This window comes from Sinohyriopsis cumingii, chromosome 4 (genome assembly GCF_028554795.1).
Source record: "Sinohyriopsis cumingii isolate HCF-2022 chromosome 4, ASM2855479v2, whole genome shotgun sequence".
In the NCBI taxonomy this organism is placed as follows: Eukaryota; Metazoa; Mollusca; class Bivalvia; order Unionida; family Unionidae; genus Sinohyriopsis; species Sinohyriopsis cumingii.
Window position 1 is genome coordinate 133860584 of NC_142964.1, and position 144179 is coordinate 134004762.

The 144179-nt window shown below is 34.8% G+C and overlaps 3 protein-coding genes across 3 annotated transcripts; 2 read left to right on the forward strand and 1 right to left on the reverse strand.

Moving 5' to 3' along the window:
* Nucleotides 1–36343: 36343 nt before the first annotated feature.
* On the reverse strand, nt 36344–54800 carry LOC149802120 (anaphase-promoting complex subunit 11). Its single transcript, XM_089956508.1, has 3 exons — nt 54755–54800; nt 48673–48791; nt 36344–37211 (listed from the first exon to the last, which is right to left on the reverse strand). Exons 1-3 carry the CDS (start codon nt 54772–54774, stop codon nt 37090–37092), a joined length of 261 nt encoding a protein of 86 aa, XP_089812634.1. The 5' UTR covers nt 54775–54800; the 3' UTR covers nt 36344–37089.
* Nucleotides 54801–55003: 203 nt separating this feature from the next.
* LOC149802121 (uncharacterized) lies at nt 55004–115287 on the forward strand. The gene is made up of 16 exons (XM_089956510.1): nt 55004–55101; nt 68535–68758; nt 71980–72083; nt 73532–73648; nt 73932–74043; nt 76130–76243; nt 78894–79026; nt 84194–84265; nt 85145–85280; nt 87166–87327; nt 93652–93842; nt 95771–95894; nt 101571–101793; nt 103265–103419; nt 108728–108880; nt 109765–115287. The coding sequence occupies exons 2-16, from the start codon at nt 68539–68541 to the stop codon at nt 110575–110577; spliced, it is 2829 nt and encodes a 942-aa protein (XP_089812636.1). The 5' UTR covers nt 55004–55101; nt 68535–68538; the 3' UTR covers nt 110578–115287.
* A 15149-nt stretch (nt 115288–130436) lies between these two features.
* On the forward strand, nt 130437–138613 carry LOC149802122 (ileal sodium/bile acid cotransporter-like). The gene is made up of 4 exons (XM_089954392.1): nt 130437–130500; nt 131076–131518; nt 132476–132680; nt 138044–138613. The coding sequence occupies exons 2-4, from the start codon at nt 131112–131114 to the stop codon at nt 138512–138514; spliced, it is 1083 nt and encodes a 360-aa protein (XP_089810518.1). The 5' UTR covers nt 130437–130500; nt 131076–131111; the 3' UTR covers nt 138515–138613.
* Nucleotides 138614–144179: the final 5566 nt, after the last annotated feature.

Consider the following 144179-nt stretch of genomic DNA (forward strand, 5'->3'; position numbering starts at 1 on the left):
CGCTTAGAGCTTCTAAAGATTAGGCGCTATATAAAGTCCTCATTATTATTGTTATTATTATTATTATTATTATTATTATTATTATTATTATTATTATTCGCATTTGGAGCAAAACAAATGCATGTTTAAATCGGTCATAACAGGGACCATTTTCAAATGAATTAAGTTTACAGTATATATTTTAGTTTTCTTGCAAATTGATATCCAGAAATATTCACGCTGTGGTAAAGGATATAACATTTCACTTCTCTCTATTTCATTTTATCCTTTGAATTATACAATCTATTTCTTAATTTGCCATGAGTATTTCCTGGTATACTTTTGCTACGCATCTTTCATTTGGTCTCAGTCTCACAATCATGCGCAAAATAAAGTTGGTGTTTTTTGTTTTGTTTGTTTGGGGTGGGGGTGGAGGTTGTTGTTTTTTTTTTTTTTATACTGTATCAGTACCAGCCCCTAGACCATATGCCGTTGGTCCAGATTACATGCGTGTATTAAAAATATGGTACAACCGCAAAACATAACAGTTCTAGGATTAACACACTAATTATCTCACTTTAAAAAAATTGCGAGATAAAAATTATGTAAGATATTAATATTGTTATTGATTCTCTGGATCAAGTTATAAAACTTCATGTGATTTGCATTACAATGAAAGTATGAAGTTACAAAGACCTTTCTCAAATTATCAGACATGGGACATTTGACAGCAATGTGAAACTCGTCTTCTTTATCTGCTCACAAAGGGCACAATCTTTCAACATAGAGAATATTTTTTTTATACCTACCTGTGTTGGCCACTATGGGAAAGCTTCCATATCTAAACGTACATGACAGTCTAACATTGTCCGAGGAGTTCAAATAGTCTATTTAGGATTGACAACTCAGATCGTTTCTTATCTTATAAAATCGTAATCTATCAATTTAATTAAATCTCCATTTAGTTATTGATGACAAATATCTTTAGAGCGTTGTTTAAATATAACGAAAAGAGTTTCTCGTCTCCCACGCTTTGATTAACCCAAACTTCTCCCATTCCGTATGAAAACAGTAGATTCTTGACTTTATCTACCCAGCAGCCACAGTGTTCGCCCCAAGCCAATTTTAGGTTATAGCTTTGTTCTGGAAGTCTCGCATCAGGCATCTTTAATAGTTGAAACCAGTACTTAAGAATTCTTATATATTTTACTTCTTGCATTGGAATTCTACCCAAGTTATTTATTATCCTATACAGATTATAGATATAAGCGTTTGGTGTGTGTTTTGTAATACCAAGAATAAATCTGCATCATGATGCACGTAAACGTTCAATATCAACTGCTTTGCAGAAACCACAGACTTCCGACCCATAATTCAAAATTGGTGCTATTTTTGTATCAAGTATTTGGAATAGAGTTTTTGTAGATAGCTTACCAAACCGATTATGGTTAGTGTTCAAAAAAGAAAATACACAGCCAAGATACCTATAATAGGATATCTTCCCTATCATGAAATCACCAAAATATCATCTTTCATATCTTCTCAAAAATCCTCTTTCTCGAAAGATTACAATTTTCTTCTAGTTTTATCTTAATTTCCAGATGATGCAGTAATTTTGTGATTTATTTAGAATTCTTTGAAGTTGAAAAGCAGTTTTGGCGAATGCAACTATGTCATCTGCGTACAAAAGTGCAAATAAATTGGCAAATTTTAGTTTTACACCATTATTCTGGTCAGAAATATGTTTCATTAATTCGTTACGGACTAAAGAAAATAGACTTTGTGAAAAAACACAACCTTGCCTTACTCAAGCGGGGCAGTTAAATATGTACGCAAGCCATTTGGCGTTTTCACACAAGCTTTGACATTTGTATATATAGCTTTTAGTATCGTAAGCATGTTACTACTAATATCTTCATTTACTAATTTATGATGAAACAAGTTCCTGTCATGACGGTGAAATGCTTCTTCATAATCAACGTCTAAAACCAGCTTGCTCATCACTCAAAATATCATTTTCTTTGATCCAATTATCTATTTTCTCATTTGAAATGGAGGTAAATATTTTTCCGATGACTGGTAAAATGCTAATCCTGAACAGCCTTGGACCAGCACTTTGGGAAATATCCAAGATAACATAATTTATTGAACAATGATACTACGATAGGTACAGTAATATTTCCAGTTGCTTTAAAACAATCACTCCAAAAGTCAGTAATTTGACCTGATTTTCCCGAATTTAAACGTTTTATACCATGTTGTACTTCTGATTCAGTTATTTTATCGTCCATATTTGATTTTCATGGCGAATATTAAATGTTTAGTTTAATCTGAACTTTTGGTCCATTTCATATTGTATATTACATAGCTCAGAAAAGTACTGGTACCATCCGGTGATGTTAATTATTCCACGGGTGGTGCTTGGACATTTTAAAACATCCAGAAGCGTTCGAGTCTTTATCCGAATATCCTTTTCAAGACTTGCCGTTTCCTTTTCTCTGTATAAGTTGCGTTTGTGCCTTGTTGTGTGTTTGTACATATTTCTGTAGTGTTTATATAAAGCCAAGTTATCTTCCATATTATTATTTCTGAAGTTCCTAAGTGCATCAAGTAGGCGATATTCTTGTGCTTTACAGTCTGCATCATACCACGTTTGTTTCTTGGCAGAAAAATCGATCATGTCTTTTACTGACATCATTTTGATCCACTTTCATTGTCGTTGTTGATTCATAGATGCTCTCCATGAACGATTTAAGAGCAGAATCGAGTTGATTTTGTTCTTTCGATGTAAGTATAGTAATGGAGTAATGGGTTTATATATATATATATATATATATATATATATATATATATATATATATATATATATATATATATATATATATATATATATATATATATATATATATATATATATATATATATATATATATATTCATTCCATATATCCCTCACTCTTGGAATAATACTTTCATTATTATCATTTGTGATGATGATGGGGTCTGCTAGATCCAAGTGAAATATTATTGGTTGATGAATAGATTCAATTATGTTACCAATCCTAAAGGTACTTATACCTGCAAATAATGATTGATCGAAGAGTAAGTAGCACATGGATGTGGCAGAGATATATTGTATACATGTAAATTTTCCAATACCTTTATCATCTCCACATCGACCAATCCTCATTACAGATAGCTGAAAAAAACTTCCGTAAATTCTCGCCATAGTGATTTAAGTCCTTTCTGTCTTTATTTGCTCTTCCCTCCCAAATATATATCCTCGACATAATCAATATTCTTTCCAGTGAACTTGTTACTATCATGTATAATAAAATCAGTCTGTTGATGTATGTGCGTTGAAATCCCCACCGAAAATAAATGGGTGATTTCGATACATAACTCGATATTGTCACTATTCATTTTCTATGATGGTTAACAAGTCTCCTTCTGCATGTATTGGCATGTGTTCAAATGATGTCTATACTACACCAAAAATTAAGCTACCCTGTACAATTTGTATACATGGAGAAAATTTCAACCAAACAATGTTTTTTGATTAACTCTCAAGTTGGTTGATATTGAAGTTGTCTTATATGTTCTTTTACGTATACAGCAATGCCACTAGAATAACGTTTTGCATGCAGTAAGATCTTTATCTCCGACACTTATGTATCACGTGCAACTACTTATGTCGATTTTATCATGGGCCCAAGTCTCGACGGCAACAAGTAAATCAAAATCAAGAATAAAATTATTCAAATCACTTCAATCCAAATTATACATTTTACAGGAGAGTTTTCTTGTTAAACATGAAATATCCCAGATACAAAACTTAATTTCACCAAAGGTCTGCACATTATGTATCACATGTTTAAAACGTCCTCTGCCAGACCCCTATCTATCATTTACACTTACTATATCATGCAGTATATCATTAAACACATATGCAGTTCTATTTATAACCATTTTGTCATATTTAAAGAAGGCTGCTTTACCAACCCTGAGTGCTTGGATGAAGAAAGGATGAAGAAGATGTTCGTGCCCGACATAGTCTTTCTGGGAAGTCTTCACATACTCGGATACGTGGCTGAGTTACTTCTGAAACATTTTGATATTAATTGTTAATTCCTGTTACTCCTCCTTCTCTTTCTCTCTTGACCACTCCGGTAGCGTAGTGGGTAGGGCATCCGCATCGGATGCGGGAGGTCGTGGGTTCGAACCCCGGCTGAGTCATACCAAAGACATTAAAAAATGGTACTAAAAGCTGCCTCGCTAGGCAAATCTCTCTCTCTCTCTCTCTCTCTCTCTCTCTCTCTCTCTCTTCCACCTGTGCGTTGCTTCGGGCTGCCTTGCTAATTTCTCTGTACTTATTTTTTTTAAACAACAAACTATTTCATTATGTTTGAAGCAAGAAAACGTAACAATTTTTATTTTCCGACTCCGTTTCGAATGTAACCGGTGCACTCATCCGATTTCAATGTTATACTCACTGATGTCCAATGTTTGTTTTATACATTTCTGATCGTTTTTTCCGTGTCGTTACACTTTTCACTCTTGATTTCCAGAATACCGTAGAAGATTAAGTTGTCCATGCATGACTGTGCTTCTCGATTCTCAAGTTTCTTTTCGTTATCCAGCAGTTTTACTTGTAGACTTAGTATGATTTAGTGAGGTCATTCACTTTTTCTTGTAAGTTGTCATTGTGAGCTTTAAATTCTTCATCAGAGTTTTTAGTTGTTCAATTTTTATGTTTGAAGCGATCCAATTTATCGATCAGGCGGCAGACGTCAGCACGTATATCACTCGTGATCTGTAGAAACCCTACACAATCTGATGTTTCGGACTTTTTGAACTGAATGCCGAGCCTGGTTCCTCTTGCTATGAAAATTATGACTGGGTAAAATGCAGGGATGTTGCTCTCGCTGAATGAATAGGCATTGCTACCGATTGAGTTATGTCACTGATACGCCTTGTTTGGTCCCGACTGAGCCATGCGTTCATATCAAAAACATTTCTAGTCTGTATTTCCAAATCTCTGTGTATCGCTGACAGATTCTCTATGACTGGATTTCAGAAGTGCAGTATTTTTCGGTGGTCACCCCTGTCTGCCCATCCCAGGGCCTGGATTAGATTATATTCCTTGAATGACCAGCGAAACAAAAAGCAAGAGATAGCTACATATTACCTATCCTAAGAGATCACAGATCGTGTCTTCTCTGGCTGTCAATAGCAGGCTATTGTCACCCTCCAAAGTACTGTGTCGACTCTCATGCTTAATTTACGGTCCACACAGTACTAATGAATGAACTGGCGTGACCTATGTACATACACACTTTCAAAGTGTCTTACAAGGTTAAAACAAACCTTACAAAACTCAAAATGTAAGCATTTAAGGAAATTCATGATAAACATACGATTGTAAGCGTACCTGCAAGTTGTCAAACTGTTCACATTCCAATAGAAAGAGAACTTGTCAAAAATTTAGCCATCGAGGGATCAGTGTGCAAACTCACAGCACACATACCGGAAGTCAATCAATCAATCAATCAATCAATCAATCAATCAATAATAATAATAATAATAATAATAATAATAATAATAATAATAATAATGTGGACTTAGTATAGCACCTAATCCTTAGAAGCTATAAGCTCTTTACAATATTAGATAATATATATATATATATAACGACAAGATTACAAAAACGAACAACATGAAAGTACAAATCAAAAACATGCTGACGATACATTATTAAGTTTGTCCTTCCGGTCGAAATAGGTGAGTTTTAAGAGCACTCTTGAATGAGATGACAGTCTCCGTATGTCTAAGATATATGAGCAATTCGTTTCACGTATTTAGGTACTGGTACTAGAAAGAACGTTGTCAGTATGACTTTGTCTTAACGATGGGAACAATTAGGTGCGAGTGTCGGAAGAGGCGTGTTTTTAGATAGGGTGTATAAATGGGTGAGGTCAGATAGTTATATTTGACTGGAGCCAGTCAACAAAATCTAGCATAGTGAACAGACTTGTGTTGATTCTATATCGAATGGGTAACCAGTGAAGGTTACAGAGCACGGCAGATGTGTGCTTGTGAGCTTAGTTCTTCGTAGTCTAAAGATGACCCGGGCCGTGTTTTTAATTTTTGACGTTTCTGTAGTAGATACTGAGACGAACCAGAAAGACGCGAATTAAAGCAGGTCATTCTAGAGAGTGCTAAGGAACACAAAAGTGTGTTAGTGGTATCAACCGAAAGAAAACTGCGAATGAAGCTCATGCATGTCAGCTCCAGATATGCAGCTTTGCTTATGTTCATTACATGTTGGTGCAATGAGAGCGTACTGTCGAAAGTGACACTATGTTTCGTATAGACTGTGTAAATTTAATGTTTTCAGTTTTATCATCATTTATCCGCAGTTTGTTAAATGTCATCCATGACTTCATATCGGAAATACATCTCTATACCCCTTGGATGATAGCTTTAATATCAGCTGGGCAGCTGGACTTGTGTTTTTGAGTGTCATCAGCGTACAATTGGTGAGACACCGGATGTCGATTTGCTACACTTTAGAGCGGTTGACTGTTTTGAATAAACAGAATGGGGCCGAGAACAAAGCCTTGTTGAACACCAAAACACCAACTGCACTGGAATGTTTTCCATTTACGGCCACAATTTGTGTCCTGTTTACTATATTAGGACATGAACCATAGTAAGGCTGTATCGTGAGTAGCAAATCGCCTCGATGAAATATGTATTGTGTCAAATGCCGCAGACAAGTCAACAAGGGTGATGACCGTAATCTTTTCACTATCTAAAGCAAGGAGAATGTTATTTATTATTCTCAGAAGGGCTGTCTCAGTACTTTGGCGAGGGCGATATGCAGACTGCACATTGCTAAAAGACTATTTGAATTAAGATGAAATACAACTTGGGATAGAACAACTGTTTTAAAGATTTTTTTAAATAATGAGAGGTTAGAAACAGGTCGGTAGTTCTTTAAATCGTTCGTTTCAGTGTCAGTACCTTCAACAGAGGATTAACAATGGCAGATTTAAAAAAATGAAGGGAATTCCTCGGATGAGAGAGAAGTCGTAGTGACATCGGTTAGTGAAGGCAATATTGAATCCAAGCAGTAAAGTAGCAGTGATGTCGGAATCGGATCGAATTCACGTGAGTAAAGGGCGCTCTTCGTTACAATTGTGTGTACCAAATCCATAGAGACAGGTTCAAATGCTGTTTAAAGGTTGCCGTGTATATTCTGTATCACAACTGTATCGTGACGATCAGTCAATTGAAATTGTGTTGTCAAGCTTATATCTAATAGATTGAACATTGTCAGGGAAGAAATTTGCAAATTGGTTCGGAAGGTTGACCGGAGAGAAGTTGGAAGTGGTGTACATTTATTCCTTGACATTAGCTTGTTTGTAATATAGATGAACCCATTGCAGCTGGAACTGTCAGTGATTTTAGTGCTGTATGATGCTGATTTTGCTGCATGAACCATGTATTAACATTCTTCATAGCAGCTTCATATATCTGCTTATGAATAGTGGGGCTGGTGGAACGTCAGATCCCCTCTGCCTTAAGGCGTTCTCTTTTAGCAGTTCCATTGTGAGTGAGATTTGGACCAGTTCAAACAGCGTGTTTTCGAAATTAAAAGTTGTAATGTAGTTAAGACAGTGAATTATGTAGTTCTTTGCGATGACAGCAATTCCACCTCCGCAGGAATGGCATGGGAATGACTTGATCTAGTAACTAGAGGGAGTTAGATCCACATACTCTGACTCTTGTCTGACCTTTTAGCCACGTTTCTGTTAGGAAAAAAAACGTTGATCTCCTGACCTTTGATAAAGTTAACTATTTATGTGCGCCTTTCTGGTGGTCCTACTGACTGGACGTTGAATAATGCAAAGTTGAAGCTTTACTAGGAATTTGAATTAAGTTTTCCAAATTACACCACGTTATTTCAAAAAGCCATAGGCACCCAACCGTCAAAATTAAAAAGTTCCAACCAAGTTGTTTCAAAAAGTCATAGGCAATCCAGCCATCAATATTAAAAAGAACGTTAGGCCATCAACACTCAAAAATAGAAAAATAACAACAAATACTAGGTCATCAACTTTAAAAATAATTATTAGAAAAAAACAATTAAATAAATAACAAAAAACACTAAACCCACAAACCTCAAAATTTAGGAAACAACAAACAAAAGGAAGATTCCCAACCGACATGTATTCCCCACGAAAACCACAATTTGCTATTATCCAAGTTCTTTTGCTGTAAATAGAAGCCCTCCCAGGTAAACTAAAGACGGTGTGCCGGGGGCACACCAGATGACACTACATCTGCCTGTTATTTCAAACCTGATGAATCCAGTAATTTCGAACGCAAGCCTTGCATTATTAGGTTTTGACATCATTATAACCTCATGTAAGTAGGCTTTTCAGTCAGAATGATAACAGTTCTGGTCAGCACAATTAAATATAATTAGCCTCCCCGAGCCCCGAAAAATAGAAAAAAAGGCAATAGTAACAAGAAAATAAAAAGAGGGGAATATGTGAAGTCTCGATGCTAGGGTTATCGTCACACAAAGTTACACGCACATAGGTGCATAAGGTAATGATTTGCAATTGCGTAGCTGTACCGTATATATCTTAATTCTTTGTATGAACTTTAAAGTTGTTGCTTTAAGTACTGAGTAGTTATATTCTAATAATGTGTGACATAATTCTGTAATTGATAGATTTAGTCACTATTTTCAGTCTGTAGATCAGCTGCAGATTTGGTAGATTAATTGTGCAATTAATATTTTAATTGGTAGCTTTCAGTCAACGCGCCGTTAGGAATAATTAATTAAGATACAACAGCCAAGCATGCAAATTATTCCTCAGCCTACAGCGTCTCGCCTCACCTGACCTTGAGTGTGCATACAGTCAGTCGCCTGTTTATAAAGCCATGAATGATATGTATATAATGTTTAGTCTTTTTAATATTGAATGTATGGTGTTATTATTAATAGTATAAAAACGACCTTGATACCAACGTAGTTACCGCAAATGAGTCTGCAGCAAAATAAAGATAATGTTACTATTTCATACTCATGTGTATGTGAAATAGAGGACATACGTGCGTTGGCTGGTAACATGGGGCATGTTATTTAAATGTGGAACTGAAATATTAAATTACGCTAATGTATGGTGATAAATCCGAAGTCTAACTGGTGACCTGAAAGTAGCAATGGTCATTTCAGACACAAAGTTGCCGTCGGCACGTGGTTCTGGAACCGTCGCAAACATAAATTGTTTTCTAATATTTGCACATACATGCTAACCTCGGGGGTCTGTTGCAGGTTTGTCACCAAATGCGTGCCAAGGATACAAGTAGAAATTGATTAAAATTATAAGCCATTAAATATTTCGGCGCATCATAATACCAAAATGACAAAGCTTGACCACCTTCCCGAGATTACAGCTTAACGTTTCTCCTACGATCTCAAACGGAGGTTATCGTCAAGTGCTTTGATAAATCAATCGATGCGACATTCAGGCCAGTTTGACTTGAGAAAGAAAGCAACCGGACCCAGTGCAGGAGGGCGGTCAGTATATTATCATCAAGGATTGACAGGCAACAGTGATCAGATACAAAAATTAAAAATAAAGGTCAAAGACTAATGTAAGAAGACCATAAAATATTCCATAAACAATCATAAATGCATAACATTATTCAGAAATGCTTAACAATAATTATTTTAAATTAAATGTCACTAAATACGGCAATTATAACATATATAAACAATCAACATTATTTAAAACATCTATACAATGATCCTGAAAGTAGAGTTCGTTTCACAAATATCAATGAATTGTTCGGAGAAATTAGAAAGGACGAAATTGAAAATAGAGAATAGAATAGCGAAAGGAATGCATTATTCTGAACTAAAAGAATGATTAAGTGATATGCATACACATTACACAAGCAAGCTGGAAAGAGTTTCCCTACACATTGCACAAGCAAACTAGAAAGAGTTTCCCTACACATTGCACAAGCAAGCTAGAAAGAGTTTCCCTACAGATTTAAACAAGCAAGCAAGGAAGAAATTCCCTAGAACATTACACAAGCAAGCTAGAAAGAGATCCCCTAGACATTACGCAAGCAAGCTAGAAAGAGTTTCCCTACACATTGCACAAGCAAGCTAGAAAGAGTTTCCCTACAGATTTACACAAGCAAGCAAGGAAGAAATTCACTAGAACATTACACAAGCAAGCTAGAAAGAGATCCCCTAGACGTTACGCAAACAAGCTAGAAAGAATTTTCCTACACATTACACAAGCTAGAAACAGACCCCTTAGGCATTACGCAAGCAAGCTAGAAAGAGATTCCCAAGGCATTACACAAGCAAGCTAGAAAGATTCCCTATATAAAGGTTTATGTTAGTTACGTACATAATCAGTTCTAGGAAGATATCGTTGATATGCAATTGCATCAAACATATAACAAATCATACATATACATGCAGATAGTGATAGATGTGTCCCAAAATTCGCCTGATACAGGAAAGTGAAACTATGAAAGGAAGACGACATAAATGATGCATTGAAAGAAATCTTTAAAGAACAACAATAAAATACGATGGAGTTCGCTCACGGACAGAATTTTAAGAATCTCCTAGACAAAGAAAACATTGAATACATTTCCACTTACTCAGAAAAACAGTGTATACTGCAGAAAGTTTTAATCGACTGAAAATAAAACCAGAACAAGGATAGACATATTACATATTTGTAATGATGAATATGATAATTAATATCGTTTTGATGAATATAATAATTAATATCGTATTGATGGATACAATAGTTAATATCGTATTGATGGATATAAAAATTAATATTGTATTGATGGATATAATAATTAATATTGTATTAATGGATATAATAGTTAATATCGTATTGATGGATATGATAATTAATATTGTATTGATGGATATGATAAGTAATATCGTAATGATGGATATAATAATTAATATCGTATTGATGGATATAATAATTAATATCGTATTGATGGATATAAAAATTAATATTGTATTGATGGATATAATAATTAATATTGTATTAATGGATAGAATAGTTAATATCGTATTGATGGATATAATAATTAATATTGTATTGATGGATATGATAAGTAATATCGTAATGGTGGATATAATAATTAATATCGTATTGATGGATATAATAATTAATATCGTATTGATGGATATAAAAATTAATATTGTATTGATGGATATAATAATTAATATTGTATTAATGGATATAATAGTTAATATCGTATTGATGGATATAATAATTAATATCGTACTGATGGATACAATAATTAACATCGTATTCATGGATATAATGATTAACATCGTATTGATGGATACAATAATTAATATCGTATTGATGGATATAATAATCAATATCGTATTGATGGATACAATAATTAATATCGTAATGATAATTAAAATAATTAACATCGTATTTATGGATATAATAATTAATATTGTATTGATGGATACAATAATTAATATCTTATTGATGGATATAATAATTAATATCGTATTGATGGAAACAAGAATTAATATCGTAATGATGAATATAATAATTAGTATCGTATTGATGGATATAATAATTAATATCGTATTGGAGGATATAATAATTAATATCGTATTGATGGATACAATAATTAATATCTTATTGATGGATATAATAATTAATATCGTATTGATGGATACAATAATTAATATCTTATTGATGGATGTAATAATTAATATCGTATTGATGGAAACAATAATTAATATCTTATTGATGGATATAATAATTAATATCGTATTGATGGATATGATAATTAATATTGTATTGATGGATATGATAAGTAATATCGTAATGATGGATATAATAATTAATATCGTATTGATGGATACAATAATTAATATCTTATTGATGGATATAATAATTAATATCGTATTGATGGATACAATAATTAATATCTTATTGATGGATATAATAATTAATATCGTATTGATGGATATAATAATTAATGTCGTATTGATGGATATAATAATTAATACCGTATTGATGGATACAAGAATTAATATCGTAATGATGATTATAATAATTAATATCGTATTGATGGATATAATAATTAATATCGTATTGATGGATACAATAATTAATATCGTAATGAAGATTATAATAATTAATATCGCATTGATGGATACAATAATTAATATCGTATTGATGGATATAATAATTAATATCGTATTGATGCATATAATAATTAATATCGTAATGATGATTATAATAATTAATATCGTAATGATGATTATAATAATTAATATCGTATTGATGATTATAATAATTAATATCGTATTGATGGATACAATAATTAATATCGTAATGATGATTATAATAATTAATATCGTATTGATGGATATAATAATTAATATCGTATTGATGGATACAGTAGTTAATATCGTATTGATGGATATAATAATTAATATCGTACTGATGGATACAATAATTAATATCGTATTGATGGATATAATAATTAATATCGTATTGATGGATACAATAATTTATATCGTATTGATGGATACAATAATTAATATCGTATTGATGGATATAATAATTAATATCACAGATCGATATGTATTTTATAGGTTAATACCAGTGACCCTAAAAAAAAGATATAAAATATGGATTAACTGATTTATTTATCTAGCAACTGACTCCAATTGAGTGTCTAAATAAAAAGGTGAGATATTTAGCTATCAAATTGTGAATCCGTTTTTTTCCCATAGGTTATTTTCATTGAAGAGATTTTCTTTCTTTTCAATCCGACGTATGAATTTCGGAGACCCTATGGTATAAAAATCGGAAGCCTTAACAAAGAGAAAATGTTGACGAAATTGTCTATGACCAGTTATCTCTAAGATCAAGAGCAAGGCTTGTTCGTGGCTGTGAAAACTGAAAACTTTAAAAAAAATTGAATGATAGTAAATATGCGGTAGTACAAATGATAATGTTGAATCATAAATTATTATATAACTACCGTAATTTGTTTTAATCTGATTGTAGGTTCAACCATTCTGAAATAGTATTGTTGGAATCCTATATACAAAATGTATATTATATAAATGGTGTGGCATTTTATATTGATGTCTAGCACTAGGGCATCATGCCACAGACACGTAGCATGATGTCCCACCTAGTCACATTATCCTGACACCAGGCCGACCATTCCTAACACTAGCCTCTTAATGCTGAGTGCCAAGCCAGGCAGCTGTTAGTACCATTTTTGTAAGTCTTTGGTATGACTTGGCCGAGGATCGAACCCACGACCTCCCGCATTAGAGAAAATTTACTATTAGGTGAAAAATTAAAGTAACTATTAATAGATAAAGGTGTACCTTTCGCTACTATCTTTGCAAATATTGGTATCTTAGCAGCTAGTTTTAATCAAATCAGAGCAAATTTTGCACAAAAGTTGAAAAGGATGATAAATAGATGGCAACGAAGGCAGATGTATTTCTTTTTGCATAAAAATATGCAGAGCAGTTGGAAACATAGAAACTGTTTGATAACGTTGATTGCTCCAGGTCCATCAAAACGATAGACGTAATAAAAAAAAGAATGTTTGTGTTTTTTGTTCCATGAGCTATATCATTTTGATCGTGAGGTACATGCATTATTGTTATGTGTGCTTGATTTTAGGCACTGTCGTTGTTTCTGTAGGTCTTGTTTGTCCCTTGGAACGTACACCCTCGTTCTTGTGATTGTAAATGCTCTGTTTGTGATTGAAGATTCTGATTACAAGACTTGGACTCTTCTTGTCCTCATACTAACATTTTCTTGCCTTTGTTATTATAGCCTAATATGCCACCCATCATCATTACAATATCATTGGGTAATAAGAAATATATACCATCACCAACAGTTGCATAATTTACGCTATCTTTGGAAATATGTTGTTCTTGCAATCTTATTGTAATGCTTTCATCAGAGTCATGTCTTTGTTCACATAAAGTAATTGTTGAACAAGTTTTTGAGGGTGTCTAAAGCAATAGAAACGAACAGTGTAACAGCACATAACATATTTTAACTAAGTAACAGAAACAAGCGAAACCAACAAAGTAAGTAAACTTGAACATCTAATTTATTTCTTTAGAATACAAAAAGAAAATGCAAAAAGAACTACGGTATTGTGAATTGAATCCCAAACAGTCCTAACAATTCTTTTACAAGTCCTAATGAATGAAGTTCAATTGAATTTCAGTGGTGTTCCAAATAAGTTCCGATATTGAATGTGCTGATGTGCCTGTGGTCTCAAATGTGCAAATTTGCCAAATACCTGGAGTACGGAGATGTGTTAAGTCTTTTTATGTATGACAATAATATAATCCAAAATGTTCTTGCCTGAATTCACTATTATCCCAAATAAATATTTCTGTACAAGAATATTAGTGAGCACTTTGTAATTTCAGTGAATAATAATTTTGAATAAATGAAAAACTGAAAACAACAATATGACTGATTATGTTTCCGATGTTAGGGCAAGAATATGTAATATTCGGTAAACAAGACTGTATACACCTCTAACTGACAGAGGTCACAGTTGTATACACCTCTAACTGACAGAGGTCACAATTGTATACACCTCTAACTGACAGAGGTTACAATTACCATTTCCTGAAAATATTCAGTCACATAACCGACATTTCCATTCTAGAAGTTTCTAAGGTCAGAAGCAAGACTATTTACTATTAATAATGATCTGAATATTTAATCCAAAATCACAGAGAAAATTGTAGCTATGTATTCTGTTGCTTACACAATAAATGTTATTGGTCAGGTACAACTTGAACTTGATTTTGGACAAGGTCAAATACATAATACAGATATACATAAGATACAGTCATTAATAAAAGCCAAGATATACATAACATATAGTCATTAAGAAAAGCATACTTTTGCACATATCAAGTACCATCAATAGCTGTTAAACCCGATTCGATTTACTGATAGATTTGCATAAATCTAAATATACAAACCCTAGTTAAGGCACATCCCTTATTTAGTTCCTAACATATATCCCCTATAAAACAGCAATCTTAAATCTACATACAACATACATCATGTGTAAATAATGCTCAGAAAATTTTGAAAAAGGGTGCAATTAACAAATACGCATGAAATATATTACTAAGTAAGGCTGCATCTCCAAAGGTTAAATGTCCGATAAATTTTGATGACTCTCCGCATATCTTTCACAAATGTCAAAAAGTAAGAATATATATATATATATATATATATATATATATATATATATATATATATATATATATATATATATATATATATATATATATATATATATATATATATATATATATATATATATTTGTGTGTGTGTGTTTGTGGGTGGGTGGGTGGGTGTACCATAACGAAACATTTACAATGTCTGCTCATCAATTTATAATGATATAAATGGCTTTTGTACTTTAAAGAATGATGACAATAAATTGTGTCCATTGTGTGATATAAAAATAGCAATATGTTTACTTACATTGCAGATCAGGTGAAAAATGAACTAGTGCAAGTAAATGACACTGAGAACTGAACTTCATATTCCAGTGACACTAGATATATGTAAGTTCATCATTACAAGGACACATGGTCTAAGTTCATTGTTACGTTCTTCTTTATAAGGACATGGTATGCGTTGATTGTTACAAAGACGCAGTGTATACGTTCGTCGTTATAAGGACACATGGTATACGTTTACAGGGAGGAATCAATGTTTTCTCGGTTTCTCTATTCCTTTAAGACAAATTTTCCCTGTATAAAATTCGCTTTTCATTATCTGGGTATGTCTACGAAATTTCAAAACACCAGACCATGCTCTTTAATTATTTTTCCTGCAGACCAACAACACATTTGAAACTGGTACTTTTCTGAGGCTTACCTCGATGTATAGAGCAAAACACGCAATCTGTGCTCAGGCTAAATGTCCATCTTCATTCACAAATAGCTTTGATTATAATTCATCATTTTTTTTTCTTCTGCATATCACCTTCTTATATCGATTAATCAGCAGCTCTAGTACTGGTATTTTTACCAGCTTTTGGAATTTATCCCAAAAACACGACCCATGTATACTGTCCATCAGAGGTTAAAGGTCATAGTGGTCAGTACCTTCCAAATAAGTAATTTCCTAACTAAACTCTAATTAAACACTGCCTAATATGTAAAATAATAAAATGCATATTTCTGGAGTTTTAGACTATATATATATTGATCCCTTTCTCTTGTTATATAAATATTGTAGAAAAACGGTTTTTCATCTTGCAAACACACACACACACACACAGAGTGGGAAGGAGCATTGCTCCCCCCACATCAAAAGATTGAGCCGTGGTAAAAGAAAGATGTCAAGGTGATAATGTTTTGGTTCATAGTTACATTAATTGCATGATTTACTGTTGGCGAAAATTTTCCTATAGCGAAATATTGCAAGCGAGAAGTGAATGCGCAAACGATAGTGAAAATTATTAATCTCGGAGGATATGTAGCATAGTGGTGAATCTTTCCCTGCCAGTCTTACTCCCTCAGTCACGTCAAAATGATTGGAGCGGATGTTGTCTTGAGACGTGGCTCACGCCTGGACTGGATTATATGGAATTTTGCATCCAAGCATGGATTTCTTTATGAATATCCTATCATGTCTCTTTGTTAACGGAAAAGACAAGCCCAAATTCCATTACTGGCGGTGACTGGACACATTAACGCCATGGTAAGCTTAAACAAAAGTACTTGACCAGAATAATAAGTTAGGGAAGCCACTGCTTCAGTACAAATTTTATCTTATTTGTAGAGAAGGCAGCACGAACATTGAGTGTTTGTGTTTCTTTTATATCTATTGTTAACGTAACTTTATCAATTTGAGCCATATCGATACGGCGTCTTCAGTGTGGAAGTGATGTATAGCACTTGGGCATCATACCGCAAACATCATGCCCCACCCAGCCACACTATACTGACACCAGACCAACCATTCACAACACTAACATTTTAATGCTAGTAATATTTTTTATAAGTCTTTGGCATGACACGGCCAGGGTTCGAACCCGCGACCTCTCGTATCCGAGCGGATGCTTTAATCACTTAGGCCACCAGAGCAGTAAGCATGAGCATGGAAACCTTTGGGTATAATTGTAGAATCAAGATTTTTCCAAATAACGTGTATATATATGTGTGTGTGTGTGTGTGTGTGTATATATATATATATATATATATATATATATATATATATATATATATATATATATATATATATATATATATATATATATATATATATATATATATATATATATGTGTGTGTGTGTGTGTATATATATATGTATATGTGTATGTGTGTATGTGTGTTTGTGTTATTAAAGCGGCATTCATCAGTTATTATGTACTTTTGACAGAGTGACGTATGTAAAGTGAAGTTGTTTGCATTTGAAACGTGCAGAATGGAGAGAATGTTGACATACCTCTATGCTACTTTGATGCAGTGTGGCTGACATTTCTTTGGATATTGTATTTATGGAAATTGTACATGATCTAAGCACACTGCTAACTAAAATGATTGCTCCCTTATGCTAAAAAAAGCCTGAATTAGTTTAAAGTACACTATCTTTAGTACCTAACAAAATAGGGATATTTAATTTTGTCCAGCTAGACAATACCAGCAGTTTTTGAAAGGTTCACATCTTGAGTAAGGCCAGGCTTTAATCTCTATAACCCATATTATACCCTTCAATCATACACCAAAACAAAGGGTATTAAAGGCTCTTTGAACAATACCTAAGCTATGCAATGTCTTTTTTAAATAGCCAATATAACCAGTGAGGAAACCCGGGGAAATTCTTTTCTTTAAAACTCTAACCCTATGCCAAATACGAAACTGTAGAGCGCCACCTAATGAGATTCTTGTTTACCGCGGTACTTTTTACCGGTGGTACGTACCTCTACTTTTTCATTTTTTTGTTGACTTTTTTATTGGCATTAAAAGCATGTTTTCATTTTTCAGAACAAAATAATTACCAAAATTATCAGTTTTCTATTTTATAAACTAGATTTATTTGTCACAAACAAATTTAAAATATTACAAGTATAGTTATACTGATTAAATGCCATGTTTAGCACCTGTCGCATATATCAACATGGCGGTCGATTCTGACATAGCGAAAAATATTTGGGCGCAATCCAACTTTTGAAGGAAAAAAAAAATCATACTGAAAGATGACAAAATTTAATTTACTTTAGAGTATGGTCATGTTTTAAATACGTATTTTACTTTTAAGACCAGAAGTCATCCTGAGATTTACACGAGTACAGCTGTTTTCTGATTGAATTTAACGTAATTTTTCTTACCCACAAATAAATATCTGTCCCGTGTGTCATCCCACTCAAAGTTTCCCTGCCTATTATGTCATTAGGGCAGCAAATAAATTGATGCTTCATTGTCAATACTTCCTATTTTGATAAACAAGCTCTCGATTTGTTAGCACATTGACGTTTACATGGTGTTAGCTACAGTGTAAAGTTAGTCATCCAGTATTAATTACATACATTTGGTAGATAACAACGTATATAGCAGTTAAAATACAACAAAAAATTCATGAGAAATATTTGGTTCTAATAGTATGGATGGCGTGTAGATTAGAGCATGATATTGTTGCAGCTGATTAGAGCATGATATTGGTGGCGTGTAAATAAGAGCATGATATTGGTGGCGTGTAAATTAGAGCATGATATTGGTGGCGTGTAAATTAGAGCATGATATTGTTGCAGCTATTTGAGAGCCGGATGTTTACAAACAATAATTCTCCCTAACACGACTTTGCAACTCTTATCTCATATGCTGCTAAAAGAAAAATTAGCGGACTGTGAATTTCAAAGGTCATGTGAAATTTTCTTGGTGTTTATCAGATCTCCACGCATAATTGTGGAGATCTGATTTTAACCAGCTTGAACCGTCTCTATCCCTTACATTTTACTCGTGCCGTATGTTGGTCACAAGTCATATAACCTCCAAATGTGCATGCATACTTGCGTGGAATTGAGGAAATTTCAACTTGTACAAAAAAAAGATCAGTTCGACAATATTTATACCACTCTAGCAATATTTGATTGAGAGAATATGTCTACGCATTATATAACTGTACATAAAGTAGGACAGTGTGACCTTTTTCCTACGTTATGTTTAATCATGAAAGTGTTCCTACACACCTGCATAAGGGACAACGTCGCTGTCCCATGAATATTACATTGCATGCTACTGGTGGTTCAATTCCCTTAACAAAAAAGAAAACTTCATACTTCATTTGCCACTCGAGTGTTTTGGATAATGCATTTAAAGGTTTCAAATCTGTCTTCAACATCGTGGAGCGAGGACATGGCATGCAGGACACATACAATTAAGCCTAAACAAATGAAAGCCGAGATTAGGGTAGATTTTTATGGGACGAAATGGAGCTCAAGGAGCCGTCCAACAATGATCTGGAAAATTCCCTTGACGTATCCTTCTTCAGCTTCACTGCAACACTATTAATAATGTAGCCGTCTTCAAACATTAGATGGCGAGGAATGTGTGTGTGTGTGTGTGTGTGTGTGTGTGTGTGTGTGTGTGTGAGAGAGAGAGAGAGAGAGAGAGAGAGAGGGTGGTGGTGGTGGTTGATTTTTAACGTAGCTTTCAGTCATATCGCTACGATGTCTGCAGTTTGGCAGCTTATAGTGATGTCCAGCACTGTGGCATCATGCCGCAGACATGTAGCATCATGTCCCACCGGTAACATTATCCTGACACCGGACCCATCGGTCCTAGCACTAAGATCTTAATGCTGAGCACCAAGCGACGCAGCTGCAAGTGCCATTTTTATGTCTTTGTATGACTCGGTCAGGTTCGAACCCACAACCTTCACACCCCCATACTCTTAGCTCTTAGCTACTTTATAACGAGGGGTTTGCATTGGAAAAAAGGAAGTTATGTCGCTAAAACGTGATTGATAATTATCAACCATGTTTCTACTCTCTCCTTTGAACAAATTTCCGTTACTTGATTTATTATAACTTTAGCCTGGAAAATAAATAGAAACTATAAAATGTGAAATTTGCGAAAGAGAAATTTGGTGGGCGTTTGTTTAAAGCTACATGATACGTGGCAAACAGTATGTTTGGCAGAGGAAGAACAGAGAAGAACCACCAACCAACTGGCAAGGTTTCTCACATATCTACGTTGACCGAGTCTAGACTCGAACCCAGTAAAAGAGAGAAGAAAATATGAGATTGAAAATTTTTGGAACAAAATACAAGGATGTCAACATTGCGCATGCAGCCGTCATCGAAATTTGTTGGCGTATTATTACATGTAGAAAACGGTTGGGGATGGCAGGTTTACATATATGGTAAGACGTTACAAAGTACACTGGCTGATAAATATTGCAACCAAAAAGTACACCAAAGATATGTGGAAGAAAGTTCTGAAAACAAAGAAACTGAGAAACATAAAAAGAAATATACGAAATCGAGAGATGATAAAATTAGAGAGAAATTACGATAAAATATTAAATGAGGAGAATAAGCAAGAGAGTCGATGTGATACAGCTTATCATATAGTTCATGTGTCAACTAAAAAGACAGGCTTGAGATATATAAAAAAAACTAACAAGCTGTGTATATTATCTTTCTTCTGCTCTTTCGTTCACTGTGGCATACATGAAAATGGATCAATATGTTCTACATTAAAAATCATTATTTTACATTTTTGTCGCCAAATATTTTTATAGCCACACTAAAAGATTTTACAGTGATTACTCTTATTAGACAGCACTGAGTAGTCTGAAATTCGGCCACACAACTCATTTGGGTAGTAGAGATGGAAACAGCAGGATGCGGAATATCGTAATGGCATTTAGCAGATCAATGTGTACCTGACTTAGCTAATAGTGCACAGGTTTTTGGCATTTAGCATATCCAAGTGTAAAAAAGGAACACATGTTTTGGCATTTAGCATTTCCCAGTGTATCAGGGTTTTGGCATTTAGTATATCCAAGTGTAAAATAAGTATACGGGTTTTGGCATTTAGCATATCCAAGTGTACCAGACTTAGTAAAATAAGCACATAGGTTTTTAGAATTTAGCATATCCAAGTGTAAAATAAGTACACAGGTTTTGGCATTTAGTATATCCAAGTGTAAAATAAGTACACATGTTTTGGTATTTAGCATATCCAAGTGTAAAATAAGTACACATGTTTTGGCATTTAGTATATCCAAGTGTAAAATAAGTACACATGTTTTGGCATTTAGTATATCCAAGTGTAAAATAAGTACACATGTTTTGGCATTTAGCATATCCAAGTGTAAAATAAGTATACGGGTTTTGGCATTTAGCATATCCAAGTGTACCAGACTTAGTAAAATAAGCACATAGGTTTTTAGAATTTAGCATATCCAAGTGTAAAATAAGTACACATGTTTTGGTATTTAGCATATCCAAGTGTAAAATAAGTACACATGTTTTGGCATTTAGTATATCCAAGTGTAAAATAAGTACACATGTTTTGGCATTTAGTATATCCAAGTGTAAAATAAGTACACATGTTTTGGCATTTAGCATATCCAAGTGTAAAATAAGTATACGGGTTTTGGCATTTAGCATATCTAAGTGTAAAATAAGTACACAGGTGTTTGGCATTTAGTATATCCAAGTGTAAAATAAGTACACATGTTTTGGCATTTAGTATATCCAAGTGTAAAATAAGTACACATGTTTTGGCATTTAGTATATCCAAGTGTAAAATAAGTATACATGTTTTGGCATTTAGTATATCCAAGTGTAAAATAAGTACACAGGTGTTTGGCATTTAGTATATCCAAGTGTAAAATAAGTACACAGGTTTTGGCATTTAGTATATCCAAGTGTAAAATAAGTACACAGGTGTTTGGCATTTAGCATATCCAAGTGTAAAATAAGTACACAGGTTTTGGCATTTAGTATATCCAAGTGTAAAATAAGTACACAGGTGTTTGGCATTTAGCATATCCAAGTGTAAAATAAGTACACAGGTGTTTGGCATTTAGCATATCCAAGTGTAAAATAAGTACACAGGTGTTTGGCATTTAGCATATCCAAGTGTAAAATAAGTACACATGTTTTGGCATTTAGCATATCCAAGTGTAAAATAAGTACACAGGTGTTTGGCATTTAGTATATCCAAGTGTAAAATAAGTACACAGGTGTTAGGCATTTAGTATATCCAAGTGTAAAATAAGTACACAGGTTCTGGCATTTAGTATATCCAAGTGTAAAATAAGTACACAGGTGTTTGGCATTTAGCATATCCAAGTGTAAAATAAGTACACAGGTGTTTGGCATTTAGCATATCCAAGTGTAAAATAAGTACACAGGTGTTTGGCATTTAGCATATCCAAGTGTAAAATAAGTACACATGTTTTGGCATTTAGTATATCCAAGTGTAAAATAAGTACACAGGTGTTTGGCATTTAGCATATCCAAGTGTAAAATAAGTACACATGTTTTGGCATTTAGTATATCCAAGTGTAAAATAAGTACACAGGTGTTTGGCATTTAGCATATCCAAGTGTAAAATAAGTACACATGTTTTGGCATTTAGTATATCCAAGTGTAAAATAAGTACACAGGTGTTTGGCATTTAGCATATCCAAGTGTAAAATAAGTACACAGGTGTTTGGCATTTAGCATATCCAAGTGTAAAATAAGTACACAGGTGTTTGGCATTTAGCATATCCAAGTGTAAAATAAGTACACAGGCGTTTGGCATTTAGTATATCCAAGTGTAAAATAAGTACACAGGTGTTTGGCATTTAGTATATCCACGTGTAAAATAAGTACACGGGTGTTTGGCATTTAGCATATCCAAGTGTACCTGCTTTTCGCGTTTCCTTTCAGATACAAATATTATGGTCATAATGTGCAATAAAAATTGCCTAATGAAAGAACATTTGCATCGAATAGTAAAAACAACAAAGATCTAAAACAACTTAATATAATATGTAATAACTTTAAGACGGGATGACAGAGGATATATATACTGGTTAAAAAAGATACGTAATATATTACGACAAAACTTGTTTTATTAACGACTGAATCACTTATCAGAGACACGAAACTGGGAGTAAAACAATGAAAGGAGGTACTGGGGAATTTAAAAAGAGAATGTCAGATGATTTTTACAGCCAGACGATCAGTGTCGATAAGTAAATACCTTTTGATGGGTCATTAAGAGTCTGACAAAGGCATGAATAGCAAGATGAAATCGAAGTCTTTAGTAATTAGTATTTTAGGTGTTACAAAGATCAACTATTACACAGTTCGTTTTCACGTTTTCAAGGGAACAAGGCGATGACTTCGATGAAAACATTGTGATCTAATTCCAGCAATATATTTCAGATTCAGAAGTTAGACTTGACAATGTTATTGTTAAGGATGGGATTGTTATAAACCTAGGGTATGGGAAATTTATATTCATACCGCCATTTATAGCTTTGTTCGATTTTAGTGACTCTTTCTTGCTTATGGGAGTTGGTTTTGGTAGGATATTTCTCAACCCGAGTATTTAGTCAATTTCTAGATCCTGCATCATACTGTACACTGATTACGAGTATTCTAGATCCTACATCATACTGTACACTGATCACGAGACTTTATGACAGCATGGATTAGTTCCCTAATTTCTTCACATAGAGAATTCTCTGGCTATCTTCGGTTATATGTGGCTAGTAACTTGAGATAGGAAAAATTCGTATTGGTTATCTGGGTCGTGTTTTGTATTGCATGGCGTGAAATACTACTATTAATAGTAGTACATCATTGTTGTCAAGTAATATGGTAATGAGATTGATTAGCGGACCGCACCTGTGGCCTAACTGATTAGAGCGTCCGCCTCGGATGCGAGAGATCGCGAGTTCGAACCTCAGCCGAATCATATAAAAGACTTATAAAATGGTTCTAACCACTGCCTAGCTTGGAGCTTGGTATTAAGAACTCATTGTTGGAACTGGTCAGACTGGTGTCAGGATGATGTGACAGGGTGGGACATCATGCAACATAACATGTCTGTCTTAGTGCTAAACATCGCTATAAACTGCCACACTAACGACATCGAAGCCATGTGACTAACATTTTTAAAGCTGACTGAAAAATTCAGAACACACACACACACACACACACACGGATCGATTAGGATTGATGGCTACAGCAAAAATCGAAAAAGGCATATGGTATATTTAAATAATGACTAAACAATGCTTAAATAGCCGAATGGTAAAGACTGCAAATAACAAAACAACTAATATCAGAACAAGCAAAATGACACGACAGCCAAGAAAGAAAGAACCTGCAAATATATGTTCAAATACCAGGTTCTTAACTGCCAATGATGCTAGGCAATCATGCCATTGTCGTTTTCGACAGCTGGAACAAATAACAATATTTTTCATGTCTTGTTTCACTTTGTCCACGAATGCAACTCTGCTGTTTTTCTCATCACTAGAATCTCCACAACTGGCACCTGTTTCTCCTTCAAATTCTACAAACATTATAACAGACTTTCTCTTGACGGAGTAACAGCTGATATAGCCATACCTTTAGTTGCCATAATCTTAAGATTGTCACAACTTTCTCACTGAACATTCCGTTCATCATCTCAACTAATGGTAACGTTTTTAAAAAAAATATTTGAAACTAATACATTTCAATGCCGTCTTTAAAGTTACGGTCTAGATTTGTTGATTGTGAAGCTACGTGTTGTCTTTCGCTTGCAATACTCACAATATTTCTTTTCCTTCGATTATTTTGGTTTCAATTATTTTCCTGATATGTTTCTAAATGTCCTAATATAAAACATGGGCCTGAATCTGACTGTAATTTATCTCATGATAAAATTCAAACAAGTAGCCTGGTTGAAAAATGATAGTATATTGAGTTTGGTACAACGCAGAAAAGTCAATGATGGCTTGATGGATAGAAAAATATCTCAGAAGTAAAACAAGCCATATAGTATGGTAGTGTGCCTTTAAAGACGGAAGCAGCACAAGGAAATCGAAGGTCATGGGTGGAGCGAAGTATTTGGAAGTTCCGTACCTTCTCTCTTATATATTATGATAGAGAGGGTCCTATGTCAGAACGGGTCATCGGGGGTAATCTAAGACATTTTTGTCACTCTGTGTGATTTTTTTTCCCCTTAGATGATTGTTTTTTTTTTCTTAACATCAAGCTCGCGTCGAGCACCTGTGTTGTGTTGTGGGTGATATCTGGGTTACAACTGTTCAGAAATGTTTGCTGGATCTCTGACTGAATAGTTATTGTCACATTAAAGTTTGTGGCTGAGGTGGTAGCCAGGACAATGCTGATGGTGTCTGCATCCTTAACACATTAACCCCTGGAGGGTTTTTGTCATTTTCGCCTGAAAATCGAGTAGGAAACACATTTTGAAAGCTATTTCTAAATAGATCCGAAAACACCAAATCACAGGTGATTTTTCAATAACATACTGCCTAGTTGTGTTAGAAAAGTCGTTTTTCATTGGCTATTTAGCTCGCGCATGAGCAGAAGGGTAAAAGTTGGAGGGTTTTTTTTATAAAAAATTTGTTGCTAAACGGAACCATTTATTTTTGTATTGAGACCACTCTTTATTCAAAATGCCCATCTTATCCTACTTTTTGCATAGGTTAATCTAACTGTTTGCAGTTCATACTGGTTTGCCTTAGATATGAGACCAAAAAGTCTAAAATCCGGACACAAAATCGGATTCCGACCACGGGCAGATTTCGGGTAGAAAAAAGTCGGGTCCAAAAAATGAGTTTTTTTTTTTAAAATCTGTATTTTGTAGTGCAACTATATATTCCAGGTTATTTGTTATCATTGTAGAGCTATGTCTGTCTATCTTTCTATAATACCACCCACTTTAGTGTATCTTGCATGACCATGACGCTACAGAGCTCGGCAGTAGGCTACTACCTCCAGTCACGTTAACTCGTCGCTAGGGGTTAATGTGTTAAGTGTATGTTTCTTGGCTCTCTCATTTTTCCTAAGTTAAATGCTTGCCCTTCTCATTTGCCTAGGTTAGTTGTTTAGCTGTCTCATTTGCTAAGGTTAATTGCTTGACCTCCTATTTGTCAAGGTTAATTGTTTGTCCATCTCATTTGCCTAAGGGGAGGGGGCCGAGTGGCCGAGTGGTCTAAAGCGCTCTCCGTTACGGATCACTGCCATCGCACCTCTGTCTGCGTGGGTTCGAGTCTCGGATTCAGCCAATGTGGGTATGTGAGAAAGCTCGCCAGAAGCTTCTCGTGGGTCGGTGGTTCTTTACGGGGGTTTTCCCGGGTTCTTCCTCCACCATTAATACTGGCCGCCATGTATAGCCTATCGTGTGCTGATAAACCCTACAACAACAACATTTGCCTAAGATAACTGCTTGGTTGTCTCATTTACCAATGTTAAATGCTAAGCTCTCTCATCTGCCTAGGTTAACTGCTTGGCTCTCTCATTTGCCAAGATTAATTGCTTGGTTCTTTCATTTGCCTAGGTTGATTGCTTGACTCTCTTACTTGCCTAGGTTAATTGCATAACTCTCTCATTTTCCTAGGTTAATTACGTGGTCATCTCATTTACTAAAGTTAATTGCTTGGATCTCTCATATGATAAAGTTAATTGCTTAGCTTTCTCATAGGTTAATTACTAGACTGGCTCTCATTTGCCTGGAATAACTGCTTGGCCATCTCATTTGCTAAGGTAATTGCTGGGCCCTTTCATTTGCCTAGATTAATTGCTTTGCTCTCTCTCATTTGCCAATGTTAATTGCTTGGCTCTCTCATCTTCCTAGGTTAATTGCTTGGCTCTATCATTTACCAGAGTTAATTGCTTGGCTCTCTCATTGCCATGTTTAATTGTCTGGCTGTGCCTGTTGCTATTATGGTTGTAATGACACTCCATAAAGGTTATAAAGGAGGGATGATTCTCACATTCCTTGTCAGCATTGATAGATTTTCCACGCGGGATGCCATAATAGAAATTGCTATTTCATAAATGACCATTTTTGAACTCGGCGACTATTCTGACCTGCTGCGAGCACTTTGTACACAAAGGAGCAAACATTCCCGATTTCCATCATCACGTGAGCATTCTTTTGCAATGAACAATATAAACAGGAATTGCAACCTATTTGGATATTAAACTGAACAGCGACTGATGTTAGATGTCCATCAAACTGGTCATTTGTTGCCTATTGACCAATGTACAGATCATGCAGTCAAATTTTGAGACAAAATGGGTGCTCTTATAATTGTTATTTTTTTTTATAAAAAAAAGAACAAACCATCCTATTATTTACTATTCAGCTGTAGATAGTGCCAATACCTTAGCCATCCCAACCTCTTTTCTTTGAAAGCTATAATGTACATACATCATTTAAAATTTATACTGAATTTTATCTGTGAGGGAATTTTTATACTTGGTTTGCTGTTTGAAAGTTCTGATCAACTGTACTTAATGGAGGTGAGAAAAGTGTCACTCACACTGATGAGAAGACAAAATGTCTACAGTATTTGTGATGCCTCTCATAACAATGTTCCAATCAGGCACCAAGTGGAAGCAGTAACTGATGATTGATAGCATTTGGCACCAATGCCTCTATTAAAGGGGTGACCACCCTTGTCTTACTTCTTTTTCAAAGAGGAAACATTTTAAAACATGGTAATTGTCGCGTTTGCTCAACACCAGTTAGTAAGTCATGTATAAACAAAGGTATTATTATAAGCCATGGTTTGATGTCTGAACATAGCTGCAGGCTAGAGCTAATCTCTTATGCAAGGTTACCATGACCAGAGAGAAGATCCAGCATCTTGAATCGGCACAGGTGGTATATCGAGAGGCTTCCCACTTATGAGTTATAGCTTTGTCCAAAGATCAGAGGAAACCATGAGGAATGGGGCATGTTCTAAATCTGGCCCATACGTGGACAGTCAGCCAGATGGACATTATCCGCTAAGTTTGGATTAAAACGTTATCCAATTGGAATTGGAATTGATAACAATTTCAATCTGAATTATAACTTCAAACTAGCAAGTCTCGCCTAGGAAGATTGCTGTGCAATATAGGATACTCCAAGACAGCCACTCATAATTTGGCAGTAAAACTTAGGAGATTCTAAGGAAAGACAAAGCTTCGTAAAAGTCAGCAAGGTATTTGCTTGATTTTTGCAGAATATTACAGCATTGTAATTGTAATTATGTTTAGTGTGTATACTTAATTACTAGAATCATTTAGTATGTAGAATTACCTTTGTATTGTTTAATTTACATGCGTATTTGAGAAATGAGTTTGAGGATAATGTAGAGAATTATGTAGATATTAGCTTGTGATCAGAATTAATTTGTCATTCACTAATAGGTTACTTTGTAGTAAACTAGTGCACTTATTCATGTGATATGTTAGAATTTACACATGCTTTAAATGTGAATTTAGAAAAAGGTTGAAGTGTGTAAGATTAGTTAATACGGATGCATGGATATTTGAATATTTGTGTACTTTGTACGAGTTGTAATGTAAAGAAATGCGTCTGATTGCTGTGATATTGTTTAGTATAACACTGGTCAACAGTGAAATCATTACTGACTTGAAAAGGCCCTAATCTGTAGTATTTTGGTGTGCCGAACACGAATATAACCGTGAAAAATTTGTATTGGCTCTCGTTTTGAAGATATTCATATACCTCATTTTCTATGTTTCACTGTGTAAATTTCTCCAGTAGGACTGCAGCAACATCCGGAATAATGATGTAACATTGCATAATACCATCATGCTCACATCATCCACAGTTGATTGCATCATTTTCTGATGCAATGCAATACTAATGCCATGCGGCTGCTGAAGTAAGTTGACGTCAGCAGTGTACTATACATGTGTAGGCCTATTATACTAATGCCAGGCGGCTGCTGAAGCTGACGTAAGCAGTGTACTATATAAAGCCCAATCAGATAGGTTCAGCATTTAAAATATTTTAGACGTTGTGCGAGACAGTTCAAGCTACTGTTACATAAAACTTATTATTTTATCCATTTACGTACAATAAAGAACAGTAATGCCTCGAAAGTGTGTTAATACCGCGGACAATTTTTGCTATATTTGTGGGGAAGTGACATTTGCCAACCAGAAGAAAAGTATCAATTCTCAAGTGAAGAAGGCATATCATCTTTACTTCGGATGCAAGGTTGGTGACCAAGACAAGCCTTGGGCTCCGCATATATGCTGTGCTACATGTACAACACAGCTTTCACAGTGGTTGAATTGCAAAAGGTCATCAATGCCGTTTGCAGTCCCAATGGTGTGGAGAGAGCCAAGCAACCACCTAAATGACTGTTACTTCTGCTTGGTTCCTCCTCTTTCCGGCGGAATAACGAAGCGAAAGAAGTCGAGAATAGTCTACCCAAACATTCCGTCTGCATTGAGACCAGTTCCACATGGTGAGGGACTTCCTATTCCAGAACCTCCAGCAGAATATTCTCTTGATTCATCTGACGAAGACAAAGGTGAGTCGACCTGTTCTTCTCCTGGTCCATCAGCATGCAGTGATCCAGATTTTCACTGTGGTGCATCATCAACCCCACACAGAATAACATAGGAAGAACTAAATGACCTGATTCGTGATTTGGACTTATCAAAGAACAAGGCAGAATTGCTAGGATCAAGACTCCAACAATGGAATCTTCTAGAAGAAGATGTCACAATTACTGCATATCGAAAGCGCCACCAGCAATTGGAGCCTTTCTTCAGAAAGGAAAGTAATCTGATATTCTGTTCCGATATTGAGGGCCTCATGAATGCTTTAAAAATCACTCATGACCCACAAGAATGGAGACTATTTGTGGACTCTTCGAAACTGAGTCTCAAGGCTGTGCTTTTGCACAATGGAAACATTCTTCCATCTATTCCAGTAGCGTATGCTGTCCACATGAAAGAGACATACGATAACTTAAGGCAGCTACTGAATTCCATTGAGTATAACAAGTACAGCTGGCACCTCTGTGGTGATTTGAAGGTAGTTGCCCTTTTAATGGGACTGCAGCAAGGATATACAAAATACATGTGTTTCTTATGCGAGTGGGATAGCCGAGCAAGGGAAATGCACTACATGAGGAAGGAATGGACTCACAGGCAGAATGTAGCCATTGGAGAGAAGAATATCCAACACCCAGCTCTGGTTGAGGCTCAGAAAATCTTGCTACCACCCCTTCACATCAAACTAGGTTTGATGAAGAACTTCGTGAAAGCCATTGACCAGACTTTGCCAGCATTCCGATACCTGCATGAAAAATTGCCTCGACTCAGCGAAGCAAAGATTAAAGAGGGAGTTTTTGTGGGTCCTCAGATTCGAGAGCTTTTCAAAGATGACCGGTTCAACAACTTGCTGGAAGGTGACGCGAAACAAGCATGGAATGCTTTTCGCCTAGTTTCTACAAACTTCCTCGGAAATGTTAGGGCAGAAAACTATAAGGAACTAGTAGAAGACATGTTGATGAAGTATAAGAAACTTGGCTGCAATATGTCTCTAAAGATTCACTTCCTTCATTCCCATTTGGATTTCTTTCCTAGCAACTGTGGTATTGTTAGTGATGAACACGGCGAACGTTTTCATCAAGATATCGCAACAATGGAACAAAGATACCAGGGAAAATGGTCCACTACAATGCTGGCTGACTACTGCTGGACACTCCTCAGAGATGCTCCCGAACAGCTGTACAAGAGACAGGCGAAGAAATCTAAGATGTAGTCAATGACTTGATTTTTTATAGGTAGGCTATTACAGTTGACCTTTTACTATTGGAATGCATTTTGTTATGTAAACATTAATTTCTTGCAGATTACAAAAAAACTAGAGCCAATTTTGCAATTTGACTGTCATATTCATGTTCGGCACATAAAAATTGATAAGAATTGACTAATTTTATTTCAGTAACATGACTTTTGTAAAAATTTGTTGTCCAGTGTAATTGGATTTGGAATATATACGGATGTGACGCAATTTATTGATGTATGTGAGAGGTAATTGATACTGTGCTTTTATTACGTATGAGTATTTCGATGTGGATGAATGCATGAATGAAGAAATGCAATAGCTGTTATCTGATGATAGGCTGGGTGTAGTGTGAGATGAGAGGGCTAAGGAAAATATTGTACCATCCTTGTGTTTTCACAGGAAGCTTTCTGGGGGACAGAACTTCCGGTTCAGTTAAGTCCCGAGTCTCTAAGAGGAGGACGGAAGTAAGACTAAAAGGGCAGTCAGAGTCGACAAGTCTAGTCGGAAGAGAGTCGAAGAGGAGGAGGAGAAAAAGGAGTCAAGCAGGAGAAAGTGGAGAAGGAGGAGTATAGAGAAGTCGAGGAGGAGAAGAGATTTGGAGAAAGTTGGGAGGAAGAGAAGGATTTGAAAGAATAGGAGAGAAGAATACACAGATGAGTGGAATACAAGGACAGGTGGAAAGCTATCTCACCCACCTGATCAAATGATGCAATAGGCTATTACAGGGTTGAGCAGAAGAAGAGTACTTGGGCAATTTTAATCATTTGATTATTGAATTGTCATTAAATTGTTATACATGTACGTTAAATTTCACTTTTTTTGTATACACCATCATTTTACCATTGGCATTTCTGACTGGGGGCTCGGAGCTATATATCTATCTTTCAGTAATTTAACTTCCAACCAAAATCAAGCCTGGGTGGGACTTCTACAAAAAATTAAAATATTGGAAGCCTCCCACCCCACACCTACCACAGTGACAGCATAACAACCCATCACGCCACAGTAATATTATAAACACACCTGTCTCAATTATCTGACTAACACAGGGTCATGCAACAAGGTCACTTGGCCTCATGGATACTGAGTGAACTGAGTGATATTTATAATAACCTTACTTGATTTGGACTTGAAAGACACAGGTTCATAGCATAAGCCAACTTGACCCTATGATCTGATGAACACGGGGGACATACAATAATCTCACTTGATCCTATGACCTAATGGCCATAGTGCCATAAAACCAGCCAATTTTGCCTTGAACTAAACGTTTAAGGAAAATCATAGAAAAATGGAAACTTCTTGTTTCTTAAGCAGCAATATTGCCTTCATTATGGCTCTACCTATTTGTCCATGACCTCTGACCTTTTGCTTTCTGAACAATATGATTCATTCATATGTACTTCCCAAGAATTAAACTAACTTTGAAGAATTCTTTTTGAAGTTTTCAACAATTTACCTCTGGCCTTAGACTTGCATTCTTTAAGGATTTTCAGCTTGAGCAAGCTTTTTAATGAAGATTAGATAAGGTCACATAAAAAATCTAAATTGATCTTGACATCGTGACCTTTAACTCCTAAGAGATTTTTCATACCTCCTATGAAAATTCATCCAAAGAATCAGGAAATAAATAGCTGCAAACAAAATACCAAACCTGACTGACTCAAGGACTCTGTGACAAAGTTGTTCTAAGTTTCATGACATTCCTTGCTAGCTAAAAATAAACTGATAACAATCAGAAACAGGTGATACAGCTACTTTTTAAACTTTAGCAATTTCAAATGGTGTAGGAAATTTCATCCTGTTACCTTACTTTTAGAATTTATGATCTGTCAACAAACTGGATTTACAATGTACCCTTGTGAAAATTCTGATGACAATCTATCCAAGGAATTGGATTTGAAAGAAACAAAAGAAAAGAAAGTAGACCCCAGCAAAAACACAACTTAAACTGATCATCCATGAAGTGAACTTTCTTGCAATATCTGATTACAATTTATTGATGTAATTTGAAAATATATCAGATGCATGAACTTAACACATTGATATCCCTCACCTTTATACAATTGTCACTTTTGACCTTCAACTATACCTTTTTTGGCCTTTGAACCCAAGGGTGCAATAGTGGGCATAGTCTGACAATGATCCATGAATGTAAACAGAACATATTTTTCTTAAAAGATCATTAACAATTGAAGCAAGCTGTTTGGCTGGCTACATTAAAAGGACATTAACAGGTGAAGTCAGTTGTTTGGTGTCCATTGGAAAAAGACCAATGTTTTGATATTATAACATACTTGGCAAGAACCACACTCTAGTAAGGTTACTATGGCTGGTAGTTAGAAACTACAAAGGAGTGGTCATCATTTCAGTTTAGGATTCTTAATTTTTAGAATTTAGTTTAAAATTGATTTTTGAAGGTTATGCCATAGAAAACTCTGGGTGACTTTAGAATCAGAAAGATGGCTTTGTGAAGGAGGACATGTCCTATTTGTTCAGCCCATGCTCATAGCACTGCTGTAAGACAAATGACCTTGACCTGAGGGTCAAAAGGTCGAGCCAGTATGTCATATAAATTTTCTATGAGCATGGCTTCAACCCCAAGGTCTAAAAGGCAAGCAAGCATGTACATTTCAGCTTCATACTAGCTTATCCCAATTTTAAACAAAATTCACAAAGGGGTTTAGGAAATATAAGCAAATTAAACAAACCTTTAAGCAAAACCTTGACACAAATTTTATATGTACCCAAAATAATAATAATAATAATAATAATAATAATCATGCATTATTCATAGAGGGTTACTCATTAGTCAAGGACCATTCTCCCCTGAGGCCCTCTTAAGGAGAGTATAACAATGTGCATTATATGAAAGATAGCAATAATTACTATTTTAACATATTTAGTATTAAAATACAAAATTCCATTATATATTAGAAACACATACATGTGCATGATATCTCTTCTTAAATACTCTAATATTTTCAGCAGAATTTACATGTAGTGGAAGCTTGTTCCACAGAACTGTACCAGAGCATTGGAAGCTCTTTTTAAATTGCTCTGTTCTTGGTTTTGATTCTAGGTTTCCATGTGATATTGATCTCAACTGGCATTGAGTTGAAAAAGCCCTGGACAAGTCCTGAAGACACTCTGGTGGAGTTCCATATAGACATTCATATACAAGAACTACCTTGTGAAAATCTCTCGTTTCATATATTGTGAACCATTTGAGTTTGTAAACAGTGCTTTTGAGGGATGATCAATAGATGCATCTAAAATTATGCCTGTTTCTGAAGTTTATAAATCCTATCAAGCAGAGATTTTGCAGTTTCCCCATACATTTGAACAATAATCCATTGTCCGAAGAATAAATTACTTGTAGTGTAGATTGCATAGGTAAATATTTCTTGATTCCGCTGAGTTGGGCAATTCTGGATAACAGTGTTATACGAAGCTTATCAGTATGGTCATCCCATAATAAATTACTATCTACAGACACACCTACAAGCTTTTCATGTTTGACATTTTCTAACTGATGATTATTTATTGCAAGAGATAGTTCTGGGTTCCCTAATTTGTGTAGCTTTTGTGATGTCCCCAAGTCATACATTTTGTTTTACCTTCATTAATTACCATCCTATTTTATTGTGCCCAGTTTAGGACTCTAATAAGGTCTGAATTTAATCTCATTTGGATAACTTCAGTATCAGAACTAGATGTATACAAGGTTGCATTATCTGCAAACAAATCTGTATTTGTGGATTGATTATTTAATAGTAGATCATTGATATAGATAAGAAAGAAGAGAGGGCCCAAAACTGAGCCTTGAGGGACCCCTGAATGAATTGTGTGAATTTGAGAGCTAATAGTGCCAATGCTTACTTGTTGAGACTGTTGGTTTAGGTATGATCTAAACCAGTTAAAAGAAGGATTGTCAAACCTGTAACAGTTCAACTTTTACAGCAGAATTTCATGATCAATAAGATCAAAGGCTTTCTTGAAGTCAAGGAAAACAATCCCAGTCATATGTCCATTATCCATTTCCTTCAGCCAAAGATCAATTAATTTGTTAAGTTCTGTTTGGCACGAGTGGTACTTTCTAAATCCTGATTGAGCTTTATGAAATAGAGAGTATGTTTCAAAAAATGTATAGACCTGAATGGCTACATGCTTTTCAAATAATTTTGACAATACAGGTAGAATTGATATTGGTCTGTAATTCCCTGGATCCTCATTTTCTCCTTTCCTAAAGATAGGTATAACCTTTGCACATTTCAATGTTTCTGGAAATTTACCATTCATTATACTTAAGTTTATGATATGCGTTAATGACTTTGTTATTAGCATATCAAAAACATCAGCTTCACTAACATTAGCTATTGAAAAATAATTCTCAGGAATTTTAGCTCTTATAAATGATAGAAGAGCATCAAGTTCAATTGGGATGTTAGTCTGGTTCTGAATACTGTTACAGGAGATGCTTGTGAAGAAATTGTTGAACATTTCCACAGTGTCTTGTACAGATGTTGCTATATCATCATTTTGCTTAAGTCTAGGTGTAAAACAACTGTTTTTGGGTGGGTTCAGCTCTTTTAGATGCTTCCACAATGACCTGGTACTCTTAATTTCATCAACAGCCTGTTTATAGTAGTTCTCTTTTGCCTTATTTATCAGATGCTTAGATTTATTCCTCCACTTTCTATAGCTTTTCATTTCTTTTTTCTTGTGGAAATTATCTCTTAGGTGCCTAGCCTCATTGATTTCAGTGCTAATCCACTCGAGACTGATTTACATACATACAAAAAGACATTGATATATTAGACACTTGAAGAGCCTCAGAGGGAGAAGTAACATGAACAGTATCACATAGTTGTTTACATGTTAACAAGCTGCACTTTGTACACAAATCAGATATTGCCTGAAACCTGTTTACAGAATTATAATTATTACATTGAAAAGTATTCGCATACTCTATTGCATTTTGTTTCTGGATATGTGTTGCAAAGACCTGTACAACACTGCCTTTTACCTACTGGTATGTGCACAACTTTTGTATATGTCCTAGTTCATACAAACATGGCAATGAATCTGTTTTCCATGCAGACACCGCTGGATCTCAAGGTCAAAGGTGTGAGCACACTCATCACAGAATTAATTGTCCTATCATAAGGATTCATGTTGTATGATTAGAATCTATCAAGGTGTTTAGGAAATACCTGGGATAAAAAACTTTAACCAAACATTCATAAATTGTTGACAAAAAAGTCACTGATATATCCATATTGCTTCCCACTTACATGGATTTGACAATAAAAAGTAAATACTGAGAAATTATAAGACTATTTTCCCTATTAATATTATCTAATATATCGATATAAAAATTTCTACAACCACTCGATGATCTACAGATGTTAAATGCTAATTTTAAAAATGAACTCCAATTTTAAAATACAATTTTATTTCCTTTTCTCATAATACACATCTCAAATAGGAGGTAGCTGTACTTCAATACAGTTCCTTTTATTAATCTATTTTAAGCAGGAATATTCATGCTCTCCATTCCTTATAATACCCTAACACTGTAATATTCTTCTTTAACAGAATAGTCAACATTGATATTTATGGCGTTCATGGTCAGAATGCTTAGTAACAAAATATTCAACATAGATATTTACGGTGTTCATGGTCAGAATGCTTAGTAACAGAATAGTCAACATAGATATTTATGGTGTTCATGGTCAGAATGCTTAGTAACAAAATATTCAACATAGATATTTATGGTGTCCATTGTCAGAATGCTTAGTAACAGAATAGTCAACATAGATATTTATGGCGTTCATGGTCAGAATGCTTAGTAACAAAATATTCAACATAGATATTTACGGTGTTCATGGTCAGAATGCTTAGTAACAAAATATTCAACATAGATATTTATGGTGTTCATGGTCAGAATGCTTAGTAACAAAATATTCAACATAGATATTTATGGTGTCCATGGTCAGAATGCTTAGTAACAGAATAGTCAACATTGATTTGTATGGTGTCCATGGTTAGAATGCTTAGTAACAGAATAGTCAACACTGATGTTTATGGTGTTCATGGTCAGAATGCTTAGTAACAGAATATTCAACATATATGTTTATGGTGTCCGTGGTCAGAATGCTGTTTTCTTTCACTAAATTTCTTGCTATTCTCCTTCCTTGAACTTCCAATCCTGTCGACACATAGGACACAATTGGTGGACTTGCTGAGAATTAAGCCATTTCACAATGCAGTGGATGTGGAAACAGTGGCTGCACTCTCCCCACACTAATAATAATAATAATAATAATAATAATATTAATACTTTTTGAGAGGGTACAAATCAATTAGCTACTTATTAGCAAATCTCCCAAGAGGCCATAAGGTGCATGCAAAATGATATACATGCGTAAAGTAAACAAAGAATGTACCATCTGTACTTGCTTATAAGTCTAATCCAACTGCAAACTGCATTGACCCAGATCTGCCATCATATAATGTGCCAGCAGATCTGGGATTTTGTGTTCTATTAGGAGTAATCAGTAGAACAAACAACAAAGACCCTGATCTGCAGGCACATTATGCAACAGCAGATCTGGGTCTGTGCAGTTTGTTAGGAGTAATCATTAGAACAAACAACACAGACCCTGATCTGCTGGCACATGATGCGATAGCAGCTTACACTATATATTATTTGCTGTTGGACCAGACATTAATTTTATGTGACCACTATTTGATAAAGTGCTACTGGTTTGCACCTATTGGGTTCTTTCACAAGAGATAAAATTCCATACAGGAAAATGTCGTTTTCTTAATAAGTTCTAACAAAAAAGCAATTTAATTAGTAAATTAATTGACATGAGTGGTTTCACTGAAAGCATGCTTGATGTTTGATAAATGATGCAGGAGATTATCTGTTTGTAAAAAATACTTTTTTATTAATGTTTCTCAATAAAGTTGGAATTGGTGGTTAAAACTCAAATGGGTCTGTACATTTTTTGAGGATTGTACTTATTAATATGAAGTTATCAGTTGTTTATCTTAAAAATAATAATATAACTAACTCAGTGCTATGCTTGTTAATCAATATATTACTTGTCTACTGTATTAATCCTTGGATTCGGCCAATGCTAGTATGTGAGAAAGCTTGCCAGTAGCTTCTCGAGGGTCAGTGGTTCTTTCTGGGGTTTTGCTGGGTTCTTCCTCCAACTTTAATACTGGCCGCCATGTATAGCCTATCGTGTGCTGAAAAATGATGTTAAACCCTACAACAACAACTGTATTAATCCCCCAATTTAATTAATTATATTTAATAACAAGAATTCCTCAAAAGGACTGACACTCTGCAGCCAAAAAAATTTCCATCAATCTATGATAAGCCTGTTTTTTTGTTTTAACAGCTGAATAGTGAAATGATCTGATATTTTGTATCAATAAAGATTTTTAAGATGCCAATACTGATAAAGAATAAGCATCAATTTCATTAATGAGCAACTAGACATCATAAGAAGTCTTTTGGTGAAAATCCAATCTTAATATATCCATCCATTCCGGAGTAATGATAACATTTTGAAGATCACCTTTGTAAAGACATAATGGATCTAATATCAGTACCATTTTCATTTAGGACCGACTAGACATCATAAGTAGCATTTTGGTGAAATGAGCATATCAAAATGACCATTGTTACAACTGTATGGTCTTAAACTAAGTAACAGAAAAGAACAAAAATAAACAAGTTTAGTAAAATTCAAGAAATAATTTATTTCCCTACAACACAAAGTGAACATTTAAAATGAACTTTCATTATTGTGAAATATATCCCAAATAGTCCTAAAGTTGTATTATAAATATTATAAGTCCAGAAGTATAGAGTATTAATTCTAGTGGTGTTCCAAATGAATTCCAATCATGAATGTGCTGATGAACCACTAGCCTGGAAGTGTTGATGTCCTAATAGTTTTGATGCATCACAGTGATATAATCCAAAATGTCTCTAATTGACTTCACAATAATTCCAAAATAGTGATTCAGTTTGAAGGTATTACTGAACACTTTGTAATTCCAGTGAATAACATAAATAAATATATCCTCTCAAATTAAAACTGAATACAAGTAAAAGACTGATTCCATTAGTCAGATGTTGAGTAATTCTAATATAAACAACCAAAATATAAAAACCTAAAACACAATTAGAAGACCACGATGATGGTCATCTTAAGAGAAATTGCATTCTGTAAACAAAATTTGTTTCTGAATCTTCTAGGGTCAGAATGAATGATGTATCTAGAACTCAAAACCCTGATGACTATATTGGATGTCATATTTCCATCCTCTTCATTTAGGGCCAACTAGACAATACATGAAGTCTTTCGATGAAAATCCCATGCTGATATGACCATCCATCCAGCATGCATGATGATTTTGGAAGTTTGATTGGCTCCATTTTTATTTAGGACCAACTAGACATTAAAAAGTCTTCTGGTGAAAATGCCACGTTGATATCACTTTTTCATTCATGAGCTGTAAAGATTACAAGATGGGTGCTGTGGCAGACATGATGGACAAATAGAAGTCTTTCTTAGTGAGAACCACATGCTGATATGACCATCCATTCAGGGTCGATGCAATAGTGGTAACACCATTTTCAAGATATTCACCTCAATGGCCTTACTGGTTGACCAAAGACAATGATAATGATTTATATGTTTACCAGAAATTTACACTTATACTTAGAAATTATTTGTATTGTACCTGCAACAACATAAAAAACAACAGTAATAATTTCTACATTACACACAATTTTTAAATGTTAATCAAATGACTGGCATGCTAAATGCCTTCTAAATATGAATTAAACATATTTCTATGGTGAATACACTTCTGTTCATACTGCATTATTGTGGAATGTTTATTATATAATAAAAATGATTTAAATCTAAAATCTAATCATGAGATATTTATGATTTATAATATGATTTTGAGAATTTTGTTACTGTTGTTTTTTTAATTCCTTTATTATAGTCAGTTATTAAAGTTGTAGGCATCTTACATGGTGCATAATGTACAGGTCCACATCATAATCATGCATGGTGTATAATGCACAGGTCCACATCATAATCATGCATGGTGCATAATGTACAGGTCCACATCATAACCATGCATGGTGTATAATGTACAGGCCCACATCATAACCATGCATGGTGTATAATGTATAGGCCCACATCATAATCATGCATGGTGTATAATGTACAGGTCCACATCATAACCATGCATGGTGTATAATGTACAGGTCCACATCATAACCATGCATGGTGTATAATGTACAGGTCCACATCATAACCATGCAGGGTGTATAATGCACAGGTCCACATCATAACCATGCATGGTGTATAATGTACAGGTCCACATCATAACCATGCATGGTGCATAATGTATAGGTCCACATCATAACCATGCATGGTGTATAATGTACAGGTCCACATCATAACCATGCATGGTGCATAATGCACAGGTCCACATCATAACCATGCATGGTGTATAATGTACAGGTCCACATCATAACCATGCATGGTGTATAATGTATAGGTCCACATCATAACTATGCATGGTGTATAATGTATAGGTCCACATCATAACCATGCATGGTGTATAATGCACAGGTCCACATCATAACCATGCAAGGTGTATAATAAATAGGTCCACATCATAACCATGCAAGGTGTATAATGTATAGGTCCACATCATAACCATGCATGGTGTATAATGTACAGGTCCACATCATAACCATGCATGGTGTATAATGTACAGGTCCACATCATAACCATGCATGGTGTATGATGTATAGGTCCACATCATAACCATGCATGGTGTATAATGTACAGGTCCACATCATAACCATGCATGGTGTATAATGTACAGGTCCACATCATAACCATGCATGGTGTATAATGTACAGGTCCACATCATAACCATGCAGGGTCTATAATGCACAGGTCCACATCATAACCATGCAGGGTGTATAATGCACAGGTCCACATCATAACCATGCAGGGTGTATAATGCACAGGTCCACATCATAACCATGCAGGGTGTATAATGCACAGGTCCACATCATAACCATGCAGGGTGTATAATGCACAGGTCCACATCATAACCATGCATGGTGTATAATGTAAAGGTCCACATCATAACCATGCATGGTGTATAATGCACAGGTCCACATCATAACCATGCATGGTGCATAATGTACAGGTCCACATCATAACCATGCATGGTGTATAATGCACAGGTCCACATCATAACCATGCATAGTGTATAATGTACAGGTCCACATCATAACCATGCATGGTGTATAATGTATAGGTCCACATCATAGCCATGCATGGTGTATAATGTACAGGTCCACATCATAACCATGCATGGTGTATAATGTATAGGTCCACATCATAACCATGCATGGTGTATAATGTACAGGTCCACATCATAACCATGCATGGTGTATAATGCACAGGTCCACATCATAACCATGCATGGTGCATAATGTACAGGTCCACATCATAACCATGCATGGTGTATAATGTATAGGTCCACATTATAACCATGCATGGTGTATAATGCACAGGTCCACATCATAACCATGCATGGTGTATAACCAATAGTATGTCTATTTCATTTGTATTCATCACTGATTTGGTAAAGAACAGTTTAAAAATATTGACAATGAATATTGTACTGTAATTATTAATGTTGTTAAATATTGTACTGTAATTATTAATTTTGTTAAATATTGTACTATAATTATTAATGTTGTTAAATATTGTACTGTGATTATTAATGTTGTTAAATATTGTACTGTAATTATTAATGTTGTTAAATATTGTACTGTAATTATCAATGTTGTTAAGTATTGTACTGTATTTATTAATATTGTTAAATACTGTACTGTAATTATTAATGTTGTTAAATATCATTCTGTAATTATTAATATTGTTAAATATTGTACTGTAATTATTAATATTGTTAAATATTGTACTGTAATTATTAATGTTGTTAAATATTGTACTGTAATTATTAATGTTGTTAAATATCGTACTGTAATTATTAATGTTGTTAAATATTGTACTGTGATTATTAATGTTGTTAAATATTGTACTGTAATTATTAATGTTGTTAAATATTGTACTGTAATTATCAATGTTGTTAAGTATTGTACTGTATTTATTAATATTGTTAAATACTGTACTGTAATTATTAATGTTGTTAAATATTGAACTGTAATTATTAATGTTGTTAAATGCTGTACTGTAATTATTAATGTTGTTAAATATTGTACTGTAATTATTAATGTTGTTAAATATCGTACTGTAATTATTAATATTGTTAAATATTGTACTGTAATTATTAATATTGTTAAATATTGTACTGTAATTATTAATGTTGTTAAATATTGTACTGTAATTATTAATGTTGTTAAATATCGTACTGTAATTATTAATGTTGTTAAATATCGTACTGTAATTATTAATGTTGTTAAATATCGTTCTGTAATTATTAATATTGTTAAATATTGTACTGTAATTATTAATATTGTTAAATATTGTACTGTAATTATTAATGTTGTTAAATATTGTACTGTAATTATTAATGTTGTTAAATATCGTACTGTAATTATTAATGTTGTTAAATATTGTACTGTAATTATTAATATTGTTAAAGCAGTAACATTTTAAATGCTACTTAATTATGAATTTTACAAAAATAGTTGAAAGCCATTTTTACCTACTCTTCATTTTTTGGAATGTTAGCATATCATTTAAAAAGAAAACAAATAATTATATATTCTACTTGCATTACATCTGCATGATTCAGTGAACTGTGTCACTGTAGTTGCATACCTTTATATACAGAAACATTACAGAGCAGTTGCATCTGGCAGATTTTAGAGTGTAAGTTCTTTAAACAAACGATTTTAATTATGGTGAGTTTACTTGTAAGAATTTGGTGTTTTTTATCATTTCATTTTTTTCTAAACATAAAATTTTGTGTGGCCCTGGTAATCTTACATTTAGATTGGTAGCAGAACCTGTGTCCAATTTTCAATTTTCACTTAATTTTGGTTTGCAACCAATACTGGTCAATGCTTGATTTACTGATCATTTTCAAACACGATGTGCATGGCATCAGCGAGGATTGTATTGCCAGTTTTCATATGAGTTAGAAAACTATGATTTTGCTTGGCAATTAAAATTTTCATTAATATATTTTGATGTTTCTATAATCTTCCTATTGTTCTGAGACATTTGCTTCCTTTCAAAATTTTTTTATTTCCAAATGTAATTTTATTTTAAATTTATATATCCTTCCTTCAAGAAATGACAAAATCTTCAATTTTTCTTGCCAATAAATTTTTTTGTTAACCATGTTCATGTGTCACTACAACTAGACAGTTAAACAGTGTGATAAAGACAATTTTAGGTAATTTATTACTATAAATCCAACAAACCCATTCATTTTGAATGATGTACTATTTATGATGGATCATAGGTTGGGTAGAGCTGCAAACAACACAGAGACTATGCTGTCTGATTACTCCCAACACACTGCACTGACTGAGATCTGCTGGCACACTCTGTGATGGCACACTGAGATCTGCTAGCACACTATGTGATGGCACATCTGGGTCTATTCAGCTGCAGCTGGATCTAACTTATAAGTGAATATACATGGTATACTAACTTGTTGTTGACTTAGTGGACCAGATCAAGAGTAAACTACCTTGCTATTACAAGGTATTTATCCCTTTACACCTTTTTATTATTCTATTTATTGACTCACTGTTTAATAGCTTTCTCTCAATTTATAACACATCATGTCACATAACAGATGTAAATAGATTGTTTAGCTATAATGATAATCCAGCACTGCCTTCGATACACAAAGATGAGGCACACAGCCTAAGCTGTGTTTTTGATTAATGAGATAATACAAACACCTGCATTTACCTTGATTATCAATAATTGTGATAATTGGATGCTGAATTATTGGTCATTTCACTGAAAGTGATCTATGCTGAAAAAAGTCAATTAATCACAACAACACTTACAATTTAGTTGATCGGATGCAATTCAGTCCCATTAACAATATCAGATTCACTGACAGATATACAGAAATAATTTGCCTGTGATTAATTGTCCCAATTCATGGTTTCTTATTCTGATAGTATAAGTATGATAAATTGTATATACATGTATACAACCTGAAAGAGAATTTTATATACATATATACTCACTGTAAACAAATAGACCTTGATCTGCTGTAACATAATGCATTGGCAAATCATGGTACAAGTCCTACTGATTGCTCCTAGCAAGCCACATAGACTCAGATCTGATGGGACGACATATGATGGCAGATCTGGGTCTCTGCAGTTTGCCATTGGATCTGATTTATATGCAAATATATAAAGTTATGCAACTGAAGCAGAATGATTCATAATTTAACTCCTGTAAATAAACAATATGACTCCTAAACATCTGACATATTGGTGAATAGGTCAATTAAAGCATCAAATTACATCTTAACCAAATGAATCTTTTAGACACACAAATGTATTCTGAACAAAGAGGAAAATAAGCCATTACATTGCTCTGCTACAACCAGACCATCAGTCTATTCTCTATATTGGACTCCACTATAAACACTCACAATAACAATTTACACTTATTATTAACTCTTAGCTCTGTAACAGTTTTCCATAGCAAAATTGAAACATGCACCCCCAAACACACACACACACACACACACACACACACACACACCCCTCTAATTCATTTTCTGCAATGTCCTTTTTTGGGAACAGATGTCAATGTTTCTTTATCAAAGCAGTAACTTATTTGCAAAAAAGAGAGAAAAAAATCCAAGATATATGTGTCAAAAGGTACAAATTATGGAACAAGGGCAAAAATAAAGATGGAAGGGAAAGCTTGAATACCAAATAGGGCTATTGATGCAAGGGAAAACTTGCATAACAAACAGAGATAATGATGCAAGGGCAAACTAGTATACCAAACAGGGCTAATGATGTAAGGGCAAACTAGTATACCAAACTGGGCTAATGATACATGGGCAAACTAGTATACCAAACAGGACTAATGATGCAAAGGCAAACTAGTATACCAAACAGGGCTAACAATGGAAAGGCAAACTAGTATACCAAACAGGGCTAACAATGCAATGGCAAACTAGTATACCAAACAGTGCTAATAATGCAAGGGCAAACTAGCATACAAAACAGGGCTAACAATGCAAGGGCAAACTTGTATACCAAACAGGGCTAACAAATGCAAGGGCAAACTAGTATACCAAACAGGGCTAATGATGCAAGGGAAAACTATTATATCAAATGGGGCTAACAATGCATGGGCGAACTAGTAAACCAACAGGGCTAACAATGCAAGGGCAAACTAGCATACCAAACAGGGCTAACAATGCAAGAACAAACAAGTATACCAAACAGGGCTAATGATGCATAGGGCAAACTAGCATACCAAACAGGACTAACAATGCTAGGGTAAACTAGGCTAGGGTAAACTAGTATACCAAGCTGGGCTAATGATGCAAGAGCAAACTAGTATGCCAAACAGGACTAATGATGCAATGGCAAACTAGTATACCAAACAGGGCTAATGATGCAAAGGCAGATTAGTATATAAAACAGGGCCAACAATGCAAGGGCAAACTAGTATACCAAACAGGGCTAACAATGCAAGGGCAAACAAGTTTACCAAACAGGGCTAACAATGCGAGGGCAAACTAATATACCAAACAGGGCTAACAATGCAAGGGCAAACTAGTATACCAAAAGGGCTAATGATGCAATGGCAAACTAGCATACAAAAAACAGGGCTAAAAATGCAAAGGCAAATTAATATACCAAACAGGGCTAACAAATGCAAGGGCAAACTAGTATAATACCAAAATGGGGTTGTAATTCAGTCAATTCATTTTTTAACACAAGGATGAAAATCCAACCAGACATAGATCTTTCTTTATATTAAGCCACACAGTAATTTTGTTTCAGGTCTCAGAGTTGTCCCCAAACCACTAGTCATGATTGGATGCTGGTTGCCCATTTAAAACACTGTAAAATCTGTCTGAAGGGGTTTCTCTCTATAAAAGATGATAATTTTGTATGCAATACATTGTGGTATTTATGATAATGCTTGCACTACAAGTGAAGAAGTACAAGTTACTGAAGCCAAGTTGATGCCAAAAATGAACATGTTATTACATGGATATCCTGTGTATTATGTCTGATGCAGCACAACAAGGTCATGGAGAAGACATCTGATGCAACACAACAAGGTCATGGAATACACATCTAATGCAGCACAACAAGGTCATGAGAAACACTTGATGCAGCACAACAATGTTGTGGAAAACAGATCTGATGCAGCACAACCAGGTCATGGAAAACACATCTGATGCAACACAACAAAGTCATGGAAAACACATCTAATGCAGCACAACAAGGTCATGGAAAACACATCTGATGCAACACAACAAAGTCATGGAAAACACATCTAATGCAGCACAACAAGGTCATGGGAAATACATCTGATGCAGCACAACAAGGTCATGGGAAACACATGATGCATCACAACAAGGTCATGGAAAACACATCTGATGCAGCTCAACAAGGTCATGGGAAACACATGATGCATCACAACAAGGTCATGGAAAACACATCTAATGCAGCACAACAAGATCAAGGGAAACACATGATGCATCACAAGAAGGTCATGGAAAACAAATCTGATGCAGCACAAGGTTATATGAAACACGTGATGCAGCACAACAAGGTCATGGAAAATACATCTGATGTAGCACAACAAGGTCATGGGAAATACATCTGATGCAGCACAACAAGGTCATGGGAAACACATGATGCATCACAACAAGGTCATGGAAAACACATCTGATGCAGCTCAACAAGGTCATCGGAAACACATGATGCATCACAACAAGGTCATGGAAAACACATCTAAAGCAGCACAACAAGATCAAGGGAAACACATGATGCATCACAAGAAGGTCATGGAAAATAAATCTGATGCAGCACAACAAGGTCATGGAAAACACATCTAATACAGCATAACAAGGTCATGGAAAACAAATGATGCAGCACAACAAGGTCATAGAAAACAGATCTGATGCAGCACAACAAGGTCATGGGAAACACTTGATGCTGCACAACAAGGGCATGGGAAACACATGATGCAGCACAAGGTCATGGAAAACACATCTGATGCAGCACAAGGTTATATGAAACACGTGATGCAGCACAACAAGGTCATGGAAAATACATCTGATGTAGCACAACAAGGTCATGGAAAATACATCTAATGCAGCACAACAAGGTCATGGGAAACACTTGATGCAGCACAACAAAGTCGTGGAAAACAGATTTGATGCAGCACAACAAGGTTATGGAAAACACATCTAAAGCAGCACAGCAAGGTCATGGAAAAACATCTAATGCAGCACAGCAAGGTCATGGAAAACACATCTAATGCAGCACAACCAGGTCATGGGAAACACTTGATGCAGCACAACAAGGTCATGGGAAACACATGATGCAGCACAACAAGGTCATGGAAAACACATCTAATGCAGCACAACAAGGTTATGGGAAACACATCTATGGCAGCACAATGTCATGAGAGACACATCTAATGCAGTACAACAAGGTCAATGGAAACACATCTACAGCAGCACAACAAAGTCATGGAAAACACATCTAAAGCAGCACAACAAGGTCATGGAAAACACATCTGATGCAGCACAACAAGGTCATGGAAAACACATCTAAAGCAGCACAACAAGGTCATGGAAAACACATCTGATACAGCACAGCAAGGTCATGGAAAACACATCTAATGCAGCACAACAAGGTCATGGAAAACACATCTAATGCAGCACAGCAAGGTCATGGGAAATACATCTAATGCAGCACAACAAGGTCATGGAAAACACATCTAATGCAGCACAAGGTCATTTACCTAGAAGGCAGGTTTCAATACAGTGAGTAATGGCAGAGCACTACTTACAGAGGGCAGGTTGTAACACAGTTAGTGGTGGTAGTGCACCACTTACAGAGGGTAGGGTGCAACATGCTCCTTGAACAGTATACAAACACTAGGTCAATAGAAATTGTTCACAAAATACTGAGTGGCATCCAAAGTCATTGGACAGATATACATACATATGTACTGACATGGCTTACATATAAACCTCCAAAGAACATGGGGTGGGAACAAACTAACTAACAAAAAACAAACAAACAATAAATAAATAAACAAACAAAACATATAAATAAATACATAAAACTACTTGACAGCCATGGTGTTTCTCCAAGGTGTGCAAGATTGAGAGTCAAAACTCCCCTTGGTGTCAGAACTGGGGCTCAGATTGAGTAAAAATATAAACCTTGGTGTCATAACTGGGGGTCAGACAAAAATGGGGGGGGGGCAGCTAACGCACAAATCAGGGTAAAGAAAAACAGTGACCTAATTCTATGTCCATTTCTATGCCTCATCTATTATTGTTCTTCTCAAGAATTACAGATAATGGCATTTTCTTCCATAACAGAATCACTTTATCTGTGAAACCTGAGACCCTGTGCTAAGATAAACTGGATGAAATTTACCATTGTAGTTTCAGTCCATGATATTTAAGTTATGGTTACCTAAGGGGCAGTCATCTCCAGGCAGTTTGCAGTCTGGACAGCATCCATCAAAGGCCATGCGACATATCCCACAATTCTCATCATTTGCCACCCAGTGCCATGTGGCTACTGCAGTCCAGCTAAAATATAGTTATCATGATTGCAATATGACACTTTGAAATTTTTGTTATGTCATCATTTCAGCAACAAATTATGTTCAAGTTGAAAGAATCCAATAAACCTTTCTTAAACATAATAAATATTTTACTACAATTTTACAGACATCACAATTCTAGCATATTTTTAATGCAATGTGCCTTCTGATTGGTCAAACATTAAACTCAGGAATGTAATGTGCCTTCTGATTGGTCTTCCTGTGATGATATGCCACAGATTATTACATTGGTACAATTTCTAAAGTATGTTAGAATGGGGATAAGAGTTGGATGATTTTAGGATGTCCACTGACATTTTATTGTCAAAATCTAAATCTCCTTTATCCTAGTTCCAATTAAGAATCAACAGTAAAACTAAATTTGTGAAAGTAAAACCAGATCCCCAAATACAAAGCACCCTCCCTCCTCTAATTCCAATTGGATTACAATCAGATCTCCACTGTACTAGGTGAATATTTGACAGTGACTGCCTAGGGGGTCATGTTTTGGTGACCACTGAATTAGCCAATGGAAATGCAGCTTTCAAAAATCTGAGAGTGAATCAGACTGTTTGGAATACACTGATACACTTCAACCACACTGCCCAGTCTACCAAACACAATGAAATAAGTCATCTGATTGGCTAATAAAATTAGTGATTATGATAATAAACCAGAACATGACCACTAAGTGGTCGCTGTCAGATCTTCACCTATGACAGTGGAGATCAGATTTTATTCAGATTGCCTCCAATTCATAGCACTTATTTTATGTAAAATTCACAAAAAATCATGATTGTCTTATTACCCTTGAAAGACCACCACCAAAATATTACTGTCTCTCAAAGGAAGTCACGACATAATATAAACAAAAGATCTATGCAGTCAGAATCTAGTCTGTCAAGACAGGTGGTATCTCATAACAGTGACCTGTAGAGACACATTTTACTGTAATAACATTAATATCTTGTCCATACAAATTATATTAATTATTAATTATTATTAAATTATGTTATAAACTCTGTATAGTTGAGATGAACTAATATATCATAAATAATTGCAAATAGTAATACCAATTCTTTTGAGGTGGATATTTATCTGGTCCTGTTATGTAGGATGAAGTATTATTGTAAATGTAGAATATAAATAAACTTTTTTGCTCAGAATTATCCAAGTTTGTATTTACCAAATGTACTAGCTTATAAATCCAGTCCAGCAGCAAAGGGTATAGACACAAATCGGCCATGACAAAGCACTGATGGATCTGTGTCTGTTCAGTATCTTAGGAGTAATAAGTAGAACATAGACCCTGCTCTGCCAACACATCAAATAATGACATATCAGGGTCTATATATTTTGCTATAGGATCAGACTGATAAGAGTATAGACCAGAGGTCCTTAAACTTGTTTTTGCAGACCACTTGAAAACTGCTGATGGTCTCAGTGGAACACTTAATGATAGCTGATGGTCTTGGCAGAACACTTAATGACTGCTGATGGTCTTGGCAGAACACTTAATGATTGCTGATGGTCTTGACAGAACACTTAATAATAGCTGATGGTCTCGGCAGAACAGTTAATGATTGCTGATGGTCTTGGTAGAACACTTAATGATAGCTGAGAATTTCAGCAGACCACTTAATGATCTTTCCTAATGTTAAATGTATCATTATCCAACTGAAAAGCACTTTGCATAAAAGTGTACATAAAAAACTTAATAATAATTAAAATTTGTGTGTTCTACAAATTAAAGCAAACAAATCATATTTTAATATCATTTAGTCTTTCCTTTCTAATGTGATGAATGAGTCTCTCTTTTATTAATAGCAAATTTCAGGTTATCGATTGTTCTGTAGCCTTTCTGTAGACATCATGAATAGTGTTCATGGACCACCAGTGGTCTGCATAACACAATTTAAGAACCATAGGTATAGAAAGTCAGTTTAAGTACATAAAATCCTATATTCTTTTGCAAACTTGTGTAACAAAACTTACCCTTCATTTGTTCAGGTACGGGAAAATATGAAAGAAAAGAAAACATCTAAATGAATTATAGTGTATAAATATCAAACAAAAAGACAAAAATACACAAAATGAAATCATAAAATTTAATGACAATAAATGTTAGTTACTTTATTCAGGATGCAAGCAAAAAGGTTTTGTCTAAATTTAATACAACTAAATTATTCAGTGAACACATATAATACTGTACATCATTAATTGCATGTGTTTCATGTTGTGTCATTAATTGCATGTATTTGATGCTATATATCATTAATTGCATATTTCATGTTATATGTCATTAATTGCATCTGTTTCATGTTGTATGTCATTAATTGCATGTGTTTCATGTTGTATGTCATTAATTGCATGTGTTTCATGTTGTATGTCATTAATTGCATCTGTTTCATGTTGTATGTCATTAATTGCATCTGTTTCATGTTGTGTCATTAATTGCATGTATTTGATGCTGTATATCATTAATTGCATGTGTTTCATGTTGTATGTCATTAATTGCATATTTCATGTTATATGTCATTAACTGCATGTGTTTCATGTTGTATGTCATTAATTGCATCTGTTTCATGTTGTATGTCATTAATTGCATCTGTTTCATGTTTTATGTCATAAATTGCATGTGTTTCATGTTATATGTCAACAATTGCATGTATTTCATGTTATGTCATCAATCTGTATGTGTTTAATGTTTTATGTCATCAGCTGCGTGTGTTTTATGTTGTATGTCACCAATTGCAGTGTTTCATGTTGTATGTCATCAATGCATGTGTTTCATGTTGTATGTCATTAATTGCATGTGTTTCTTGTTGTATGTCATCAATTGACAAACAAAATGGGAAACACTGGAATTTTATTAAATTGCTAAATCATATGCCTGATGTTTTAGCCTCCAGCTCTGATTTCACCATTTTGTTTCTTGCCTTTGGTGTGCATCTGTTCAAGATATTTGTGTGACTTTCTATGAGAGAGATACAAAATCATGTCATTTCATTATTTAAACTTATTTCTTTTTGGTGATGGAATGCAGCATTAAAGGTGCACAGGATGAACAACTGATGAAACTATCTTCTGATTAGTCCTCAATATTAAACAGACAATTCCTTCTGAGTCTAGCTCTGAAATGCATCATGTACCACTATGAGTGTAGAGACAACTTTACAAGATGTCTAACTCATGTACCAGTAAAGATGTGGTAAAAATATGTTTAATCAGTGAAAATTAAATGATCTTATGGCTATTCAGTGAAGAGTCATATAATAATAATAATAATAATAATAATAATAATAATAATAATAATGATGATGATGATCATGATAATAATGATGATAATAATGATAATAATAATAATGATGATACTAATAATAATGATGATGATAATAATAATAATAATAATAATAATAATAATATTTATAATTATAATAATAATAATTATAATAATAATAATGATGATGATGATGATGATGATAATAATCATGATGATGATAATAATAATAATAATAATAATAATAATAATAATAACCTTTCATAAGAGTAACACATTTCATACCAAAACAAATCTCTTCTATGGCCCTCAAAATATAAAAATCATCTCACTAATCTAATGTACAGAATCTATTCTACTGCAACCCAATCCCATCACCTCCAACAAGCTAATCTAAAAATATTTATGATAAACAGATGTCTAAATAAATAAATATAAATAATTTAAACCTCATTACAAACAGATGTGAGTCAACCATTCACTGACAATAAATTGTTCAGTTTCAAGTTGTATAAAACAAACATGGTTAATATTGTTTGTTTGATCTGAACATGGGATAAATTAATACTTTGAAGAGTGTCCAAAATGAGCTTTTTAATGTATGGACAGACTCACATAATGTCATCTGATGCAGTGGCTCAACAGAAATCTATATTATTTGATGGCTTTTCTTAATGATTATATGTAATGGACATCTGTATTTTGTACTTGACATTTTTGTGCAAAATCAAGTTAATAGTGTAGTTTACCACTGGCATTTGTTTGTAAACAACATAATACATAGCTAGTGTTTCTCCATTTTTGTGGATTACATATTCCGATCATTATTAGTAGTAAACATGTTTATTTCAATTTGAGTTAAAGATACAGTCTTGATTCTAACTTAAAACTTCATGAATGGAAATTTCCTATTAGTTGACAATATTTAGGGGGGACCGTAGTTGTGACTTAGGTCAGGTGGAAGGGTTTACAATCTTGTTTACAATATTCATTCTTGCCTTAACATCAGAAGCAGAATCAGTCTTATTGTCATGTTCAGTTTCTGATTTGGGTGGATTTGTTTATTCAGTCATTATTCACTGGAATTAGAAAACTGCTCATTAATATTCTTGGACGAAAACTTTAGTTTGGAATTATACAGAATTCAGACATGGACATTTTGGATTGTAGTATTGTGAAACATTTAAAGACTGTCAGCACACTGCCACACTCCAGGCCATTGGCATAATAGCACATTCAAAACTATAGGCACATCAACACATCCAATATCAGAATTTATTTGGAATGCCACTGGAATTCAATGGAACTTCATATATTTGGAATTGTGACAGAACTTTTAGGACTCTTTGTGATTTAATTCACAATACTGTAAGTTGTTTTTCAATTTTCACTTTGTAATCTAGGAATTATTAGGCCTAAAAGAAAATGTGTTCCACTTGTGCGGTAAATGGTATCGCGAGACAACATGTGTGGACCCTATGTATTTCTAAACTGTCTGCTAATTTTGCCTCAGCATGCCTTACTGACAATGAGCAAACAATTGTAAGCAGGTGACCTACAGTACATGTCACACGGGTCATGTAGGCATTCAACACCGTCTATTTCAATAATGGGTGTCATGTTTTAGAATTTGATTCTACATACCTTTAAGCGGAAAGTATTTACTTCTATTGGATTTGTATACTTCCATAATCCTTTGGAAGGTCATTATTTTGATGTCCCGAGAGGTGCATAGGGCAAAATCAATGTTAAAGTATGTAAACATTTTTGGACGAATGAACCTAAAGGTGTGATCCAGTACAATCATGATTGAATGTCGCATGCTGTGATGTCATAATGAAAGCTACGCATATTAATAAACAAATTCGTTTTACCCTCGACTGTGATGATTCCACTCAACGCACTCTTATTTTGATCCAAGTTTAGTACCTGGCTACCATTTCAAAAGTCCATAGTGATAAATAATTTTCATCTGGAAGTTTCTTGGTAACCGTTAAGGTGCAGAGTATTCAATAAGCAGGACTGAATAGACTTTTGTTAAAGAAAATTCGTGTTAAATTTTAAAAGAACACTCTATATTTAATTTAAAATGAGTAAATGCGTATACACATGTGACTTGTAGTATAGCCTTATATCACAAATGCTCGATGCGAGCACGATGTTGAGAAAAAAAAAGCCTGTAACTTCAGTTCGGTGCAACGCAGAAAAGTCAATGATGGCTTGATCAATAGAAAAATATATCGGGAGTAAAACAAGCCATATGGTATGGATCTTTGCCTTTAAAGACGGAAATAGCAAAAGGAAAATCGAGGGTTATTGGTGGAACGAAGTATTTGGAAGTTACATACCTGCTCTCTTATATATTATGATAGAGAGGGTCCTATGTCAGAACGGATCATGGGGGTAATCTAAGGTATTTGTGTCACCCCGTATCATTTTTTTCCTTCAGATTATTGTTAGGTTTAATTTTGTTTCTCAACATCAAGCTCGCGTCAAGCACCTGCGCCTTATATCGGTTCCTTGAAACACATAAAATTATGATTGATTTCATATCAGACGGCAATCATTCGAATGAAAATATTAAAAGGTTATAGATCTTTCACCGTTGTTAATCCTATTAACAATAATGCATTTTCTGAGAGAGAGAGAGAGAGAGAGAGAGAGATTTACTTTTCAGCTTCACTTTCATGTTTTCGTCATAAAAGTAGAAGCTATCCACATGAGGGGATCTCTCATTTCATGTAGCTGAATTAAAACTAAACGGACATTTTTATTTATTAAGTTCATTTATGAAAAATGTAATTGAACTTTAATTGAAGTAAATATATTATTATATTAGAATTTTGAGATAATTAGCATTTATCTAAAAGGCAGTCGATTTAAAACTTACGGAACTGTCCTTAAACCAATGATGGCGGCGTCCATGAAGAGATGTGTTTCAGTGTTTGACAGTTTATTTTATCAGGACTACTGAGGCACCTCTTTCCACTGTTACTGTTCAATAACGAGTTTAAAGGTAACACAGACGTTAAAATATTTTGCCGATAGTTATTGTTTATAAAAGCTATGCTAGTAGTTTGAAAAATGCATTTCAAGTGAGTAGTCGTTAAATTAAGGTTCTTTTTCGCGGTGTTACGAAACACCCAAATCCACCCAAATCCACTCAAATCCACACCAAATCCACACCAAATCGCATTTTGTCTGTCGTCTCATCTCTAAATTGCAACGATACCTCCCCTCCCCCCCCATTTTTTAAAAAACAATTTAAAACAAATCTTTTTCCACAAATCGAATTATTTTTTTATTGTGCAGTTTTACACAGTTCTATTGGGTTAGGTCTATTTAGACTGACGAGAAACCTATAAATTGGTATCATATTTGTCAAATTCGGTGGTTGTTTAAGATTGATAACTTATTTGCCAGTATGGAAGACGTTCGTATAGGCAGGCATGAAGACGTACTTAATAAGATACATACACATATTATATACTGTTGTATAGTTTTAATTATGTGCTTTAATTCTTCACTGTTCTATTTCTATACAAAATCAGAGCCACATGTTCAACAAAATATCTATTCTAAGGTCACACTCAACCTTTCAACAACACGGATTGATATAATCTATGTATCTTCAACGGCTATAGGTCATGTAATCTGGAGAAAGAAAAAAAAACATTGAATATTAAAATTTCCAAACACCCAAATCACTGCTCCGTAAAACAATAATCCAAATCATTTTAGAAAAGTTGGAATAATATTTTCCTCAGATGATACGGAATTTGATTCAAAATGTCAGAATTTAGAACCCTGTTTAAAACAATTTCCAGTTTTTAAATCATATTGGCAAAGATTCCTGTTGGGCAAAATCAGCAACAATATCCAGATATATCAGTGCCAGCAGCCTAGACTTTAAGTGTCTCAAGGATTCCGAAAATGTTGGAAAAAAGTCAGGCCAGCGGAAACGGCCAGCATCCGAACGGACTAAAAAATATTATAAATAACCAATTGGAGAAAGAAATGTACTTACAGATTATTCCTTTTCACCATCTTAATATTGAATCAATGTAATAACAAATCAAGTTAATTATGTAGGAGTGTGTGTCCATGTGTGTGTGTGTATGTGAGAGAGAGACAGACAGACAGACAGACAGGCAAACAGACAGAGTCACATTGTACTCATCAAAAACCAATAAAACCCTAATGTTATCTAGTAAACAGAATGTAAAAAGAAACAAAATTGCAATATTACATACGTGCTAATTATACTACAATTTTAATGGTTTTTTTTTAGCAATTATAGGATTATGAACTTTTGGTGCGAGTTGAATAGCAGAAAGATAACTTGACCTTTGGGCAATCGAGGCCAGGTGTTAATTGTAAGAGTTAGAAAATGTGAATAATAACAAGTAAATTGCTTCTTGTTGACGATTACGAAAAAGAAACCAATGAAAGAACCTGCCGAATAAGTTGGTCAAGCAGCAAGTTCTCAGTTACTCAATTAATTTAAACATCATATTAGTTCACAATCAACCAGCTGAAACCAGCCTTGATTTGTTTTTCATTGCATAATGAGTACTGACAATTGCCAGCGTGTTTTCTTTGGAATTTGTGTAAGTTTCAGTTTTTGTATTATTCATCATTAATAGACTAAATGACAGTCTAAACAAAACATTACTGGGCCCCGAGTGGCCGAGTGGTCTAAAGCGATCTCCGTTACGGATCACTGCCATCTCACCGCTGTCTGCGTAGGTTCGAGTCTCGGATTCGGCCAATGCGGGTATGTGAGAAAGCTTGCCAGTAGCTTCTCGAGGGTCGGTGGTTCTTTCCGGGGGTTTCCCGGGTTCTTCCTCCACCATTAATACTGGCCGCCATGTATAGCCTATCATGTGCTGAAAAATGGCGTTAAACCCTACAACAATAACAACAACAACAACAACAACAACAACAACAAAACATTACTGTTAATTACAAGCAACTAAATACATAGTATATAATCTTAATGTTTCGTGAGCTCGTCTCTCATTTTGAAACAAAGCTTAAATACTGCACATTTCTTTTTTTTTAATTGTGATTTTTAAAGTGAATCATGGCAGAGTTCAGTAAGAAATGCGTAGCCAGGTTTCCATGTGATGGATGCAAATCTAGATGTTCAAATGACTGTGTTAAATGTTCATTGTGTAAGAACTGGTATCATAGAAAATGTCAAGAAATCTCGGACGATGAATTGAAAACGTGGGGAAATATTGAACTGGACTATGTGTGCGTTTCGTGTTGTACATTGGACGGTGAAGAGTTTGACTACCTGATGGCCATGTATCGTCTGCAGAATGTAAGTAGCGGCATTTATAATTTGTAACTAATTTTAATTCGCATATGTTAGCACACGCAAAAAATACATTCTTTTGCTTTAGGCCACTAATTATTTATGCTTGAACGTGCAGGCAGGCGATAGTTGCCATATCTCACAGCAGAGGGCCATTCGAATCCCGATGTGGAACCAATATTGATTTAATAAAATAAAATCATAATAAAATAAACCTCATAATATAATGTCTTGAGTAATTCTCCTAAGGCCCGTGCATAGGGTAATAATATATTACTCTCTTAATAATTATTTTTATCTACAAACAAATGCAGCCTATGCCCGAATTTACCTAATTTAATGTGTCTAATATTTATATTTTTTTTAAAGCAACATAAATGTGTGCTATAAGTATGATACAACCGGATCACACTACATTGCAAATCTATCGCACCATGTCGCACTAGCTGAATTTCATAACATGGTGTAAGTTACAGCCTTCACATCTGATGGGACAAGAATGCATTCATGTGTATATAGTGTATTGCACTTTTTGTGTGAAAACTGTTTTAAAATGATTCAATTATTAGAGTTTGATATGGTCCACGTGTCAGTGTCTATTTCCACTCACCGTTGTATTAAGTTATTGTTATTGTTGTAATATATTATTGGCTAATAAAGTCTAGTAATGTTATGCCAGCCAAATGTCAAACAGTAGAAAAATAGTCGATGTTAAAGATGCGTGCAATGATATGCATATAGTAAATTCCTTTGATAAATAAACAAGATTTGTAGCAGCAATTAATTAAGTCAATTGTCATTACATTCAAATCTGTTACGTAATTGTAATCGGATTAAGGTCACACTCGACTGTTCAACACCACGGATTGATCAAATCTATGTATCTTCAACGGCTATAGGTAATGTATAGGCGAAGAAGCAAGAAAACGTCGTATGATTATACAATTACCTAAATGCCCATTATGCAGAAAAGAAATTTTTTCAAAACTAAATGCAATAGCCCATTGTGAAATAACAAAAATGAGTAGGATTAGTTTAATTATGGATATTTATAAAAAACATAAATATAACAAAAACAATATTTTATATCTAGACACTGACTGTGATAATAAAGTAATTTTAAAAATCGTAAATTTTATTATAGATACAATGATGCAATGTGGCCAAGTTATAAGAATAAACAAATGATCGTATATAACAATTTTCAAACAACCAAAATAAACTTGAAAAATCTAAAACTTAAAACTTGAACTAAACTTAAATTTGATTTAAATAACTTACTCAAAATTTAATTCTAAATTTAAATTAATTCAATATGTATACTGCATATTATTGTATGTGTATGTATGTGTATATGTATGTATGTATATATATATATGTATATATATGTACGTATATATATAGGTATATATGTGTGTATGTATGTATAGGTATGAATATATATGTATATAAAACATATATTTCATTTTTTCCCCCTCCTTTATTCTTTTTTTCTACTTATTATTTCAAACAAAATTAATACAGACGAAGGGAACACAGGGAACCACCGTGTGGGTGAAGTAAGCAGCATAGACGACGCAGGGCTAAATCACATGGCGCTATGCGAAGTGGCCAGGCCTGCGGAAGAGTAGCAGAAAAACCCACACGGAGGAAAATGGACATACAAAACAAAAACAATACACACAAACAGAGTAGATGTCTACTAACCCATAACTAATATATCAAAAAAACAAAAACAAAAAAACAAAAAACAAAAAACAAAAATATTTCGAGAATTTTGTAGTACTTTTTATTAAAATAAAGGAGAATGACATATGCCATATAAGGGGAAACATTCACAAAATAAATAAAAATGTGGACTCTTATCCGGATATAAATCCTTAGTATATAAAAATTGGAGGGGGGGGGGGTATTTGTCTGGTGCCCCCCCAAAAAGGTAATGTAATTGTATCACTTGTGCATGCTCTCAGACAAATAAATCTCTTGATTACAGGCAGTCGATATGAATGTCATGGCGAAGTTAACAACAGCAGTCCAACGTGAGACCCTTTTTAAAATCGAGTTCAAACCAGTATGTGACAAGGATGTTGTTTTCCCTCCCGTCAGAGTGGATGCCATTGTGAAGGAAGTGATGATTAAATATTTTGATGAAGTCAGTGGTGACCCAATAATCACAACTGGTAACGGCGACTGCATATTCAATGCAGTGTCGCTTCTCCTGTATGGAGACGAAAGCAAATCAGTACAGTTATGGTATCATACCTGTCTTTGCATGGTACGAGCTTCAACATCGTACATGAATCATCCCCAAAGGAAGCGCATACAATGTTTATCACCATCTTTTGAAGCTACCTGTATTGACTGTGCTACAATTGGCGGTTTCTCATCTGCATGGGCAATTTTGGCTCTATGTGATATTATCCAGCATCTGGTGTGGATTTTGTACCCTTCAGTCAATGGCGTGAACGACTTGGCACACATTTCTCTGAAGACGACTTTCGAACCGTCTGCAGACGTACCAGCAGGACATTCAACAATCAGTATTCTCTGGTATGCTCAAGGGCAACTCCCAAAGCAAGGATCTTGGTATACAGTAAACCACTTTGTCCCTGTAGTCAATTTGAAATGTAAGTCAAAAAACCTTTGACACATAATAAGGATGATATGGACCATAGATATGAAGAATATGAGAACACAGAGGTTGATAATTTATTAACTCCTGATTCGCAGAAATGTAGTGCAAGTTTACATGATTTAACTTACATTTTACAAACCGATGAGTATGAAGAAGACAGTTTCAGTATGGAAGCGGAAACCGCCGACGAATCTAGGGAATCACTATATCCTTGAACCGTATCTGACGTGTCAGAGGTCAGTATTCACCGTAAGTCAGCTCCGTTTCAAGCAATGATGCCAGCTAGCAGCCCTGGAAGGTTCATGACTAACGATGAATTACTGAAAGTTGTCATGTGTACTGAAACAGGAGAGAAAAGCATCCCACAAGGAATAAAAAGCGATGTATACACTGTCATTGAAGCATCTGATGACGACAATGGCGCCAAAAACTTCCCCGATGACTGCGGTGTTTGGGATTGGAGAAGTGCTACAACTGTTAATCAGACTTTTGTTGTCACCGATTCTGTTGACAAAGTACGTACAGTGTATATGAAAAAGGAACAGCACTGTGTCAAGAAAATGGTCAATGGAGAGATCACATATGAACCAATATTTCCTCAGCCATCGAGTGTTTTAACACTGCATAGATATTATACTAAATTGATGGAAGACAAATCATTGAAAAAACGCGTAACAACAATTGCTGGACTGCCCGATTCTTTTCCTGTAGAGAAAAAAATGCTGGCCATTGTGGAATACTGCGGCAAAATGCCAACCATCTTTAAAGAGCACGGAAATTCTAAGAAATCGGAGCCATATGTAAGGACAGACCCAAAAATTATTCAGAGAGCAGCTGAAATGGCAAAGCATGAGAACGCAGCAGCGTTCTCACAAAACTTATGGAAGACAACAGTTTCACTGCTCCGAAATCGATGAAACAAATAAACGACAAGAAATTCAGAGACCGCAAACGAAAACATGAAGAAAATATCAACTCCAGAATAAATATAGCTGATGATGTGGTTAGTGTTTTAAGTGAGCTTCACACTAATCCAGTCATCCAAGAAATAATTTTGACTAAACACAAAAAACCGGTTGTCATTGTTTATAGCAACCAACAGATGGATGATACGATCAGAAACTGTGGAGGTGATGACGGGAGTGTTCTAGGTGTTGATAGAACTTTCAACTTGGGAAATTTCTATGTCACAGTCTTTTCCTACAAAAACCAATGTGTGATAAGCAATAGAACAAATGATTTTCCGGTAATGTTTGGGCCGTGCATGATACATTTTGATGCCGAAGAGGAAACTTACAGGAAATTTTTCTCACACGTAAGCGATTGATTTGGACACAAAGCACGATTAACCATTGGAAGTGATGAAGAAAAGAGCATGACAAACGAACTGAAAGCCAAATTAACGCATGCAAATTTTTTGTTATGTACCAAACACATTTATGACAATGTCCAACGACATCTTCAAGAAAATGGGGCATGTGTACTGGCCCGTAAAAGAATACTCCAAATCATTTTTGGAAAAAATGATGGAGTAATTTTTGCCTCAGATGAGTTTGAATCAAGATGTCAGAATATGGAACCCTATTTAAAACAATTTCCAGTTTTTAAATTATATTGGCAAAGATTCCTGTTGGGCAAAATAAACACTTATGTTTTCCGCCCATTATGCAAAGGAGTAATCAGTACACCATGGACTAATAATAACAGCGAGTCCATGAACCATAAGTTAAAGGCAGCAGTTAATTGGGACAGAAACAAATTCCCAGAACTTATTGAAGAGATCGGAACTATTATGAAAAACCAAATTCTGTTTCTCAGATGTGCTGTTTATAGCAAAGGAGACTGGCATCTAGCACCTTCAATGGAAAAGCATGTTAATCCGCAACTAATATGGCATGGTATGCCACAAATGGAGAAAGACAGGCATATACACAAATTCATGCTGGCAAAACCACCAACAACAACAAAATCCAGATATATCAGTGCCAGCAACATAGATTTTAAGTGTCCCAAGGCTTCCGAAAATGTTGGGAAAAAGCCAGGCCAGCGGAAACGGCCAGCATCAGAACGGACTAAAAAATATTAAAAATGATCAAAGAAATGTACTTACAGATTATTCTTTTTCACCATCATAATATTGAATCAATATAACATTTTCTTTCTGTATGACAATAAAATATGTGCAACATTTGTTTTTGGTCATTATTATATATTTTATAGGTCATTTATATGGAATCCTTTTAGGGACAATCGCTACATCTTGTAGTATTTGGCCGGGCGATGGAGTGATGAAGTGATGCGATGGAGCGATTTGTCATTTATTTATTAATTGAGTGGAGATTAAAGTCGAAAGATTTGCACTAGGGTGTGGATTTGGGGTGGATTTGGGTGGATTTGGGTGTTTCGTAACACCCTCTTTTTCGTTTGTCTCATTATACCCATTTTTGCATTTTTTTCTCCCATTAGATATGAAGCTATTTCTTTTATAAATGATAACCAGAAAGGTTTTATTAAAGGGAGATTTAATGTCGAAAACTATAATTTTATATGATTTTATGAACTACTTTGACAAAATAAACCAGTATGGCCTTCTCTTATTAATTTACTTTGAAAAAGCACTTGATTCTGTCGAATCAGACTTTATGGAAAATTCTCTGAAATCGTTTAACTTTGGTGATTCTATTTTCAGTGGTTAAGAGTATTTTGCAACAATTCCGCATTAACAACTGTCGTCTAGTTCTTTCATTTAGAGAGAGGTGTTGTCAAGGAGACCCATCAGCACATACCTATTTATTATAAGAATAGAACTTCACCACTGATATCAGGAATAACTTAAATATTACTTGTATCTTGTAAGGATAGAGTTTAAACTTGGTCATTATGTACATGATGCCACTGACTTTCAGAAGGTAAAATATGTAACAACATTAAATCATTTTGGTGAACTTCTTCCTTTCAACTATTAGGAATAGAGTTATCTTTAACTTAGACTATATGTTAGAGGTAAACAATATGCAAAGAAATTAAAAGTATTTTTTTTAAAAACCTGTTATCTGGAAAATAACTTTTCAAGTCATTGATTTTGAACAAATTTATTTATTTGTTCTTGGCATTGGCTGATTCTCCATTATATATTGAAGATGATTTTAATAATTTTTAAATTTATTTTGAGTGGTACAACCTAAATGGGTTAATGAGATATACTTAGAGCCCCACTTACAGATGGTGGTCTAGGCATGTTATTAAATACTTGAAGATCACTTGAATTAAGCTAGTAGTTGCAAATGAAGAAGAGCTTTGGCAAAATATGGTTACAAAAGAAGTTATAAAAATGTTTTGTGTATCCAGATTTTGAAATTAAGTGATAAAAAATTAACGGGTTAGTAAATTATTAAGAAGTTTTGGCAAGATGTTTTCTTTGCTTAAATTAAATGGATAATGGAATCCAAATCAGTGGAAGAATACTTTTCTCAGGCTGTTCTAAATTTTGCTGATATTAATAACATTCATTTCTATTCAAAATGGCATTTGAATGAAATAGTGTATAAAAAACTTTTTGACAATCAAGAATTGTTAAATTTTGAAGCATTTCATAAAAAAGCTTTCACTGATAATTTCATCGAAAATTTCTGTTATTTTATAAATAACTGGTCATTTGAAAAGAAAAATATATAATTATATTAAGAAGAGAATCACTTTTACGAGTATCAGATCAGAAGAAAAAAATTTGCTGGAAAGAAATAAAAATGTAAAATCTGTACATGTACATGAAAATTTGGTACTGAGTAGAACAAATATGCCTTATGGAAAATGGGCATGGTCAAGAAAGTCAAAGTGCCAGATAAAATGTGGACAAGCTCTTTAATTTTACCAAAGAACTGGCACCAAAGGCACAGACTTAATTGCCTTTCAGTTTTGATTGATGCACAGAGTTATTGTAACATAAATTCTGAAGAATTTTTTTTTATTTTATTGATGAAGATGCAAGTAATTTTTGTAAACAAGAAGCTTAAACACCTATTTTATCATTGTTGACTGACTTAACAGCTTGGAAATCCTTTACTGTGTGGATTAAGAATTATATACCAAATTATGATTTTGAAATGAGATGTTTTCTTTGGAAATGACCAGTTTGGTGAAGTAATTAATTTTTTCATTTTGATTGCAAAATATATCATTTATAGCCCTCACTGCTTCATAAGTAACCAAATTTTACAAGTTACAAAATAAATGTATGGTTTTATATGATGAACAACTGAAAAAAATATTAAGCAATGATGAATAATAAAACAATCATATTTGAGAAAAAGTGGACCTTATTTTTGAAGCTAAACAGCTTGTAGAATATTACACTGATATTGATTTCTAGCATTCTATGTAATATTTTCAAGTAAAACCTTTATTTTGTTGATGAACATTAGCACACATGTATATTTTTCTTTGTGTCTGACATTGTGTGCATTGGTGTGTGAGAGACAGAGAGAGACAGTGACAAAGTTTGTATTTATATTTAATAATACAGACTGTATAAACTAGGAGTTACCTGTAACACCTATATAAAAAAAGTCAGTAAAGGGGATCTATAAAATAATGACATTTGAAATGTTGTCAGTAAAGGGGATCTATAAAATAATGACATTTGAAATGTTGTCAGTAAAAAAAATGTTATGCCGCAAGCAAAACAAAAGTACATACTTAAAAATAGCATGGTATGAAAATTTCCAAAATTTGGCTATCAGCAACTTTTTCATCAGCAGTGGGGAATTTCCACACATGTCCCATTTGAAAACATCTTTTATTATACCCTAACCTAAATACATACAGTGATGTTAATAACTCTGTATAAGTGAATAAAAAAGGGACTGAAAATGTTTATCCCCATTGTTTTTCTTTATTATAATTTGGGGTAAATCATCCACAAGTGTGCATTAAAATTTACCTCACTTCAATTTAAAATGAAATAAAAGCATAATCCAGAAAAATCAAAGAATCTAAGTGTGTGTTACTATTCATTTATTCAAGTTCATGAGTCCATGTATCTATTTACAGTAGTCAAGATAATACTTAAAACAACTCCATGACTACCCTGTTGCTTGACATCATTATAAACTGTCACCATGCAGATATCTTAGCGATATGACTGAATTATTTTTAAAAACTATGTTGAAAATCCAAATCTCTCTCTCACACACACACACACACACATCTAATATGAAATAGGTGATGCCTATGAGAAATAAGTGCAGCCTCAGTCATCTGTGTAGTGAATGATAATTTTTTGCATGTTCCAACTGGCCATAAAGTTGAATCATTCATACAGAAAATGCTAACATTGCATGATGTCATACAAAGGTTTTGCTTCATGGTAAGTGCGTTCATTGCCTGTGCAAAAGATTTTTTTTTATTTGTATAAAACATAAATTTCTACAATGAATAATGAAAACATATTTTAGGTCATGAATTTATGTTAGGAAAAATGAGTTTTCTCTGCCTACTTTGATTTTATTCAGAATTTGGGGCCCCGAGTGGCCGAGTGGTCTAAAGCGCTCACCGTTCCGGATCACTGCCATCTCACCTCTGTCTGCGTGGGTTCGAGTCCAAGGCTCGGCTAGCGTGGGTACGTGGGAAAGCCTGCCAGTAGCTTCTCGTGGGTCGGTGGTTCTTCCCTGGGTTTTCCAGGGTTCTTCCTCCACCAGTTATACTGGCCGCCATGTATAGCCTATCTTGTGCTGAAAAATGGCATTAAACCCTAGATCAACAATCAGCATTATTCAGAATTTGGTATTCTTTGTTGGAGTAAATCATGTGAGTAACTAGAAACAGATAACCCAAAACACAAGTTTATTGGCTGTACCACTATGCAGATGATGTGCATACCCTAAAGGCTTACATCATGGTTGTTTAGGTTGTACTCACTCTCGTCCCATGTCTTTGACCCTTGAGTTTGACAATGCATTTAAATAAATCAGACAAAGGAATGCACACTAAGCATATAAGATTGATGTAGCTTTTAATGCTTGCATTGACGTTTGTAAACACATGCAAGACAAGTAGTTGGCACATGCAAGCAATGAATATGAAATATGTAAAATCTTGTTGTGAGTGAAACTTGAATTTTGTATTCTAACTAACTTTGCATGATGTTGTGGGCTTGTGATAAGCTATGTTTGATGAACATTCTTTGCCTTTGTGAAAGTGAAGTTCCTGGATTACAAGAAATATTTATTAATATTGTTGTTGAAATAATATAGGAGTACAGGTCATAGTGATTTTTAACACTAAATAAGTGACAAGTGTCATGTCCAACAAAATAAAATATGGCTGTACTTGACTTGGGAATGTAGAGGTTTGGTTAAGTTTAGTTACATGTGAGTGTGTACACAAGTACTGAATGTAACCAAAGAAAGGAAATAAACAAGATCACATTATTAGGATCCTAGTTTACTTAATTGCAACTTGTTCGTTTTCCTTTTTCTTCGCGTGCCTTCTTTATGAGTGTTTTTATTTTTTTACTAGATGTGCAATTCATTTGCTTCATTCAAGGTGTTTGATTAGCAAATCCAACCCTATTATTGTTCTTCTGCAGTCTTATGCAGTCTGTGAGTGCTGTCTTTTCAGGAGGATGCATGGCTTTTATCATTACTGACAAACTGGCTGGCTAAAGTGTATAACAGATTGAAGGTAGCAGATTTCTTATGGTATCCTGTCAGTAGGCTGGCTAAAGTGTATAACAGATTGAAGGTAGCAGATTTCTTATGGTATCCTGTCAGTAAGCTGGCTAAAGTATATAACAGATTGAAGTAGCAGATTTCTTATGGTATCCTGTCAGTAGGCTGGCTAAAGTTTATAACAGATTGAAGGTAGCAGATTTTTTATGGTATCCTGTCAGTAGGCTGGCTAAAGTGTATAACAGATTGAAGTAGCAGATTTCTTATGGTATCCTGTCAGTAGGCTGGCTAAAGTGTGTAACAGAATGAAGCAGCAGATTTCTTATGGTATCCTGTCAGTAGGCTGGCTAAAGTGTCTAACAGATTGAAGTAGCAGATTTCTTATGGTATCCTGTCAGCAGTTTACTGTTATGTTCTGCTGTATTCACACAGACAATATCAATAGTTAGATAAATTTTTTTCCTAAATAACATGATAATAAAATGACATTACAAAAAATTAAGTACATTGTGGGATTCAAGCATAGTAATCCAGCATGACAAGTTACCATACTTGCCACTGGACCAAGCAATTGACAACATGAAAGATAAAATTTGTCAGTCAGTCAGTCATGATGTTATTGATGTCAGTCGATGAAAGTGAAAATATGTGACTAGCATAAAATAATTGTGATGTCATTGAATAGGGTATAAGAATCACAAGGATGAATAACTCCAATGACTCAAAATAAAATTTATGGTAGACCTAATAAACAAGCTTGCATTTTTCCACCCCTTTCTAAAATTTTGCATGTCCAGAACACCAACTGATAATGATGTAAACTGTGCAGCACATTGGAGGAAAATGTTTTGAAATGCTGAAGATTATTTTATTTGAGTTCATGTACCTAGTACTTACATACATATGATGAAAAGGCTTTTGCATGTGCACATTATAAAAAAGGCTTGATATATGTCAGTTGGATACTTGTCCTACAGGACAAGTGACTTGGAATTTTTCTACTAGTTCTTTGCCAGTATTACTGAACATACAGTGTACATGATACTGACTGTTTGAAATGATATTCATCACATGTGATGAGCATCTTGAAAGATTTTGTATCCCTGCTAGTTATTGAATGACTTGTATCCCTGCTAGTTAATGAATGACTTGTATCCCTGCTAGTTATTGAATGACTTGTATCCCTGCTAGTTATTAAATGACTTGTATCCCTGCTAGTTATTGAATGACTTGTATCACTGCTAGTTATTGAATGACTTGTATACCTGCTAGTTACAGAATGACTTGTATCCCTACTAGTTATTGAATGACTTGTATCCCTGCTAGTTATTGAATGACTTGTATCCCTGCTAGTTATTAAATGACTTGTATCCCTGCTAGTTATTGAATGACTGGTATCCCTGCTAGTTATTGAATGACTTGCTGAAGCATCGCTTGTTGTGACAAAAAGTTATGGAAGACTTGGATCCACTTCATAGGCACAAAATATTACTTTTCCAATAAATTATATTACTGATTTGCAATAAAAATATCAATAAAAAATCAGACATTTAAGACTATGTAAACTTTATGTTTACTTATTTTCACAGGAATCCTTTGAGATAATTTATGGGGGGATATGAAAATATAATATGAAAGTATTAAAGTTAGATTTATTTTATCATAAATGTAAATTCTTAATGAAGCATAAAAACAGTTTTAATAGTAAAATGCATGTACTTTGGTTCATATAACTGATCATTATTATCAACATTAAAATATGGATTAGTAGTATTGCAGATTAGAAATATTTGGGAATGGACTAAAGAAAGTTATTATTCCAGGGAGATGGAAAGAGAATTCCCAAATATGAGCTTTCCGAACAGTTTCCCTCTACATGGGACCAAGAGAGAGTTGTTTGTTGATTTTGGATCCTATGGGCAACTGGATGTTGACAAGACTGAGGATTGTGCATTGAAGTGTCTGACTCAGAGACTGAAAAATAATCCTATGGTAGATCTGTGTGCTTCTCATCCCACATTGCCATTGTCTCCATGTCCCACTCCAGGTAATCACTCTTTGTAGATCAAGCCCCATATTCTCCAAACTTTTTGAGCAATAATCCCAGGCTGTAACTTAAAGTTGTAAAATTAGATATGATATATACTGCATATACTTGTTTATAAGTTGAATCCAACTGAAAAAAAAAAGATTATGATCTGTCATAGCATAATGCACCTACAGATCAGGGTCTGTGCTGTTTGTTTTACTGAATATTCAACTGCACATTATGTAACAGCAGATCTGGGTCTGTGCAGTTTGCATTTGGACTTATAAGTGAGTATATGTAATAGGTCAGTAAAATTTGTAAGAGAGGGACTTGAAATAAGAACATTCTGAGCGGTCTCTGACTTTTAATTGGCTCTAATTAAATTAACAGACAACTAAAGCTTTTTATGATGGGTGTCATGCTCAGAAATTTGGAGGATACAGGGATTGTTTATTTTGCTACATAGATGCAAATTTGCAAAGTCAAAGACTACTCTTAATAAAGTAATAAGTAGGTAATGCAGTGTAACTGAGGCCTTTGAGTACTACATATAAAGTAATAAGTAGGTATTGCAGTGTAACTGAGGCTATTGAGTACTCCTTGTAAAGCACTAAGTAGGTAATGCAGTGTAACTGAGGCCATTGAGTACTCCTTGTAAAGCACTAAGTAGGTAATGCAGTGTAACTGAGGCCATTGAGTACTCCTTGTAAAGCACTAAGTAGGTAATGCAGTGTAACTGAGGCCATTGAGTACTGCTTGTAAAGCACTAAGTAGGTAATGCAGTGTAACTGAGACCATTGAGTACTGCTTGTAAAGCACTAAGTAGGTAATGCAGTGTAACTGAGGCCATTGAGTACTCCTTGTAAAGCACTAAGTAGGTAATGCAGTGTAACTGAGGCAATTGAGTACTCCTTGTAAAGTGTTAAGTAGGTAATGCAGTGTAACTGAGGCCATTGAGTACTCCTTATAAAGTACTAAGTAGGTAATGCAGTGTAAATGAGGCCATTGACTTTACATATGCCACTCATGGGAAATGGCAAAAGTGGCTTTTTTTGTAAACAGGTGACCTCTGAAGGAATATACAGCTCTCAGACTTGGTTCATGATAAATTTATGCACCATGAACCAAATAGCATTATTATTATTATTATTATTATTATCATTATTATTATTTCACTTGCATTATTTTTAGCAGTAGTGCTATGCTACTGATATACATGTATTTAGTTTAGCAATTTAGCAAAGGTGAAAATAAAAGTTTAATACAATCAGTTCCATGCAAGGATACTTTATCCTTACTTGGATATTTTTATTTGCCAATGACAAGAGCTGTTATTTTCTCTCCAGTAGAGAAATAACTGCATTTATCAGTACCCGACTCTGCTTGTCATTTAATGTCTCATAGACCCATCTGATAATTTAAATACAACCACATAAAACAAAGAAAACTACCACTGTGTACATGCACTCATTTTAACATATCTCTTTCTCTCTGTCTTACCCGTGCAAACACTTTTATCCTAAATAAAATGTCTAATTGGCAGTTTGACTGCAATCGTAAAACACATAACTGACTTTTTGTCAAGGCAGTTGCTGTAATTTTGACATAAAATCAGGTGTTCACACTTTAAACAATTGACGGATTAAGCAGGTGTTCACACTTTAAACAATTGATGGATTAAGCAGGTGTTCACACTTTAAACAATTGATGGATTAAGCAGGTGTTCACACTTTAAACAATTGATGGATTAAGCAGGTGTTCACACTTTAAACAATTGATGGATTAAGCAGGTGTTCACACTTTAAACAATTGACGGATTAAGCAGGTGTTCACACTTTAAACAATTGAAGGATTAAGCAGGTGCTCAAGTTCACTGAGATCAAAAGACAGCAGGCCTAGAAAAATTAAAGAATGTTACATCTAGTCATACCTGCATAAAATCTGTCCGGAAATGATTTATTTTTGATAAATTAGGACAATTGTAATTGTTATGTATTTAATCTGTTGACTGACAAGACACAACTACAGTGTTGATGAAATTTGACCTGGTACTCCCCATTTGTATATCTAGTCACATGACTACACAAATCTCACAGTGCTTATGTCAGTGAAATTATAAGTCCAGTAGTCACATGATATAAAAAATTAACCCCTTTCCAATTTTGTTGTACAAAAATATGAAAATATTAAATTAAAGTCACAAACTGTTTGTAAAAGAATGAAAGGACACATAATTCTCAATATATTATTCTGAGAACAATGACCAGCAGTGTATCCCCTTGGGATGCAAGATTGGGAGACAAAATTCCCCTTGGTGTAAGAACTGGGGATCAGACTGAGTAAAAAGTGAACTTTGACATCAAAACTGGGGGTCAGATACAAACTTTGGGGGTCCCTGAAGCATAAATGAGGGTAAAGGGAAACACTGACCAGAAGCCTGTCATGTCAGATTCATTAAGAATAAAACACGTCAATGATGTTTTTTTTGTATCATGTAATGACTGCACTGACATGGTTTTTGCTTGATGAATCTGGCTTTTTAAGAAACCATTGGGTTTTATTAGACTATGGTAAGTACAATTGAAATATGAAACATTTAAACATCAATACACACAATACACCTTTAATATATACCATGTTTTGCTCATTAAATACAAGTTTAGTTTGCATACTTGGAGCAATCACTGCTGATACACTTTAGTGACTGTGGAAGGCAGGGTGATACCACTGCTTGGTTAAGAAACACCTGGCTACTGTAACTGCTGATTACATGACATTTAGATAGGAAATTTGATGGGGGAAATTAGAATGGCTGCTGTGACCAGGTGGCTGCTGAACTCAGTTAATTGTTAATTTAAAGACAGGTCTGACTGTAATAAGTAACATGGTATCATTGAGGTCATTGACTACACTTTATAAAGTAATAAATAATGCAGTGTAATTGAAGTCATTGAGTACTCTTTGTATGTAAAAAAATAGGTCATACTGTGCAGTTGAGGTCATTGAGTACTCTGTAAAATAATGAATAGGTCATACTGTGCAGTTGTGGTCATTGACTAGTCTTTATGAAGTAAACTTTGGTAATCATTTCTGCATTGGCTACTACCATTATTTACTACATGTTTTTTTAATTTAATTTTTTATCAACAAGTTATTTAAAAGAAATAAGTACCCAGTATGACACTATTGTAAACTCTTTCATTGACGAAAGTTAGTCCCATATTAACTTTATGTTTCAGCAAAGTATCCTTTTCCTGACAGAGTAAATGATAGGACAAAGCAAATTTGGAAAGCTTGGAATGATTTGCTACCTCGCCTGCGGATTTGTAAATCTTTACTACCGGTATGTATCAATCATTTCCAAGACTAAAAAAATGATTTATGTGGCATTAGAGAAAAATCAGTTTGTTCCAAGCAGGAATTAACTCTATGCCACTAGTAATGCAACATATTATATAACTTCTATATGCCAGTGTACTAACCCATTCATCTTTTTATTTGTTTCTATGAAAATGAAGGGATGCAGGAATATCAAAGAAGATGGCTCAAGGTACCTGGGAACCATCAAAGGAGATTCCTCAAGGTACATGGGAACCATCAATGGAAATGGCTCACTGTACATGGGAACTGTCAAATGAATGGCTCAAAGTACATGGGAACTATCAAAGGAGATGGCTCAAGGTACCTGGGAACCATCAAAGGAGATTCCTCAAGGTACATTGGAACCATCAAAGGAGATTCGTCAAGGTACATTGGAACCATCAAAGAAGATGACTCAAGGTACCTGAGAACCATCAAAGGAGATTCCTCAAGGTACATTGGAACCATCAAAGAAGATGACTCAAGGTACCTGGGAACTATCAAATGAGATTCCTCAAAGTACATAGGAACCATCAAAGAAGATGACTCAAGGTACCTGGGAACCATCAAAGGAGTTTTCTCAATGTACATGTGAACCATCAATGGAAATGGCTCAAGATAAATGGGAACTATCAAATGAAATGGCTCAAAGTACATGGGAACTATCAAAGGAGATGGCTCAATGTAAATAGGAACCATCAATGGAGATGGCTCAAGGTACATGGGAACCATCACTTGAAATGGCGCAAGTTACATGAGAACCATGAAAGGAGATGGCTTAATGTACCTGTGAACCATCAAAAGAGAATGGTCAAGGTACATGGGAAGCATCAAAGGAAATAGTTCAAGGTACATGTCAACCATCAAAGGAGATGGCTCAATGTATGTGGGAACCATTAAAGGAAATGGTTCAAGGTACATGTCAACCATCAAAAGAGATGGCTCAATGTATGTGGGAACCATCAAAGGAGATGGCTCAAGGTTCATAGGAACCATTAGGATAGCCAGACTCAGCTACATGCAAATACCACCCTGAATATATATTTAGAAATGCAAGTTATGTACATGGAATAATTATGAATTGATACCTATATACCCATTAGGGAGGTAAGCACTTCATTATAGATTACACTTTGAATATAGAATGACACCACCATGGTAAAACAGATTGAAAGAGGTATCACTCATTCAATGCAGGAATCAAACCCTTACCTTGAATAATTGCACCTATCACTTGGGGTCCATACACCAGAATGCTTATGAATTTTTCTGTGTTCATCACAATACAGTAGAATCAAACGGATTAGAGAGATATGGTGCATGGAGTTTTGTGTTAGGTATCGTAAATGATTATGTAAGTTTAATTCCTACATTGAGTGAATCATTACTCTCTTTATTTTAAGCAAAATAAATGTTTTTACATTATTTCAGGCCTACAAACAAGAATATTTAACAGACATTATCCAGGGTGATCCAGTTCCTAAAGCAAAATGGTTCTCTGATTTGTTGGAGAAGTATGACATTGTATCATCAGTGAGAGAGCTACCGGTAAGTTATACCAAATACCAGCAACTTCAGTAAGTGGCAAATCAGATGATGGGCATTATGCACCATCTCACTAAAGTATCTTCATCAGCTCATTATCCATGCATTAGGGTACTGTCAGTAAGGGGAAATAATTAAAGGATGGCAAAATATATTTAACTTTTTTCAAAACATTTGTCATTGTCGTCCAGAACTTAAGTTCTGATAGGAAAATAAATAAGCACAGTAAAATGAAATTTTTGAACAAGAATTTTATTTCATAAAATTTGTGATCCATTATTTTCAGACCTCCAATTCTAAATACACTGGTGGAGCATTGAGTTATCTCCCTTGTGCTGATAATAATGGTTGCCTGGGATATCTGATATCAGCAGCAGGAGGCTCCTTTTCTTCTATAAGTATCCTTTAATCTGTGTGCACTGCTAGGACTCTGAAAATGTTACAAGCTGTTGACTGGTTTTCTCAGGTTGGAACAATTTATACTCAAGTAGATGTTGATTAAATTTTCGTTATTTTACCTGTGGTCGCAGATATCAATGAGAACCAAATATTATTCTTCTTTTGGTTGTTAATTGCAGTTTTGAGTTTTGGAGCTCAATGTTTAGCTGACCTGGCCATAAGTCATGTGAGCTTATGGTACAGCACTGTGTCCATCACATGCTATGTCACCACTCAACATTTTCTATTTTAAACTTCATTGTAAAAAACACTGAAATGGTTACAAGCATATTTTGCACAGAACATCTGGTTTGAAGGGATATAAAATTTGCACAAATAATGCTGATACACCATCAGATATGGTGACTCTTACAAAGAAAGAAAGTTTTTAAACTGTATCTTTTCAAAAACAGCTGAACTGAATTTGACCAAAATTAGTTGAAAGCATTTTGGTTTGGAATGATTTAAGTTTTATACAAATCGATAACTAGTTCTCCATTGATAATGGCCATCAATATTGTTAAAAGAAAAACATTTTGATTAATTTTTCTCAAATACTGCTGAAAAAAATTCAACAAAGTTTGACAGGAAGTATCTTAGAATGAAGGGCTTTCAAAATTTTACAGATGATGTTAATCTGCCATCCGATATGGCCATCATTACTAAAAGCTACTACTTCTGAACAAATGTTGAACAGAATTTGAGCAGATTCGTCAAAATGCTTCATGGATTGAAGGTTTTTACGTTTTATACAGATGATGCTGATCAGGCATATACTATATATATTCTCTTATAAATCAACTCCAACTATAAATCAACTCCACCTATAAATCAACTCCAACTATAAATCAACTCCAACTATAAATCAACTCCAACTGCAAACAACATAGACCCTGAGTTGCAGTTGCGTAGTGCATCAGCAAGTCTGGGTCTGATTTTGTCCTACTGATTACTAATAAATTTTTTTACAGAACCAGACCTGAAGGTGGAAAATCAACTCCACCTATAAATCAACACCAACTATAAATCAACTGCAAACAACATAGACCCTGAGTTGCAGTTACATAGTGCATCAGCAAGTCTGGGTCTGATTTTGTCCTACTGATTACTAATAATTTTTTTTATAGTACCAGACATGCAGGTGGAAAAGGAATTTGACAAAAATGTTGTAACAGATTTCTCAAAATCCATAATAATTAACCCATTTTACATTGTGTTATCAACTGGCAGAGTAAAGTGTATGATGGAAAATTGTTTAACAAAGAATTTTCAGTGAGTGAAAAGAAGTTTTCATAATTTTAGGATGTTTCTGCTGTGAAATGTTTACTTGATGCATTTGTGAAATTGCATTGACAGATTTTTATATTTTTCAGAAATGTAAGATTTTCCATCTCGACAAGATCTAATTAAATATGATTATAAAAATTTTTCACTTGGTTTTGTTTCATGCCTGTCGCTACGACTGCTCCGGTGGCCTGGTGGTTACAGCATCCTCCTCGGATGCGGTAGGTTGCGGGATCGAGCCTTTGTTGAGTCATTCCAAAGACTTACAAAAATAGTATTAAAAGCTGCCTTGCTTGGCACTCAACATTAGGAGGTTAGTGTTAGGATTGGTCGGCCTGGTATCAGGATAATGTGACAGGGTGAGACATCATGGTACATATCTGCGGCATGATGCCCCAGTGCTAGACATCACTATAAACTGTCACACTGCAGGCATCGTGATATACATGTAAAAGTCATTTGGTATATTTCAGGAGATCTTGTGATTTTATTTTCATAACTTGAGAATGTCATCTGTAAGATTGACATAATTATGTTAATACTTGTTTTGTTTTTTCTTCTGATAATTGAAAGATGATTCTGATCAAAATAAATAAATATATTCACAATTATTTTGTTGGGTATTTACACATTTTTTAATATTTAAAAAGGTGCCAATGCAAATTTTAGTCTTAGAGTACTTATTTGAAGGATTTATGTTTTTGTGTTGATTAATCACTGGCACTGTTATCCGTATTTGTATTTTCCAATGACTGTGTTCAGAAATCCAATCAGTGCAGAAGGCAAGGGACAGAATTCTCCAGTCACAAGAGTTGTCTATCTTGCCAGTACAAGACCACATCTATCAGACCATAAGCAATAGTGTTCACAACAAAGGTAATTATTATAATATCCTTAGTTAATACATACAGTATTTAGAAAATTCCTGAGTCAGCATTCAAACGCTATCGGGAAAAAGTTGGGATAAATGATAAATTTTTTCCCGACCGTGAAAAGTCCTTGAACTTTGCCAAGATTGATGAAAGTCTTGAAAAATCCAGGAATTTTCCTCCACAATTTGACGCCCAAAACAGTTATGTAATTGAGTCATAACTGAACTGATTGTGAGTTAAATTTATTGAGTTCTAACCAGAGTATTAGGTGGTTGCAATATATATTTGTTGAGATAATCATAATGCTCAGTTGATTAGATTCATCTGGTAAACTTTTTGTTTCACTGACAGTTTGATGTCCGTATCATTTTGATATGGAATGTATGAAAACCAGTCTAGCATTACAAGAGGCCAACATGGTGGCATTAAGGCATAACCACTTAGTGGATGGGCTAGCAAACTTGAACGTTGTTAAATCCAGTTATACCTGCATGAAATCGATATGTAAATTATTTATTTTCTCGTAAATTGTGAGTAATAAAATCATTATATCTTTACTCTGCTGAAAGACGATAAAACTAATGCATTGATGAAATTTTAGCTGTTGCTAGCGATTTCGATTGCTAGTCGCACAAGCACATAAAATCTCACAACAGTCATTTTCAAATATTGTAGAAATTTTTAAAAAATGAAAGTCATATACTGTTTATAATAAAAATAAAAAAATTCTCTGTATTTATTTCAAGACTAACTTCTGGAGTTTTGTTGTATCACGTGACTACCATCTAGACATGTGCTTTCTCATGCAGGGAGTATATGAAGCAGGGAACCAGACTACTCTGCTTGATGAATCAGACTGGCCAAGTTTCTTGTAGTTGTTCTCAGAATAAATATGTTGAGAACTATATATTGTTTCTGATTTTTACACAAGGTATCAGACTTACATTTAGTATAATTGAAATTTTATACAATGACATTAAAAAGAAGTTTTTTTGTTGATATCACGTTACTCTAGGACTTCCGATGTTGTTGTTTGAGAGTTGTGAAGTCATAGTGTCTATTAATGTAATTGGTAAGTACTGGGTCAGGTTTCATCTATGCTAAGTTTCATCTAGTCTGTCAGTGGATTAAAGACATAACGATTATAATAATTGCCAATTTTGAGAAAATAAATAATTTTCCTATCGATTTCATTCAGGCATAAGTCCATATAACCTAGTTTAAATTTGCTAGGCCCACTGGTAAGCTATATTATGGTGGTGGCAAATTCCAGATTTTTTATATGTAATTGCTCTGAACCCACACTCCATCCTAAATGTCCAAATGTGAAAAAGGAGTTGAAACATTTGGAGGAAATGTGGATAAGAAAAAGTTTGAATCTCTGAGCTGAACTTTGGTGCAAAACTATTACACAGTGATATGTAGCTTGAAGCATTAGTTTCAGACCAGAAATAGAATGCAGGAGAAATGGAAAATTGTCATCCCTTTTATTATATATTAAGAAACGATAAGAGCCCATGTAACAATACAGGTTTTGGGACTAGTTTACTGAATTACAAGAAGACAGATTGATTTTACAGAAAAGTCATTCCTTGTTTATACAACAATAGATAATTCTGATGGTCTTTTTTCAAAATTTAAATTAATCCTTTTGTAAATGTCTTTAAATGATGGAATTTTTAACCAAGTCGTCTTAAGGAGTTTTGGTTGGTTAAAAAATCTTGTTTGAGATTTTATTGGCACACATAAATTCAGAGTTAAACTTTTTTTATTACAAGATAAGATTCTAATACTTTACATTTATTGGGTTTTTTCCATACTGTGATAGGAAATGTTTTTAGTTTGTATAACATGCACATTTTTTGATCTAGAATTCTTTAGAATTAAAGATTTGAAAGGAAACAATAATTTATGTTCATTATATTGTTTCCACGTAACACCTAAATGTAGGTCAGCAAAGTAAAGTAAGAATTTGTATTCTGTACATTGAAATGGCTTTAAATGCCAATTTATAGCAGTGTAATCACATTTGTTTCATGTGACTCATTTTGTGGTTTTGTACATGATCATCTTTTCTGACATGTTTATTTTTGAAATTCTTGAAAGAGATAACATCTTCAGATTTGGAAAATGCATGTTTTATAATCAAAATGTTTTTAATTCCATTCAGTAATGGTCATATGTTCACCTTGAAAAAATTAATTTCATCCTGGGAAAACCTGGAAAAGACCTGGAAATTTATATTGGGAACCATGTTGAGTGCATCGAAAAATCTAAATTTTCATATTTCTGCTGTTACTTGTGGAAAATGTTTTATGTTAATTTGGCATGCATACTATTCTTCTTCATAAAATGTCTTCTCTTTTTTTGTCTCGACTTTTTAGCACTTATTTTTAGTAGCCCAATTTTAGTCCTAATTTTTTTTACAAAGGGTTGCCAGAAACATTTTTATATTTTTTCATATGGCTCAGTAATAATTATTGGTGTCATGGTTACGCTTGTTCTGTTAGGGCATATTTCATTGAATCGTCATGGTTACGCTTGTTCTGTTAGGGCATATTTCATTGAATCGTCATGGTTGCGCTTGTTCTGTTAGGGCATATTTCATTAAACCATTTGAATTTAATGACCGTTTCCTTGCATTCTTTATTCAGATTTCTGTGCAGTACGATTAGAGTGTTCATGTGTTGTGTATACTTTGAACTCAAATGAGGACCAAACTGCTATTGAACTTACAGAACTTGGACAGAAGATGTGCCCTTGTGCAATAATGGCCATATCTCTCAGGTAAAAACAGTGATTGATATAATGTACTTGTTTTACTGAATACAAACAATTAAGGTTTAAAATTAAATTTTAGCATTAACTTGATAGTTAATTATACAAGATAACAATATTGGTAGGGGAAATGAAACTTTAGTCTGTTTATCTGATAGTTTGAGTGTTCTAAAAATTAGGCAAAAAGATTTTTCCTACTGTCTAAAGAAGATAGATTATAATCTGCAACAAGATATGGCAGACAGAAGAATGGCCCTCCACATGGAGTCAATCCTTGATCATTGTGCTTCCCAAAAAGGAAACATACAGCTATGCCAAAACTACAGAACCATCAGCCTGATCAGTCACCCGAGCAAAGACATGCTGAAGATAATTCTCACCAGACTAAAGCCTCAAGCAGAGTAAATTATTGCTGAAGAGCAGGCAGGCTTTTGAGCAGAAAGGAGCACCACATAACAAATCTTCAATCTCAGACTCCTTTGTGAGAAATACATATAACAGCAGCCAAAATCTTTGCTAAGTCTTTATAGATTTCAAGATGTCTTGATATGGTATGGCATGTGGCATTATGGGCAACTATGAGGAAGTGCATCAGCTCAAACCTTTTGCGGGTTGTTGAGCACCTCTATGAAATAGTCACCAGTGCTGTCCTCATCAATGGCAACAGAGGAGATTGGTTACGAATAGCATTTTAAGTCAGACAGGGATGTATACTGTCATCTACACTCTTCAACATTTTCCTGGAAAGGATCATGGAGGATGCCTTGGAAGACCATGAGGGCATTGATAGCATCAGAGGAAGAACAATCATCTTTGCTTAGCAGATGATATTGATAGCTTAGCTGGAGAGGTAAAAGGACTGGCTGACTTGTTTGAGTGCCTTGACACAACCTCCACAGCATACGGTATGGAGATTAGTACAGAAAAAACCAGACTGATGACAAACAACACCAATGGCATCAGTATAAGGGTCAGTGGACAGAAGCTGGAAAGAGTCACAAGCTTCAGATACTTGGGATCAGTTATCAGAGATGAGGGCTCCAAACCATAGCTACTTTGCCCAGACAACAGCAGCAATAACAAGGTTGAGACCAAAATGGAAAGATACCAGCATTGCTCTTGGTTCCAAAATAAGGCTGATGCGCTCAGTTGTCATATCCATTTTCTGTATGCTTGTGAAACATGGACACTCACATCAGATCTACAAAGAAGGATTCAAACCTTCAAAATAAGATGCTACAGCAAGATTTTGGGCATCTCATACACTGACCATGTAACCAACAAAGAGGTCCACAGCATGATCCAACAAGCCATCAGACCCTATGAAGACCTCTTGACCACCAAAAGTAAGTGCAAACTGAAGTGGTATGGTCATACTGAAGAGCATCTGGACTGGCAAAAACAACCTTGCAAGGCACAGTGCGAGGGTGCAGAAGAAGAGGAAGACAGAAAAAGAGGTGAGAAAACAACATTAAGGAGCAGACAGGCATGGAATTGGGAGATTCCCAAAGGGCAGTAGAGAACAGGAAAAGATGGAGAGAATTGGTTGTAAAGTCAATGATGGTTTTATCTCTTTACTTGGAACAGTTGTTGCATAAATTCATTAACTACATCAGACAGTAACTTCCCAAATAGGTGACTGTTCCAAAACAATACGGTGACTGAACAAGCAAATAAAGAGGAGCTCTTGTATACATGTGTTCAGGGAAACGTAACTCCATAATTTATGGAGTTATTGAGATAATCAATGATGGTTAACATCTGCTGTTTGAAGACACATTTGCAAATATAGTGTGCATGGTACTGAAGAAACTCCCATTTGATTCAGAATACTAGCAAACTGACTGTTTGGAATCCCCTGGCAACAGTCAGGTTTGAAATTTCAAATTGATCCCACTTCATTTAAGGTGAAATATTGGATAATGGCTTAATCTCTTGAGCTTTTTTAGTCTCAGAACATTTAATGACAGTATTTCATTTGAAAGTAGAAAACTGTTAAGTGTCATCAACTTCTAGAGGGTAACAAATTCATAGTTTAGGGTCAAATCATTAAATCTGTACATATTCATAGTTTAGGGTCAAATCATTAAGTCAGTACTTATTCATAGTTTAGGGTCAAGTCATTAAGTCAGTACATATTCATAGTTTAGGGTCAAGTCATTAAGTCAGTACATATTCATAGTTTAGGGTCAAGTCATTAAGTCAGTACATATTCATAGTTTAGGGTCAAGTCATTAAGTCAGTACATATTCATAGTTTAGGGTCAAATCATTAAGTCAGTACATATTCATAGTTTAGGGTCAAGTCATTAAGTCAGTACATATTCATAGTTTAGGGTCAAGTCATTAAGTCAGTACATAGGGTCAAGTCATTAAGTCAGTACATATTCATTGTTTATCAATGACATGCAAACATGAAGAGATTGTGCTGATAGATGCCAAAGTAAAACCAAACTTTTCTTGGCATGTGGAAGTAACATTTCAGTCAAGGACAATTGTTTGACTTGGATTAACAAGAGTAACAAATCATTCCTTATTTTTTTTTACACATTTTCAAATATATTTAAGCCATCGCAAAATTATCATAATTTAAAATGTTGTATTTCTCTAACTTTAAATGGATCATCCATGTAATGTTGTCATATTAAAATAAAGTGAAATAAATGGTAATGGTTGTTGACAGCAGACTGGCTGTATTTTGCAACACATATGCACATTTATTCATTTTTGTGCCACTGGTAAGAAAAAGGGGGTTACAATAGATCATTTTCAATGTAAGAGTCTTTGATTTGTGCCATTGGTGACAAAAAGGAGTTCACAATAGATCATTTTCAATGTAAGAATCTTTGATTTGTGCCATTGGTGACAAAAAGGAGTTAACAATAGATCATTTTCAATGTAAGAGTCTTTGATTTGTGCCATTGGTGACAAAAAGGAGTTCACAATAGATCATTTTCAATGTAAAAATCTTTGATTTGTGCCATTGGTAACAAAAAGGAGTTCACAATAGATCATTTTCAATGTAAGAGTCTTTGATTTGTGCCATTGGTGACAAAAAGGAGTTAGTTCACAATAGATCATTTTCAATGTAAGAATCTTTGATTTGTGCCATTGGTGACAAAAAGGAGTTCACAAAAGATCATTTTCAATGTAAGAATCTTTGATTTGTGCCATTGGTGACAAAAAGGTGTTCACAATAGATCATTTTCAATGTAAGAATCTTTGATTTGTGCCATTGGTGACAAAAAGGAGTTCACAATAGATCATTTTCAGTGTAAGAATCTTTGATTTGTGCCATTGGTGACAAAAAGGAATTCACAATAGATCATTTTCAATGTAAGAATCTTTGATTTGTGCCATTGGTGACAAAAAGGAATCCACAATAGATCATTTTCAGTGTAAGAATCTTTGAAAATGCTATTGGCTGTTCCAGTACAACATACCTGTCATTCAGTGTGGAATAGTCAGTCATTGATGTAATTGAAACTTTTCTATCCTTTTTGTATGCACTCTTTATGTAATGAGAGTACTCTGGCATTGCACTGATATTTTTTATTTTAAAAAATCTGCCATCCTATGGTACCATGTATGTTTAAATTGAACTGACCTAATTTTTTTATTTATCCACAAATGACATCCCCAAATTCTCAAAGACATGACTGACATTCCATTTCTTCCAGGCATTATTTCTTGTTTATAAAAGGAAGATTCCTTATAGAGACTGAAAATAATGTATAAATCAGCATGTCATTCATAATATTTGGAATGAAAACTACACAAACTCAGGAACATCAAATTAATTGGCAAAATATTTGGAATGAAAACTACACAAACTCAGGAACATCAAAATAATTGGCAAAATATTTGGAATGAAAACTACATAAACTCAGGAACATCAAAATAATTGGCAAAATATTTGGAATGAAAACTACACAAACTCAGGAACATCAAAATAATTGGCAAAATATTTGGAATGAAAACTACACAAACTCAGGAACATCAAATTAATTGGCAAAATATTTGGAATGAAAACTACACAAACTCAGGAACATCAAAATAATTGGCAAAATATTTGGAATGAAAACAACACAAACTCAGGAACATCAAAACCACTACTGGCATCCCTTATATGGTAGTGTGCTGATAAACATGTCTTACTCATGCCTACTTCCTGCAGAGTGAACCATGACCAGAATGCTTACCATGTAAGTGTCTACTGACAGCAGAGTGAACCATGACCAGAATGCTTACCATGTAAGTGTCTACTGACAGCAGAACACGTTCTTGTTAAGAGGCCCCAAATGATTGAGGGGTTTAAATTGCTCACCATTATGGATCACTGCCATCTTACCTCTCTCTGTGTGGGTTTGAGTCTCTGGCTCGGCCAATGTGTGTACATTAGCAAGATTGTCAGTAGCTTCTCTTGGGTCAGTGGTTCTTCTTGGGGCTTCCTGGGGTTCTTCCTCTACCATTTATACTGGCTGCCATGTATAGTCTATCTTGTGTTGAAATGGTATTAAATCTTATAACAACATAATAACAACATTCTTGTGAAGGATATAGGCCCACCCTGCAAGATAAACATATTTTGATGTGAAGTGCATGAAAAAGAACTTTATGACACTGTACCACTCAAGAAAATCCTGTACCATTTGAAGGAATGTGGTATTTATATGGAAGTTTGGCCATATGTAATAAAGATTTTATATTTTTAACCTTCATCTTTTATTTTTAATCCATTTTGAATCATTTTAACATCTTTACTGTTATGATTTTATCTTGTTGTACTTCATGCTTACACATTTATGGAATGGTTTATCTTTCTAGTGTCTTTGTACAATTCAGTTTTGAAAATTTACCTTTAGTTGGTATCATGTAGTCACTTTTGTGCTGATGTGCTGTAAATTACACACACACACACACACACACACACACACACATTCTAGGTACCATATTACTGTAAATGCTGTCATGGAAGTATCTTCATTGCTGAATTCTTGTAAGCATTTTTGTTTCTAGCAGTTAATACTCATATGTAAAATTAAATCTGAAATCAGCACATGTAATGATGTCATCTTAAGCAGAATTACTAGTGAATCATTATTCTCCCATTTACTTTCATCTTCTATGATGATATTTTTTCAGTAGCTGTTCTATGCAGTATTTATATATTTCAGTCCCTACATTCCATCAGAGTGCCTGATAACTACAGAAGATGGCAGTTGTTTACTATGGAACTCTTCTCAAAGGTGTGAGCATTATAGAATGTGTTATCTACACTATACATAGTTGCTATACACAGTTGCTAATTATTTACACTACTGTACACAGTTGCAATACACAGTTGCTAACTATTTCCACAAATATATACAGTTGCTAATTATTCCACAAATATACATGGTTGCTAATAAGTTCCACAACTATACACAATTGCTAATTATTTCCACAACTATACACAATTGATATACACAATTGCTAATTATTTCCACATCTATACACAATTGCTAATTATTTCCACAACTATACACAATTGCTAATTAGTTCTACAACTATACACAATTGCTAATTATTTCCACAACAGTACATACTTGCTAATTATTTCCACAACTATACATAAATGCTAATGATTTCCACAACTATACACAAATGTTAATTATTTCCACAACTATACACCATTGCTAATTATTTCCACAACTGACTTCAGTAGTCTTTGTATTTACAAATATAACTAGATGGGAAATATTTTGCAATGTGAATTTGTAATGCAGGTATATGTAAGCTGTTTAAATTGGTCAAATTAGTAAAACATCAATGATTTAAAACATTACTCCTAAAAACATACAGTAGTTAAAATTTATATATATGTAAGCTCTGAACATTTGTCAAAAGGTAAAACATCAGTGATTTTAAACATTACTTCCTAGAAACATACAATAGTAGTTATTTTTGTCTTTTTATGTTTAGATGTGTTTTTGAATCTACAAATCCAAGAAAAGTTTTGACACTTAAAAATGTTAAAATCTTATAGTGTGGCATATTTGAGGCACACACACACACACACACACACACACACGTGCGATATTTGTTGTTTTGATTACTATGCACATTATCTATTTATTTTTACACAGCACTTGTGAGGAGGTAGTATCTGTGAGAAGCCCTCGGTTTCAGTGTCATGACCCTTGGCGCCACTCCCACTTTGGAGCACACCCCAGACAGCTTGTTTATGCAGACCCTGCAGCTGTAGAACTGTTTGACCTCAGGGTATGTAATATCTGACTTGCAGTCAAACTAAAAATGGGCCCCCTTTTCATTATTGAAGATAATGCCTTGAAATAAAGATGAGTTTTTCAAATGTACTCATGGATGTTGAGTGAAAATAAGCTATAAAATATAGACCTGGTAAGAAAAGCGGAATCAGTAAAAATTAGATAAGTTTTTACCTATTGTATTGTTAAATTGCCTTGTTGTTGAATAATTGCTAATTTATGTCTTGACAGGTTCAGTTGCATAATTATTCACACATGTGCCACTTTTAGATTTGTAAGTGTTTCCTTGGGATTTTGAAAAAGCAGTAGTTGATGAATAGGTTGGTACAGCTTATTAATCATAATATCCACAGAATGATACGAAATTTAAAAATTTACTTTAGAACCCAGCCATAGCAGATTAATGGAAACAGAAATTGACTGGCTGTTCAAACCAAGTTTACATCAAATAAGAGTGTATAATGACAGGTTTAATTGTAATTTTATTTTCATGGACTGATTGTGAACTCATAAAGGTTGTTCCATTTAAACATACTCAGGGAAGGCAGTTTTTAAATATATGCCAGGGTACTTTGATTTCTCAGAGTTCATATTAAAATGATAAGAAATTTTAAAATTGCATCTATGGGTGAGTACCCCACTTTAAAAGTGCCTTCCATGTATTTTTTTATTGGAACAGCCCTAACCACATACCATTTCAAGATTAATTCATATTGGTTGTATCTAACTTATTTAAATTTATAGTTTGCCTATCATACTGCATAAGAAGCTGAATTAATAGAATGATACTCTTTAAGTTATGCCTATCTGGGTTAATAGAACGATACTCTTTAAGTTATGCCTATCTGGGTTGATAGAATGATACTCTTTAAGTTATGCCTATCTGGGTTAATAGAATGGTACTCTTTAAGTTATGTCTATCTGGGTTAATAGAATGATACTCTTTAAGTTATGCCTATCTGGGTTGATAGAATGATACTCTTTAAGTTATGCCTATCTGGGTTAATAGAATGGTACTCTTTAAGTTATGTCTATCTGGGTTAATAGAATTATACTCTTTAAGTTATGCCTATCTGGGTTAATAGAACGATACTCTTTAAGTTATGCCTATCTGGATTAATGGAATGATACTCTTTAAGTTATGCCTATCTGGGTTGATAGCATGATACTCTTTAAGTTATGCCTATCTGGGTTGATAGAATGATACTCTTTAAGTTATGCCTATCTGGGTTGATAGAATGATACTCTTTAAGTTATGCCTATCTGGGTTGATAGAATGATACTCTTTAAGTTATGCCTATCTGGGTTGATAGAATGATACTTTTTAGGTTATGCCTATCTAGATTAATGGAATGATATCCTGCAAATTATACCTCCATTTGCACTTTGTAAAAGTGGTCTCAGGAGACTCCTCTATACAAAATATAAAAGGTACTTAAAATGTGAACCCTTTTCTCACTCTACTTTTACTTTTCCTGTTTGGGATCCACCCACAGTAGCTCTGTAGTTAGTATGCCGCACTCACAGCTGAAAAGGTGTGGGTTTGAATCCTACTATTGAACCATTCTGGGTCAACTTCTATGGCGGGTCCTTGTGCAAAGCACTTTACTCCAATTGCTTCACCACTAAATAACCTACTTTTGTTGCTGTGCCACAAAACATCAAAATACCAACCAAAACCTTTCCTTTTTAACCTCTATATAAGATATACCAGTCTATATTGTGCCAAATTTGCTGTACTTTAGTGTCGTTTATGCACAGCTTTTACCATAAAGATGGACTCTATAAATAATTCGAGTTAGTAAAATCTTGCCTTGTTAATGTGTCAAAAGTATTTAATTCTTTCATAGGACATCTTGTCATTTTTATATTTTCAACAGAAGAAAACTGGAAGTGTGGATTTGTTTTGTCTCCCCAACAAGTTTCTACACAAGCGTGAGAGAATTAGAAGCTTAGTTGCTCAGTCAGACTCTTCCTTCTACCATCTTATAGCCACTGACTACTCCCTGATTCTGCTGGATGAACGATTCCCAGGGTATCCAGTATGTATACAAAAGTATTTCCAGAAGTTCTGTTATATTCTTTAAATATTTTCTCCCTCGAGTCAGATATTGATTAGTATTTGTACATGGGGATTTTAACACATTAACACCTGGAGGTTTTTGTCATTTTTGCCTGAAAATCGAGTAGGAAACACATTTTGAAAGCTATTTCTGAATAGATCCGAAAACACCAAATCCCCGGTGATCTTTCAATAAATACTGCCTAGTTGTGTTAGAAACATGGTTTTTCATTGGCTATTTGACTCCCGCATGATCAGAAGGGTAAAAGTTGGATTTTTTAATTTTTTTGTTTTTGCTAAACGGAGCCATTAGTATTTTTTTATCGAGACCACCCTTTATTCCAAATGCCCATCTTATCCTACTTTTTGCAAAGGTTAATCTGTCTGTTTGCAGTTCATACCAGTTTGCCTTAGATCTGAGACCAAAAAGTATTATCAAAATATAATTTGCATTATTTTTGTTAATAATTATTTAGAGTGTAAGAAATTAAATCTGAAGTGAAAGGTGGGTTGGTTTTATGGTCTGATACAGACAGAGCTTGACCACCATTAGCTATAGTTTCCAAAACTGAACTAATTAGTTGTTTTTGTTCAGTGCTAGGTCTTTGACTGTAAGTTTTTAGAGACTCCTTGTGTTTGTGGTCTGTCATAAACAAAATAGTTCTGGTTGCAAACCCAGCATCACTCATAGCTTGAATTGCTGTTGCATGGAGTGAGTGACCAGTATAGTGCTACAATCCTGCATTCTTGCAGATGTTTGGCATGAATGAGGAGAATTGCCTTGGTTTGACTGGTTCACAAGTATACCATTTGTCAGCAGATTCAGATCTTAGTGATTCTTTACTGCAATGCATAAATAAGGCCTTTGCTGCTATGTCACATTTCTTAAGGAAACTTTTTACAGATTTCACTGAACAAGTGTTTGAGCCAGTTGCATACATTCTTTTGTCTGATGTTTCTTCAAGTTTCACATCAACACAACCTTGGTGATTTTTTTTAAAAAGTGGTTCATGATTTAGAGCAACATGCTCCATGCCAGATTCATCATTTTCAAATTTTAAGGAAGTTGGGTTCAGTTGATGGTGAACTTCTATACCTCTGGTCACAAAATGAATAGCCAGCAGATACCATATTTTGAGTTGAAGGGCAACAGGGTCAAATGTTTGAAGATACGCATTGATTTTTCCTAGTTCTTCCAGTGAAATTACTTGGTAATGCTGTGTTGGCCTTGAAATACCTGATTTTAAGTTCAATTTCAGTTTTGCATTTAACATTGAATTAGCATTTTTGAATTCTTTGTCTTTGACAATGTCAGTATCTTTTCCATTGTCCTTCAATATCTGTTTATGGCTGCACGAACATTTTTCAAGGAATTCTTGTGATATTCTGGCACCTGATTGGCTGGCATTTTTGTGACCCTGGATTATACAAATTTTGGTTGGGCCTCAGCATAGAATCCTTTTAAGTGGCCACTCAGTTCGTCTGGTCTGATTGTGTTAAGTTTGTATCCATTAATTTTAATACACCTAGCTGTAAGTAAATAGAAAAATATTCATAGCAATACAATTCTTACACTTGGCAAGATCATTTTTAAATACACATAAAGACAACATGTCTTGCAATTTGTTCATATTTTGTCTACTTAAGGTTGGGTATTATGTATGTAATATAGTGACATTAGTAATTTTATCATTTAACATTTAAAATCTTTCAAATTTATTAAGATATATTTCTCAAGAAGAAGAATAGCAATGCGAAAAGTTATGTAATTTCTTTTTCATTGAAATTAATGACTACACATACAAAATAATTTAACTTTGCACTTTATGGATAATAATATACATTTTCAATGGAATTTAGTCACACTGATGGATATGTCATGATAACATTATCTTCTCAATAAACTATGCGATATGTTATTATATATGTTCAAAATCTATCCATCAAAGATATTTCATGCGAATAATCTGATTATCTTCTTCTTGTAGTTTCACCATTTATAAACTTTATTCAGTCTTTGACTAATGGTCTCATAAATATTTGTTTTTATTATTGTATAAGTGGTCATATTCACACCATGCCACCAACACCCACACACATTTGAAAATAAGCAAACAAAAATATATATAAAAAATTAAAAGATTTACCATTAAAAATGCCAATTCCCCATTTTGTGTTTCGTTTAGTAGCCTCTGAGTCTTGATTTATTTCAATAGCTTTTAAGTCCTCCTTAGATAATTTCTTGAATCATGCTTTATCTCCCTCAGCTGCCACAAAATCGACTGTCCCAGTTCCCATGCTGTTTTTGTTGTTGTTGTGTATGGCCAGGGTGATGGAGGTCTTGAGGTGCTCTCTGAGGGAATTTGTCAATCTCTGTTGTTCTGTTTCATTTTCAGCACTTGTAACATCCATCACAATATCATCAAATTCATCGCCATCTGCTTCAATTGCTGCTCTTATTTCTTTTAATTCCATATCATCTAATTGTTCAAAAAAACATAATCTGTCATTTTGCTTGGCTATGTAGCAGATGAACGCTAAATTGTATAGTCAACTATGAATTTCAATCAAAGAATGTTGGAAAATGTATAGAAAGGGTATACGTTATATTTATTTGCTGAGTTTAAACTTTAAAAGATGAAACGATTGTTTCAGGTGAGTTATATATTCGGACACAATATGCTAATGCATGTTACACTGCTTACAATCTGTGTTTCGTCATCAGCAAGGACAAATCTGCCCTAGTACCATCTCGACAATTGGTTCATCTTGGTATGGAACTCGACACACAGGTAAACAGAGCATGTCTTCTCAGGAATGGGAATTGAAATCAGGACCATGGTGTCTTTCTCACTCCACTTACGCCCTTTAGACTTGCTCAACTTGGCAGCAGACATCATCATTCTAAGGTTGCCTTGGTATGTGTCTGTTACAAATGATTTTTTTATCCCCATGGAGGCCAAATGTTTTCCCACTGGACCAATTGCTCCTCATAATGCACAAATATGAGGTAGCATCTGCAGACGTGGAGTGACCTAACTTGACTCACAGTGGATATACCTAACTTGACTCGCTGTGTGTACACCTAACTTGACTCATGGTGGATATACCTAACTTGACTCGCTGTGTATATACCTAACTTGACTCATGGTGGATATACCTCTGCAAGTGTAACCATCACAGATCACAATCTGTATTGATCGAAGTATAGAAGGCACACCAATTATCGTCTTTTCAGGAAGCCAGTGGACTGTGGTCTCCAAAGGACTGGCATTTACATACCAATATCCACAAGATAAAGGCCATTCTGAAAACCTTTCACTGGTGGCAGGAATTTTTTTAACTGGAAAGGGAGTTCTCATTCTATCCAACAGTGTAGCAGTGATGACTTATTTCAAACAGCAAGGAGGAGCCAAGTCCCCAGATGTTTGCATAGGGGGTGCTCACCAGTTATTATGTACTTTTGAGAGAGTGACATATGTAAGTTGAAGTCGGTTGCATTTGAAATATGAACAGTGGAGATGATGTTGGCATACGTCAGTACTACTTTAATGTAATGTGGCTGACACATCTTTGGATATTGTACTTGCGAAAATTGTACATGTTCAAAGCACACTGCTAACTAAAATGACTGCTCCCTTGTGCTAAAAAATCAGCCTTAATTAGTCTAATGTTCACTATATCTTTAGCACCTATTAAAATAAGGTAAAATGAATTTTGCCCAACTAGACAATACCAGCTACTGAACGTGCACTGGATGAATTATCAAATATATAAAATGTAAAAAACGTTATCAACTCTTTTTTAAAATTACAATTTACCTTTGAAGTCAAGAAATTGAAAAAGACGAAGTGGAGCTAGCAGTTGTTGGAAAGGTGCACATCTAGATTAAGACCAAGCTGTATACTCTATAACCCATATTACAACCATCAATCAAACATCAAAATAAAGGTAATTAAAGGTTCTTTGAACAATACCTAAGATATGTAAGGTCTTTTTAAAAAAGCCTGTATAACAATGAGGACACCGGGGGGAAATTCTTTTTCTTTAAAATTCTAAACCTATGCAAAACACAAAACTATAGAGCACTACCATATTGGTATGGGACTTTTGTTGTCATGAACAAGTCTCTCCAAGTCTGTCTTATTCTTGGATATCTACATGCAATAGCACATTCTTTGTCCCAGAACAATCAGCTGACACAGACAGAATGATCTCCATCCCTCTGTCTCACTCAGATAAACACCCAATAAGACCAGCCTTTGGTGGACCTGTTTGTGATAAGGTGGAATACCAAGCTCACAGCCTTTGTTCCACTAGTCTAGGATCCAAAAGCCTAGGCAGTTGATGCAATATCTATACATATAAATAGTCTGGACACATACGCCTATTCTCCAACACATTTGATTCCAAAGGTGATACAAAGTAAGAGAATGGAAGTGTTACCTCATCTTCACTGTGACACTCAGATGGTTGAAGACATCCTCATCTTCACTGTGACACTCAGATGGTTGAAGACATCCTCATCTTCACTGTGACACTCAGATGGTTGAAGACATCCTCATCTTCACTGTGACACTCAGATGGTTGAAGACATCCTGATCTTCACTGTGACACTCGGTTGAAGACATCCTCATCTTCACTGTGACACTCAGATGGTTGAAGACATGGATCAATAACCTCACAATGGAAATTCCATGGAAATAGGGAATTTCCCTCATTTACTTTAACAACTTGTTGTTTCACACAGGAACCAGACCTACTGAACCAACATGTCTAGGTCACCGTAATCAGGCCATCAAAAAGAAACATTTCTCTCAGTCAGTCATGGAGAGAATCGCTCAAGCTCAATCCACTCTGTACAACAGCAAATGGAAAATCTTTACACAGTGGTGTACGCAAGAGCACATTCTACCTGAAAAGCTAACTTTCTCCTCTCAGACTGGCTCTTCGATGAGGAAAAGTTTCGACCTTTCGTCATCATGAAAGAGAGAATACCAAAACAAGCCTAGACTTTTCCTACCTCTTTTCCAGCTTTGATGATACGCTGCCACCCTCCCCAATAAATTGTACCCAAAGTAGAACCTATCAAGGGTGCTAACCTAGATGAACAAAACACCTTTTAAACCACGTTCAAGGGCACCTTTTGCTCACCTTTCATACAAGACCTGCTTCCTTATCACATTAGCGGTGGCAGGCAGAATCAGCGAAATACATGCCCTATCAGGGAACCTGAATTACATGCAGTTCCTACAATATGGGTCAGTTTCCTCTTTTATCGCCAAGAACAGGCTTCCAGAGACCTTTGTGTTAAGTCATGGTCTACTCTGGACACTTCCAGTCAAGGCCACCTACAGGATCCTATAACTCCTTCTAACTCTTACATGTTTTCCTAAACTATTATGTTTGGGTTACGTATTTAAAGAAGAAACCAATTTTTTCTTGGTTTCTTCATGAATATTTACCCAATCATAGTACACATACAACTTCCCAGCCTCCCTGCAGTTACAGCTATATATTTTGCCTTACTCCAGTAGTAACTGAGATAGTCATGGGTTTTGCTCTTGTTTGCTAAAAGTTTTATCTGCAAGGGCTGGATTTACAAGGTTGTAGTAGTCATCCTACAGTATTATGATTGGGTAAATATTTAGAAACAAACATATTCTACTGGAAACATTTATTTTTTTTATTTTTTAAATATTTTTTAACTGTTTTGGACAGACAATTTTTTTTAAAGCAAAAATCTTGATAGGACAATTAAATACGAACAACATTGGTTATGCTACTATCTGTATTTATTTAATTCAATTTCCAGGCTATTATAGCAATATTTCAGTTTTATTTATGTATTTTTAAACTTTTTTGTTGTAAACTTTTATTACAAAATCTTTGTAAGTACATTATGCCCAAACCATTTTAACACTGTAAAATAAAAATTTTAAGGCATCTTCGTATGCATATTTAATTTTAGATGACCTAATTAGATTTTCATGAAACCTTTTGTATTTTGACTTTCTGGTTTGCAGTGTTCACTAGCACAAATCTAGTTTCTATCCAATTTCTTCTTGTATGTGAGAAAGCTTGCCAGTAGCTTCTCGTGGTTTGGTGGTTTTTCCCAGTGTTTTCCAGGGTTCTTCCCCCATCAGTTATACTCGCTACCAAGTATAGCCTATATTGTGCTGAAAAATGGCATTAAACCCTACTACAACAACAACAAAAAATCCAATTTCTTACTCAGCATGTATATTCATTAATATTTTTTCCCATTTAAATATATTTATTAACTTTTGATTTTCTTCCTCAGGTGTTAAAATGGCAGCACTTGTTGAAGTCTCCCCCAAGATACCTGTCACGGTCACCATACTCTTCTAGGGAGTTTCACACTGTCTTTGTTGGTAGCCAGTATCCTCCTGAGGTTGTTTGCTTGAGGTACCAGCATCAAGGAGGCTTACCTCCTCAGGCAATATCAGTCCCCTGGAGAGCTTCCAAAAAGAGGTAATTGATAGATTGTGTCACATGGAAAAAAGTGAATGCTACAGTGTGTCTATAAAGTATAGGAGAACTACTGTACTACCCTCTTTGTGGGGGTTGGTGTTGGCATCTGCACATAGCAAGCATGTACATAAGTACATTCTCATTGTATCTCACGTGTTCTATCTGTAAGTTCATTGATCCTAAACAACTGTTAGAAGTGGGTTTCATAGTACCTACCTACCTACTCTTAGGGGAGGGGGTGAAATGGGATAAACTTTTACATGTACATTATTGGTGGTCTTTTTCATTTAGCTAATGATGACATCAGTGGTTTTTTTTTCACCTTGTATAAAACATTTTATACCTTGTATTCATACTGTTATACCTTGTATATATTCTGTTATACCTTGTATCAATTCTGTTATACCTTGTATACATACTGTTATACCTTGTAAACATACTGTTATACCTTGTATACATAATGTTATACCTTGTAAACATACTGTTATACCTTGTATACATACTGTTATACATTGTATACATACTGTTATACCTTGCTTTCATACTGTTATATCTGGAATCATTGTAGGTCAGAAGATTCACCTCTCCAACTTTTTTACCCAGTTTTAATTGTTTGGACTGTAGGCCTTGGCCCACTGTCCAAAATTTTACCTGCAGTGGGTATGTACTTGGTTGAATAAGTCACCTTTCAAATCACTGTAAATCCTTAGTGACTTATCTCTCATAAGACCTACTTCTTAGTCACCTTTGCCAGAATCTGTGAAATTCCTGCCTTATCAGTGGTCATGAACTACTTGCAGTTCTGTCATGATGGTTCAATTTCTGTCATGGTAAATCAGTCTTTCATATTGAAACCACAATCTTCATCTGACCTTTTGTCCCAAGTGTCTCTTCAAGACTCCATTAGGGCACTGAAGTGTATAACTTAAACATACTGAGCCAGTCAGTAGAGGGAGGTTTCACTTGTTCTTACCACTTGAAGAAGGAGTCATAACACTCCCATTCTGGGTCTTTCATCAAGGGCTTGTTGTGGTATCTGCTGAGCTTGAAGATCAGGTCATGAGGTTGAGGCAGTCACTTCAGGCATAACATTTTAGTGAAACTGTTTTCTGATTGATATTATATAAGCCATTGGGATGTAGATTTGCTTCTATTTGAGAGACCTTTCGTATCAAATGACTCAATTTGATTGGTGATTTATTTATCATCTGGGTAACAGACTACATTACCAAGTCTATGAGCAACTTTGTAATGTCACAGGTTACTGTTGGATTTGTGGGGCAAACATTTTTCACTGAGACCTCATCTCTTCATAAGTCTGTGTTATCCTTTGCTGATATATCACATGCAACACTTGAAGTTGCTTCTCATGTTAGTTGACTGGAGCAAGGGCCAAAGCTGTGATAAGGGAATGTCACTCCCTTCACCTGTTAACTATTATCTTAACATACTATGATTGGGTAATGTATTTGAAGAAGAAAACCAGTTTTTGGAGGAAAATTTGTTTCTTTGATATTAATTAACTGATCATAATATGGGCACCCCATGCAAACCCTCATTGCAGTTTTATCTCTGGATGAGCATACACTTATGTTTCCATAGTAACTAATTAATGATGAGGCTTGTAAAGAGGCCCTCTATCCACTGAGAGACATCCCATATCAAACTTCTTTTAAGCAGGTGATGTTTTAGTTAGCTCTTTGATTGTTATTATGAGCCATTATACACAAATAATGCTTTTTGTTTCTGAGTAGTTAGGTAGTTGGATTTTGGAAGTAAGGGTAATGTCAGGTAAATATTATGGTAATGAAATTTATTTAAATGTAAAATATCCTTGTACAGTTAGTTCAGCCTTTCTTCAATACAGACAGATATTTAACACATGAAAAGAATGTCAATGTCAACCATTTTTTAAAAATTATTGGCAGTGACTTTATATACTGGCCTGGGGTTGCCAGTGGTCCAGACAAGTATCTGGCAGAGGAACGCTTGAATCTTTCCCTCGCAGGGCAGGCTGTGTCTACCACTGACTCTGAGATCACCCTATTTCAGGTAATTAGTACAAACTAATATCCTAATTAGCTCGATGATGGAAATGAATTGGGCATAATTACTATCACTCTGCAAAAGATATTATGTCTTAATTTACTCCTGGTTTTTTTTCTTTCTGTTAGCTGTCTTGTCTGGATATTATGATATGCATTAGATGACTATGAAAATGGAATTGTGATATGCATTAGATGACTGTGAAAATGACATTTTGATATTCGTTAGATAACTATGAAAATGACATTGTGATATGCATTAGATGAATATGAAAATGACATTGTGATATGCATTAGATGACTATGACAATGACAATGTGATATGCATTAGATGACTGAAAATAACATTGTGATATGCATTAGATGAATGTAAAAATGACATTGTGATATGCATTAGATGACTGATAATAGCACTGATATGCGTTAGATGACTGTGGCAATGACATTGTGTTATGCATTAGATTACTATGACAATAACATCGTGATATGCATTAGATGACTGTGACAATGACATTGTGATGTGCTTTAGATGAATGTAAAAATGACATTGTGATATGCATTAGATGAATGTAAAAATTACTATGATATTAATGAGGTGACTAAAAATGACTGATTTACATTAGATGAATGTAAAAATGACATTGTGATATGCATTAGATGAATGTAAAAATTACTATGATATTAATGAGGTGACTAAAAATGACTGATTTACATTAGATGACTGAAAATGACATTGTGATATACATTAGATGACTGAAAACTACATTGTAATTGTGTTAGATAACTGAAAATGACATTACATTAGATGACTGAAAATGACATCATGATATGCATTAGATGACTGAAAATGACATTGTTATAGCCATTAGATGACTGAAAATGACATTGTCATTGCATTAGATGACTGAAAATGACATTGTGATATACATTAGATGACTGAAATATAATTGTGATTGCATTAGATAAATGTAAAAATGACATTGCATTAAATGACTGAAAATGACATTGTTATATCCATTAGATGCCTGTGAAAATGACATTGTCATTGCATTAGATGACTGAAATGACAAAGTGATATGTATTAGATGACTGAAAATGACAGTTATATGCATTAGATGACTGAAAATGACATTCTCATTGCATTAGATGACTAAAAATGACATTGTCATTGCAATAGATGACTGAAAATGACAATGTAATATGAATCAGATCACTGAAAATAACATTGTGATATGCATTAGATGACTGAAAATGACATTGTCATTGCATTAGATGACTAAAATTGTTAAAGTTATGTTAAAAATACAAAAATACACTCACACTTTGCAACTTAAAACATTTTGACTGTTTTATTTTCTTTTTGCAATTTTAATTTGAAATTTTTTACTGTTTTGGTTTTTGCACCTTTAATGTGAAAATTGTTGCTGTAAAAATTGTGTTTGTACACTTTAGTTTGAATACTTTTATTGTTTTGCAACACAGAATATTTATCAGATTAAGGGTTCTCCATAACAGATGGGTACTCCATATCTGATCTAGAGTACTCTATATCAGATGGGTACTCCCTATCTGATCTAGGGTACTCCATATCAGATGGGTACTCCATATCTTATCTTGGATACTCCACATTTGATGTGTACTCCATATCTGATCTAGGATACTCCATATCAGATGGATACTCCATAATAGATGAAGCATACTCCATATCAGATGAGTACTCCATATCTGATCTAGAATACTCCATATCTGAACAAGGATACCCTATATCAGATGGGTAGTCCATATCTGATCAACTCTTCTCCATATCAGATGAGTACTCCATATCTGATCAACTATACTCCATATCAGATGAGCACTCCATGTCTGATCAACTATACTCCATATCAGATGGGTGCTCCGTATCAGATGAGTACTGCTATTGATGATTGATCACTATAAGCCAACCTGATTACAGTGACAGTGTATGCATTTTGCTGAGTTGTAAACAAAGCTGATATCTTGGAACAAAATAAGCAAAAAAGTCCTGATGATTACCAAAAAAAAATTGGTATTTAAATTTGCTATCATATTAATAAATTTTCCTTAAATTTTTGTCAGATTCCTGGTGTAAATATCTCATACATACTTGTTTAGATTCCTGGTATAAATATCTCATACATACTTGTTTAGATTCCTGGTATAAATATCTCATACATAATTGTTTAGATTCCTGGTATAAATATCTCATACCTACTTGTTTACATTCCTGGTATAAAAATATCACACCTACTTTTTTAGAATCCTGGTATAAATATTTCATACATACTCATTTAGATTCTTGGCATAAATAACTGATAAATACATTTTTAGATACCCAGGAAAAATAGATGATAAGTACATGTTAAGATAAATAAATATCTTACACATTCTTGTTTAGATTCCTTGTATAGGTCTCTCATACATATCATCTGATACAGCCTCAAATAAATAGATGATAAATACATGTTAAGATTCCCGTAACAATAGCTTATACATATTTCTTTAGATTCGTTGTATAAATGCTCACACATACTTATTTACATTCTGCTATAAATATCCCATACATATTTATTTAGATTTTCCATATAAAAGCTTGTATGTACATCTTAGATTTCTTGTATATATAGTTCAGACATGTTTAAATTCCCCAAATAAATGCCTCATACATACTTGTTTAGATTATTTGTATAAATAGTGCATACAATCATGCAATTATCAGATTCCCCAATAAATTGCTGTTACATGTATGGATTCCCAAGATAAATAGCTCATAAATAGTTCATACATACTTGTTTTGATTCCCCCATATAATTAGCTCTTAAATACTGCCAGTGGATCCCTTGTAAAAATAATGCATACGTACTTATTTAGTTTCCCATGTATAAATAGGTCATGAATACATGAGGAAATACTTGTGCAATGTTATGATGCTTTAATAATGTATTTACCTCAAACTTGACCATGTACATGAAGGACTTGCATGTTTTACACGTGATTTTGGCTTCAAATGTTTCTACCAGATGTAGGGTTAGTTGATTGTCCAAAAACGTCTAGTTTTGGGACCAGATTTAAAGAGGAGACATGCACATGTTACTATTATTTGTGGGGCCCCAAGTGGCAGAGTGGTCTAAAGTGGTCACCGTTCCGGATCAATGCCATCTCACCTCTGCCTGTGTGGGTTTGGGTCTCAGGCTCGGCTAACATGGGTACATGAGAAAGCTGCCAGTAGCTTCTCATGGGTCCAGGGTTCTTCCTCCACCAGTTATACTGGCCACCATGTATAGCCTATCTTGTGCTGAAAAATGGCCTTAAACCTTACAACAACAAATAATATTTTTACCCTTCGCTTCATAAAAGATAAGTAGTTCTATCTTTTCTCATCCATTAGTTTTATTCATGTCAAATGTTGTTTGAGGACTAGTCTTATGATTATATTATAATTTTTATTCCTATCAGATGTCGTTTGATGACTAGACTTATAATAATATTAGAATTTTTATTCATATCAGATATTGTTTGAGGGCTAAACTTATATTAGATTTTTTTATTTATGCCTGATAAGTTTGTTTGCTTGGTATTTTCTGTATCCTTCTGCAAATACATTTTATCTCTTGGTCACTTGCATTTGTTACTTAGTGCATTGTCATATGACAGTACTTAGATTAAAGTGTATGTATTCTATCCTCAGATCAAAATGTATTTCTTCAACACTTTGATTTAAGTGTATTTATTCAATACTTAGATTCAAGTGTATGTATTTAATGCTTAAAGTGTATGTATTCAGTGCATAGATTAAAGAGTATGTATTTAATGCTTAAAGTGTATGTATTCAGTGCATAGATTAAAGAGTATGTATTTAATGCTTAAAGTGTATGTATTCAGTGCATAGATTAAAGAGTATGTATTTAATGCTTAAAGTGTATGTATTCAGTGCATAGATTAAAGAGTATGTATTTCATGCTTAAAGTGTATGTATTCAGTGCATAGATTAAAGAGTATGTATTTCATGCTTAAAGTGTATGTATTCAATGCTTAGATTAAAGAGTATTTATTCAATACTTAGAATAAAGTGTATGTATTCAATACTAGATTAAAGTGTATGTATTCAATACTAAATTAAAGTGTATGTATTCACTGCTTAGACTAAAGAGTGTTTATTCAATACTTAGAAAAAAGTGTATGTATTCAATACTAGATTAAAGTGTATTCAGTACTTAGATTTAAGTGAATGTATTTAATGCTTAAAGTGTATGTATTCAATACTTAGATTAAAGTGTAATCAGTACTTAGATTAAAGTGTATTCAATACTTAGATTAAAGAATGTGTATTTAATGCTTAAAGTGTATGTATTCAATACTAAATTGAAGTGTATGTATTCAATAATAGATTAAAGTGTATGTATTCATTACTTTGATTAAAGTGAATGTATTTAATGCTTAAAGTGTATGTATTCAATACTAAATTAAAATGTATGTATTCAATACTAGATTAAAGTGTATGTATTCAGTACTTTGATTAAAGTGAATGTATTTAATGCTTAAAGTGTATATATTCAATACTAGATTTTAGTGTATTCAGTACTAGACTAAAGTGTATTCAGTACTTAGATTAAAGTGAATGTATTTAATGCTTAAAGTGTATGTATTCAATACTAGATTAAAGTGTATTCAATACTAGACTAAAGTGTATTCAGTACTTAGATTAAAGTGAATGTATTTAATGCTTAAAGTGTATGTATTCAATACTAGATTAAATTGTATGTATTCAACGCTAGATTAAATTGTATGTATTCAATGCTAGACTAAAGTGTATTCAGTACTTAGATTAAAGTGTATTCAATACTAGATTAAAGTGTATTTATTCAATTCTACGGTGTATTCAAAACTTAGATTAAAGTGGATTCAGTACTTAGATTAAAGTGTATTCAATACTAGATTAAAGTGTATTCAATACTTAGATTAAAGTGTATTCAATACTAGACTAAAGTGTATTCAGTACTTAGATTAAAGTGAATGTATTTAATGCTTAAAGTGTATGTATTCAATACTAGATTAAAGTGTATTCAATACTAGACTAAAGTGTATTCAGTACTTAGATTAAAGTGAACGTATTTAATGCTTAAAGTGTATGTATTCAACGCTAGATTAAATTGTATGTATTCAATACTAGACTAAAGTGTATTCAGTACTTAGATTAAAGTGTATTCAGTACTTAGATTAAAGTGTATTCAATACTAGATTAAAGTGTATTTATTCAATACTAGACTAAAGTTGATTCAGTACTTAGATTAAAGTGTATTCAATACTAGATTAAAGTGTATTTATTCAATACTAGACTAAAGTGGATTCAATACTTAGATTAAAGTGTATTCAATACTAGACTAAAGTGTATTCAATACTAGATTAAAGTGTATTCAATACCAGATTAAAGTGTATTCAAAACTTAGATTAAAGTGGATTCAATACTTAAAGTGTATTCAATACTAGACTAAAGTGTATTCAATACTAGATTAAAGTGTATTCAATACTAGATTAAAGTGTATTCAAAACTTAGATTAAAGTGGATTCAATACTTAGATTAAAGTGTATTCAATACTAGATTAAAGTGTATTCAATACTAGATTAAAGTACATGTATTTAGTATTTGTAAATTCTCTTACCTCAGATGGACAGCCTTGGGGATATATTTTATCAAGTTTATGATAAGAGACAATCAGAGAAAGAGGATGTGACGTTCTCAGCAGGACCTGGGTCAGCTGGATTCCAACTGTCTGATGTTGCCATGAAGAAAGGAAAAGATTGGCTGGAGAACTTGATCAAACAGAAGATTCAAGATGGTCCTAAGCCAAAGAAATGTTTTAGAGCAAACTCGTCAGAGGTATTTGGTGGTAAGTTATAAATTTTTCATCTGTTAGTTTGTAGTGTGCAATCAGATATGTAAGTCTTGAATTGAGACTAAAAAGAATGTTTGTAGAAAATTTGAACTGTATTGCTCAAATTTTTGAAACTTTGCCATATTACCAAAGAACATCATATGCAACTTAACTAATCTATTGTACAATGACAGCAGTGTTGCTGACACATGTCTGTATAAGTCTGAATACACCTTATATACAAAATGGCATCCTCCTTTGAGATGTAGAACATGGCTGAAGGGTGTGAGAATGAATATTCCCTATATATCCTTTGATATGTTAAATTTGACATAGGGGTGTGAGAATGAATATAAGTTATTTAACAAATGCCACCCTCTTTTGAGATTTAGAACATGGCCTAAGGCTGTTCCTCAAACCAATTGGAATTTTGTAATTATACTAATAAATTAATTTTCATGAGCTTGCAAATGCTACCTTTTTATTGTTTATATCAACGGTTGTTCACACTCATAAATTATGGTTATTCCATAAATTCAGTTAAAAATATCATTAACCCTCACCTTCAATTAGCATTGGATTTGATTATGCATGTGACAGCAGGAATTTCTTATACATTGAATATATTTAAGGAACACAGTAATTTCTTAAGTTGCAGATTTGTTAGCAGATTTACAGAGAAATTAGAAAATATTACACCACTTTATTTTTAATAATTCCACACAGAATTTGCTGCATACCTTTCTTGTGGACAGGAGTATAATATATATGTAAATGTGGTATGTTTCAATAATTCCACACAGAATTTGCTGCATACCTTTCTTGTGGACAGGAGTATAATATATATGTAAATGTGGTATGCTTTAATAATTCCACACAGAATTTGCTGCATACCTTTCTTGTGGACAGGAGTATAATATATATATGTAAATGTGGTATGTTTTAATAATTCCCCACAAAATTTGCTGCATACCTTTCTTGTGGACAGGAGTGTAACATATATGTAAATGTATGTTTTAATAATTCCCCACAGAATTTGCTGCATACCTTTCTTGTGGACAGGAGTATAATATATATGTAAATGTGGTATGTTTTAATAATTCCCCACAGAATTCGCTGCATACCTTTCTCATAGACAGGAGTATAATATATATGTAAATGTGATATGTTTTAATAATTCCCCACAGACTTTGCTGCATACCTTTCTTGTGGACAGGAGTATAATATATATGTAAATGTGGTATGTTTTAATAATTCCCCACAGAATTTGCTGCATACCTTTCTCATGGACAGGAGTGTAATATATATGTAAATATATGTTTTAATAATTCCCCACAGAATTTGCTGCATACCTTTCTCATGGACAGGAGTATAATATATATGTAAATGTATGTTTTAATAATTCCCCACAGAATTTGCTGCATACCTTTCTTGTGGACAGGAGTGTAATATATATGTTAATGTGATATGTTTTAATCATTTTCAGCTGTGATTAAAGAGAAGCTGGTTCATTTATTTTGTGCCCTGTGTGTTCCCACACATAAGGAAACCAGTCAGCTAACTTCAACTGATGAGATGATCTGCATGGCCTGTACACACTCGATTGAAACTGCACACAAAATAGCAGCGTCAACAGTTAAGGTTAGATAAACAGCACAGAACTCTCTGATTGAGTTATTGACTCAGACCACCTCATACATACATGGTTTTTGTTTGCATGTGTCTGTATACAAGGGAATAAAAATCCATTGCCTAGGACGCCAGGGTAACCATTTTTCCCAACGCAAAATCCTAGTTAGACAGCCAGCAGTATTATTAAATAATGATGATTTTCAAATTGTAATGGAATTTTTTATTTTTTCCATTTATAAGCATTTGATCACTAGATTTTATAATTATCCTTATGTTCATCTACAGGAGAGTTATCTCCACATAATTCCATAGTAGCTTGTTGGGTGATTGTTATCAATAGGAGGCCACACTAACTCTCATGTGTAGGTTACTGCTTATTAATAATCACAGTCCATACTATCAGTGTCGTATCACAGTCCATACTATCAGTGCCATATTACAGTCCATACTATCAGTGCCATATCACAGTCCATACTATCAGTGCTGTATCACAATCCATACTATCAGTGCCATATCACAGTCCATACTATCAGTGCTGTATCACAGTCCATACTATCAGTGCCATACCACAGTCCATACTATCAGTGCTGTATCACAATCCATACTATCAGTGCCATATCACAGTCCATACTATCAGTGCTGTATCACAGTCCATACTATCAGTGCCATACCACAGTCCATACTATCAGTGCTGTTATCACAGTCCATACTATCAGTGCCATATCACAGTCCATACTATCAGTGCTGTATCACAGTCCATACTATCAGTGCCGTATCACAGTCCATACTATCAGTGCTGTATCACAATCCATACTATCAGTGCCATATCACAGTCCATACTATCAGTGCTGTATCACAATCCATACTATCAGTGCTATATCACAGTCCATACTATCAGTGCCATACCACAGTCCATACTATCAGTGCTGTATCACAATCCATACTATCAGTGCCATATCACAGTCCATACTATCAGTGCCATACCACAGTCCATACTATCAGTGCTGTATCACAGTCCATACTATCAGTGCCGTATCACAGTCCATACTATCAGTGCCGTATCACAGTCCATACTATCAGTGCCATATCACAGTCCATACTATCAGTGTCGTATCACAGTCCATACTATCAGTGCCATATCACAATCCATACTATCAGTGCCATATCACAGTCCATACTATCAGTGCTGTATCACAGTCCATGCTATCAGTGCCGTATCACAGTCCATACTATCAGTGCCATACCACAGTCCATACTATCGGTGCCATATCACAGTCCATATTATCAGTGCCATATCACAGTCCATACTATCAGTGCCATATCACAGTCCATACTATCAGTGCCGTATCACAGTCCATGCTATCAGTGCCGTATCACAGTTCATACTATCAGTGCTGTATCACAGTCCATACTATCAGTGCCTTAGGGTCAACCCTTGAAGAAACATGACTTGTGACTATTTGTCTTTTGTCAATACCCAACATTATGGCAGTGTTTTTCGTCATTTGCATTACACTTAATGTATGATCTAGGATTATGATTCCACATAGATCATTTGCATGACACTTATTGTATGATCTAGGATTATGATTCCACATAGATCATTTGCATGACACTTAATGTATGATCTAGTATTATGATTCCACATAGATCATTTGCATGACACTTATTGTATGATCTAGGATTATGATTCCACATAGATCATTTGCATGACACTTAATGTATGATCTAGGATTATGATTCCACATTGATCATTTGCATGACACTTAATGTATGATCTAGTATTATGATTCCACATAGATCATTTGCATGACACTTAATGTATGCTCTAGGATTATGATTCCACATAGATCAATGCATGACACTTAATGTATGATCTAGGATTATGATTCCACATAGATCATTTGCATGACACTTAATGTATGATCTAGGATTATGATTCCACACAGATCATTTGCATGACACTTAACCCTTTACTTCATGAAAGCGCCTTTGGACACCTCTACTCCGTTCGCATTGAAGCGCCCATGGACGCCTCTACTCCATTTACATTGAAGCGCTTTTGACACCTTTACTCCATTCGCATGGAAGCACCTTTTTACGCCTGCTGTAAACATCAGCCATTTTCAGTGGGTTTTCGTAGCACCACCTTCAGGGAAAACCCCCTATTAGATACCTCATTCATTACTGGGAATGACCATTACGTCAAATCATGTGGTCGCTGTTTATGCTCTAGTTGAAATCTGCTATTTAAAGTAACTGGCTCGTATTCTCCATGCTCCAAAATGGAGGTCGTGGATTTCGTTTAGTACTTTTCATGATTAGAATCACAACTATGAAAGCTTCAATAACTTAGGTAAAGGTGCTAATGTTGATGTAGATAGCAATTGGTTTTTATAAATTATCAAATTCAGATGACTTATTGATGTAGATGCAGACAAAGAACTTATAAATTTTGAGTATGACAAATGGTAGCTATGGTTGGTCATGCGGCTTCACTGACTTGACGGTGAACGATTTCTCTCGAGATCTTAAAGCACATAAAAATTCTTCCGTGTAAAATAATTACATGGTCATAATGATTGGACTTTACTCTAAAATCTTTCCATACATAATATATGTGTACCAGAAATTTAAAACGGTTAAAATTGCTGTTAAACATAACATACACTACACTGCTTAATAGTTAATGGGCAGGCCTATGTGATGGAGTCGAATAGATAACAGGTGTTCTATTTATAGCGCACTGCACTTGATAACTTTGCTACATGTGTATTGGAGAGCTAAAAAGACATACACTATGAGATAAAGGGTTAATTTATGATCTAGGATTATGATTCCACATTGCTTCTGTTTATCTAAAAGTAGTGTGGCAAAGTTTAAACAAACCAACTCATACTTTAATGGCTTTTTGGGTAATGGCAAGACAGCAATCCTGCAGGTTAGTTTACAGTTCCCTGACAAGGGTTTAAAAGCATTGGATTAATGATAATATGATACTTAATGATGTCAATTCCAATAAGCATACAATGTTGATAAGTTTGTGATAGATTCAGTAAGTGTGTACACTTGTCTGTTAGTTTGTTAGAAGGACTGTTAGTGAGTTACAAGTATAGTGTGTAATTAGGACTGATTAAGGATGTATATATATATATATAAGCAAAAGTTGTTGCTGCAGTAAGGAGCAGCAATACAATGTTAAATTTTTTTTGCTTCACACACAGTAACTGTTGAATTACTCCTAGACAGAATATATAAAAATTCATTAGTGGCAGTGACAAAAGTAAAGGTCAAGAAATTTAATAATCAATTTGCACTGTTTTTTAAGCACATTAATGATAATCTGTATTTATCCATGATGCATGGATTATAAAAATAGTGTATTATCTACAATTAAACACCATTCCATACGGAATAGACATATTAATGTGTAAGCAGTTACCATGCTCTAATTCACTCATTACCATTTCTTATGTCGTTGATTACAAGTACTATTAACTAATCAGTTGAGCAAATGAAAAACGATGATTGCTTTGTTATTACTAAATACATTTTGTGCATATAACTGATTGCTGAATAAATAATCCCACTTTTCTAAAGCCCAGTTGAATCATGTCTGTCCAAAGTGACACTTTGTCACATGTGGAGATAATCAAGAGTGAATTAGCTTAAGAGTAGACATTTTCCAGTCAATCAAAACCTTATTGGAAAGTACTGTTCTCCCATTTGTTTTATTGAGCACTCAACTGGGCCATGACAGATATCTATTCATTCCTTTAAAATTATGTGACCTGTCCTTGCAGTTGCTCTTTTAAACACTTCTACCTTCTGGTCATGCTAAAGGGTAGCAAGTAATATACAAAGTTCACATGAAATCGGATTCTAGACAAAAGAAGACATTTTAAGTTTCCTACACTTTGTATCAGCATCAGTGGGATACTTCATAATGTGAAACACAGTTTTGACGGAAGTGTTTATATACAGAAAAGATTAGAACTTCACTTCGAAAATGCTTGGTTTGCTGACATAATCCCAAATTGTTGAGAGTTTTGTTGTCCTTAAGAACAATGAAAAACCTAAGTCTAATTTTAATTATAGCAATGCAATTAAGCTTCATTGCCTGTACTTGCATGCAAATGGATATCTGCATCCCAAACGATTCAGGCCTGTGCATTTATGCTAAGTTTGATCAATGCAAAACATACCTAATTTACTGAAGTTTGGATAGAGCATGTTTGCTGAAAATTACATTAGGGTAGTGCCTTCATAATCTTTTATTGAGATATTAGCTTCATTACTCAATATTTTTTCTTTTATAAATTAAAAATCCATGACATGAAGTACAGATGAATATATGTATTTTTTACCACTCCACTTTATAGCCACAAATTAAAGGTAATTCACAGTACTTACAGGAAACGCAATTCATGTCAAACCCACTTTCCATCTTCCCTGTTTGCATGGTGGAGATTACAAGAGATATATTTTAGACACAAACCTAGTCTTCCTAATCTGCATGCCACTGATCACAAGAGATGCACATCAAACCCACACCACATCTTCCCAGTCTTACATAGCGGTATTCACAAGATATGCATGTCAAACCAATACCCTGTCTTCCCAATCTGGATGGCATTGATCACAACAGATGCATGTCAGACCCAAACCCTGTATTCCCAATATTCATGATAGTGATGACAAGAGATTCATGTCAGACCTAAACCCTGTATTCCCAATATGCATGGTGGCAATGACAAGAGATTCATGTCAGACCTAAACCCTGTATTCCCAATGTGCATGGTGGCGATGACAAGAGATTCATGTCAGACCTAAACTCTGTATTCCCAATGTGCATGGTGGTGATGACAAGAGATTCATGTCAGACCTAAACCCTGTATTCCCAATATGCATGGTGGTGATGACAAGAGATTCATGTCAGACCTAAACCCTGTATTCCCAATATGCATGGTGGTAATGACAAGAGATTCATGTCAGACCCAAACCTAGTATTCCCAATCTGCATGGTTCTGATCACAAGAGATGTACATCAAACCCACACCCCATCTTCCCATTCCGCATGGTTCTGATCATGAGTGATGCATGTACGACCCACACCCCATATTCCTAGTCTACATGGTACTGATCACAAGCATTTAGTGTTCAAACTTTAGCTGCCAATCACAGGACTTAGATAAAACCTCCATAAATAGTTTGGTAGCAGCTTGTAACACAGGTAGAAAACTTGAATTTTGGATGGCGTGAAAGTTCATTGCTAATACTGATTCTGGCCCTTTTAAATAAGGTTTATGTTTTGTAGGATTGCATCCTGGATGCAGATCATGACAGCGTGAAACTGCTTGAGAAACAAGTGTCCAACGTGGCAGAGGAGAACCATCAGAGTGCCACAAGTAAATTACTGAGGAAGCTGTGGGATGGGGATTCTGATATACAAGATATTCTGGTTGAGAGGGTAATTGATTTTTCATTGCATGAGAGGGTAATTGATTGTTCATTGCCTGTTGCATTCTTAAATACTGTTACTCCAGAGTGGTGTAACTTTGTATAAAGCACACTTCTTCCTTGAATACATTCCCAGATCACATTAATGTTAATCCAACCTTCACAAAAAGACAAAAAAAATTAATCTTTTCCCTTTTTCATATCATATAGACAAAGGGAAGAAACTCTTACACATCTTACCTTGACCACTGCTAGGTGCTCCCAGTTTTAAGCTTACTAACTAAATCCATGTAAGTATTAAATCCATGCAAGTATTACTAACTAAATCCATACAAGTATTACTAACTAAATCCATACAAGTATTACTAAATAAATCCATGCAAGTATTATTATCTAAATTCATGCAAGACTTCAATTGAAACTCTGATAACTATTATGTTCAGTAGGGTTGCTTTGAAGGCTGTTTTAAAATATTGGATTCTAATAAAGAATTATTCCCACTTTAGTTGGAAATAACCAACATGGTGTCTTGTAACTGTGCATGATTGGATTCTGATACAGAATTATTCCCACTTTAGTTGGAAATAACCAACAAGGTGTCTTGTAACAGTGCATGATTGGATTCTGATACAGAATTATTCCCACTTTAGTTGGAAATAACCAACATGGTGTCTTGTAACAGTGCATGATTGGATTCTAATACAACATGGTGTCTTGTAACAGTGCATGATTGGATTCTGATACAGAATTATTCCCACTTTAATTGGAAATAACCAACAAGGTGTCTTGTAACAGTGCCTGTTTGGATTCTAATACAACATGGAGTCTTGTAACAGTGCATGATTGATCCTTAATGATTAAATGATTATGTTGGTCTTTTTTTTTTTTCCATAGGATAATGAATTTCAAGAAGTAAGAAAAGAACTTCAGAAACAGAAACCATTGAATAAGCCTGATCATGGTTTGATGGAAAAGCTGTTACAGGATGTTCATCAGTATCAAGAGGATGAGTTGGTGGAAAATGAAGAAGTAAGTAGTGACAATAATCTCCATGGAGACAAACTGAACGAGTCCAGTGAATTTCAGAACCTTCATGCTAGTCCCAATTTAGATAATTCCTTTGAGAAGTTAATGGATGACAAGCATAAACATCCTGGTCCATGTCTTTATGACAGTGATATATCACTGATTAATAGAACTCCACAAGCAAGCCCTTTGAATAAAAGAAAGCGGCATTCATCTGTGTGCAGCATAGGAAGTGTTTTTTCACAGAGATCAAGTTCTTCGATTCCAGGATTTGGGGTTACTCCATTAAAACAACGCCTGCAGCAGAACCCTATGGGAAGATCTGCAGATGTTTCTGTCAGTTTTCCAGTTACTGGCAGCCAAGCGATTGGTATAAATGATAAACTAGCGTCTTCAGGTGCAAGATCACTATTTGCTGTTTCAAATCTCCAACATCAGCAATCAGATGGTTCAAAGACCTCAGGAAAAGGAGACCAATCAAGTGATCGGAAACAGTTTGAGACAGTCTCATGCACAGATCCAGAGTCAGAATTCTTTTCCCAATCACAGGAAGATTTTACTATTTTCAGTAGCCAATCACAACGTTCTGCCTCAGGACAATCCAAACACAGAAGTAAATTTGGAGCTGGAACTTTGTCACCATTAAAGCAAAAATGTAAATCTTTATTTGAGGGGTTTTGATTAAAGTACAGGTAAAACAGGTCATATTGGCATTTGGTATCAGTTCTTTTAGCTATACTAATCATTTTTTATAATTTTATCATATCTTTAAATGGCAGTTACTCAATTTATTTCAAATTTGTATAGGCCAACCATGAGGTGTTATCCAGTGTATCATGGATTGAAAGTCACGCAATGTCAGAATAAAAGTGCCACATACAAGGGAAAAAAATCTGAATTGCCTTCTCCATTTGTAATATTAGACCCAGTGTCCACTTTTCTTGACTGAATTTAGTGTGAGCTCTCCACTGTTGAAGTCCATAGGGATTGATAAATGTTCATTTGGAAGTTTTGTGATAACTAAGGTGTAGGTCATTCACCAATTAGAAATGAACAGATAATAGCAAAAAGATGTTCACTTTCGTAACTTTCATCATTTATCATCCTCTTATGTTAATATTGCTAAGTATGTGAGTTGTTCATCTACTGTATATACTTGTTTATAAGCTGACATGACTCTGACCCTCCTGTAAGACGGAGTGTATTTTGCTAGTTAGATCCACCTGAAAGAGTGACGACTTGTCATCAGTGAGTAAGAGTTGCAGTTTGGAAAAATAAACAACCCAGACTAGATAGACAGGGAAAAATAAACAACCCAGACTGGATAGACAGGGAAAAATAAACAACACAGACTGGATAGACAGGGAAAAATAAACCCGACTGGATAGACGGAAAAATAAAGACAACATCAATCTAAAATACAATTATATTACTGAGTGGAATATCTCACTAATAAATTCACAACTTAAAATTTATTCTAACTTAATCCATTAAAATCCACAATGCTGGACATTTTAAATCCATGAATTCAATTATAGGTTACATACCAGCATAAAATAGTTCTGAATAATCCGGTTCACAATATACAGTAATATGTTAATTTCACACATACAAATAAGCAATAAAAGTCCACATTTTTGTGATTCACATCATATAAATGTCACTGTCTTATGTCATCTCTTACGACACTGATCATACAGTCTGTAAGTGACACTTTGATCATACAGTCTGTAAGTGACACTTTGATCATAACAGTCTGTAAGTGACACTTTGAACATACAGTCTGTAAGTGACACTTTGATAATACAGTCTGTAAGTGACACTTTAATCGTGCAGTCTGTAAGTGACACTTTAATCGTACAGTCTGTAAGTGACACTTTGATCATACAGTCTGTAAGTGACACTTTGATCATAACAGTCTGTGAGTGACACTTTAATCGTAGTCTGCAAGTGACACTTTGATCATACAGTCTGTAAGTGACACTTTAATTGTACAGTAAGTGACACTTGAATTGTACAGTCTGTAAGTGACACTTTGATCATACAGTCTGTAAGTGACACTTTGATCATACAGTCTGTAAGAGACACTGTGATCATACAGTCTGTAAGTGACACTTTGATCATACAGTCTGTGAGTGATATTTTAATCATACAGTCTGTAAGTGACACTTTGATCATACAGTCTGTGAGTGATATTTTAATCATACAGTCTGTAAGTGACACTTTGATCATACAGTCTGTGAGTGATATTTTAATCATACAGTCTGTAAGTGACACTTTGATCATACAGTCTGTAATATCTGTTAAAGGATGCAACTGAACATGTTAATTGTGCAGCATGATTAAAGGGTGTTCAGATAACCACCCGCTGTTACTTGGCATTGACCAAGTATCAACTCAACGCTTGATCAAAGGGTTGTCACATGGGAAAACAGAGTGTGCTTTCTTTGCAAGCTAAGGGATTAAGGTCAAACATTCACATGAAAGATGTAGAACTGTTCTTTGCACTGAACATATACATGTATTAAATTTGCACTTAATCAAAAGGATTATTAACTTCAAAACAAAATGGGTGCTGTCCTTACAAGCCAAGAGCTTGTCTGGTCATGTGCATGTGGTCATGTGCAGTGACAGAAAAGTTGTGAAATATCACTTTAATAATTAAATCTAACTTATGAAAAAGGAAAATGCTAATTAAATCAAAACATTTATCGCATCAAATACAGATTGTATGGAGCAAAACACAGGTAACATCAATAAAGGCATTTCGGGCATATACCAAAATGGAAACAATATACTGGCTAGTAAACACCCACAGTAAACAACATTGACAGACTTTTCACTCTGTGGTGGATAGTATTTAATTTACCCATAATATTTTCATGTCATCAAAATGCAGATAACGGTAGACACAAGTATTGTTTAATGAATACCATCAGGAAATGGATAAACATCTCTAACAGTACCCTAGATTTATGACAATTTTTTGTTTGTACACTTTAAAGATAAGCCCTAGTCTTCTTTAATTTTCAGTAAAAAGTGTCAACTTCTAAGTGAGTGTATATGTTTTGTCACTTTTCAGCTGCCTCCAGTTTGAATCAGATTTTGTTTGCATACTTTTTCATGGTGAATAGATGTATTTACAATTTTCAACATTAAAAATGCATGAATTGCATAACTAATTTTCATTTTTTTAGAGTGTTAGAGAGTTTATATTATAAAAGAAGAATGTGGTCAAAATCCATGTACAAGATACTAACACATGTCAAGATGTACAAACTGATCCATATACAAGACACTGTAACACATGTCAAGATGTACAAACTGATCCATATACAAGACACTGTAACACATGTCAAGATGTACAAACTGATCCATATACAAGACACTGTAACACATGTCAAGATGTACAAACTGATCCATATACAAGACACAGTAACACATGTCAGGATGTACAAACTGATCTATGTACAAGACACAGTAACACATGTCAGGATGTACAAACTGATCTATGTACAAGACACTAACACATGTCAAGATGTACAAACTGATCCATATACAAGACACAGTAACACATGTCAAGATGTACAAACTGATCCATATACAAGACACTGTAACACATGTCAAGATGTACAAACTGATCCATATACAAGACACAGTAACACATGTCAAGATGTACAAACTGATCTATGTACAAGACACTAACACATGTCAGGATGTACAAACTGATCTATGTACAAGACACTAACACATGTAAAGATGTACAAACTGATCCATATACAAGACACAGTAACACATGTCAAGATGTACAAACTGATCCATATACAAGACACAGTAACACATGTCAGGATGTACAAACTGATCTATGTACAAGACACTAACACATGTCAAGATGTACAAACTGATCCATATACAAGACACAGTAACACATGTCAAGATGTACAAACTGATCCATATACAAGACACTGTAACACATGTCAAGATGTACAAACTGATCCATATACAAGACACAGTAACACATGTCAAGATGTACAAACTGATCCATATACAAGACACAGTAACACATGTCAGGATGTACAAACTGATCTATGTACAAGACACTAACACATGTCAAGATGTACAAACTGATCCATATACAAGACACAGTAACACATGTCAAGATGTACAAACTGATCCATATACAAGACACTGTAACACATGTCAAGATGTACAAACTGATCCATATACAAGACACTGTAACACATGTCAGGATGTACAAACTGATCCATGTACAAGACACTAACACATATCAGGATGTACAAACTGATCCATATACAAGACACTGTAACACATGTCAAGATGTACAAACTGATCCATGTACAAGACACTGTAACACATGTCAAGATGTACAAACTGATCCATGTACAAGATACTAACACATGTCAAGATGTACAAACTGATCCATATACAAGACACTGTAACACATGTCAAGATGTACAAACTGATCCATGTACAAGATACTAACACATGTCAAGATGTACAAACTGATCCATATACAAGACACTGTAACACATGTCAAGATGTACAAACTGATCCATGTACAAGACACTAACACATGTCAGGATGTACAGACACTGCAACACCTATCAAGATGTACAAACTGATCCAAGACACTGCAACATGTCATGATGTAAAAATTGATCCATATATATATACATGACACTGCAACAGATGTTAGAATTTACAAGCTGATCCATGTACAAGACACTGCAACATGTTAGAAAGTACAGACTGATCCAAGTACATAACACTGCAACACTTATCAGGATGTACAAAGGGATCCATATGCAAGACACTGCAACACATGTAACAATGTACAAGCTGATCGATATATATATATATATATATATATATATATATATATATATATATATATATATATATGACACTGCAACACATGATAGGATGTACAAACTGATCCATGTACAAGACACTGCAACATGTTAGAAAGTACAGACAGATCCAAGTACAATACACTGAAACACATGTTAGGATGTACAAACTCTTTTCATGTACAAGACACTTTAAAACATCGGTATGTATAAACTGATCCATGTACAAGAATTTTTTTTTAGCATATGCTGGAACATACTATACTCAAATGGTTTATGACTGATAAAGTTCTATATTTTGTTAAAATCCTGAAATCCACAACTTAAACAGAAACAAAAATTATTCCTGAAATGTTTTGTACACTTAATGATTATGTTATAAACCATTTAAAGGATGCCATATTATTAGAAGCATGTCAGATAGAATTCATTGGGCATTCTTGAGTAGTGATACATTTTTCAAAATGAAGGATTTTCTTACACAATTTTACTATTTGTAATAATATATAATAAAGTAGAAGATTTTGTTTGTTTTGTCTGAAAATTCCATTTCTCTTTTATCTTCTTTTAGTTTGCTCTCTCTCTATGTCTGTCTGTCATTCTCTCTCTGTGTTAATCTACTGGTCTTTGAATAAACTTTGAGCTGGCCCTGATATAAGTGGTGGTAGATTTTAAATTAAAGTATTAAACAATGACCCTTAAGATGCAGGTTCAGCCTCGATTAGCTAGGTGGTGTGTTGAATGGGAAGGCAGTCAACTCTGCTTGCTCTGGCATATTATAGCCCTCAATTAATGCTTTTCCCTGTGGGCATGTTATTGTCTTCAATTGTTGTTTACCCCAGTGGGCATGTTATTGTCTTCAATTGTTGTTTACCCCAGTGGGCATGTTATTGTCTTCAATTGTTGTTTACCCCTGTGGGCATGTTATAGTCTTCGGTTGTTGTTTAGGGGTACTGAGTGGCCGAGTGGTCTAAAGCGCTCTCTGTTACGGATCACTGCCATCTCACCTCTGTCTGCATGGGTTCAAGTCTCGGATTCAGCCTATGTGGGTATGTGAGAAAGCTTGCCAGTAGCTTCTTGTGGGTTGGTGGTTATTTCCAGGGTTTTCCCGGTTTCTTCCTCCACCATTAATACTGGCCGCCATGTATAGCCTATCATGTGCTGAAAAATGACGTTAAACTCAACAACAACTACAACAACAACAACAGTTGTTGTTTACCCCAGTGGGCATGTTATAGCCCTCAATGCTTTCCCAGTGGGCATGTTATTGTCTTCAGTTGTTGTTTGCCCCAGTGGGCATGTTATATACTTCAGTTGTTGTTTGCCCCTGTGGGCATGTTATAGTCTTCAGTTGTTTACCCCAGTGGGCATGTTATTGTATTCAATTGTTGCTTACCCCAGTGGGCATGTTATAGCCTTCATTTGTTGCCTTCCCTAGTGGGCATGTTATGGGCTTCAGTTGTTTCTTTTCCCAGTGTGCATGTTATAGGTTTCAGTTGTTGGTTTTCCCAGTGGGCTAAGGGAAGTAGAATAATCACAATGCAACATGAGGTTTTTGCTTTAGATTCATGACTGTTTTGGGGTAGAGGTGGGACATTGGAGTGCTGAGGTATATCTACATGCCCAAATTGCTCACCATTCTGCCTGTTTTGCCTGCACCATTGTTTTTCCCTTTTTGAGACACTTACTCAGCACTATGCAGCCAAAATTGAGCTGATTTTCAGTTAAACCCTATACATACAAACATACATACATACATACATACATACATACATGCATACGTAGCTACCTGCATAGACACACACATACATACATACATACATATCAACCCAATTGTATGTCTGTCTGTGCAGAATGTTCTATGCCCATGCATCAGTCATTAACAATTCATTATTACCTTATGTATTTTTTCTGTCTAGTGTCAAAATGCATGAGTGTGAATGCATCCCATGTATATTTGAGCTCTATTAAAATGAAGAATTATACATTTTGGCCATCATCAACATCTTGCCACAATTTCTGTTTTGGTTTTCTGTGGTTTGATACTGTTTCTCAACACAACTTAGGGTATACATGTTGCCCAGTTTATTTGATGAAGGAGGAACCTAGCAAGAATTATCCACCAATGGGAATTTACTGGCAAGTTTTCTCAAATACTCACAGTAATCTAACCAAAACTAGAATTCACAGACAGGTGAGATGTGTGAGAGGTCTGTTAACACAAGTGACTTAATTCACAGACAGGTGAGATGTGTGAGAGGTCTGTTAACACAAGTGACTTAATTCACAGACAGGTGAGATGTGTGAGAGGTCTGTTAACACAAGTGACTTAATTCACAGACAGGTGAGATGTGTGAGAGGTCTGTTAACACAAGTGCCTTAATTCACAGACAAGGAGATGTGTGAGAGGTCTGTTAACACAAGTGCCTTAATTCACAGACAGGTGAGATGCATGAGAGGTCTGTTAACACAAGTGCCTTAATTCACAGACAGGTGAGATGTGTGAGAGGTCTGTTAACACAAGTGCCTTAATTCACAGACAGGTGAGATGTGTGAGAGGTCTGTTAACACAAGTGCCTTAGTTCACAGACAGGTGAGATGTGTGAGAGGTCTGTTAACACAAGTGCCTTAATTCACAGACAGGTGAGATGTGTGAGAGGTCCGTTAACACAAGTGCCTTAATTCACAGACAGGTGAGATGTGTGAGAGGTCTGTTAACATAAATGCCTTAATTCACAGACAGGTGAGATGTGCGAGAGGTCTGTTAACACAAGTGACTTAATTCACAGACAGGTGAGATGTATGAGAGGTCTGTTAACACAAGTGCCTTAATTCACAGACAGGTGAGATGCGTGAGAAGTCTCTTAACACCGAGTGCCTTCGACCATTTGGTTATCCAGGGCACACACATCTTCCAACAGATTTGGACACTTTCTGCAAAGTTGGATCAAAATAATGTGAATTTATTATTAGTTTTCTCAGGCATGAATGTCATTAAACAAAAAGACACCTGACTGCACATTACATTTTATCTTAACTATTATTTCCTGGCTCAAAAAGTCAAAGGTCAAGATCACAGGAGCACTATTTCTGACTTTGGTTTCTATGTGGTATATCAGGCTTCCTGTGTACAGTTTTCATCAAGCATACTTGCCAAATCACAATGTGTGACATGGAAAACAATTTTTGACTCCCAGTTTACTCAGTAAGGTTGTGCTCATGAAAACACAATGTCCATTAAATCTTATTTTAAAAAATGTAAAAGTGAAACTTTTCTTAACACCATTTATATCTGCATATATCCCATAGTCTGTATAAACAGCCAATAATCTTGATTAACATTGCCTCATGCATAATCTTCTGGGAATACTATCATCTCTTGATAGTTTATATCTATTAATTGTCATAGAAGTATTTATAAGGTAAACGCAGTCAGAGTTAAAAGAATCACCACTCCACACATTACATAACTGATTGATGAAAGGTGATTTTGTGTTTAATTCATTTGTTCACTTCTCTTAGTGATCCCAATAGGTTTGTTTGCTAAAGTGGTGTACACAAAGTGGAAAAAGCCAATTTGTTTGAGTGTGTATGTGTTTTGGATTTTTAACATAGCTTTAAAACAAATTCAGTCATATCGCTATGATGCCTGCAATGTGGCAGTTTATAGCAATGTCTAGCACTGGGGCAACATGCTGCAGACATGTAGAATGATGTCCCACTCAGTCACATTATCCTGACACCAGGCCAACCAGTCATAACACTAACCCCTTAATGCTGAGCACCAAGCGAGGCAGCTCGTAGTACCATTTTTTATACAAGTCTTTGGTATGACTCGGCCAAAGTTCAAATCCGCAACCTCTCACATCCAAGGTGGATGCCCTATCCACAAGGCCACCAGAGTGGTTCAATTTGTTTGAAGTTAGCTAAATCAAAGATATGCATGTTGAAGAAACGAAAATGACACATGGCTGCTTGGGATGAAAAAATTGTTTAAGCCATCTTTATTAAAGATTACTGCCTAGTTCATGATCAGTGGTAACTTTATGTTAGTTGGATTTTCCTCCATATATAAAATGAAAAATATGTTTCAGTAGTTGAAATGCTGAAGCTTGCAGTATAGAAGTGTGACTCATGTTTGAAGGCAGATGTTCAAAAGCAGCTGTGATCCAGAGAAGGATGTGCCATCTATGAAGTGAGCATAACCCATCAAAGTATGAGATTAATTCTAACACCATATCACATTAGTCATTCTGGATAAATTTACATCATAGCACCATCCTGCAGATACAGAAAGAGCATTTTTAGTGCTTAGATAAATTCAACAAGATCTTAAGGGAAGTTTAAGCAAGAGTACCATTCAGTCTGTAATGAGTGCAGAGATAAACAGGAGTACCATCCAGTCTGTAATGAGTGTAGAGATAAACATGAGTACATCCAGTCTATAATGATTGCAGAGATAAACAAGAGTACATCCAGTCTATAATGATTGCAGAGATAAACAAGAGTACCTCCAGTTTATAATGAGTGCAGAGATAAGCAAGAGTACATCCAGTCTATAATGAGTGCAGAGATAAGCAAGAGTCCCATCCAGTCTATAATGATTGCAGAGATAAACAAGAGTACATCCAGTCTATAATGATTGCAGAGATAAACAAGAGTACCTCCAGTTTATAATGAGTGCAGAGATAAGCAAGAGTACATCCAGTCTATAATGAGTGCAGAGATAAGCAAGAGTACCATCCAGTCTATAATGAGTGCAGAGATAAGCAAGAGTCCCATCCAGTCTATAATGAGTGCAGAGATAAGCAAGATTCCTATCCAGTCTATAATGAGTGCAGAGATAAACAAGAGTACCATCCAGTCTATAATGAGTGCAGAGATAATCAACAATCACACTTGCATCACCCTCAAAACTGTTCAATGGACAACTGAGGCCAGCAAAATCAGGGACTATAAGTCAACACTGTATTTCAAAGTCCAGCAGATTTTAAGGACAGAAACATTGTATTTTTTGTATTTAATTTCTGTGTAGTTGTGATTGTGTATATGAATATTAAGTGCTTCAAAGAAAACATACTTTATTTTATTTTATTCAGATTTGAATTTCTGGTAATTTTGTAAGAGGTTTATGTAAATACTTACCTTACTCTCAATTGTACAGTGTTGCTTATTTGGGTCATGTGCACTGACTTCCCCTATGATTTGGGTCATGTGCACTGACTTCCCCTGTGACAACAAAAGCATTCTTTTTGAGTTTAAAAAATCATCTGAAAGGTTGGCAGGTGTGATGAAGCAACTGTACTTGGGTAAAGGCAGCTCCCTATTTATTTAAAGGTTAAAAGATCAAGGTCACTGAAGATCATTTGCAGAATAATAATTAATATTGAGTTGTAGCTCTTTTTTAATCAATCTTTACAGATTGTACTTATATATAGTTAGTACCTTATCTACTATTTGGCCAAAGTCAGAGGCCGTGTTCACTGGGGCCCAAGCCTATTTTGGATTCCACATGATAGGTGAAGTTTCCTGTATCCTTCATTCATCAAACTTGATATGTATACTGTACTTACATATATCTAAATAAAAGCTTCCTTTCAATTTCAAGGTTAAAGGTCAAAGTCCTTGTAGCTGAAGTTGTTATTTTAATTTCTGCACAGTAACTCAAGCTTTCTACAGTACATTTTATTATCAAACTTGTTATGTAGGCCCCACTTACATAGGGGCAGAGCCATCTTGATTTGGAAGTCAATGATCAAATGTCCAGGTTAGAGGAGCCTGAATTCATGAAAGATTGAGGATATTTATGGAGAGTAATTTTTAAACAGTATAAAAATAACTCTTGGTAAACTTTTAGAAATGTGTAGATTATCCACGAATAGTACAAATAATAAAATCATACATTTTGGAGACCTCCACCCCCACCAAAATAAGCAAACAACCATGATTTGGATTTTGATTGCATAGCTTAGCTCTGTTACTGCAGCAACAGTTGAACTTTTTGTATTTTCATTAATAAAAACTTCAAGCAGGTGCTTTGCTTATGAATTTAAACACATTTAGTGGATAATTAGCTCACCTGGCCATGGATTAAGTGTGTTGCTCACCTGGCCATGGGTTAAGTGTGCTGCTCACCTGGTCATGAGTTAAGTGGGCTGCTCACCTGGTCATGGGTTAAGGGGTTGCTCACCTGGTCATGAGTTAAGTGGATTGCTCACCTGGTCATGAGTTAAGTGGGTTGCTCACCTGGTCATGAGTTAAGTGGGTTTCTCACCTGGCCATGGGTTAAGTGGGTTGCTCACCTGATCATGGGTTAAGTGGATTGCTCACCTGGTCATGGGTTAAGTGGGTTGCTCACCTGATCATGGGTTAAGTGGATTGCTCACCTGGTCATGAGTTAAGTGGGTTGCTCACCTGGTCATGAGTTAAGTGGGTTTCTCACCTGGCCATGGGTTAAGTGGGTTGCTAACCTGGTCATGAGCTAAGTGGGTTGCTCACCTGGTCATGGGCTAGGTGAGTTTATAGTGTGGAGTTTTGTCTAATATGCATAATTTATCATCCATACATCTGCCAAACTTTGCTCATGAACAAACTTAATTTCTGATAATTTCAGTCAGATTTGGTATGTTTAATCATCAAGGCTTCTGATTATTTGATAACAAGCAGTATCCATGCAAATTGATGTAGTGATCTCATCTTACTGAGTTTGTGAAAACTCAAGAGGCCACATTGCTGATTATATTTTGATAAGATTTTAAACACATGCTTTTTCTTCAAGTTTGATTTTGACATGCATGCATATTATTGAGGTCATTTTGCTTCTGATTGGTTGAGCTTGTGAACATTCTAGATGCCATGATTCTGATCAGATCATGCTTAGGTTTGGTTTGTAAGCTTATATCATCAAGCTCTTGGATGAGTTGGATTATGAATGACATGCATGCATATTAATGAGGTGATCTTGCATCAGACTGGCTGAGTTTTTGAACATGATCAAATCTGGTACATAACCTTGTATCATACAGACCTGTGGAGTATTTGATCATGAGAAACATCTTCAGACATTAATGAGGTGATCTTGAATCTGATTGGCTGAGCATTTGGACACTCTAGAGACCATATTTCTTATCAGGTGATCTTGAATCTGATTGGCTGAGCATTTGGACACTCTAGAGACCATATTTCTTATCAGGTGATCTTGAATATGACTGCTGAACATTTGGACACTCTAGTCAGAATTTGATCAGAGCTGGAACATAAACTTGTGTAATCAGTTCCTCAGGTGAGTTTGATTATGATTGACAGCCACACTTATTATTAAGGTGAACTTGCATCTGACTGACTGAGCTTGTCAATATGCTATATGCAATATTTCTGACAATATTTTGGTCAGATTTGGAATGTTGGCTGGCATCATCAAGATCTTATATGTGTTATGTTATGACCAAAGTCCACTCATATTGATGTGGATCAGATGGTGGGAATCAGTACTGCAATCTTCCGTTTATAAGTCTGAAGCTACAATCACTGAGCCATTGCATCTTCCTTGGCTGGGGATCTTAATGTGTGTGAAATTTGCATTCACAAGCTGATCTGTCAACTTCCCAGATGAGTGATATAAGGCACATTTAAGTCTCTTGGTTCAAGTTGGTTACAAGCTTATAGCTTGTGAAATATTTTATCATTTTGATGTGTTTGCATAGCTACGGGTCCAAGCTTATAGCTTGTGAAATATTTTATCATTTGACATGTTTGCATAGCTGAGGGTCCAAGCTTATAGCTTGTGAAATATTTTATCATTTTGACGTGTTTGCATAGCTAAGGGTCCAAGCTAATAGCTTGTGAAATATTTTATCATTTTGATGTGTTTGCATAGCTAAGGGTCCAAGCTTATAGCTTGTGAAATATTTTATCATTTTGACGTGTTTGCATAGCTAAGGGTCCAAGTAGCCCAAAATCACTCCAAAAGGTATAGGTTTGTATGCATGTTCTTGCATTGCATGTATCCCCATGGAAGGATTTTTACATAGAAAAGTATGGGAAATAATATGCACACAAATTCTATATGTAATAACAAATGAACAAATATTTTATAAATGCATTAAATTGTTTAGGTTAAAGATCATATATTTCTCTTGTCAAATGTAATAATAAAAGGGTATATAGGTGATTGAATTTCCTCTGTATCACATAGTATTTTTTAAAATCATAATGGTATTCTGCAACAGAAAACCTGCAGAACTATTTATAGCAATTTGTACATTATTAAATATTCCAAAGGTTTTGTATACTTTCATTGACATTTTTTTCTTTTACAAGTTTTTTATTGCAATTAATAAGAACTTTCTTTTCAATACTTAACAAGAAAAAGAAGTTGCAATAATTCCATTCTAAATTGAGTCTCTCACAGACTTTGTAGCACTATGATACACCCTGGTAAAACTGAAAAGTTTGATTCCTTGCTCTGGATAGTTCATGATTATTAGAATGTTTTCCTTACTCAGAGCTTAAAGATCTTAGAGTGTGAAATATCACACTGCCCTCATCAGCAACTACTGTTGATTATGTGACATAATGGTCATGTGATACGAGGAGACTGGTGTCACAAGAAGGATGTCCCAGTCCAACCCGTAGTATCTAGTTATGGCAGTGTACTGTATGCTTTGACAAATATCTAACGTTTGTCATAGGACCTCTAGTGGGCAAAATGGATCACTATATCATTAACAAGGTACTCTTTGTCTAAAAGATCAGGGCTTAGAGGTGCCACCATGTAGAACACTGGTCTCTTGTGATGTATCAGCATTTTCAACAGTGGATAAAACTATGAGTGTGATCAGAGACAAATTAGAGGCAGACAATCCTCTGCCATCTATATTTGATCTCCCTACTGAACATATCTGTGCCTTATTGAAACTGTGTGGACAGCACATATTTTAACTAAAATGGGTAGTTTTACCAGCAGAAACAGGGAGCAGCAATGAGGTCCAGAGTCTCACCAACAGTTGCCAATTTATTTATTGAGTTTTGGGAGAAAAAGGCCTTGGAATGATCCAGATATCCACTATCTATGTGGTTCAGATATATGGACAATACTTTGAACTACATGACTACCATGTTCAAGAGTTCTCCAATCATCTCAACTCCACTGAGCCATACATTCAGTTCACTTCAGAACAAGAAGAAAATGGCAGACTACTTATTTTTGGACACGTGCATACACATAAATGTTCATGGATTAACCAAAGTCACTGTGTATAGAAAACCAACCCACATGGACCAGTACCATAATGTTTCTTTTTCCAATCATTATCTGAAACACAAGAGGTCAGTAGTGACCTTATTGCACTGAGCTAAATCACTAGCTACTGATGAGATTGATTGAATTGAATAAGCAGAGCATGTGAATGCTTCACTAAGAGTAAATGGTTATGCAGAGAGATTTTCAAACTCCCAAAGCAGAAAAAAACCCAACACCAAATAAAACCAGTAGTGGCCTGAATAAAGCTTACATTGGTATGCTATGCATCAGAAGTCTTAGCTAGAGTATACAGACAACATGGGATTAATATAAATCACAAACCATGAAATTCTTACTCATGTAAAGGACAAAACAGGAAATGTGAATAAATATGGCTTGGCTTGTCATATCAAATGTAGTGATTGTGAGAATGCTTGTATTGGTAAAACAAGCAGTGTTAGAAACAAGGATTAAGAAACACATCAGTAGAAAGTCTTCTGTGATACCTGAACATTCTAGCAATAAAGAACATTCCATCAGACCAATATCATCGTGTCTCGGACAACACAAAGAAACGGAAGTTGAAGGAGGCCAATAAAATACAACAGTGCAACAGTAAACAGGGACAAGGGGCTTGAAGTACTACCCATCTATACCAGTCTCATCATATTACATGACCATTATAAGTTTTGTCATCAACAGTAGTCACTGATTAAGGCAGTGTGATATTGCTGAAAATTTTCAAATTCTAGGATATTTATGCTCCTAGTAAGGGAAAATTCATCTAACACTGGATAAAAGTAACATTATATCAATGACATCATCCTGTAATCACATAATGATGAGCTGTGCAGTAAACACTGATATGATGACATCATCCTGTAATCACATCATTAGGAGCTGTGAAATAAACACTGATATGATGACATCATCCTGTAATCACATCATTAGGAGCTGTGCAATAAACACTGATATGATGACATCATCCTGTAATCACATAATTAGGATCTGTGCAGTAAACACTGATATGATGACATCATCCTGTAATCACATAATTAGGAGCTATGCAGTAAACACTGATATGATGACATCATCCTGTAATCACATCATTAGGAGCTGTGAAATAAACACTGATATGATGACATCATCCTGTAATCACATCATTAGGATCTGTGCAGTAAACACTGATATGATGACATCATACTGTAATCACATCATTAGGATCTGTGCAGTAAACACTGACATGATGACATCATCCTGTAATCACATGATTATGAGCTTTGCAGTAAACACTGATATGATGACATCATACTGTAATCACATCATTAGGATCTGTGCAGTAAACACTGATATGATGACATCATACTGTAATCACATCATTAGGATCTGTGCAGTAAACACTGACATGATGACATCATCCTGTAATCACATGATTATGAGCTTTGCAGTAAACACTGATATGATGACATCATCCTGTAATCACATAATTATGAGCTGTGAAATAAACACTGATATGATGACATCATCCTGTAATCACATAATTAGGAGCTGTGAAATAAACACTGATAAGATGACATCATCCTGTAATCACATCATTAGGAGCTGTGAAATAAACACTGATATGATGACATCATCCTGTAATCACATAATTAGGAGCTGTGAAATAAACACTGATAAGATGACATCATCCTGTAATCACATAATTAGGAGCTGTGAAATAAACACTGATATGATGACATCATCCTGTAATCACATCATTAGGAGCTATGAAATAAACACTGATATGATGACATCATCCTGTAATCACATCATTAGGAGCTGTGAAATAAACACTGATATGATGACATCATCCTGTAATCACATCATTAGGAGCTGTGAAATAAACACTGATATGATGACATCATCCTGTAATGACAGCATTAGGATCTGTGCAATAAACACTGATATGATGACAGCAGACTACTTAATAGATTTGGTTCTCATCTTTCAAAATTTAAGATGTATTTATTTTTTGGCATGCACAGACAGACTGTCCCCAGTCTGCATGTGAAGCTTTTGAATTGTTACACTTTGTCCTTAGTTTTCTTCTGGTGGCAAAATGAACAATGGATTTATTTCACATGTGTTTTGAATAATTAGATATTACAGAGAGAGAGTAATGGAGAATTATTTGAGACTGAAAATATTGAAATTTGGTATTGCAGAAATTGAGTGTGGGGGAATCTTGGTAATGAGGGGGAGGGAATAAATAGACGTTTCTTAAAGTTAAATATAGCTGAAAACAGTTTTCTCAGCAAACAACAATAATTCTGATCTGTCTTAGCATAATGTGCATACTCCTAATAAACTGCACAGACCCAGATCTGCCAGCACATAATCTGCCATCGTATTATGCACTGTCAGATCTGGGTCTGTGCAGATTGTAATTGGACTAATCTGATAAGCTTGTATATATGGTATGTGTAGAATTTAAGAGCATATCAGCACAATCATGGCTATATAGATCCATCCAAATGCTAGGGACCTAAAATGGTCAAGGCAAACAAATCTTTGGCAGAATTCACAGGAAATCCAATACCTTTGCAAAAGCGAATATGGACCATCAGACAAATTACAAAAGGTAAATATGTTGCAAAAACCTAAAGGAAATGGTAAACAGGAAGGAAACAAAGGCAAAACTGTGTGACTGTGTCACTGTTTTGTGTATAAACCACATTATATGAACTCATATAGAACATCATCTTAGAATCCATTCAATGACAAAGAGGTTGCTTTCATTGGTCAAATGTAGATTCTATTCCATAGCCAAAGAGTTTGCTTTCATTGGTCAAATGTAGACTCCTTTCGATAGCCAAGAGTTTGCTTTCAGTGGTCAAATGTAGACCCCATTCCATGGTAAAGAGTTTGCTTTCATTAGCCCAGTGTAGACTACATTCCATGAATAAGAGGTTGCCTTCATTAATCAAGTGCAGATTTTGTCATGGCCTAGAAGTTGCTTTCATTAGTCACAGGTAGATTTTATCATGGCCTAGAGGTTGCTTTCATTAGTCACATGTGGATTTTATCATGGTCTAGAGGTTGCTTTCATAGTCACATGTGGATTTTATCGTGGCCTAGAGGTTGCTTTCATTAGTCACATGTGGATTTTATCATGGCCTAGAGGTTGCTTTCATTAGTCACATGTGGATTTTATCATGGTCTAGAGGTTGCTTTCATAGTCACATGTGGATTTTATTGTGGCCTAGAGGTTGCTTTCATTAGTCACATGTGGATTTTATCATGACCTAGAGGTTGCTTTCATTAGTCACATGTGGATTTTATCCTGGCCTAGAGGTTGCTTTCATTAGTCACATGTAGATTGTATCATGGCCTAGAGGCTGCTCTCATTAGTCACATGTATATTTTATCATGGCCTAGAGGTTGCTTTCATTAATCATATGTATATTTTATCATGGCCTAGAGGTTGCTTTCATTAGTCACCTCATCTGATATGCATGATGGTGCATTAGGGCTATTCTACATCCATAGCTGCAGGGGGACTGATGTCTGAGACCATTGCCAATACAACCATTGACCTATTATGCATCCCTAAGCCTGCAGGGCAACTGATGTCTGAGACCATTACCAATACAACCATTGGCCCATTCTAGATAGCTTGCAGGGGAGCTGATGTCTTAGACCATTGCCAATATATCCACTGGCCTATTCCACATCCTTAGCTACAGGGGAACTGATGTTTGAGACCTTTACCAATACAACCATTTAAATATTCTACATCCCTTAGCTTGCAGGAGGCCTGATGTCTGAGACCATTACAAATGCTGGGATTGTGCTGGGCTTTGCCATTGTTGCAAATTACAGTTGTTTCCTTATTGGCAACAAAATACACCATCTGGTGATTTTTTGGGGTGACAAAGTTGTTTCGCTGTTTAAACATGTATATACAGTCTTGGGTTTGGTGTGAAGAAATTCAAATGTACCATGAAAGGAAGTCACAAACTTAGATATAAAATGCACTGGAATCTATCTTTTGTTACATATACAAATCTTTGTTCATAATGACAAACCACTCTAACAGTGCATTGTTATATCATAATCTGCTTATGCTGACACCTGGCCGGAGTACTTACTGTATGCTGTAATACAATCAAATAATCCTGCTGCTGGATTAGCTGCAATTGAGGCAGGTCAGGAACACGAATGTCTACAATCAACCAAAGGCTGTTTTATTTTACAATGAATGTACCCAGAAAAAAATAGTTTTGCTGAAACTTCAGGAAAACTTACGGTATCACCTTTGAAGCACAGATTGTTCTGTATAAATACTAACCAAACGAAGAAAAAGTTGGTCTCAATCAATGTTCTACAATTATTTGATGTTACCGCTACAGTAACAGTACTAGCATTTGTTTGGTCCTCTAAAGGTGGCATTTAGTGGTGACTTCAATAACACATGCACCCTTCATCAAAGTAAGCTGACTATAATCTTAATAAAAAAACAAAGCACCTTTTATCAAAGGAGGTCAGCACCAAACTTAAATAAAAGAAATGGAATCTGATCAATTGTTGCATTTTCCAAAGTGATTGGAACACTCTTATTGTGCAATTAAAATTTCCTTTTTGCAGGAAAATTATTTATGCTTACAGTCGCTACCAGTGGTGACATAACATGAAAATTAAATTTCAATTTTTTTGAAGCCATAGATATCTGGTTGACAGGTTAATCATTGGTGGGACATGTCTCAAAGATGTTTGTTAAACTTTTTAATTTGTTCATGTTTTCATTTCCCTTTGATATAGCTCTTCTCCATGGTAGCCTCAGAAAGATGATAGCTGTCTCCAGCTGACCAAAATCTAGGCCAATTTATGTACATGTACATGTATGTGTAGCATGTAAACAGCTAAACAGCCATGTGCTATTGGTGATAATAAATATCTTTGTGAATTGTTTATTTAGTTGTTGACACTGGGATATAGATGAGATCTAACATATGTGTATGTATTATTTATGTTTTCTAACAGTATGTGAATGATATAAAAATTATCTAACATGATCGATACTCCATTCATTGATTTTTCATACACATGATGTACAGTACTTAACACACTATGGATTCTACTACACAATTGTAAGTTTTCAATTCACAAGTGTATTTCAGACTAGTTATGTTTTCAATTAAACAAAATTTCCGTTGGTTATTTTCTCGCAATGTAAATCTTACTCAATCACCTCTCACAAATTTCACTTGAATGCGAAATTGTATTCTTTTACACACCACCCCTCAGATTAAATCAACTTAAGTGGACAATATTACTTTGGTCCCGAGGATATATTATAAAAATGGCAACATCTTTTAAAAATTGCCAACACAATATTGAGGTTGGCAATTTTTTTTGGTGACAGCTTTTGAAAGCCAGCACAATCCCTGCCAGTGCAACCACTGGTTATTCTACATCACTGAACCAATAGGGGGACTGATGTCTGAGACCATTAGCAATACAACCATAAAACTAGATGCTTTCCTCCTCATTTCTGCATATGGTAACAGTACAACTATTGATGCTGTATAACACCCCATTATTATAATATGTATCCACAGAGTATACTGCCTTCTAGTGAAACCACTTTATAATGAAGTACATTATGCGTATAACTTTACTATAACATGATAAAATGGACCACAGCTGCCTTACCAGATGAACCATGCTATAATATGGGACCACTGTACTTACCATATATACTCAGTTATAAGTCAAGTCAAAGTACAAACAACAAAGATCCTGATCTGCTATATCATAATGTGCCTTTAGATTAGGGTCTATGTTGTTTGCTCTACTGATTACTCCTTACAAACTGCATAGAACCAGATCTGCCAGCACCTTGTGACTGCAGATTTGGGTCTGTGCAGTTTGCAGTTGGACTCATCTTAAACCATATGAATATATTCATTAAAAATGTGTTTTCACATTCTTGAAAAGGTAATATCTTGCCAACCTATGGAAACTGACCTTGACATAGATATAAAAAAACTAAATATGTAATGCAAGCATGCCTTCTTTATTGGTTCCCAGAGATGTACAGGTCAAACTAAACATACTGATTCCCTTAATCTTACTAGTCAAATTAGATGAACATGATTTACTGTGTTGCCTTTAATTTTGTGTACACCTTTTAGTTATTATATTTGATATGTACAAATTATTAAAAGTAAAAATATTCATTAAAATTTCAGTAAATATTTTAACTTTACAAACTAGTAACTCCCAAAGTTCCGTGCACAATACATTATAGGGCAGAACCAATTATTGATTTGAATGGATATAGTGCACTTAAAATTTGTTTGAGTGAACATTTACAGACAATACAGTAAACTGGCTGATAGTGTTGTGGGGTCATGCCAACCTCAAGATAAGATGAACAGGACATGGATAAATGAACGTGACTCTTCAGAGTTGTAATGCCTGGGAACCAATGCCACATTGAGATAGAAGGTAAGTTAGTACATGTGTGTATATGCCACTTCATTGCAATTTGTAATTTGGGGGGAAATTACCACTTCTGTTACTACTAATAATATTACTGCTGCTACCACTACTATTACCACCACCACCACTTTACTATTATAGCAGCTGTTCTTGCTGCTGATGTTACTACAACTACTACTACTAATATTACCGCTACTTAGTGGCACTTGAAGGAATTTTTGCCCCCCCCAAACCCCCCCCCCCAATTTTTGGCTCCCCCTACCCTCACCCCACATAGTTGCAGGGGTTTCTTGGAGAGTTGCTATGCCACTGCTACTACTATTAGTGCTACCAATGTCACTACTACTACTACTATTACTATTGATGCCACTATCAATTTTAAGACATTATGCCATCAAATAAGTTATTGCATATTTGATAAATTCAATGTATAACTTGCATGTGCATGGGTATATGTGATTTTGCACCACATTCCATTTGCATACTTTATCTATCTATTTAATTAAGATTTAAATTAACCATTTTCGTAACTGTATGGAACAGATCATGGCCGTTCTAAGAGAAAATGTTTTTTTTTGCAGGCATTTACTAAGAAAAGTGAGATCACTGTGCCATCAATGAAGATAATGGATACTGTATCATCCAACTTCACAGCCAACATCTCAATATATCCCAGTGGCAACCTGACCTGGAGCAATGAGACAGCTGGACCACCAGGAGGTGGTTCCTCAGCCCTGAAAGTGGCATCAGATGTGGTAATCACCATGACATTAGTGGTGATCATGCTCGGGATGGGCTGTACCATTGAAATCAAAAACCTTGTCCATCATCTTAAAAAGCCAATTGGAGCCGCTATTGGTATGGTTGCCCAGTTCATCGTCTTACCCCTGGCAACATTTGGATTTGCACATGTCTTGAAGTTGGAACCATTGGCAGCAATTGGTATGCTGGTGATGGGTTGTTGCCCAGGAGGGTCCACATCAAATATGTTTACATATTGGGTTGATGGAGATGTCCCCCTCAGGTAAATACTGCTTTACATGCATAACAGACAAAATCCCTAGACTCCACTGATCTCTCTCACCCGCCATTTTATTGTTTGCCTGAAAATCCAATGAGTTTATATCCAATCTTGTCTTGAGATGCCGTAATGGTTAGACACCTATGTAGTGTCCACTGTATAATATGTATAAATGACATTTTTAATGATCTATTATTTTCATCTCAATTTTGTGATATATTTGTTATCAGCCAAAAAAATTTAAAAAATGGTGGTACAGTTTCTTAAGAAACTCTTCACTTTTACAGAAAAATACAATGTTGACAAGTATATGTAGACGTCTCAGTGTTTGTGTTTGTCCAACAAGCATGCATGCACTGGCCATAATCACTTTACTATGACATGTTTGTCAAACTGACATGATGCATACGGTCTAATCAGACTAATCTGCTCTCTGATTGACCATAATTGCTTTAATTATTTGAATATGACACTAATTGGAGAAGATTATATGGTAATTTTCAGTCAAATCTGTAAAACTGATAGTTTAGTGCCTTAAACACTTTTAGTACTGATGTTTGATTTATAATAATGTACATGACTGTACTCTTATACTATCACTCCAAAAGTGTTAACTTTTAAGTTTCCCCAAAGAATAACAACACATAGATGTGAACATATATCTGTTATTCACAAAGCTTCCAGTGCTGAGATAAGAAAGTATGCTTTGTATAAAAATGTAATTTTGCTTTTGGGGAATAAATAGAGATCTACATTTTAAGCTATGAACTATTTTGAATTTTTGGGACCAAGTGATATAGTTTTTAATTTACTTATATAAAATATTGTTGGTATTATGCAATTAATTTTCTACCTTTTCATCACCAATAAAATTGCTATTGATAAATACCAAACAAGTATGTTACTTAGCTATGCACTTTAAAAGTAGCTCTAACCTATGACTTTGATATGACCTTGCAGTCTCACTATGACAACACTGTCTACAGTGCTAGCATTGGGCATGATGCCCTTTAACATCTGGCTGTACAGCCGAAGTTGGACAGATGAATCACTTACAGTTCCTTACATCAATATCATCACATCTCTAGTAATGACTGTTGTACCAGCTGCATGTGGAATATTCATCAGATGGCGGTTTGCAAAAATAGCAAATTTTATTTTAAAGGTAAGACATTACAAGCATATCTAAAAAATATTCTAACAAAATTCAAATGTGTTTCACTATTAAACCAAATAACTTAATAAATATGTATCAGGAGTAGAAAAATTAATTGCCATAGTCTGGGACAGCTAAATTTTAGTTTTAGTCAACCGTGTGTATCACATTCACAGCAGAGTGGCAACTAGATTTTGATTGCCATGGTTTACAATGTATCTGATATTTTTTTTGCCAGATGTTTACTATTTTACCCCTACCTGGCATAGTCAATCATGCCTAATAATATATTTCCTGCCATCACCAGGCAATTCAGGTCTGGCTAATGCCAGATGTTATTTTCACTGTAATGGACATCACAAGCAATTCAGGGCTGGCTAATGCCAAATGTTATATTCACTGGACAGTAATGGACATCATGCAATTCAGGGTTGCCTAATGTCAGATGATATGTTCACTGAAATGGGCATCACAAGCAATTCAGGTGTGGCTAATGCCAGGTGTTATGTTTACTGTAATGGGCATCACCAAGCAATTCAGGTCTTGCTAATGCCAGATGTTATTTTCACTGTAATGGACATCACCAAGCAATTCAGGTCTGGCTAATGCCAGATGTTATTTTCACTGTAATGGGCATCACCAAGCAATTCAGGTCTGGCTAATGCCAGATGTTATTTTCACTGTAATGGACATCACCATGCAATTCAGGTCTGGCTAATGCCAGATGTTATTTTCACTGTAATGGACATCACCATGCAATTTAGGGCTGGCTAATGCCAGATGTTATGTTCACTGCAATGGACATCACAAGCAATTCAGGGCTGTCTAATGTCATATGTTATGTTCACTGCAATGGACATCACAAGCAATTCAGGGCTGTCTAATGCCAGATGTTATGTTCACTGCAATGGACATCACAAGCAATTCAGGGCTGTTTAATGCCAGATGTTATGTTCACTGCAATGGACATCACAAGCAATTCAGGGCTGTCTAATGCCAGATGTTATGTTCACTGCAATGGACATCACCAGGCAATTGAAGACTGGCTAATGCCAGATGTTAAGCTCACTGTAATGGGCATGTTTATTTTCTTGCTCTGATTAGGATATTGCAAAACAACAACTGCTGAGAAGAGACACCAGGAACAAATCTTCATTCAAATAATTACATTCTCTTTAGCCACCATTCTCAAACACATGCATGCTGAGATTATTAATTGTTTTCAATCTCCATCATGCATTGGCTTTATCAATGTACTTAGATATAGCTGACTTGTAAAGGCACTTACTTATTCATAAAATTCTATGCAGACACATTATAATGATAAATACTTACACTGTACTAGTTAGGTCTGTCTTTTCTTGTCATTTTCTTCTTTGAATTTTGGAAGCATATCATATAAGTATTAGTCTATGAAAAATGGATTTGGTAATTTTCATGACATATTCATATCCAGCACAAGAGGAAAAAAATTCAACAAACTGAAATGAAGTCAAATAATGTATAAACAAACAAGTATATTTTAGTAAATGGAAATATAAACATTTTATTGGGAAGACCAAAGAAATTTACTGGCATAAGCTTCACAATCATATCAGGAAGAAGGCTTCAAAACATTTGAAACTAACAGTAATTCTGAACTTATAATACTGACTCTATGCATAATGCAGAGAATGATTTTACAATAACACCTTACCGCTCAGGTGGCCTAAGTGGTTAAAGTGTCAGTCTTGGATGTGGGAGGTCATGGGTTCGATCCTTGGCTGAGTCATACCAAAGACTTACAAAAATGGTACTAACAGCTGCCTCACTTGTTGCTGAGCATTAAGAGGTTAGTTTTAGGACTGGTTGGCTTGGTGTCGGGATAATGTGTCTGGGTGGACATCATACTACATGATACGGCATGATGCCCCAGCACTATGTGTCACAATAAACTGTCACACTGCAGACATCGTAGTGATATGACTGAAAAATTGTTAAAGCTACGTTACAAATCCAAATCACACACACACAAATACAATAACAGTTGTAAAATGATAATCATAAATGACAAAGTGTAATTTATAGTGTTATGTATATTTAATTTGTTTGTTTTAATTTTTTTAAATTTCAATACATGTTACTATAATGTAACATTGTATGCTGAATTTGACCTTGTCCAAAACTGAGTTCATTTGTGCTTGACCTGATTGACTTTTTGTTTTATTTGTGTCAACAACTAATACATAGCTCAATTATTACCTATGTGTATGAGCTTAATATCAGGATTATTATTCTGGAAAACAAGGAGTAAATATATTGCTTTGGGTCAGGGTTTAGGAGATTCCTAAATTAATTTTACAGGTTATTGTATTGTAAGTAAACAAGGTTCATTAGATCATTCTAGATGGTTATTTTCCATTAAGTAATGTTTTTTTTAATAAAAAATGCTAATTGTGACCTGAGGTCAAGTTGAGAACTATATAATCTTGTCATTGTGGAATTTCATGCTTTAACATCTAGCACTGTCTTTGTATTAATATTGTGACCAGTTTGGACTGAATTTTATTTTCTTTAAATTATTGAATTCTGGAGAAACAAACTTATGATAAAATTCTTGGATAAAGACATTCATTGGAATTTATACTGAATTCAAACCTGGAATAATATGTCTGTGATTCAAGAAGAGACTGTTGACTCATCAGCACTCTGTAGGCTATAACAGACATGTCATGGACTTCAGTTTTGGATTTCTTTGGGACTTGTACTGAATTTTTTTCAGGACTTTAAATTATTAGGACTTGCATCTGATCCAATTCTTGGATTATTTTTGGTTTTAATTCGCAATACCATAAGTTCTTTTTTCTCATTTTCACTTTGTATTCTTGGGAAATAAATTATTTCTTAAATTTTACAAAACTTGTTGTCTTTCACTCTTTTCTGTTATTATAAGAGCATAAACTCGTAACAAATTGACAGCCACAATTACATCTTTTTTAGCTCTTACAAATTGGTTCTTTTATATCAATTACTTTGAGCTCAATGTGCATTTAGGGAAACGGACAAGTCATAATTATTCAAATCCAAATGTTGATTAAATTATGCATTTTTCATATCATTTCAAAATAAATTAATAAGTAGATTAGACAATTAGAGCTAAATGTGATTCACTGTTGATTAATCATTTTGAAAGTGACTGCATTGGGGAATTTCACAAGTGGACAACCATACAATTTTACTGGCAACAAGATTTTGCATTGGGGAATTTCAAAAGAAGAAAAACGCACAATTTTACCAGCAAAAAGATTTTGCATTGGGAGATTTTAAATGTGGACAGCCACACAATTTTACTGCCAACAAGATTTTGCAGTCTTATTGTCCAGTGGGAAACAATGCATTTTGAAAAACTATTCGACTATTTCTACCTGGAGTTAGATCTGAACCTTCTTTGTGTTGACATTGTGATCCAGTATTGTTTTTTTTATTTGGTGTTTTAAATGCAATACAGACTTTAATAATGTTATTTTTAAACATGTTTTTGTTGTTGTTTTTGATGTATGTAAGGACATATGTGTGTGTGTGTGTATATATATATATATATATATATATATATATATATATATATATATATATATATATATATATATATATATATATATATATATATCAGCACAGTCTGGCTATACTGGCTACATAAACAAGGGCAAATTCCTTAAATACAAAGTCCAAAAACCACAGATTTAAAAAATCAAAGATTGTCTCAGCTGGAACATGAAAATGGAATGCATCAAAAGAGAACATGGTTGTCTAAGTTGGTTGCCTCACGTGCCGGAGGCACATTTGGTTTATTCTACAACTCTGAGCTTGCAAGGGGTGATTGTATTATTAAATCAGATGTGTATTGGAATATTGGCTGGGTTTTTTAACCCTTGTTCACGTTTACTAGAGTTTGGTATGATTACCTCCCCTGCAATTGCGATCACCACCATTAGAGAGGGAGAGAGGCTGATAGATAAGTGATCCACGTCTCTGACATCGGTCTACTGATGGATGATGTCAGAGCCAACTGTTCAAAAGTCCAAATTTAATGTCAGTACAAACTGAGGCAGGATTTGCCAGCTGATATTTTGCAACCAAGGATTCATGGAGGTTGACAGCCAGATTCAGTCAGCCTCGCACTCAATCTGCCTCACATTCTACACTTCTCTGACACACACTGTTTAAAGTCCTATGCACTTTTTCTACATGGTTTCCCATTGTATTTGATTTGATTACTTCCACTGCAATTTCAATCACCACCGTTAGAGAGGAAGAGAGGCTAAAAGAAAAGTGGTTTGAGTCAGTCATCATTCCACTAATGAGTGACAGAGTGAACTGCCTGTTAAGGCAGCATGTGCCAACCTATATTTTTCAATCAAGAATTTATGAAGGTTGATAGCTAGATTCATCTTTGTTGTTGTTGTTGTGGGGTTTTATGCCATTTTTGAGCACACAATAGGATATGCATGGCGGCCAGTATTAATGGTGGAGGAAGAACCCGGGAAAACCACAGGAAGAACCACCAACCCATGAGAAGCTACTGGCAAGCTTTCTCACATACCCACATTGACCGAATCCTAGACTTGAACCCACGCAGACAGAGGTGAGATGGCAGTGATCCGTAACGGAGAGCGCTTTAGACCACTCGACCACTCGGGGCCCCCGATTAATCTTTGTGACAACTCCTTTGTATGCTTAACCTTACTCAATCCTACTCACATTGTGTACTTTTTCTCCACCTGTAATTCACCACCCAATCTATAATGAAGTTACATTATAATATAATGAATACTTTCACTTCCAATTGATTGATTTTGTTCATAATGTTGCAGTTACAAGTTTGAAAGCATTCACTAATCTGAACAATTCTCACTGGTTAATTTGAATAGAGGTACATGTACTCAGTTTCAAATAGAAAAAATAATATTCACTGGAGAAGGATTATAAATCTAGCAAACCCTTACTACTTACTTTCATTTGGCTAGATGATACAAACTTTTTATGAAGTTGGTTAAAAAGGAAACAAATCACACCTATCAGGGACCTGTTTATGAGATCAAGGGGTCATTGAACCTGTGAACAACCTTTGGTTTATATACCCCTTGATCTCCCCCAAAAAACAGTGACTCCAGATAGGTATTAGTTATTTCTTAAATGTGGCATGCTAGCATGCCACCATCACTGTATTTCTAAATAATAAAATTACATACACGTTAAAACTGAGTTAAATATAACGATGTATTAGAATTTGATTATTGGAAAAGTTAACTGGATTGATCTTATTACTGCTAAAGATACTACACCCCAATAAAGAATAATCTATACAAATAAATTGATTTCTTCTCTTTTTTCAGATTGGAAGCTATGTAGGAATCCTTGCAGTTATACTGACCATGACACTGGTCAGTATACTATATCCTTTCATGTACCAGTCCTCATGGAAAATTTATGTTGGGTCATTTTTTCTCCCATTTGTTGGCTTTGCTTTTGGCTACCTTGTGGCTCTGGTATTCAGGCAGGACCAGGTGCGATGTAGGACCATTGCCTTGGAAACAGGAATTCAGAATTTCCCCCTCAGCATGACATTGATTAGTTTGTCCTTCCCTCAACACATGATTCCGAAGATTGGTCTGTTTCCTTTGCTGTATGGTGTTTTTGTGCTGTTAAACAGTTGTCTGTTTGTCTTAGGATATAAATTCATCATTGGGTTCCAGAAAAGGAGAGCATCAAAGCAAGACAAGTTTATGAGTGTTCCTACTCAAGAAATGGATCATACAGACATAGTTAAGAATGGTCCCAGTGAGACTCATTTCTCAGTTTCATAAGCAATGAAAAGATCCATATGAAAGAAAATATCCAATGCAAGGAATGTCCATTGGGGGTGGGGTGGCAAATTAGACCTGTAATCAGCCGTCTATGGGTAAAATTTATTTTTTGCTGAGTAAACTAGTAACCAACCATGCTGATTATGGTATGCAACACTCAGTCTAGTGATAATTTGTAGTTTAGTAAATATTCATCAAAACATCTCATTAGTTCCAAAGTTGGTAAATATTCATCAAAATGTGTCCATTATTATAAAGTTGGTAAATATTCATCAAAACATCTCCATTAATTCCAAAGTTGGTAAATATTCATCAAAACATCTCATTAGTTCCAAAGTTGATAAATATTCGTCGAACATCTCCATGAATTCCAAAGTTGGTAAATATTCATCAAAACATCTCATTAGTTCCAAAGTTAATAAATATTCATAAAACATCTCCATTAATTCCAAAGTTGGTAAATATTCATCAAAACATCTCATTAGTTCCAAAGTTGATAAATATTCATAAAACATCTCCATTAATTCCAAAGTTTGTAAATATTCATCAAACATCTCCATTAATTCCAAAGTGGGTACATATTCATAAAACCATCTCCATTAGTTTTAAAGTTGGTAAATATTCATCAAACATCTCCATTAATTCCAAAGTTGGTAAATATTCATTAAAACATCTCCATTAATTCCAAAGTTGGTAAATATTCATAAAACCATCTCTATTAGTTCCAAAGTTGATAAATATTCATAAAACCATCTCCATTAGTTTTAAAGTTGGTAAATATTCATAAAACCATCTCCATTAATTCCAAAATTGGTAAATATTGATCAAAACATCTCCATTATTCTTAAGTTGGTAAATATTCATCAAAACATCTCCATTAATTCCAAAGTGGGCAAATATTCATCAAAACATCTCCATTAATTCCAAAGTTGGTAAATGTTCATAAAACCATCTCCATTAGTTTTAAAGTTGGTAAATATTTATCAAACATCTCCATTAATTCCAAAGTTGGTAAATATTCATTAGTTTTAAAGTTGGTAAATATTCATCAAAACATATCCATTATTCTAAAGTTGGTAAATATTTATCAGAACATCTCCATTAATTCTAAAGTTGGTAAATATTCATCAAAACATCTCATTAGTTCCAAAGTTGATAAATATTCATAAAACCATCTCCATTAATTCCAAAGTTGGTAAATTTTCATCAAAACATCTCATTAATTCCAAAGTTGGTAAATATTCGTAAAACCATCTCCGTTAATTCCTAAGTTGGTAAATATTCATCAAAACATCTCGATTATTTCCAAAGTTGATAAATATTCATAAAACCATCTCCATTAGTTTTAAAGTTGAAATATTCATAAAACATCTCCATTAATTCCAAAGTTGGTAAATATTCATCAAAACATCTCGATTATTTCCAAAGTTGATAAATATTCATAAAACCATCTCCATTAGTTTTAAAGTTGAAATATTCATAAAACATCTCCATTAATTCCAAAGTTGGTAAATATTCATAAAACCATCTCCATTAATTCCAAAGTTGGTAATTATTCATCAAAACATCTCCATTAATTCCAAAGTGGGTAAATATTCATCAAAACAATTCATTAGTTCCAAAGTTGGTAAGCAGCAGGGAGGGCGAACAGCCTCTAAATGGGTCACCCGTATTTTCGCAAAATAAGCCTTCCTGGAAGATTGCAAAAATCGTTAAAAAAATGCGATATCCAGCATAAGACAACTCCGTCGATGACAAATTGGCTTACCTGATTATCGCTGATAAGTTTTTTTCTTTGTTGTAACTTAAGGAAAATACACGATAGTGTCGGTGACAAGTTGAGAGCATCGCCCTCCCTGCTGCAATGAATTAAAAATTTATGTTATCAATAATGGCCAACATTGGAGAAGCATATACCACTAGATTAGCTCGAGAGCGATTAGAAGCAATCAAAAAATTTCTTCCTGTGAGAGATTCTGTAAGACAAATATTACAAGCGTGGCAAGAAGCACAAGTTGAATATGCTACAGGCACAGAACAATTATTTAAACCCGTTACAACAGCTACTGAAAAAGCTGCGGCGGTCACTGAAAGAGCTTTATTGGGAGATATTGAGGATGAGGAGGAAAGAAAAAAAGTAATCTTCCAATATTAAAACAGACCGCTGAGCAAGCTGAAAAAATTGCGAGGAGAACTAAACAAACAAAAAAGATTTTATGAGACCTTCCGGCTGGCGTAGCTGCAGCTCAACCTCCACCCGTTGGCGAAGAAATACTTAAAGGTATTGGACAAAAATCGTACTGAAGTTGCCGACGTGAAAAAAGAACTTGCGTCTAAACCAATAAAGGAAAATATTGGACTGATTGCAAAATTTAGGGAGGGTTTTGTCGAAGATATTAGAAGTACTAAAAGAGAAAAATTACCCGAAAAAATATTAATTAATATATTTAATAAATCTGGATCTTAAAACCCGGTTTTGAAAAAGTAATTGATGATAATCTTATTAAATGGATATATCGTATATATAAAAACAAAAAACAAGCCAGAGATGATGATTTAGAGTACAGAAGTCTTGATGAAGAAGTAAAGAGACTTTATAAAGAAACACTGAAACAACTAGAACAACAACAACTCTCCCAGCAGGAACCTTCATATCAACTTCCTCCACCTCTGCAACAGATAGAACAACAACAGTCTTCTTCACCACAGCAAGGGTCGATGTCGGAACTTAAAAGGTCTGATGAGCTACTTAAAAAAACAAAAGAAGAAAGATCACCCTTAAGACTATTTAAGAAAAGCACGAAAACATCAGAAGAAGGAGCTACTGGCCATTGTCTGGGAAGTGGTTTTATTCCCTGTCCTAACAGTTTCTTCAATGATGCACAACGGCTTGAAGTTCTCATTGGAGGAAAGCGAGCTGGAAATAACTCACCAGAAATAATTAATGAAGCAGCTGATAGCTGTCGGCGATTATTTCAAGGTGGTATCATGGATATCGATATTTACCGAGAGTTTATTAATGAGCTTGTTGATGACTATCATAGTGACTAGTTGTTAGATAAATGAATAATTAAATAAAATGATCGTACACAATTCTCATCGTGGGCCCGTACCAGTCAGGGTAATAAACTCGCGATTACCAACCTATAAAGCAACTTACGGAGATGGACTCGGTGATGTTGTTCAGGGTTTATTCAAAAGGATAGCTCCCAAAGCAATACCAATCGCAAAACAATTATCAATGAAAGCTATTGACCTTGTTCGTGATAAAGCTTCTGGCGCTATTAGTAACGTTGCCAGTAAAGCGTTTTTGGCAATCAAGGATAGACTAGCATGATTAATACGCAGACCGAAACCACAACGGTCAAATTACCAAGCACTGAAGTGATGCCTGCAGATGTCAGTAAAGTAATAAATCAAGCTGCAAATCAAAAACTAGCAGCGCTGATAAATCATGGGGCTGAACAAATAAATACGAGTCTGATATCAGAAAGTGGTTTTCGTTTTAGAAGATAACAAATTATAATAAAATGTTTAAACGTGTATCTGACCAAGCATTTGATATGGATGCACCAGTACTCAAGGATGAATCCGTGACTGATTATTATTATTATTCTTATGAGGCAGTATCGCCAAATCAACGTGGACGAATTGAATTACGAGTTCAGGATACAAGTAGATATTTGTTGCCCGCTGAAGCATTTATTGAAGTCACAGGTGAACTTGTAACAAACGTTGCCGCTGATACAGTTTATGGAGCTAATGTTAAAGCTGGATTTGTTAATAATGGGATCATGGTGTTATTTAAAAGTGCCACCTATATGATGGATGGAAAAGAAATTGAGACAATTCATGAAAATGTTGACATTGCTACAACGATTATAGGCCTTGCAAGATATTCAGATGATTATACTAGATCAGCTGGTCCGACTATGATGTTCACTAAGGATAATACTAACCATCCTGATACCAACCCGTTTCGTCACATGATGGTGACACGGGATACTGCAGCTAACCCGCAACCTGTTGGAGGGTTAGCTAGGCCAGAAGCTAATATTTTGATGCCTTATGATCCCAATCCAAATTACAACTTAGGATATAAAACGCATCAATTAATGTTAAAAGGTGATCATAGAAGATTTTCATGTGCAATTCCACTATCCCACATCTTTGGATTTTTCAGAATTGTCAGAAAGGTCATTTTTGGAGCCAAACACACAGTTGTTCTTCATCAAAAGGAAGATAATGATGCTATCTGGCGAGAAGCCGGCTCTCCTGAGGGTAAAGTAATATTATTTAAACTCGCGTTGTAGATGCCGGTAATGTCACCATCAATCGCTGAAGAACAGCGTCTACTTTCTTTTATGGATCAAGGCGATAAATCAATATTGTCGTGGTTAACGGTAACTACCGACAGTAATCAAAATCCTGTCAACGGTTTATTCACTTGGCATGTATCATCACAGCAAGGTGTTTCTGCACCGAGACACATCTTTATTGCTTTTCAACTGGCTGGACGATTAAACAATCAAGAAGCAAATCCAATGGTATTTGACAATCTTAACGTCTCTGAAGTATCTTTAAGAATAAACGGGCATCAAGAACCACCCGAGTATATAACGCTGAATTTTGAAAATAATCAAGTAGCACGTGCATATCATCGCTTGATGACATTTATGGGACGTGATCAAAACATAGATACTGGTTTACAAATATCACAACTGGATTTTACAATGACAGGTGAACTCAACATGAACGGAAACAAAATAGTGGTTTTAAGAGATCCAACATCCGACGAAGATGCCGCAACGAAAAAATATGTTGATGTTAACTACGGCGTCGTTGACTATAAAATATCCACGTTGCGGAACGAGTATGACGTTCACATAAACGCGTTTGCAAATCTTCGCAGAAACTTTAGAAAAATTAATGAAACCGCAGAAGAATTCTTTGCTACTCAGCTCACCGTTGACGCAAAACTTTCTGATATCAAAACCAATATTGACACGATCAAGCAAGCACAGCAAGATATCGTAAGTGGGATTCCTGAGATCGTTAATAAAACCAGTCTGATTAAAATCCCACCTGGAGTTACTCCCGGGCATATTACCAATATCGTATACACGGTGTCATCTGGATTTGCAACATGGTCAAAACAAAATAATACTATCAAATATACCGCAATAGTCACTGGAGTGTATAGACTGTCTGTGTTTGGTGCTGAAAAATTTGAGATTTTCACAACATATCCCTGGCAACATTCCACTGACAAGTTTTCTGGGATTGTTACTATCATATTAAACAAGGGAACTGAAGAAGAATTTATACTGGAGGCAGCCGATAAGACATTAAACGTAACATCTTACTCGTGGTGTTTGGAATTTGTAGCTGAAAAACCTCAATTGGTTACTGCATAAAATAATAAATGGTATTGACAAAGTCAACAACGAAGTCAATGACAGCATCAACGACAACATTAGATGCGCAGCAATATAGATATGATCAAGTGCGCGAATGGCAATCAGAGTTAAAAACCCTCATCGACAAATACACAACAAAAGTAGAGAAATACAAGCGACGAGCAGTCATTGTAGATGCTATAGTATACTCGGTATCCGCGTTAGTTGCATCCACCGGAGTAGTATTATCAGCGTTAATGCCAGTA

Coding starts and splice junctions, on each gene's coding strand:
- LOC149802120 (XM_089956508.1), bottom strand. CDS start 54,774: ATGAAAGTGAAGCTGAAAAG. Junction 48,792..54,754: donor ATGAAAGTGAAGCTGAAAAG/TAAATCTCTCTC, acceptor ACTATATTTTAG/CTGGACTGCAGTAGCCACAT. Junction 37,212..48,672: donor TGGAGATGACTGCCCCTTAG/GTAACCATAACT, acceptor TATTATTATTAG/TGTGGGGAGAGTGCAGCCAC.
- LOC149802121 (XM_089956510.1), top strand. CDS start 68,539: ATGGAAAGAGAATTCCCAAATATGAGCTTTCCGAACAGTTTCCCTCTA. Junction 68,759..71,979: donor GTCTCCATGTCCCACTCCAG/GTAATCACTCTT, acceptor TTTATGTTTCAG/CAAAGTATCCTTTTCCTGAC. Junction 72,084..73,531: donor TTTGTAAATCTTTACTACCG/GTATGTATCAAT, acceptor ACATTATTTCAG/GCCTACAAACAAGAATATTT.
- LOC149802122 (XM_089954392.1), top strand. CDS start 131,112: ATGAAGATAATGGATACTGTATCATCCAACTTCACAGCCAACATCTCA. Junction 131,519..132,475: donor GATGGAGATGTCCCCCTCAG/GTAAATACTGCT, acceptor ATGACCTTGCAG/TCTCACTATGACAACACTGT. Junction 132,681..138,043: donor TAGCAAATTTTATTTTAAAG/GTAAGACATTAC, acceptor CTCTTTTTTCAG/ATTGGAAGCTATGTAGGAAT.